This window comes from Tenrec ecaudatus, chromosome 7 (assembly GCF_050624435.1).
Source record: "Tenrec ecaudatus isolate mTenEca1 chromosome 7, mTenEca1.hap1, whole genome shotgun sequence".
Lineage (NCBI taxonomy): Eukaryota > Metazoa > Chordata > Mammalia > Afrosoricida > Tenrecidae > Tenrec > Tenrec ecaudatus.
Window position 1 is genome coordinate 88,188,604 of NC_134536.1, and position 144,179 is coordinate 88,332,782.

The window sequence follows — 144,179 nt, forward strand, 5'->3', positions numbered from 1 at the left end:
GATACAACTCCGCACGCTAGAAGCTCAGAGGATTTAAAACACTGATGTAGATCAGAGATTGCAGCACTTAGTGGAGATCACAATTCAACATTAAGAAAATTTTAAAATCCTCTCAACTGCATGAAAAGTAAAATCAAAATAAATGGAGAAAGATTGAAGTTATTGGGGATTTGATTTTACTTAGAACAATCATCAATCCCAATGTAAGCAGTAGTCAAAAAATCAAACAACATAGTGCATTGGGCAAATCTGCTTCGTGAGCCCTATCGAAAATGTTAAAAAGCAAAGACATCACCTTGAGGACTAAGGTGAGTGTGACCCACACCATGCTATTTTGATCACCCCATATGCATGTGAAGGCTAGGCAATGGACATGGAAGACCAAAAAATTATTGAAGCATTTGAATTATGGTGTTGATTAAAAATATTTACTATAGCATGGACTGACAGAAGAACAAACAAATCTGCATTGGAGGAAGTACAGCCAGAATGTTCCTTAGAATAGAGGATGGCCAGACTTCATCTCAGATACTTTGGACATGTTATCAGAAGAGACCAGTTCCTAAAAAGGGCAGCAAGAAGGAAAAAACAAAAAGGATGAGTCTCAATGAGATGTCTGACAAAATGGCTGCAACAATGGACTCAAACATAGCAACAATTTTGAAGATGGGGCAATAATAATAATAGTGTTTCATTCTGCTGCACATATGGTTGCTATGATTCAGAACCCACTAAACAACCACTAACAACTCTGTGTGTGTGTGTTGACTGATTTAAATTCCATATCATGGGCTTCAAAGAGTTGGTGAGGAAGCTCCATTATATTTCTATGACATTTTTCCACAAGCTTGTTGTAGCACCCTCATACAAGATTCTAAATTTTTTGCATAAGGGAGAATTTCCAAATGGTTTAATTTTTTTGTGCCAACCCACATACTTTCCTCCCCCTAGATTTATTCTTGATTATTGTTTGAATGTTTACATCAGATTGATTTTTAAATATATTTTACTGTTTTGAAAATAAAATTACATCATACTGAATTTGAGAAGTTAGTTTTGAATATTTCCTTTAAAGATGAAACCAGAACCTTTACTTTATGAGAAATACTTGTTGAACTTACACTTAACTTAAAATCTTAGTCTTCAGACCTCAATCTGGTATGCCATGCCTTGAGGGCAACATACTGGCATGAAGCAGCGAACTAACAGAGAGGACTGCAGGGCCAGCCCCAATGCGAGCTACATCGACCCCTCCCCAAAAGATTGCACTACAGGGGACAGCACTGATGATACAACCCTGGGAGATTGGCACGTCTGTCCAGACCACACAGGAGAAAACTAGGAGAGAGAGAGAGAGAACCCCATCCTAGCCCATCAAGCCCTGAGGATGTCACTCCTGCTTGAAGCTGCCAAGACACTGAGAGGATGGTAAGGCCAGCCCCACCACAAGACACATGTCCCCTCACTGACCCACAGCACTGCAAGGGACAATACTGGAGATAAGGTGCAGGACGTGGGCCCTGTCTCTCACGCCACCACCACCACCCCACTCCCTACATACCCCCCCCCCAACACATGGGTGAACTATGGAAGGAGAGCAACAGAGCAGCAAGGGGATTAAAGCAACTAAGTCCTTGAGGAATCCCAAAAATAGATTTCAGACTTAGAGGACAGGGCTTGCACCTCATCAGATTCAATCAGCAGACATATGTAAGGGTAAGCAGATTTATAGGCTTTTCTTCTCTTTCTTCTTTTTCTTCTTCTTCTTCTCCTCCTCCTCCTCCTCCTTCTCTTCCTCCTCATCCTCATCCTCCTCCTCCTTGTCCTCCTCCTCCTCTTCCTCTTTCTCCTCCTCCTTCTTTTTTGTGTCTATCTATATAAGATAGGCAAGATAAACAATCCCAAGGGGAAAAGAAACTGATGGTTCTAGGGGGACAGCGGAGAGGTGAAGGTGGGGGAAATGGAGGGGAAAACAACAAACCCAGGGACAAAGAACAACAAGAGATCTAAAATCAATGGTGAGGAGAGTATAGAATGCCTGGAGGGGTTTGATCAAGTACAACGTAACCAAGAGGAATTCGTGAAGGCTTGCAGTATACTGTAGATTTTAAAAATTAGTCCTTTGTCCATTATGTCATTGATAAATATATTTTCCCAAATCTGTGGGTTCTCTGTTCACTCTTTTAATTAAATATTTCAATGTACACAAGTGTTTTATTTCTAATACATCCCACTGATCTATTTTTCTTCCATGGAGTGTGCTTCCTTTGTTAATTCTGGCAGCCCGTGTATTCCCTGTACTGGGGCACTTAGATTTGTCCCAATTTTCTCAGATAGCTTTGAGTTTTACATTTAGGTCTTTGATCCACCTTGAGTTTGTTTCTGTGAATGGGGTATTGTTTCATTCTTCTGCAAATGGATATCCAGAATTTCCAACACTATTTATTGAAGAGGGCATCTCCTTCCCATTGAATGCTTATTGGGCCTTTGTCAAAATTCAGTTGTCTGTATGCGGATGTTTTTATTTCTGGGTTTCTGTCATGATTCATTGGTCTGTGTATCTTTCATTATACCAGTACCAGGCTGTTTTGACAACTGTGACTGTGTAGTAGAGTTTGAGGTCAGATGGTGCAAGACCACCTACTTTGTTCTTCCTTTTGAAAAGTTCTTTGCCTATCATGGGTTTTGTCCCTCTCAGTATGGAGCTGGGAATTAATTTTTTTCTATTTCTTTAAAGAATGATGCTGGAAGTAAATAATTCAGATACTGTGATATAGACTTAGCCTACATTGGCCCAATATCTCTCTCAACGGGACTTTAAAAAAATTAGTACCAGGGGCTAATCAAAGACTAATATTAATGGAAGATCATTATGCCCCAGGGGGCTGATCAATAAGACTCTTTACCATAAATTAATAAGGAGGTTTTTGAAAGGGAGCCAAAGGCAAATTAAAAAAAAACCAACATAGATCCAGGAATGGGTTTAGGGCTTGCACTATATCCTAGCTCCAATTTCAGGACAATTAGTTCTTAAATCATGCCCCTGCTCAATACTTGCCCTCAGGAAGGGAAGATATGGGTGCTATAGCATTGTGTGGTGAAGAAATTAATTAGATGGTGCCTGGCTATCAGATAAAATAGTGTCTGGTGTCTTAAAGGTTGGTTTCCAAACAAGCAGCCATCTATGTGAGATGTCAACTAAGTTCACATGGAAGAAGCACATCAACATCAGAGACCAAAGGATTGTAAATCATAATGATCCAAATATGAAGGAGGGAATAGTATCAGAACCTAAATTGTGAGAATTTGGTTTTCAAAAGACTTTGGATGACAGTGGGAGCCCGAGACACATTTGTGGGATCTGCATAAGAAATCATCTTCCAGTGATTTCCTTTTTTCCATACTAGAGGGATGGGAAGAAACTGGTTATCAAACAGTGCGTTGGATAAATGACTACGGAAGATGAAAATGATAAACCTGACTTGAACAGTTGAAACCTTGTCAGTTGATCTCCCCTCTGATGCGTGTTAAATGTGATCTGGTTGTCAACATTTTCTGTATTTTTTTCATATTGGGGTTCATGTCAGGTGTGCTATTTCATTGGGTGTCACCTTCTTGAATTTTTGTTAAATGTTTTTCTGCTTTTTGGTATATGGAATCCAGGGTTGATGACTCTACAGGAACAGCAAGTAGAATAAGGGTTTCTGGGGGCGGGTGTACACTGGGGCGGGTGTACACTGGGGCGGGTGTACACTGGGGCGGGTGTACACGGGCGGGTGGACACTGGGGCGGGTGGACACTGGGGCGGGTGGACACTGGGGCGGGTGTACACGGGCGGGTGGACACTGGGGCGGGTGGAAAGCGGGTGGACACTGGGGCGGGTGGACACTGGGGCGGGTGGACACTGGGGCGGGTGGACACGGGCGGGTGTACACGGGCGGGTGGACACTGGGGCGGGTGGACACTGGGGCGGGTGGACACTGGGGCGGGTGGGTGGACACTGGGGCGGGTGGGTGGACACTGGGGCGGGTGGGTGGACACTGGGGCGGGTGGACACTGGGCGGGTGGGTGGACACTGGGGCGGGTGGGTGGACACTGGGGCGGGTGGGTGGACACTGGGGCGGGTGGACACTGGGGCGGGTGGACACTGGGGCGGGTGGGTGGACACTGGGGCGGGTGGGTGGACACTGGGGCGGGTGGGTTGACACTGGGGCGGGTGGACACTGGGGCGGGTGGGCACTGGGGCGGGTGGGCACTGGGGCGGGCGGGTAATGTAGTAAGACAGCTGATGTCAGGGTTAGAGAAGGAAAGAATCGTCTGAAACGATTGTGGCAGCGACCGTAAAACGCTGATTGACGCGATTGAACTGTGGAATGATATGTATTAACTTGGTGTTAACTCCCCAATAAAATGGTTTTGGGGAGAAAATTAAGTGTTTATTATAACAGTGTCAAATTGAGATTGTTGGCAGGCTTCTCATTCAAGAGCAGGTAAACAGAGTTCTTACTCACAGAGCATAGGTGGCCGTGCATATCTGGCTTCTGATTCTACATCTTCCCAACTGTGCAGCTGTGGCCTGAAACTAAAAGAAGAAATACCAAATGTAGCTTTCATTATAAATGGCTTATCTGTGCCTTCTGATTCATCACTGTCTCCATACAAGTTCCATCAAAATATAGTAGTTTCGATATTGGGAGTGAGACATCATGAACAAGAACTGCATTCAGGTTGATTCCCTAAACAGAAGGATGTGACACCAAATTGGAATTGGACAATAACAATTTTAACTGCATAATGTCATTTGATACAATTTTTAATACAATGATCTATTTATCATTCAGCCAAAGTATAATTTAGGTTAAATTGCCCCCTAGAGGTAGTCAGGGAAAAAGACACCAAATAACTGAACTATCTGGAAATAATAAGGAAAAATCCAAATGAAAGGCTAATAAAAAATGCAGAAAGAGATAAGAGAATTCTTCCAAAGTATAGATTTATGCTTTTCTAAATGAAGAATAGAAATAAAATTTTCTAATAATTATCATATGTAAACGTTTATCTAAATTATCAAGATAATATTCAACTGCAAATAAAATTATTGCACATAAATAAGGCCACAGTATTTCTAAGGAATAGTTTATTTTCTTTTTTTCTTTTCTTTTTTATTTTATTTTTTTAATAGTTTATTTTCTTAGCAGTAAATATAAATTTCTGAATGCAAAATCTGAATGCATTTATATTTGACAGTCTGAGTATTGATTGTTCTGATTTTTTATATATTATTGTTACAATTTTTTAAAGTTCTGCTTCTTTGTAATTAACAAATCTCTGTGTGCCAGGTCGCTATACTCACTTTAAAAATGAGTTTCAATCAAGGAAAACAGAGAAGATGCATAAAATCAAGGAAAAGAGAAGATGCATAAAAGGTGTGATGAGTTACTTTAAATATTATTCAAAATATGGCTGGAATTTTCCACTAGCAGGTAAGAAGCCACCACTACCCTACACCCCAGTGAGAGGGCAAAGGAGAGAAAAGGATTGTTTAACGATTGCTGAAGTCAGCGGGTCTATGAGGCTTTTGCCTAAAATTTAGAACAGGAAGTAGCCTGCAAAGAAAAGTAGATTTGGTTCAATTGCAATTATTGATATTCTCAATCAAACAGCATTCTTTGTTTTTGAGGAAAAAAATAATGTCAGGTATAAGAGAGATTTATGGACATCTATCTGAAATTTTAAAATAACTCAAAAAAAGCAGCATCAAACTGACTTAAACATGAAAATACTTAGAAATCAGTGGGGGAAATACCAGTTCAGCTAGTGAACTGATAGAAGGAATGAAGTTGACAATTGAACACTTGAGTGGTAATTCATGTATGTAAACTGAAAATAACTGAGTGGGAAATGCCCACTTCTTTCTCAGCATACTGATTTCTGCATTCTAAGAGATCTCTAAAATTAAACATCAGAGGAAATGGCATGGAGACCATGTCTGCCCGCTTCAGCTTCAGTAAGGAAAGAAAAATCTAACTCCACGCCAGCCCAAGACCATTTGCCACAAGGTAGAAATCAGACATGTCTTGACCCTCCATCCTTCGTTATGCTCTTTCGACACCAACCATTTCTCTCACAACATGCTGCTTCTCTGCTGGATTTGATAATTCATTACATGGCCACACAGAACTCACAAACAATACTCACAGTTAGGGGATTTACCAGGGAAGTTAACAGGCTACATCGAATCAAGATCAGAAAGCATTAAGAATACATGCTTTTGTAATCTTATGTCTGTACTATCTCTTGTCAGTAATACCAGGAAGATGTCCCTCTGGTTCTCACCCTCAAAACTACTTGGTCTCTGCCTTACTCCAGCGAGTGTTTTAAAGCTCCTTTGTTGTTACTGCTGCTCATAAGCTGCTTCAGACTCATAGTCACCCAGTGTACAACAGAAGGAAACAATGCCCAGTCATGCACCACCCGAATAGTTGTTATGTATGCCAAAGGGCACCTCACTCTGCAAGGCGACCTCCTGCCTGAAGGCAATCAATGTTGCTTATTCCATGGGCTGGGAAGCCCCCTGCTCTATCATATAGTCTTAGCACAGTTCTTCCACTCTGTCTAATGGTCTCAGTACTGCAGTCTCTGCTGACTCTGCTGCCTTCACTATTTCAGGTAGAAATATGCTCCAATGATGGTTTTTCTTTCTCCTGGTCTTCTGTTTCTGCTCCCAAGATGGCTCATTCTTACACGCAGTGGAACGGCAAAAATGACCAATCCCTGGAGTAGGACTTCTACCCTTTGTTTGCAGTCTCCCACCCAGTCACTTAGTTACAAAGACAATAAATAGAAGGTCCATACCAAGTAATTTCATTATACCACACCATCTAAGGATCAATCTTATTTTAAACATAAAAAGCCCTACACATTAAAGTTCCTATTTCATTGAATTTCTACTCAACTACATCAGACATCTCAATGCATTTGTAAAATCAGTTGTTCACGTGCACAGCCCTGCGTGTCAGTGGTGTCCCAGGATTAATATAAATCATTCAATGCAATGAATAAGAAACTGGAAAATTACCATAGATGTTTTTAATGGAAAAATGAAATCTTATCATTCGATGTAGGTAGCTTCCAATAAAAAGATTATAAATGAGTAAATTTTATTCTATCATTTTTTAACTTCTGAATTTAACAAAGATTGGGATCTGATAAGTGACAGAAGCCTCCAACCCCCATATTTTACATGTGGCCTTGTGTTTGTTTGGGTAGACTAGAGAAAAAAATCCATGGACACACATATGTGTATAAGAAAGAGGTTTATATACAAGAGCAATTGAACATGGAAAAAACATCCCAGCCCAGTCCAGATCAAGTCTATAAATTCAATATTAGCCCATATTTCCAATATCAATCTATAAAATCTTCTTCAGACTCATGAAATACATGCAATGATGCCGAATGCAGAAGATCACAGGCCAGTGGGTAGGAAGTCTTCGGATACAGTGTCATTGGAAACCTCTCAGTGCTGGCCAGGCTCTCACTGTTGCTTCTCCAGCTTCCGAGGTTTGGTTGCATCCATGTGGCTTGTCTTCTGCAATGTCTCCCAGGGAGTAGCAGAGAGAGATAGGTGTCTTCCACCTCCAAGGAGGAAGTACCAGATTTCCCAGAATTCTCAGTAGAGGGCCATGCCCACAGAAGTCTCTTTAACTACCTCCAGATTGACAGCCTTGACTCCACCCCTACACTCCTAATCCTTACATTGACACCAGATTAGGTGACTACCACAGGCCTTATAAGTAGTCTCATCGTGAATTATTTAAGAAGCACCTGGAAAGGCCACAGCAACTAAAGATTACCCTCCTGTCATGGCCTCTAAAACCTCATCTTCAGAAAGTTGTCACTCTGCATTCACAAGAAGTGACTTAATAGGGATTCAGACTTCATGTGACAAAATATTTGTGGCCCTCAAAAAAACAAGGATGATATTTTTCATCCAAGCTACATGTCAACTGGGCTTTTTCCCAGATGGTCTTTTCCATATCTGCTCAGTCCAGGACCCAGGTTTATGGCACAGTCTCCATTTGAGAAATGCCGGGCACCGTCACAGAAGGGAAAACGCTCTGGAGGGCCGCAGACTGGCTTTCAACTGCTCTCTCCTGCCGTGATGCATATTAGTTCTGCTCACAACTCACCACTAAAACCTATGCAACTCCAAGGGAGCCAGGAAAATCAATCCTCTCCAGGGCGAAGAAGTGGAAATACTTGAGGAATAACCCGAAAGACCCCCACAGAGGTATTCATAGTTTTTCCCATCACAAACTACACTGCAAAGGATAGCCTTGTTATCTATCATTTTGTACAGCTATAAAATAAATTCCCCAGTGGGACTGCTGGAGCCCAGGTTGTATCCATTTGTTCTTTGATACAAATTGTCATATAGGATTGCTTTACAGCAATGCTACAGTCCATTTAAAGTTTCACCTGTAAACTTTCTAATAATGCATGAGAGTCTGGGAACACCAGTTTCATAAATCACTCATGGTCCCTCTATGCAGGGCTTCTGAGTCTGTAAGTATTTGCTGTAGTAGAGAGCCTCCCCATGCCCTCTGTGAGCAGCTGAGAGGTTTGAACAGGATCTTGTTGGCAGTCCAGCACTTGGACAATGGTGCTACAGGCTCCTTAAGAATGATGTGCTACAAGGAGGAGATGAGCCAGCCAGGGTGCAGTGTAGCACCAATGAAACACACAACTTTCCTCTAGTCCTTTAATGCTTCCTCCCCACATTATCATGACCCCAATACCCCCACTACCTTACAAATCTGGCTTGACCAGAGCATGTACACTGGTACAGATAAGAGCTCAAAACACAGGAAATCCAGGACAGATAAACCCCTCAGGATCAATAATGACAGTAGTGATACCAAGAGGGTAAAGGGAAAGTGGAGGGAGAAAGGGGGAACCAGTCACAATGATCTACATATAACCCCCTCCCAGGGGGACAGACAACAAAAAGGAGGTGAAGGGAGACATCAGTCAGTGTAAGACATGAAAATATATCTTATAAATTATTAAGGGTTCATGAGGGAGGAAGGGTGGGGAGGAGGGAAATGCACTGATACCAAAGGTTCACGTAGAAAGAAAATGTTTTGAGAATGATGATGGCAACATATGGGCAAATGTGCTTGACACAATGGATGGATGGATGGATGGATGGATGGATGGATGGATGGATGGATGGTGATAAGAGTTATACGAGCCCCCAATAATATGATTTTTTAAATTATATGCTAAAGTGGGCCCAGCCCCAATCCAAGCTAAGTTGACCCCCTCCTAAAAGAACGTGCTACAGAGGACAGCATTGAAGATATAGGCTGGGGAAGTGGCCAGTCTCTCCTGACCACATGGGACCAAACTAAGAGGGAGAGAGAGAACTTCACCCTGGTCTGCCAGGCCTCAAGGATGACATCCTGCTCTGAGCAGCCAATACACATAAAGGACCATAGGGCAGGCCCCAACACAAGGCATGATGTCCTCTCGCCAGCCCACAGCATTACAGGGTCAACACTGGAGACACACTGAGGTAAGTGTATCCAGTCACACACACATACACACACACACACACACACACACACACATACCACAGCAGGGCAAATCACAAAGGGAGCAAACAGAACAGAAAGGGGAATAACGTCACAAATTCCTCAAGGAATCCCAAAAATAGACTTCTGATGCGGGTGTTGGGGTTTCAGTATTTGGCACCTCATCACACCTGGTTGGAAGTCATTCATAAAAGTCAGCTGATAGACTTGGAACTATTTATAAGCTCCCCCAATCCTCATTATTATTTTTTTTATTTAAAATGTTTTATATGTCTATCTATATAAGATAGGCAAGATAAACAATCCCAAGGAGAAAGCAATGGGGAGCGATGGTTCTGGGGGTCATGGGAAAGGAGGAGATGGGGGAAAGGGAGCAGGGAGCCAAAAATTTAGGGACAAGGGAACAATAAGGGATCTAAAATTGATGGAGAGGAGGTGTAGAATGCTTGGTGGGGTTGATTAATTGTAATGTCACCAAGAGGAATTACTGAGAGCTAAATGAAGGATGAACATGATAGTGGGGCAGAAGAAAAGTAAAAGGAAATAGAGGGAGAAACTAGGAGGCAAAGCTATATAGAGAGGTATAAATATAAGCATGTACATAAGTAAATATATTAATACATAAGGATAGGGTTATTGGTCTATGTGCATATATTTATATGTTAAAGTATTAAGGTAGTAGGTGGACTCTGAACCTCTACTTAAGTTTTCCCTCAACACAATACATTGTTCTAATAACCTGGCATTGTGTGATACTCACCTTCCCGAGACAATCACTGAAGACAAAATGATTGCATAAAGAAATGTGGTGAAGAAAGGTGCCCAGCTATTACAATATATAGCTCCTGGGGTTTTAAAGGCTTGAAGTTAAATAAGCAGCCATCTAGCGGGGAAGCAACAAAGCCCACAAGGAAGCACCCCAGCATGTGTGACCACGAGGTGTCAACAGGATCAGGTATCAGGAGATCAAAAACAAAGAATCACAAAGATGTGAAGGAGAGGGGTCAGAGTGGAAACCCAAAGCCGGTCTGTAGACAATGGGACATCAGCTCACAGAAGAGTCACACAGAAGGGATGATTCAGCCAGGGTGCAGTTTAGCACTGACTGACGAAACACACAACATACCTCTGGTTCTTTAATACTTCTTCCCTTCCCCCGCCTCCCTCACCTCCACTGTCACCACCCTACTTCTACCTGGCAAATCCTGCTGGATTGTTACAGATAAGAGCTTTCAACATACAAAACCCAGAACAGATAAACCTCTCAGAAATAGTAATGAGCATATTGACACTATGAGGGTAAGGGGATGGTGGGGAGAAGGGGAGGAAAGGGGGAACCGATCACAACGATGGATGTATAACACCACACACACACACACGAGGGGGGACAAACAACAGAAACGTGAATGAAGGGATACAGCAGATGGTATAAGATATGAAGAAAAAAATATATATATAATTTATCAAAGATTTACGAGGGTGTGAGGGTGGGGTGGGAGGGATAAAAGAGGAGCTGATAATAAGGGTTCAAGTAGAAAGTTAATGTTTTGAAAATGACTATGGCAAATTAAGTACAAGTTTGCTTGATATAATTGATTAATGAATTGTAATGTCTGTAAGAACCCCCAATAAATTGATTTAATTTTTTTAAAAGAATGATGTGTTAAGACTTTATGGAGGAGTGGGTTTTAAGCTAGACCGTAATAGGTAGGTGATTCCCTGTTGTAACTCCTCTGCTTTTACCTATTTATTATGAATAAATAACCAATTCATCAACTAGTTGCCATCAAATCTGCACCAGTTCATGACGATCACACCTGTGTAGGAGTCCAACTGTGCTTTATAGAATTTTCATTCTTTGATTTTCTGAACTAGCCCATCAAGCCTTTCTTCCAAGGTGCCTCTGGGTGAACTTAAACCTCCAGTCTCTCAGTTAGCAGCCAAAATGATCATGTTACACTATTTAGGGACTTCAACTAAGGAAGACAAAAAGAAACAAAAAACCTGTTGCTATCAAATTCATTTGGACTCAAAGCAACCCTACAGAAAAGAGTAGAACTGCCCCGTACAGTTTCCCAGGCCTTTATCTTTATGGAATCAGGTTGTCACATCTTTCTCTCACAGATGGATAATGTGCTTAAACCACTGGTTATCAGTCAAGCATTTAACCACTGTGTTACTGGGACTCTTGAAATAAAGAATAGGTGTGCAATATTTCTTAAAAACTTTTCATTAATTATAATCTTAAAATTGGCTCTCCACGACTCTTGTGGATGTCCTAGGATGACCAACAACTGCTCTGAAAGGAATTACCCTCAAAGGTACTGGAGAGAGTGATAGAAACATTTAGAACAAAACTCAACATAATAAAGAGACCAAGCTTACTGGTCAGCTAGAGAGTGGTGGAACTTTCAAAGCTGTGCCCCTAAGTCACCACTCAGGTCTGGAACTTAACTCACCAGGATTACCCAAACAGCAGACAGGTTGTCACCCAAACAGCAGACACGTCTATATGAGGGACAAGAACACTAGTGAGACACACACACTGTAGAATAGTCAACCCAGAGATAACATTGAGCGGGGTTAGGAAGAAGGAGGAAAGGAAACAAGAAGCACAGAGCAGAAGGGGGATAAGCGGTGCTCCGTGTGGAGGATCGCAATCGGTGACACGAATTCAAAGGTCATGACTTGTTGAATGGAAAACTCACCTGCTTTGTAAACCTTCCCCCAATTCACACTAATGAAGGTAAAAATAAAACTCTAAAAGCATTTGTCATTTTAGCACTTGGTATATGTGCTATGCAGTGACATTGATGATGTTCATCAACCACCACCACAATCAAATTTTCCCATTACTGTTTTTTAAAGTTTTATTGGCACTTAATTCACATATCACATAATTCAATAATTCAAATCTATCAAGAGGAGTTTGACTATTGATACCACAATCAATTTTAGAACACTTTCTTCCCCCCATTGCTAAGCCACTTTTTAAATGAGGTGTGTCATCACCGTAAGTTCTCGTGTTCTCTCCCCCCTTTACTCTTGATAGTCACTATCTCCAACAGTAACTGCTCTCTCCGACTGGCTAATAAACTATACTATCCTATACTATCACCAATTCTTTATGTTTTCTCTAAGTGGCATCGTATAATACTTGTACTTTTGTCATTGATTTATTTAGTTCAATATAATGTCTTCAGGGTAAAACCACATTACAGCTTGTATCGGAACTTTATCTCTCTTTATGGTTCGGAAGTGTTCTGTTGAATATATCTCATCATATTTAGCTGCAGACAGATATCTACAGTTGTTTCCCCCATGGCTGCTATGAATGGGGCTGCACTGAGATCACTCATGTGCCCACATGTTTGTGTTGTAGCTTTCCATTATTTTAGGGACATAACATCTACAAATGGAAATGCCAGCTCACATGAGTAATCTATGCTTAATTTTCCGAGGAACTTCCAGACTGTTTTCCACAGTAGCTACACCATTCTACATGCCCAGAAACAAATGATGATGGTTCCAATTTCCCTACACATTTGCCAAAAGCTGCTGCCTAAAATGTCTTTTTATGAATGTTATGAAATCTAAGAAAATTTCAGCTACATGATTTAATTAAGAGTTTGTTTTGTTTTCTTTTTTATTGACTGTTTTAATTACTTCTTGTTGTTGTTGTTAGATGCCATTGAGTCGATTCCAACCTATAGCACCATCCTCACAATGCTTAAGCCATTGTTGCAGCCACTGTGTCAGTCCATCTCCTTCGGGGTCTTCCTCTTTTTCACTGCCCCGCTACTTTACCAAACATGATTTCCTTCTCCAGGGACTGGTCTCTCCTGAGAAGATGTCCAAAGTACGTAAGATGAAGTCTTGACATCCTTGCCTCTAAGGAGCACTCTAGCCTTACTTCTAGATTGGCTTGTTCTTTTAGCAGTCCATGGTAGTTTCAATATTCTTCCCCAGCCCCATAATTCAAATCATCTACCTTCTATGGTCTTTTGTGTTTGATGTCCAATTTTCACATGCTGATGAGGCAAAGAAGAATACCAAAGCTTGGGTGAGGCTCAACTCAGTCCTCAAAGTAACATCCTTGCTTTTCAATTTTCTAAAGAAGTCGTGGGCAGCAGATTTACCCAGTGCAACACTTTTTTTGATTTCTTAAATACTGCTACCATGAGCATTGATTGTGAATCCAAGCAAGACAAAATCCTTGACAATTTTAACCTTTTCTCCGTTTATCATGATGTGACCTATGGTCCAGTTGTGAAATTTACAGTCTTCTATACATGGATTCATAATCCATATAGAAGGTTTCGATCACTGATCCTCATCAGGACGTGCTTCAAGTGCTCTTCACTTTCAACAAGAAAGCTGTGTTGTCTGTCTGCCACAGGTGGTTCATAAGCCTTTCTCCGTTCCTGATACCACATTATTCGGCATATAAGCCAGCTTCTCTGGTTATTTGACCAGCATATACAATTTGGATAAGTATGGGGAGATGATACAACCCTACACCTTTCCTGATTTTAAACCTTGCAGTAGCCTCTTACTCCATTCACACAACTGAATCTTTACCTGTGTTCAAGTTCCACATGAGCACAGTGAAGTGTTCCGGAATTCCCATTCTTTTCCAGGTTATCCTTAGCTTGTTATGATCTACACAGTCAAATTCCCTGGATGGTCAATAAAACACAAGTAAACATCTTTCTGGTATTCTCTGCTTTCAGCCAAGATCCATCTGACATCAGCAATGATATCCTTTATGTAACATTCTTTTCTGAATCTGGCCTGAACCTCTGGAAATGTACTGCTCCAACCATTGTTGGATGACCTTAAGCAAAACATTACTTGTGTGTGATATCAATGATATAGTACTATAGTTTGAGCACTCTGTTCAGATATCTGTCTTTGGAATGGACACAAATACATATCTCTTCCAGTAGTTGGCCAAGTAGCTGTCTTCCAGATTTCCTGGCATAGATGAGTGAGTGCTTCCAGTGCTTCAGCAGCTTTTTGAAACATTTCAATTGGTACTCCATCAATTCCTGGAGCCTTGTTTTTGGCCAATGAATTCAGTGGAGCTTGACCATCTTCCTTCAACAGCATTAGTTCTTACTCATATGCTGCCTCCTGAAATGGTGGACTGTCGACTACTTCTTTTTGGAGCAGTGACTCTGTATTCTCACCTTCTTCCCTTGATTCCTCCTGAATCATTCAATATCTTGCCCATAGAATCTTTTAAATTATAATTCGAGGCTCGAATTTTTTCTGGATTTCATTCCTTTTCAGATAAGCTGAGTGTCTATTTCCCTTTTGATTTTCTAAGTGTAAGTCTTTGCACATTTCATTATTGTATATGCGGGGGTACCCCCCCCCCAAAAAAACGGGAAAAAACTCTGTTGGGTGGAGCTTTTGTAGTACCCATTTTCACACAAGGCGAACGTCAAGCATTGCATTTCATTTGTCATGACTTCCAGTTTTCTTAGCTCCATCTCATACGTTCCACATTCTGATTAGTAACGAATGTTTGCAGCTGTTTCTGCTCATTTTGAGTTGTGTACCCATTGACAAATGAGGATCCTGAAAGTTCTACTCCATTCACACCATTAAAGATGTATTCTACTTTGAGGAGACAGTTCTTCCCCAGTGGTATTTTGAATGCCTTTCAACATGAAGGGTTCATGTTCAGGCTCTAAAAATTGGCAATGTTCTACTGCTTTTCTGTGTCTAATCCTTAATAATGGTCCAGATTATTCCTTTTCGCTGTTGTCTGTGCTTAGTCTGGAAGCACTTGTAAAGCCTGTCCACCATAAGGGGTGGCCTTTCCGGTACTTGAAATACCCATGGCATCACTATTAGTGTCACAGAAACACACAAACCACCACAGTAAATAAATTGGCATCAATTCTAGGTAGTGTGGTTCAAGAAGCCAGATTATTAATCACAAAAATCTAAAATTCAAATCTTTTTAAAAACATTTTATTAGGGACTCATACAACTCTTATCACATTCCATACATACATCAATTGTATAAAGCACATCTGTACATTCTTTGCCCTAATCATTTTCAAAGCATTTGCTCTCCACTTAAGCCCTTTGCATCAGGTCCTCTTTTTTCCCCCTCCCTCCCTGCTCCCTCTTCCCTCATGCACCCTCGATAATTTATAAATTATTATTTTGTCATATCTTGCCCTGTCCGACGTCTCCCTTCACCCCTTTTCTGTTGTCTGTCCCCCAGGGAGGAGGTCACATGTAGATCCTTGTAATCGGTTCCCTCTTTCCAAACCATTCACCCTCTACCCTCCCAGTATCGCCCCTCACACTCCTGGTCCTGAAGGTATCATCCACCCTGGATTCCCTGTGCCTCCAGCTCCTATCTGCACCAGTGTACATCTTCTGCTCTATCCAGACTTGCAAGGTAGAATTTGGAACATGATAGTTGGCGGGAAGAAAGCATTTAGGAACTGGAGGAAAACTGTATTATCGGTGCTACATCGCACCCCTGACTGATTCATCTCCTCCCTGAGACCCCTCTGCAAGGGGATCTCCAGAGGCCGACAAATGGGCTTTGGGTCTCCACTCTGCACTTCCCCCTTCATTCATTATGGTAAGATTTTTTTTTTCTGATGATGCCTTATACCTGATCCCTTCGACACCTCGTGATTGCACAGGCTGGTGTGCTTCTTCCATGTGGGCTTTGTTGCTTCTGAGCTAGAAGGCCGCTTGTTTACCTTCAAGCCTTTAAGATCCCAGACACTATCTCTTTGATAGCCAGGCATCATCAACTTTATTCACCACATTTGCTTGTTCACCCACTTTGACTTCAGCAGTTGTGTCGGGAGGGTGAGCATCACAGAATGCCAATTTAATAGAAAAAAGTATTCATGCATTGAGGGAGTGCTTGAGTAGAGGCCCAAGGTCCTTCCACCACCTTAATACTAAACCTATAAATATAGGCACATATATATATGCATATATACATGTCTTTGTCTAGACCTCTATAAATCCCCTTTGCCTCCTAACTCTTTCCTCTGTTTCCCTTGATTTTCCTCCTGTCCCTCTATTATGTTCCGTCCCTACCTGGGTTACAGCTATACCTCTTCGTTTCCTTACCCTTGATCATTCCCTACCAGGCCTGCCACTCCCACCTCACCACCAATTTGGACCCCTTGTTATTCCCTTGTCCCTGGGTTTGTTAACACCACTTCCTTACCCCCCACTTCCTCCTATCCCATTTCCCCCCAGAACTGTCGGTCCCGTTGTTTTTCCTCCAGATAGTTCATCCAGCCTATCTTATTTAGACGGAGCTGTGGAGATAATAACATGCACAAAAACAAGACAGAGGAAAACAAAGCAACAGCATACAACAAAACAACAACAACAAACCACTGACAAAGAACAAAACAAAACACATAGAGAAAGAAAAGGTTGTACTTAGTTCAAGGATCGTTTGTTGGCCTTTAGGAGTGTTTTCCAGTTTAGTCTCTAGAGGCACCACGCCCTGGCCCCAAAGTCCACTTTCAGCATTCCCTGGGGACCTTGCCGCTCCAATCCCTTGCTGTTCCGCTGCACTCCCCCAGTGCTTTGCCTCGGTGTGGTGGGATACGGTCCGGTGCAAATCCCACACTGTGTCTCCGGTGCTGTCCCCTGCAGGGCCATGGGTCAGTGAGAGACGTCATGTCTCATAGTGGGGCTGGTCATGTGGTCCTCTCTGTGGACTGGCTGCTCTAATTCGGGTCATTGTCCTCAGGGCCTGATGGGCCAGGATGTATTCCACTCTCTCCTCCTCCCCCTTCATCTGCTCCCATGTGCTCTGATCAGATATGTCCCTCTCCTGGAGCTGCAGAATCAATGTCGTCCTTTGAAACAAATTCTTCTGGGAGGAGGGGCAGGTGTCCACTTAATATTTGGTACTGGGACCAGCATCCCAGACCTCTCCACTGGTTCCCTACTCCATGCCGGAATGTTGTATAATCTGGTCTAGTCAGATTTATAAGGTAGAATTAGGGTCGTGACAGTGGGGGGAGGAAGCATTAAAGAACCATAGGAAAGCTGTATGTTTCATTGGTGCTACATTGCACCCTGACTGACCCATTTTCTCCCCACGGCCCCTTTGTAAGGGGATATCCAATTGCTTACAGATTGGCTTTGGGCCACCACTCTGCACTCCACTCCTCATGCACAATATGATTTTTTGCTCTGGGTCTTTGATACTTGATACCTGATTCCATTGATACCTCATGATCACACAGGCTGGTGAGCTTGTACCATGTGGGCTTTGTTGCTTCTGAGCTAGATGGCCACTTGTTTCTCTTCAAGCCTTTAAGACCCCACACGCTATATCTCTTGATAGCCGGGCACCATCAGCTTTCTTCACCACATTTGCTTATGTACCCTCTTTGTCTTATGCGATTGTGATTCCTTAATACTAAACCTATCAATATATGTACATAGATCTATTTCCCCATCGTCATATATAAATATATTTACATATGTACATGCCTATATTTAAACATCTATACAAGCCCTTTGCCTCCTAGTTGTTTCCTCTATTTCCCTTTACTTTACTTTTGTCCCATTATCATGTTCAGTCTTCATTTGGGTTTCAGTAATTCCTCTCAGTTACATTGCCCTTGATCAAGCCCTACCAGACCTCCTACACCCTCCTCGCCATCGATTTTCAGCCACTTGTTCTCTTGTCCCTGGATTTGTTAACACCACTACCTTCCCCCCTCCCCCTCTCCCACATACCCCATAACTGTCATCCCATTGTTATCTCTTCCGGCTTGTTTATCCCACCTATTTCATCCAGCTAGACATGCAGAGACAACAACACAAGATGGAGCAAAGCACAGCAACAACAGAAAATAAAAAAATAGCTACAACATCAACAAAAAGTCAACGACAAAAAAAAAGCTTATAAATAGTTCACGGTCTATTTTGTTGTCTTTTGAGTGTTTTCCACTGGAGTCTGATGGGGCGCCATGCCCTGGCCCCACAGTCTGTTTTGGTGTTCCCTGGGGACTTCATTGCTCTGCTCCCCTTGCTGCTCTGTTACATGCCGCTAGTGTCTCACCTCAGTGTGGTGGGATCAGGAAGGGCACGATTCTCTCCGTGTGTCTCCATTGTCACCGTGGTGCTATGGGTCAGTGAGGAATGTCTGTCTCGTGGTGTGCCCAGCCCTATGGTCCTCTCTGTGCATTGACTGCTCTGAGCAGAAATATTGTCCTCAGGGCTTGATGGGCCAGGATGTGCTCCCCTCTCTCTTCCTCCCCTCTCGTTTGCTCCCTGTGCTCTGATCAGACACGTCCCTCTCCTTGAGTTGAAGCTTCAGTGATGTCCTCTGAAGTAAATTCTTCTAGGGGGAGGGTCAGCTGTCCACTTAGTTGGTAATGGGGCCCTCAGGCCTCTCTATCGGGTCCCTGCTTCATGCCAGTGTGTTGCGTTTTTGTCTTGGAGCACCGGGTTAAAGTCTGGTCCCTCTTGCCCTATGGAGACATAAACAATGCCCTCCCCTTGGGTAGGTTAGTGCCCTGTTGCGCCGGCTAACCATGTCTTTTTTTTCCCCCTTCTTTTTAGTTGGCTACCCTAAGTATCCATGGGTTTAGTCTAGCCCCTGCCATATTACCTGGACCTCACCCCAGGGACATATGTATACAGTAGATTCTTCCCTGTGCTCCTTTTGAATTTTTTGAGCTTACCTCAGCGGACTCATGTTACACTTGTCCTTTTGTGTCTGGCTTACTTTGCTTAGCATAATTTCCTCCCATTTTTCCCACTCGGTGATGTGCTTCATGTGTTCATCACTGCTTTTTAGGAATGTGTAATACTCCATTGTATGTATGTATCACAGTTTTTTAAGTCATCTGTTGATGGAAATTTGGGTTGTTTCCAACTCCTTGCAATTGTGAACTGCGCTGTGATGACCACTGGAGCGCAGATGTCTGGCCATAGTTTGTTTCTTGCCTCTTCTGGGTATATGCCCAGTAGGGGGATTGCTAGATCATATGGTAACTCAATTTCTATCTCTTTTAGAGATCGCCAAAATCTATTTCCATAATGGCTATACATACCTACAGGTCCACCGTGAGTTCCTATCTCTCCACAGCCCCTCCAACACTTGTTGCTTTCTGATTTGGGCTATCTTTGAGGGTGTTGGGTGGTATCTCATAGTTGTCTTAATTTGCACTGCTCTTATGGCTAAATATCAGAAACACTTTATCATATATTTATCGGCAAGCCAGCTTCCGATGTCAGGAACTATTCTTTTCTTTCTCAGTTCTTAAAAAGGAAAAGATTTTTCTCAAGTTGAGTTAACTCAAGCTCTTGGTGATGTTTTAGAATTTACTGGATTAAATGATGCTGTTAGGATCTAAGGTAGAAAACTGCATCCATGATAAAATATATTACATTTTACAGAATAGATGTGCATCCACTCAAAAAGCCATCTTATTCATTATTCTTCTTAAACATTTTACAAATATTTTCCTGTTGATGAAACATCAAGAAGTAGTTTGAAAAAATAAAATAAAGTAGGCCTTTAAAAGGAAAAAAAATAAGAAGTAGTTTCACCTACAGCTAGGCATTTTCTGGGTTCAGAAAGATAAAATCGGCATCTGGTTTCACATGCCTTAAAGTCATTAATTTTTTTGCTTGGGTTTTTTGTTTTTATGCAAACTAAGAATCAACAACCAGGGGCTGTGGTGAGATAGGAACTCTCATCCACTGCTGGTGGACCTGTAGGTATGTACAGCCCCTATGGAAATCAATTTGGAGATTTATAAATCAGATGGAAATTGAGCTACCACAGGACCCAGCAATCCCCCTACTAGGCATATACCCAGAAGAGGCAAGAAGCAAACCTCGGCCAGACATCGGTGCTCCAATGTTCATTGCGGCACAGTTCACAATCGCAAGGAGTTGGAAACAACCCAAATTTCCATCAGCAGATGAATGGATTAAAAAACTGTGGCACATACATAAAATGGAGTATTATGCATCGCTAAAAAGCAGTGATGAAAGCATGAAGCACATCACCACATGGGAAGAACTGGAGGAAATTATGCTAAGTGAAATAAGCCAAGCACAAAAGGACAAATATAACATGAGTGTACTGAGGTATATAAAGAACAGAAAGGTAAATGCAAAAAGGGGCCCAGGGGAAAGGCTACTGTATAGAAACACTCCAGGGGTGAGGTCCAGGTAGTATGGCAGAGGCCAGACCAAATCCAGGGGTACATATGGTAGCCAACTAAAATGAAGGTGGAGGGAGGAAAGGTGAAAGGAAAAAAGATGTGTAATGGGGGAACAGGGCACTGACCCACCCAAGGGGAGTGTATTGTTTGTGTCTCCACAGGGAAAGAGGGACCAGATATAAAGCCAGTGCCAGAAGAATGCAGAGTGCCGGCAAGGAGTGGGGAGCCAGTGGAGGGGCCTGAGGGCTCGGCCCCCATACCAGCTACGTGGACAACTGCCCCTCCCCCAGAAGAATTTACTTAAGAGGACGGCACTAAAGCTGCAGCTAGAGGATAGGGGCATGTCTGATCGGAGCAAGTGGGAGCAAATGAAGGGGGAGGAAGAGAGAGTGGAGCACATCCTGGCCCATCAGGCCTGGAGGACGATATCCCTACTCTGAACAGCCAATGGACAGAGTGGACAATATGGCTGATCCCACTATGAGACACGCTGTCCCTTGGTGGCCCAGGACCCTAAGGGGGCAACACGGGAGACTCAGTGTCGGGACTGGCCCAGACTGACCCTGTGACACCGAGGCAAACCACTAAAAGCAGGTGGCAGAGTGACCATGGGAGCAGAGCAGGGAGCCCCCAAGGGAGTACAAAAGACAGACTCTGGGGCCAGAGCATGGTACTCCATTGGACCTGACTGAAGGACAAGCCTAGAGATAAAAAATCTGACCTTGATCTATTTACAGGTTTTTCTTTCTTTCAAAATTTTTTTCTTTCAACTAATTTATTCATCTATGGGTAATTGGTTTCCCTTTCTATTGTCATAGCTGTGCTCTTACTCATCGCCTATCTTGCTATGGCTTGATTTTTGGTGCACATTGTTATCTCTACAGATCTATCTAGATAAGCTAGACTGGATAAATAGTCTGGAGGAGAAAACAACAGGACCAATGGTTCTGGGGGGACATGGGAGAGGTGGAGGTGGGGATAAGGAGGTGGTGCTGACCAACCCAGGGACAGGGGAGCAACAAGTGATCCAAAATCAGTGGCAAGGAGAGTGTGAGAGGCCTGGTAGGGATTCAGCAAGGGCAAGGTAATCGAGATAAATTACTGAAACCCAAATGAAGGCTGAGCATGATGGTGGGACAAGAGAAAAGTAAAAGGAAATAGAGGAAAGAACTAGGTGACAAAGGGTATTTATAGAGGTATAAAGATTGGAATGAACATATGTAAATATATTTATATAAGAGGGTGGGGGGATTTATGTGCATTTATTTATAGGTTTAGTATTAAGGTAGCAGATGGACACTGGGCCTCCACTCAAACACTTACTTAATGCAAGAACATTTTGTTCTATTAAATTGGCATTCCAAGATGCATACCTTCCCGACACGATAGCTGAAGAAAAATGTGTACATAAGCAAATGTGGTGAAGAAAGCTGACAGTGCCCGGCTATCAAAAGATATAGCATTTGGGGTCTTAAAGGCTTGAAGATAAACAAGCAGCCATCTAGCTGAGAAGCATCAAAGCCCACACGGAAGAAGCACACCAGCCTGTCTGGCCACGAGGTGTAGAAGGGACCAGTTATCAGATATCAAAGAACTAAAAATCATATCAGTGGGTGCCCACCTTCCTCATACGAGCAATGAAGACAAATGTGTGCATAAGCAAATGTGACGAAGAAAGCTGATGGTGCCCAGCTATCAAGAGATATAGCATCTGGGGTACTAAAGGCTTGAAGATAAACAAGTGGCCATTTCGTTCAGAAGCAGCAAAGCCCACATGGAAGAAACACACCAGCCTGTATGACCATGAGCTGTCGAAGGGATCAGGTATCAAGCATCAAGGAACAAAAAATCATATCAGTAAATGTGGGTGAGTGCAGAGTGGAGACTCAAGACCCATCGGTAGCCAACCAGACACCCCCTTACTGACGGGTTGTGGGGAGGAGATGAGCCAGTCAAGGTGCAGGGCAACAACAATGAAACAATGAAACATCCATTCGGATGTATGGATTGTGATAAGAATTGTACGAAAGTGGATGGATGTATGGATTGTGATAAGAATTGTACGAGCCCCCAATAAAATGATTATTTAAAAAAGAATCAACAACCAAGAACATGCTGATAAATCCATTAATTTATAGGTTTGTATTTTAATTTTGTGATCATATAAGAAATGGTAGTTTAAATACATTTGCCATGACTATCTGGTGAACAATATTACCAAGTGTGTGTTTTGGGAATGGAATGTCTTTATTTCAGCTGGAACCAGATCGCATCCCAGTGCACTGTGATGTGGTTCCTGTAGTACTTAGCCCAGGGGAGACTGATGGGAGGCGCTCAGTTATCTTTAGCACGCAGTAGACGAGAATCAAGGCATGGGGAACTCAAAAGAATTTACAGTTGGCACAGAGAATAGCAGATTGCAGCACTTCACAAATTAGAAAGGAAGGAAGGTGGGAGATAATTAGAAAAAGTCATCTCTTTCAATAATATTAAAATTTATTCTAAGAAGCAGGTACTTTTTAAAGTAAAATTCTATTCTAAAAATCTGTATTTGATTATATATTATGTTACTGATCAACTTTTAAAAAAAAAATTTGGACACATTATTAGTTGAGTCCATTGTACATGATAAACAGCATTCTGGGGGCTTGTTATCCTCATAAATGTGTGGCATGAGCACAATGTTAAGCTCATAATTGTATCTAGCATGTGGTGATCCATTAGTATCCTCTGGAAGCTGATATTTGCTACTTAGCTTTTAAGAGTTATGACAAAATGTATTACTAAACTGTGAGCATTAATATAATAATTTTTCTCAAACCTCAGATACCTGCAGTTACTAAGATTAATACCATAGGGAATAGAAATTAACTCTGAAATAAATATTAAAACAGAAAGCTTAGAAGAAATTGCACAGTTGTCAACCAATTGGATGCCACGTCTTAGTGCTTCTGCTGTTACACCTCTATCACACCCATCCTCCCTCTCCATTTTCTCTGCCACCTCTCTCTCATCCAGAACCTCAGAGCTGCCCTTCTGGACAATTGCATTTCCCTCAAAACTGACAACCCAGCATACTACCTAGAACCTCTCACTACTTCAATCCACTTCTACTTCCAAAAATCTTCCAGCACTCCATTGTTCCAAATATATCATTCCTACACAAAGCCTTCCTGACTTCCCATTGCTTGCAGAATGAATGCTATGTTCTCTAGCCTACTAAATCAGACACTCAGTGGACTGGCCCTAATAGAATTCCCATCCTTGTTTCTCACACTTGATTTCCCTGATCATTCAATGAAAACACATTTCTCTTATCTTCATGTACTCTAGTAAGCCCTGGTGTCATATATGATTATGTCCAGACAAGAACAAAAATAGGAAACCAGATAAAATAATACCTACAGATTTCACCTATCAACCAGATTTTAGTGATTGGGTGGATTTACAAAGCAGATGATTCGTTTTAAATTTATCATTTGTATATATTTCGCTTCAGCTCAGTTATTACAATCCCTACAATGTAAGATCATTTACCCCACTTCCTGTTTCCATTCTTCCTTTTCTAACCCTTTTGAACTCTCTCCTTGAATAAAAGCTGCACCTTTGACCTCAACTGAATTATCATTCAAAGGTGTGTGTACCTCACTAGTGTTATTATTCTGCCTACAAAATGAAATGATTAAGGATTATGTCAACTAGACCCTCCTGGGTAAGGAAAGGTAGGGGCATGACTCAACCTATCAATTGGGTGATGACACCTCCTTGGTGCCGTAAGTCCTTTCATATCAGAGTGAGAGACACTGGAAATGCTCTCTCTCTGCCCCTCAGCCTTCCTGCTTGCTGGCACTCTGCCCGCCTCCACGGGAACCCCATGTGGATCACCTAACCCTAAGAGCTGTCAGTACCCTACACGCTTCCACCAACCTTGGAGTCACGTGACTGTACCCCAGCCTGTGCTTTCCCCGCATCATTCTTCACCTGTCTGCTTCATTGACCTGTAGCTCTGTGAATCTGAAGAGCATCAGACTGAAGGGTTTAAATTGGACTGGTCAGGGATGCCTTTTTATGATTAATAGATCATTTTATTGGGCTTTTACATATATTATAACAATCCATACATCCATATGTCAACCAGACATGTACAGATGTTGCCATCAAAATTTCAAAGCATTAAGTTTCTTCTGGGGCCCTTTGTTATTAGCTCCTCTTTATTCCCTCCCTCGCCCACCCTGCCATCCTTGTGAACCCTTAATATTATGTATTGTTATTATTATTTATACAGACATTACACCACCCATTCTATTCCTACACCTACTATCCTGGTGTTTGTTCCCCTCCAGGGGTGTTATTCTGCCGTCATTGCTATCTGCCCCCCCCTTCCTCCCCTACCCCACCTCCCTTCCCCTACCCTCCTGGAATTGCTACTCCCATTACTGCTTTTGAGGAGTTTGTCCATCCTGAACTTCATATATTGAAAGTTCTTGTCTATACCGATGAATGTACTCCAGTCTAGCAAGATTTGTGAGGTAGGACTGAGATCCTACTAGTGGGGGGAGGAAGGATTAAAGAACTAGAGGAGCGTTGTGTATCTTATCGGTGCTAAACTGCCCCCTGGATATATCTTCTCTTCAATGTGTCTCCTCTGTACGGGAATGTCCAGTTATGTCCAGATGGGCTCTGGTTCGCTACTTTGACCCCTCTCCTTCACCTTGATGAGGTTGTCTATTTTGAACTTCTGATGCCTGTTCCTCTCAACACCTCATGATCACACAGGCTGCTGTACTTCTTCCTTGTAGGTTTTGTTCATTTCCTGATAGATAGACGCTTGTTTGGTTTCAAGCTTTTAAGACCCCAGACGCTGTATATTTTAATAGCCAGGCATCATATGCTTTTTTCACTCCATTTTCTTATAGACCCTGTTTGCCTTCAATGATAGTGTCAGGAAGGTGGGCATCACCAAGTGCCACATTATTAGAACCAAGTGTTCTTGTATTGAGGGAAAACTTAAGTAGAGGCCCAAAATCCATCCACTACCTCAGTGTACTGCCATATAAATATATGTACATAAGCCATATTTTTGTGAATTAATATATTTACATATGTACACATCTATATTTATTTGTACATCTATAAATAGTTTTGCTTCCTACCTCTTTTTTCTATTTCCTTTTACCCATCATGCCCATCCCTCATTTGCTTCTCAGTAATTCTTCTCGGCTAGATTTACAGCTGCTCCAACACCACCAGGCACTCTACATCCCCTCACCATCGATTTTAGATCCCTAATAGTTCCCCTGTCCATGACAGTATTTGCTCACCCATCCCTTTCCCCAACTTCCTCTTCCCCAATTTCCCCTGGAACCATTGGTCCTGTTACTTTCTCTTCAGGCTTGCTTCTCCTGCCTATCTTTTATAGGTAGGCAGAACAAAAACAAGACCAAAAATAAAGCAATTGAAGAAAAAAGAAAGAGAAAAAGTAAAAACCTATACATAGCTCCAGGTGGTCCACTGACATAAAGATGAGTATCTCCCCACCAGTCTGACGGAGCCCCAGGCACTGCCCCTCCGAGTCTGAAGTCTGTTTTCAGGATTCCTCAGGGGGTTCGTGACTGTGTGTCCCCAGTATTATCTCTGATGTGGTGTGCTCCAGTGAGGGGACATCATGTCTCAGCTGTTGTCGGCCCTACAGTCCTCTCTGTGCCTTAGCTGCTCTGAGCAGGGGCAGGGATACATTCTTGATATAAAATCACTTTTTGATATAGAAAGCTCTTTCTTGAACATATATATGACTGGATTTGTTTCTCTAAACCACCTGGCCAAACACACTACTTTTTCTATTGTTTGATTGACAACTGAGTAACAAGGTTGAGTTCAGTTCCAACTCTGAAGCATGACTAAGAGCCATAGTCTCAGGGGTCCCAACAGTAGCCTGATGTCTTCTATGATTTTGAATTTTAGTCTGCAAGTCTCTTCTACTCTATCCATGTCCTTCTAAAATGATCCCATTTGTAGTAGTAGCTAAGCACCATTTAGTTCTTCTGGTCTCGGGGTTATGAAGATTGATCGTCTATTACTCCGCTAAAATATTTTCCTCACTTGTATTTCCTTTGGTCAAGGTGGGGCCATGTTGAACCTTGGTCACTCATAAGCTTTTCAGACTCCAGTCGTCACTCACCAAAGCAGGATGTAGAACATTGTCTTTATGGACTAAGTTACACCAATTGACCTTGGTGTCCCTGGAAAGTATGGTTCTAAGCTCTCAGGCCTAGCAACTCATCCCTTCAAAACGTTTGCTTATATCTAATTAGTTTTCATAACTTTGACTCTTTTATCCTCTACCACAGTCGCATATGCTTGTAATAAAAGTAAATATCCATCTATTTATTTGTTAGTATGTCCCCACTTTCCCACCCACATCTGTTCAGCCCATATGTCTAATTCGTACATCTACTCATTGATCACCATTATTTCAGGTTGTGTACAGAATATTATTTACCACTCATTCTAACACTATTCCTAGTGTGTTCTCCTACCTCCATCATTTGGGGGTGGGGGGGACGGGAAACTTTCCTTAATGTATATCACCTTTCTCCTTCACCAAAATCTACTTTCCAAATCTCTCCATTTGGAAATTCTGCTACTATACTATTCCCACTTCCTACATTATTGTGTCTTTGGTATAAATTAGTATCTCCGATCCCCTGTTTTCAGTCCTCTTAGTTTGTTCCATGTCGATACCGCCATATTTAGGTTGACCTCTGGGTGTTGTGATGCATGTAAATTTAAAGCTGCTGTCAGTGCTATGATTTTTTAAAATAATAGCTGAGATGTCTGATATTGTGTGAAATTCTACAACAGAGAACATTTGTGATGATATGTGTTTTAAACGTTTAAGACCTTATTGCACTACGCATGTGGATTGTGTGCCAATAAAACTGTTTAAAATAAATAAATAAAATCATTTTTAAATCATTTTTGTGGGGTCTGGTACAGTTCTTTTCACAATCAATAAATACATCCATGTGTTAAGCACATTTGTACATATGTTGCCATCATCATTTTCTTTCTACTTGAGCCCTTGGTATCAGCTCATTCTCCCACTTCCTCCACCCTCCTTCCTTCATGAACTTGTGATAATTTATACATTTTTTTCCATGTCGTACACTGTGGGATGCTCCCTTCACCCACTTTCCTGTTGTTTGTCCCCCAGGAAGAGGGTTATATGTAGATCAATGTAATCTGTTTCCTCATTCTCTCCCACCTTCCTGTTACTGTATTGCTACTCTCATTACTGGTTCTGAGAGGTTTATCTGTCCTGGATTCCCTGTGTTTCCAGTTCCTATCTGTACCAGTGTACATCCTCTGGTCTAGCCAGAGTGTAAGGTAGAATTGGGGTTGGGGAGAGCATTAAAGAACTAGAGGAAAGTTATATGTTTCATTGTGCTATGACTTTTTTTGTTCTGGGTTTTTGATGCCTGATACCTCCTGATCGACACAGGCTGCTGTGCTTATTCCATGTGGACTTTTGTCCTTCTCCGCTAGATGGCTGCTTATTTATCTTCAAGTCTTTAAGACCCCTGATGCCATATCTTTTGATAAACATGCACATCAGCTTTCTTCACCGCCTTTGTTTTCTTTTTCTTTTTTTTTAAACATTTTATTAGGGGCTCATACAACTCTTATCACAATCCATACATATACATACATCAATTGTATAAAACACATCTGTACATTCTTTGTCCTAATCACTCTCAAAGCATTTGCTTTCCACTTAAGCCCTCTGCATCAGGTCCTCTTTTTTTTTCCCCTCCCTCCCCGCTTCCCCCTCCCTCATGAGCCCTTGATAATTTATAGATTGTTATTTTGTCATATCTTGCCCTATCCGGAGTCTCCCTTCCCCCCCTTCTCTGCCGTCCATCTCCCAGGGAGGAGGTCACATTCTTCACCACCTTTGTTTATGTGCCCATTTTATCTTCAGCGATCTTGTTGGGAAGGTGAGCATCACAGAATACCGGTTAATTATAACAAAGTGTTTTTGTGTGTAGGGAATACTGGAGTAGAGGACCAATGTCCATCTGCTACCTTAATACATACCATATAAATATATTCCCCTATGGTTATATATAAATGTATATACATATATATATGCCTGTATTTAGACCTCTGTAAATGTCTTTTGCTTCCTGGTTCTTTCCGCTATTTTCTTTTACTTTCCTCTTATCCCACTATCATGTTTGGCCTTCTTTTGGGTTTCAGTAATTCCTCTGTTACATTGCCCTTGATCAAGCCCCACCAGGCATCCTATGCCCTCCTTGGCATTGATTTTAGATCACATGTCATTCCCTTGTCCCTGGGTTGGTTGACACAACCTTCCTTTCCCCTGCCTCCCCATCTTCTGTGCCCCCAGAAAGTGTCAGTCTTGATGTCTTCACCTCTGGATTGTTTATCCCGCCTATCTTATATAGATAGACATGCAGAGACAATAAGAAGCACAAAAACAAGAGAGAGCAAATCAAAACAACAAAAGAAACAAAAAAAAAACAACTACAACAATAAAAACCAACGACAAAAAAAAAAGCCTATAAATGGTTCTAGATCTGTTTGTTTACCTTTAGGAGTGTTTTCCAGTCTAGTCTGAGTGGGTGCCAAGCTCTGCCCCCAAAGTCTGTTTTTGGTATTCCCCAGGGACTTCATTGCTTAAATAAAATAAATTTTAAGACCTGCTAATATCTTACAACTATGTATCATCATAAATTGAAGCTTGTGTATGTTTAAGAATTTTTATCTTTTTGATCTGTTATGAAGACATAATTGCGAAAGCATTATAAATTTCATGTCTTAAAGCATGATTATTAGTCAGAATAACAGAGCCACAGCTCCTCTTTCCTATCCTACAACAAAGAATTATCCAGTCAAAAGTGTCAACCACGCCAAAGTTCAGAAATCTTGCTTCACAGGACTTTAAAAAACAGTTTCTTTGAATGTTGCCAACTGATCATCCAAACTGAGTCCAGTTGTTGAATTCTAGATATAAAAGTTTTCACACACTCACACACAAAAAGGGAAGAGCCCCCAATAAGATGATCTTTAAATTTTTTTAAAAGCAAGGTTTCTCAACCTCAGCGATATTGAAATTCTGGACCATAATACTAGGACTGTCCTGTACATTGTAGTATATTGAGCACCAGCCATGGCCTCTGCTGACTATCTACCAGTAGCTCACACACCAGTCATAATAATCAAAAACTCCTCCCTGAATTGCAAAATATTCTGGGGACAATGGGGCAAGGGATGTGGCAAAACTACCACTAGCTGAGAACCACTGGAGTGAATGACTTGTTAAAGGGATTGTGGGGGCTAGTTATGCGGTCTTTGTTGTTTCAACATCTGATATTCCAACTTGAATTCCAAAGGCCAGGCAGGCAGCAAGGAAAGATGAAAAGGCCAGGAAGATGGGAGGAGAGGAGGGCAGAGAGCACCCCAGACCCTGGTGAAGCTACAATCCCACAAGGTCATGCCGAAACCATGTCTCCTCTGAGTGTGTCTGGTGTTGGTTGTATGCATGTCCTACACAAGCTGGGGCTCTTTGTCACAGATCTGAGCACACCCCTAGCCCAGGCATTAGAGAAGCTGTGGGAGAATCAAAGGTCCTTATGTCTTACAGAAGGAAGGAGCTGGCAGATAAGCAACCATGACTTTGACTGCCACCTTGTGAGAGTCCTTGCGGCACAGTCAACCTGCTAAGCTGCTACCAGATCTCTTACTCTCATGAAGTATAAGATAATAAGCGATTCTTTAAACCACTAAATTTCCCGGCGCTTTGTTAAGCAGCAGTGGACAATTAATACAACCTACAACTACAAAAACCATGATTTCAAATGAACTGATGAAATACCTGCCACATGTTTAAAGCACAGTGAACTTTGTTGCCCAAAGAATTAAAACATCAGAGCAGATAGTAGTGCTGATTGACTGCATGAGAACTAACTAGTAATCTCATGTCAATCAGATGATGGTAAGTACATTTTTAATGATAACTTGGAATAAGTCATCAAAAATGAAAACTTATTTATCACAGCACATTTACATATTCTTATATTCTGCCGGTGAAAAATCTCTTATGATATTAATGCATTAAGAACTGCTGTATCTGCATAAATAAAATCACTAATCCCCAGAAATGTCAAATAATAAGCAGTTTGCTAAACTTGGAATTCCATGTAGTTCTAAATATCCTTGCAGTGAAATTCTATTTCAAATAAATACTTAAAACACCCTGTGCTTTAAAGAATGGGGCTTGAGTGCCCTCTTGTGATAGAATAGGCATATAAGTGCAATTTTAAATGGTTTTTCCATTGCGTATACACTAACTTGTAGCAAATCGTCTTACAAACACAAATGTCCTCAATCACTGTGCCAATTTCTAACAATATTCTTAAGTAAAGGTAGGAAAAATGATAACTGACACTATAATTCACACTAACATTATATTCCTTCTATTATTCTTGATAATTCAGACAAAAACTGAGTAAGAAAGACAAAGATCTTTCGACTGATCTCGTAACTGGCTCCCTAATGCTCTTCAAGCCCTCTATAGCATTGCTAGCTACACAGATTTGGGCAAGAGGAAAGAGGTTGACTATGGAATGCATTTCTAGCACGAAATAGAGGAGCCTGCACATTTCCTCTTAGCTTCCCAGAACAAAGGAGGGAGTCGCAGAGAAGACAACATTTCCTAGTCCAGAAGAGGAGAGAGAGAAAGCAGGTGGGCAGAGAAACACAAGATCTTCACACCACCACCAACAATGGTTGAATTGACCCTTGGTTTCAGACCTGCGGGTAAGCTACAGAAAGCAGACAACAGCAGAAGACGCTCAGAAAGCCAGCCAGTCGACCCTCAGAGCAGAAGGGGGCCCGTCAGGGTTCCATTCCGGTAATTGCTTAATAAGCTCTCTCATTCTGTTCAAAACACTTTTCTAACACTGGTCTGAATCCGGCCCTTTATCTGAATACTTTATGATCTGGAAAAGAACTGAGAATAGAAGGGCTAGAAACCTCGTAGCCCCCTCCCAGTAACTACAGAAGTGCCTGAAACCTCCAGCCTTTTCCCAGTAATAACCTACAAAGACCCAGAGCAAAATGAAGCCTCGTGACTATGTCAGGAGGCCCTGGGATGCTGTCACTCTGTAGCTCAGACAGGGTAGATATCTGCTTGCCAAGAGTCATTTGACAGAAAAGTACTTATACTAATCATACATTTATTAAAATATGTAAAATTTTTATATTCAAAATATTACTTTGTTTGAAGGAACAGAAGGATCCATGGTAGTTCAATGATTATGAGGTCAGCTGACAATAGAAAAGGCAAAGGTTCAGCCCCATCAGCTGCTTTATGAAGAAAAATAAGATCTAGCTATTGACTCCCAAACAATATCTGTGGGACAAGAAGGTGTTATTGTTGCTGTTGGGTGCCATAGAGTCAGTTCTGCCTTAGCAAACCTGATATACAACAGAAGAAAAGACCACCTGGCCATCCTCACAATTGCTCTTATGTTTGAGCCCATTGTTGCAGCCATTCTGTCAACTCATCTTGTCAAAGGTTTCCCTCTGTCTTACTGCCCCTCTGCTATACCGAGCATGAAGTCTTTTTCCAGGGACGGGTCCCTATTGGTGATATGTCCAAAGTGTGAAATGAAGTCTCCTCATCCTCGCTTCCGAGGAGCATTTTGGTAGTGCTTCTTCTAAGACAGATATATGTGGGGTTTTTTTGGCAGTCTGTGCTACATTCAATATTCTCTTCCAGCACCATAATACAAATGCATTGATTCTTCTTCCTGAAATCTGAAATCCTCGCAAGGTTGTGTCATCCACGCGTCACAAGTTGTTACTGGGCCTTCCTCCAATCCTGATGCCACATTCTTCTTCATATAATCCAACTTTTCGGATTACTTGCCCAGTATGTATTGAGTAAGGATGGTGAGAGAAAGCAATCCTGATGCACACCATTCCTGATTTTAACCCCGTGGCATGCCATTGTTCTTTTTGCACAACCACTTCTTGATTCATATGCAGGTTCTGCATGAGCACAATTAAGTATTCTAGAATCCCCCATTCTTCTCAGGATCATGCATAGTTTTTTATGATCCCCACAATTGAATGTCTTAGCCCAAGACACTAACCCACCCAAGAGGAGGATATTGTTTATATCTCCACAGGGAAAGAGGGACCAGACTTCAACCCAGTGATTCAAGATGTAAATGCAACATGCAGACATGGAGAAGGGAACCAGTGGAGAGGTCTGGGCGGGGGGGGGGGGGCTGGTCCCAATCCCAACTACTACGTGGACACCTGCCCCTCACCCCAGAAGAATTTATTTCAAAGGACAGCATTCAATCTGCAGCTCCGGGTGAGGGACATAGCTGATCAGAGCACACGAGAGCAGATGAAGGGGGAGGAGGAAAGAGTGGAGCACATCCTGGCCCACCAGGCCTTGAGGACAATGGTCCCAATTAGAGCAGCCAGTCGACAGAGAGGACCACTTGGCCGGCCACACTAGGAGACATGACACACCCCACTGACCCATAGCCCTACAGGGGACAACACCAGAGACAAAGTGTGGGAATTGCACATGATGTAATCACACCACACTGAGTCAAAACACTAAGGGGTGCAACAGAACAGCAAGGGAATGGAGCGGGGAGGTCCCCAGTGAATGCTGAAGGTGGACTTTGGGGCCAGGGCATGGTGCCCCTAACAGACTGGACTGAAAACACTCTTAAAGGCCAACAAACAATCCTTGAACTAAATACAAGCTTTTCTTTCTTGTGTTTTGTTTTGTGTTTTTTTTTTGTTATTGGTTTGTTGTTGTTGTTTTGCTGTATATTGTTACTTGGTTTTGCTCTGTCTTAATTTTGTGCATATTATTATCTCCACAGGTCTGTCTAAATAAGATAGGCTGGATGAACAATCTGGAGGAGAAAACAACGGAACCGACAGTTCCAGGGGTACATAGGAGAGGGGGAGGTGTGGGGAAAGGTAGTGGTGTTAACAAACTCAGGGACAAGGGAACAACAGGTGACCCAAATCGGTAGTGAAGAGGGTGTGGGAGGCCTGGTAGGGCATGATCAAGGGTAATGTAACCAAGAGGAATTGATGAAACCCTGTTGAGGACTGAGCATGATAGTGGGACAAGAGGAAAGTCAAAGGAAATAAAGGAAAGAGATCAGAGGCAAAGGGCATTTATAGAGGTCTAGATAATGACATGTACATATGTAAATATATTTATATGTTAGTATGGGGAAATAGGTCTATGTGGATATATTTATAGGTTTAGTATTAAGGTAGCAGAAGGACATTGGGTCTCCACTCAAATACTCCGGCAATGCAAGAATACTTTCTTCTATTAAATTGGCATTCTATGATGCTCACCATCCCGACACAACCACTGAAGACAAAGCAGGTGCATAAGCAAATGTGGTGAAGAAAAATGATGGTGCCCAACTATCAAAAGAGATAGCATTTGGGGTCTTAAAGGCTTGAAGGTAAACAAGCAGCCATCTTGCTCAGAAGCAACAAAGTCCCATGGAAGAAGCACACCAGCCTGTGTGATCATGAGGTGCCGAAGGGATCAGTTATCAGGCATCAAAGAACAAAAAATCATATCATTTTGTGCTCACCTCCATGAAATATTTCAAAGCAGTGGTTGAATATTTTTCTTTAGTTTAGAGAAGAGGAAGAAGGCCAATATCATCAGCCAAAGCAAGGCCAGGTAACATCAGCGAAACAGTCCATCAATTGCTCAGATGCAAGTGCAGGCTGATCTTAAGAAAAAACAAATCCATGAGAAAGAGAAAAACAAACAAACTTGAGGAGCTCTGGTGATGTAGTGGATTACTCATGGGATGCTAACCACAAGATCAGCAGTTTGAATCCACCAGCTAGTCTGAGGGGAAAAGATAAGGGCCTCTTTTCCCATAAATAGTTACAATCTCAGAAACCCACAGGACAGGACTCTCTTGTCTTTGGGTGGCTAAGAGTTGGAATCAACTCAATAGCAATGAATTTGTTTTTGAGATACTCAACCTGCATTTAGAGGACACCTCAAGAACAGATTTAATGCACTGAACATTAATGACAAAAGACCTGACGAGATGGGTGATGACATCAATTGCATCATACATGAAGAAAGTAAATATCACTAAAAAAATAAAAATAAAAAACAGGAAAGAATTCAAAGACTAAAGTGATGCCAGAAGGGAATCTGAAACTTTCCCTTGGACATAAAGTCGCTAAAGTGAGTGTTAGAAATGGTAAAGTAAAAAAATCAAACAGAAACTTTACAAGGGCAGAGCAAGAAAACTAAGTAGTCTTACAATGAAAAACACTGTGCAAAAACACAGAGTTAGAAAAATAAAAAGAAGAACATGTTCAGGAATGTCAAACTGAAAGAACTGAAGAAACAATTCAAGACTTAGGTTCAAAAATTGAAAAAGTCTCTGGACAAAAAGTGAGCGATGCAGGAAGCATCAAAAGACAATGGAAGAAATACACAGTCATGTACCAAAAAGGAAATTCAACCATTTCAAGAGGTACATATGATTAAGAACCAATGGTATTGAAGGAATAAGTCCAAGCCACTATGAAGGGATTAGAAAAAAATAAATCTCCAGAAATTAACAGGATAGCAATTGAAATGAAGCACTAAAAATGCTCGTTAATGGAGGCCTAGAAATTTGGAGGGGAGCTACTGGCCAACCAACTGGAAGGGATTCATACCTATGCCCATTCCAAAAAAAGATGATGCAACAAAATGCAAAAACTATGGACCAATATAACTAATATCACATGTAAGCAAAGTTTTGCTGGAGATAATTCAGCAGTGGTTACAGCAGTACCTCAACATAGAGCAGTCAGAAATTCCAGCCAGATTCAGAAGAGGACCTGGAACAAGGGATGCCATTGCTGATGTGAGACGTGTTCTTTCAGTAAAGCAAAGAATATCAGAAAGATGTCTACTAGTGCTTTATTGACTATTAAAAAACATACCAACTGTGGAAATCATGTTAAAAAACTGGATTACATTGAAAAAGAATGAGAATTCTTGACTAATAGTTAATCATACACATGTGGAACCTGTACATGAGCCAAAAGGTAGTCATTGGAACAGAACAAGGAAATACTACATGGTTAAAATCAGGTGTGTTGTGTTCCAGGGTTGTAGCCTGTGACCAACTTATTCAATCAGTATGCTGAGCAAATATTTCAAGAAGTGGGACTATATGAAGATGAACGTCACATGTAGTTTGGAGAAAAGCATATAACAACCTTAGATATACAGATGACACAACTTTGCTTGCTGAAAGCAAGAAGGACTTGAAGCATTTGCTGATGAAAATCAATGACTGCCGTCTTTTTTTCCCTAACTATTTTATTTATTAAAAGTTAAACAAGACATCATATCATTCCATAGTTAAATCATATCAAGTAGTGTTGTGAAATTGCTAATAATCAGTTTCAGAACTTTTTTTTCTTCTCGAACTCCTTAATAGCAGCGCCCCCTATTCCCTCCCCCACCTCCCCTGCTATACCCCCAGGAATACTCATTCTAGTTGTTGTCTCTCTGGATGGACCCATCCTGGGTTTCATACATCGAAAAACGCAGAAAGACACATAACAAAGAGCCAAAAAGGGCTACCAACAATGACTAAATGCAACAGAGATAAACCCCAATGTGAAAAAGAAAGAAATATTAAAAACCAGATCAAACCCAAAGTACATCAGAAGGGAGATCAAGTGACAAGGTTGTAACCTTTCAAGTCAGATTTATCATTTTAACCTACTAGAGTCATCTGTCCAATATTCTTTGTCTGACAACCATATTTTCCCCATCTCTCAATTATGGTTAGTGGGAAATCACCAGAGACTTATTCCTTGTTTAGATCCTGTGAATGTATTTTGGGTTTCCACATTCCTCCATAGCCTTCTACACATCAGAATCTCACAATTTAAGCTTCCATGTAGGCTTAATTGACATCTCATTTAGATGTCTGCTTGTTTGGAAACAAGCCTTTAAGACCTAGCCAGGCAACATCTAACTTCTTCACCCCCTTTTGCTATAGCACCCATATCTTCCAGTTTCCTTCATGTGGGTGAGCATGGAGCAAGGCTATGTTGTAAGTACTAATTGTTCTTAGATTGGAGCTAGGATTAAGTGGGAGCCAAAATCAATTCCTGAATCTATGTTTTGATCTACATCTGGTTGACCTTAGAGACATCCTTGCTAATTTATGATACAGAATCTTATTGATCATCTCCCTAGAGCATAAGGGCTTTCTGCATATAGTGTCATTGATTAGCCCATGATCTAATTTTAAAACACTATTGAGAGAGAGAGATTAAACAAGTGTAGGCTAACTACATATTGAAATCCCTGAATTATTCACTTGTACGGAATAAATTCTTACATGACTGAGCACTATTTGCCCAAACAATGGGAGTTGGTGATCAGGCAAAACTTACAATAATATACACTGACAATGTCAGACACAGATATGTCAGAATAATACATATCCTAGTACAGCAAGTAGGGCATTGAAATAATAAGTCAAGCAAGTTACTAACAGCTCAATACTCTTGGTGTAGCTGTCTTCTGCTTCACTCATCATGCAATGTCAGTCTTAAATCATCAGGTTACAGGTGTGTTGAAGGTAGATTCTAGTTGACCTCGTGGGGTTTCCACATTGTATCCCTCTGGTATGGCTTTGGAGCATGTTATATGCCTCGAAGATCCAGTACTCACTACCTCAGTGTTCTATGGCACATGACCTGGGTCCCCAGGGGAAAGACTGCAGCGTTGAGTGTGGATTGCAATGCAATGCAAAGAAAACCAACATCTTTACAACTAGACCAGTAGACAAAATCATGGTAAACAGAAAATGACTGAAGTTGTCAATAATTTCATTTTGCTTGAATCCCCAAACAATGCCCCAAGGACATACTGAATTGGACAATTGTGTTGCACAAGATCTCTTTAAAGTGTTGAAAAACAAAGTTGTCACTTAAAGGACTAAGGTGTACCTGATTCAAGCCATGCAATTTTTGATCACCTTATATGCATGTGAAAGTTGGAAAATAGTAAGGAGGTTTGCAGAAGAATTGATGCATTTGAATTATGATTTTGTCTATGAATATTTGCAATATTGGGAATAAGCCAGATGCAGGATCCAGATCCAGCAAACAAATTTTCCCACAATGTTCACCCATATTGGAAGCAGGCTATGCCCCAGTGGAGGTGATTGATTACATTGTTAGCTCTCATTGTGGGGGATGACTAGCTCTCAATTGCCAAACCACTGAGAATCCTAACCCAGCCAAGTTGTCACAAAACCCCACCCATAACAAAGTTATAAAAATCTAGACAGACTTTACAAGAGATCAAAGACATGAGTAGTGAGCAGAGAGTCGTTACTACCACCAAGAAAGAAGAGCCAGAAGTAGATAACATCCTATGGACACAGGGTCTCTATACCATGAACATCCTAAAATTAGGAGGCTATTGAGGTCAAGACATGTTTCAAGGAGACAAGTTCCTTTTCCATGACTGACAAAGAGCCTTCTATTAGAGTCAGAATTCTAAATTTGAACTTCTAGCCTCCCAAAACTTGTGAGATTAGATTTCCTTACTACAGTCACACACACACAAAAAAAGTCTAGAAAATTCTATACTTAGTAGTGTCACTCACAATGTCAGCACACTACTAAATTAATTTTTAAGACTTACAAACTGCAAAGTATTCATTTACATTTTCTTATTGTATGGTAAGTCAAAATTTTAGGTACATATGTATCTCTTTTAATGATATCCCATGTTAACTTACTTTTTTAAAATTGACTTTTAAAGGGATGTTATTTCCCTAATTTTAAATAGTTAAATAAACACTTGTGTAGAATGTGTGTATAGCCAGATTTAAAGTTGAGTTTGTATCTGTGTCATCTAAAATGTAAGAAATCTTTCTCTGAAGAAAAATCAAATCAGAACGTCTAGTAGTGACATCTAAGAATATTTTTATGAACTTTTGACCATTGAAAGTACATTGTTCTTAAATTATTGGTATCACTACTTGTCACAAAAGATTTATGGGACAAGAACTCTAGAATCTTCAGCAAAATACAATATTCCAAACCTATTTTAAACAAATCCAAATTATAGCAGCAAATAAAAGGACTTCTTCATTTTAAAATTATTTTGTGATTATGTTTCCAATAGAGCACATTGGTCTGAATCTGTATAGCCCCTGGGAACCCAGGCCATGGGCCATAAAATACTGGGACATTGAACCTTGGATCTTCGAGGCACCCAATACAATCCAAAGGCCATACCAGATGGATGTTATGTGGAAACCCCATTAAGTGAGCTGGGCTCTACTTCAACACACCTATAACCAGAGAATTTAAGGTTGAAATTACAACGCCTATAATAAAGCAGTTCACCTTATAAAGGACAGCTATACCAATAATACTGATCTGTTGGCAGGCAGACTAACATTTACTTACTACTTCAATTTCCTACTTGCTGCATTAAAATATGTATTATTCTGACAGACCTGTGTCTGACATTGTCGGTGAATATTATTGTAAATTTTGCCTGACCACCAATTCCCATTGTGTGGTAAATAGTGCCCAGTCATATAAAAAGTTAATCTGCAAGTCAATAATCCATGTATTGCAATTTATACACAGCCTACACTTGTTTCACCTCCCTTTCTCAAGTGTTTTAAATACACTACCATGGGCTAAATCAAAGACACCATAAACTTTTTAAAATTAAAAACAGAGAGATATAGATAAATAATAAAAAAGACACTATCAGCAGAAGGACCTTATGCTCTAGAGAGATGATCAATAAAACTCTCTACCATAAAATAACCAAGATGCATCTTTGGTGAAACAGAGAAAAATAAAAAACATTGATTTAGGGATTGATTTGGGACTCATTTAATTCTAGCTCCAATCCAGGAACAATTAGTTCTTACAACATGGCTCTACTCAATACTGCATATCAAGTACTACAGCAAAGTGTCATGAAGAAATTTTAAATGGTGCCCGGCTACCAAATAAAATAGGGTCTGGGGCCTTAAAGGCCTGTTTTCAAACAAGTAGCTATCTAAGTGAGATGTCAATTAAACCTACATGGAAGAAGTACATCAACATCTGTGACCCAAAGACTGTAAATGACATGATACAAAGACTGTAAATCATATAATCCAAATCTGATGGAGCTGATGGTATCAGAGCTTACATTGTGAAATTCTGGTTTGCAGAAGACTATCGATGACAGTGGAAGACCAAAATATATTCATAGGGAGCAGCCAGAGCAGAAAACAAACAGGAAGCAGCGCCTGGCGGGTCCGCTGGGGAACCAAGCAGGAACAGCCCAGAAGGGTGTTGAAAATGGAGTATGGTAGTCAGCACCTTACACTCATGGTCTCCTCTACTCCATCAGCAACTCTGTGAAGATGCCATCGCATGAGGAAAGTGACAGTCAGAGAGGTGAAGGGAATGTCCTAAAACCATGTCAAGAAAGGCCAAGAGCTAACCATTGAACACAGATTTTCTGACTTGCAAATCCAGGGTCACCCATGATAGAGTGGCGCTTACAAAGACACTAGAAAAACAGATCCAGCAAGCTTCTTCCAGAAATTAGCCAGGGAAAGTCTTGTGGATTGCAACAAAATATTGTCCAATATGGTACTGAAAGCTAAGTCTCCTAGGTTGAAAATACACTGTGGCCAAGACAACAGCGGACTCAAACCTACCAAGAATTCAGACTATGTCGTGGAACTGGGCCACCTTTCGGTCTCACCATGAGTTGGCGCCAACCCAAGAGTAACTGACACCAGCAAATAGAAGGACTGCTTCATGTGTCATGATAAAAGCAGTAGGTAGCACATTTCACTCTAGGAAGAACTCTCAACATAACTTCCCAGGTTTAATTTGACCAAGAAACCAAGTGTTCTTGATCCTTGCAACAAAATCCTTGGGAGAAGGTACAGTGGAGGGTCTTCTGAAATCCTTCTTACATCAACTTGTTTCATATGCATCCATTTATTTAATAAATGCACATTAAGAATCTTCAAAAAAACATTCGCAGGATCTACACATTGCATAAACCTCCAGTGATTCCCCTCTGATTATCATTGAGGGATGAGAATAACCTGGTTATCAGACAGAGTATTGAAGAGATGATTAGAGTAGATTAAAATGATAAGTCTGAGTTTAATGGTCAAAACCTTGTCATCTAACCTCCCTTTTGATATACTTTGAGCTTGATCTGCCTCTTAATATTTTTGGTTTCATTTCTTATTTATCTCTTTGGTGTTTTGTTATTGTTGGTAGTATTCTTGACTCTGTTGTGTATCTTTCTATGTTTTTTGGTAGGTGAACCCAGCTTGGGTGAATCTATAGAGACAATAACTAGAACAAGGGTTCCTGGGGGGTACGGCAGGGCAGGTAATGAGGGGCTGATGTCAAGGAATAAAAGAAGGAATAAAATGTTTTGAAAATGATTGTGATAGCAATTGCACAGCACTGCTTGAAATGACTGAACTACTGAATGGTGTGATGTCTGGATTATGTCCTAATAAAATAGTTTGGAAAACGTAAAATAAAATTATTTTTCATTATCTACAAAATTGTTATATAACAAACCCAAGTGAATGTAAATGGCTAGTGTTTCTCTGAATTGAGACATTTATTTTCATTTTTAAACATGTACTGAGTGCTTCTATTTTTACTCTACATTTGTACAGGCGCTTCAGGAACAGTCATGTAAATTAGAGGATTTTCATATACAAGTGTATAAAGGTCAGAATTCCACCATTTCAAAATGAAGCATATGAGCAAGAACTAACAACACTGAAGGAAGAAGTTCAAGCATTATCCAAAAGCAGGCACAGGAATTGGTAGAACACCGACTGAAATGTTTCAACAAGCTGATGAAACACAGAAAAAAACACTGATGGGTCATATTTTCTTATCTATTCAGTTGCTCTGTTTCTTGATGGTGCATTAAATCTTGTAAATAGTGTAGTTAGTGTAGTTGCTGCTAGTGTAATGTAGTGTCGTGGTGAATTTACTGTCATTCATTTTGTGGTGTGTTTTGTGGTGTTATTGGTTTCACTGCTCTACATAATTTTCTGAGCTGCATGCATTGTTAGTGAGTGCTTTCTTCATTGATGTTAGTTTAGTGTTTACTTTTTTATTGGGTTTGTTCATTTTCTTTGGGGTTAAAAGTTGTCATTTTGAATAGGGTGGCTTGAGAAAGCTGGACTAGGGAGATGACAGTTGTGCTAGAGCCTGATGGAAGAAGAAAAGAATTACTGGGGAAGAGCAGTCCAGGCCGACAACGGCACAGAGTCGACAGAGCCTTGCAAAAAACGTGCTCACCTCGTAAATAGAGCTAGCAGTTCAACGTGGAGCCTGTGTAAGGCATAGTGTTTGACAGCCTGTGCTATGAGTGACAACAGAAATAAAACCACAGGTACCTGAAATGTAATCATTCTCACTTCCGCAGTTATTTTTATTAAAAAGGTCTGCCCTAACATGATGAGAGCAATGCAGTTTTTAAAGTGAACTAGACAGCATGGTGCAGGGAAAAAGGGCACAGCACCAATATCTATGAAAATTCAACGGCAGTGTCTGACCTCAAAGACCATATTGTGACAATGATAAACTATCTAACAAACCTGAAAATAGAGAAACACAGAAGGCCAAATTGAACTACTTGTCTGTTTTTACTAAGCTGTTTTAAAAAATGAGGACCTGCAGTTTTGTCAAATTCAAATTCACTCGATGAAATATGAAAAATCATTGAGCCTCATTTTCTGAGATGTTTTCTAACTAAGGAATTACTTATTTGCACAGATATATTACATATTTACTAAGCCATAGTTAATAAACCAAAATTTTTAATGAATTGTGAAGCATGATATTTTATACATATATACAATAAACTCTGGTTGCCAAGAAAGCAAAGACCAGTAAATCCTTTGAGAAACATTTCCAGAGATGGAGCAAGATTTCACGCTACTGGTTTGTTACAAAAACTTCAGTAAAGTTACTTGCCTTTTTCATGTCTATTTTCCCTCCTTAAAAAAATATATATATATATAGGAAAATACATATGTGTATGTGTATACATATGATATCTGCCTTACCTACTGGACAATATTTGTGTTAGATAACATGTATCAAATGACTTCTATTACAATAAAGTGTTATCTGTCAGAACCTTCCATTAGTACTTATTGATAAAATACTATAATTAAAATAATATGGTATATGAAGGGCTAGGAGCCAGAAAACAGAAAAAACAAGAAGAAGAAGAAAATATGGATAGTATACACCCTACCCATGAAATAAGATTAGAATTGAATGACTAAAATATGTGTTTTGATTATAAAATCCCCATAAAGTGATTTATCAATGTAATAAAAGACATGATTTACAGAAATACATACAAATACTAACATTGTCTCATAAAGCCAAAATCTTAATGATGCTTACAACTGGAATAAATTATTAAATAGTACTGTTTCTTGAAATAACCTATTTCTGATGCAAAAATCTGCCAGGACTATTCAGTGAAAGGAAATATGAGTCCTGTTATCAAGGTGGGTTAAGAAACAAGTGGGGGAAACAATGAATAATGGGGGGGAGATAAAATAAGCAAAGTTATTTTACAGGAGAAAAACTAGAGAATTAAGGAACTAAAATGAGATTGAAATCATGAGCAGTTTGTCTTTTTTTTATTTCAGAGGCATAATTCAGTCTTGGCCACAGGACAGACCACTGACTGGTATTGTGTAGGTCAGGTAGAATCACCCAATAGAATGCTTTTCTAAACTGTAAGCATGTTAATCTTTTCTAAATTTCTTCTGAATCACCTGAGTAAAATGAAATAAGATTAAATGAATTTGTTTAACCTGAAACCTTCCAAAAATGTGTTTATATAGCAAAATCAGAGGCGTCCAGGTGTGTCGTAGTTACTCCTGGGCTGCTAACTCCAAGGTCAGTAGTTGAAACCTCCAGCTTCTCCGTGGGAGAAAGACTAGGCTTTCTACTCCCATCAACAGCTACAGTCTCAGAAACCCATGGGGGAAGTTCTATCATGCTCTAGACGGTCACTATGAGTCACAATCAAATCAGTAGCGGTGAGTTTGGGGTTTTTTGGTATAACAAAGTCAACAGGTACAATTTACAGAGACTATACTTTCTTTCCATTTTATTAACACCAAATTTCTGCACTTTTCCTAAGGATTTGGAGAATTTAGACAGATGTAGACCACTGTTAACCTCTCCCACCTATGATCCACTCTCTCTTCTGGATTCCATCCCATCTCAGGATGCTCTTTCTTTTAATTTATTCATTTTTGCTTTACTCTTTTTTTTCCAATCATTTCATTAGGGGCTCATACAACTCTTATCACAAACCATACATACATCAATTGTGTAAAGCACATTTGTACATTCACTGCCCTCATCATTCTGAAAACATTTGCTCTCCACTTAAGCCCCTGGCATCACCTCCTCATAGTTCCACTCCCTCCCCATTCTCCCCTCCCTCATGAACCCTTGATAATTTATAAATTATTATTTTGTCATATCTTGCACTGTCTGACGTCTCCCTTCACCCCCTTTTCTGTTGTCCGGCCCCCAGGGAGGAAGTGATATGTAGATCCTTGTAATCAGTTTCCCTTTTCCACCCCACCCTCCCAGTATCACCACTCATCCTGAAGGGATCATCCGTCCAGGATTCCCTGTGTTTCCAGTACCTATCTAACAGTGTACATCCTCTGGTTTAGCCAGATTTGTAAGGTAGAATTGGGATCATGATAGTGGGGGGTGGGGGCGAGGAGGCATTTAGGAATTAGAGAAAACTTGTATGTTTCATCATTGCTACACTGCACCCTGACTGGCTCATCTCCTCCCCGTCATCTTTACTCTTACATTATCCTGATCTTTTCAAAATCAGCAGCCAACTTAAATTTTTTTTGTTGCTATTTTTCTAAAATTAAGCTGGACCGGCCTTTTTGCTTTATATGTTTCACAACTTCTTTCTGGAAAGAAATAAACATTCTTAATTTTAAAAAAAACAACACTAAAGCAAGTTTCCAATGAAATGCAAAGGAACTAAGACTTGCTCTAGCAAAGTCGGGTTAAGTAAGAGCTGACATGAATCAAATCAGGAAGTTATTGGTACAGTTTCTATGGAGGCATAAAGCGGAAGCCAAAGTACAATAGCATTACAGCTGATTGTGATGATGTACATACAACTCTTTTTAGAAGCAGTTTAACTATGAAAATATATGATATGTGAATATATCAAGAAAACTACTTTTTTACAAAGGGAACACAAACTTGATCTATGGTTACCATGGGTGAAGGAGGAAGAACATTGAGTTCATTTTAATGTTAGTGGGACAATTTGGAGAGGGATAACAATATTGGTTGTACAACACGAAAAGTATCATCAATGGCATTGAATTATACATGTAGAAGTTGTTGAATTGGTAAGTGTTTCATTGTGTATATTTATACTAAGATTGGATTTTTTAAATTGCATGAATAACAATAAGTATATGGGGTGAGAAAATGTTCTGAAATTGATTGTGGTAAAAATTTGCACAATGAACCATTGAATTGTACAATATGTGACTGAAGTGCCAATAAAACTGTTAAATAAAAAAATTAAATTGATTTTAAAAAATTAGGCAGTGGGCATACATAAAAGTTGTGTTTGTTGCCTAGCTTAAGGGAAGCTTGGTAAGAGTCCATACCAAGGACTCTTGACAAAAATAAAATCCTAGAACTCTGCCATACCCACTGAACCAACATCTCCAAAAGAGAAGTCTAGAAATCTGCATTTAACAAAAACTTTCCTTGTTAATGGAATTAGGTTCTTAACTTTTACCAAGAGAAAGATTACCTCTGGTCAGACATACAGGCAACGCTGGAGACTTTTTATTGGAGACTGCGAGGCGCGAGAATCATGATCACTATAATCAAGAAAATGCCTGCTTCTCGGAACACACGTTTGAGGGCTTTCAAGGATTCACGTTGGCATGAGGGATTCTGGGAATATCAGTATACTGTACACACCCTTTTCTCCCTTGCACTCATCTAAAGTGCAAGGGATTCTGGGGAATGTAGTCCACAAAGTGGCACTGGGTCTAGGTTTCTGAGGTACTTTTTCTGTGCAGAGGTGTATCTAAGATAAGAGACCTCACTTTAGGAGTTTCCCTGAGCTCTACTCCCACTCTCACCTCTGCCTCTGGCCTAGTTGTCTCTGCTTTTGCTCTCCTAGACACTTTCTAATGATTCTCGTGTACAAACAATGTTTGGAAAGCATGGTAGAGTTGGTGGAAGTACATACAGACTCTGGAATCAAAAAGACCTGAATCCAGAGGATGATCAAGAATGTTCTCTTGACCCTGGATTTGTTAGCACCCCCCTTCCTTTCCCCCACCTCCCCCTCTCCTGTGTCCCCCTGGAACCATGTGTCCCATTGTTCTCTCCTCCAGATTGTTCATCCTACCTATATTGTCCAGAGAGACATGCAGAGACACTAATACACGCAAAAACAAAGCAAAACGAAACATAACAACAATAGAAAACAACTAAAAAATAAATAAACAGCAAAAAAAGAAAAACCCTCAAACAGTTGCAGGTCTGTTCATTGACCTTCATGAGTATTTTCCAGTCGAGTCTGCTGGGGGGCCACGTCCTGGCCCCAAAGCCTACCTTTGGCATTCCTCAAGTACTTCGTTGCTTTGCTCCCCTTGCTGTTACTCTGCACACCCTTAGTGTTTCGTCCTGGTGCAAGAGAAGAACAAGTGATATAAAGTCAATGGTGAGGAAGGCTTAGGATGCTTGGGGGGGGGGGGGCACTTGATCAAGGGCAATGTAACAGAAAGGAATTACCGAAACCTGGACGAATGCTAAAAATGATAGTGGGACAAGAGGAAAGTAAAAGGAAGTAGAAGTAAGAATTGGAAGGCAAAGGACATTTATACAGGTCTAAATACAGGTATGTATATATGTAAATACATTTATATATAACTATAGGGAAATAGGTCTATGTACATATATTTATATGTTAAGCATTAAGGTAGCAGATGGACATTGGGTCTCTACTCAACTACTCCCTCAACACAAAAACACTTTGTTCTATTAACCTGATGTTCTGTGATGCTCACCTTCCCAACAAGATCGCTGAAGACAAAATGAGTGCATAAGTAAAGTTGGTGAAGAATGCTGATGGTGCCTGGCTACCAAAAGATATAGCATCGGAGGTCTTAATGGTTTGAAGATAAACTAGTAGCCATCTAGCTGAGAAGCAACAAAGTCCACATGGAAGAAGCACACCAACCTGTGTGAACATGAAGTACCAATGGAATCAGGGAGCAGGCATCAAACACCCAAAACAAAACAAATCATACTGATGTGAATCAGGGGGAGGGAAGAATGAAGACCCAAAGCCCATCAGTAGTCAATTAGACATCCCCTTATAGAAGGGCTACAGGAAGACACGAGACAGTCAGGGTGCAATATAGCACCAATGAAACACACAACTTTCCTCTAGTTCTTCAATGCTTCCTCTCCCGCACTATCATGACCCCAATTCTACTTTACAAATATGGCTAGACCAGACCATGTACACTGGTACAGATAAGAGCTTGCAACACAGGGACTCCAGGACAGATAAACCCCTCAGGACCAATAATGGGAGTAGCAATACTAGGAGGGGAAGGGAAGGGGGGCGGGGGTTGTTGGAGAGAGTCAGAGGAAACCAATTACAATGATAGATGTATGGCCTCCTCCCTTAGGGACAGACAACAGAAAAGTGGGTGAAGGGAGATAGCGGTCAGTGTAAGACATGAAAAAAATAATGATTTATAAATTATCAAGGGTTCATGGGGAAGAGAGGGTGGAGGAAGGAGGAAAAAATGAGGAGGTGATACCAAGGGCTCAAGTAGAAAGAAAATGTTTTGAAAAAGATGATGACACCATTTGGACAGATGTGCTTGACATATGGATATGTGTATGAATTGTGATGAGAGCTGTAAAAGTCCCCAATAAAATAATGTTCTCTTTAATTTTTAACACATAATGTCTCTAAGGTGACCCAGAGATATATATAAACCATAAATATGTGAATGGATTTGGGGCTTACACTTAATTTTAGCCCAATGTAAGAATAATCAGTTGTTATTACATGTCCCCACTTGAGGCCCACCCTTAAGAGAACACTGAAGATATGGGTGCGATAGCAAAGTGTGGCAAAGAAACTAGATGGTGCCTGGCTATCAGAAAGAATAGCATCTGGCATCTTAGTCTTGTCTTCAAACAAGCAGCCATCTAACGTGAGGCATTAACTAAATCAGCATGAAGAAGTACACCAGCCTGTGTGATCCATGGATTGTAAATTATATAACCCAAATCAAAAGGAGGGAATGGTATCAGACCTTAAATTGTGAACAACTGATTTCAAGAAGGCTGCGGACAACAGAAGAAGCCCAAAATCCGCTTGCAGGTCTCATTCATAGGTTAAGCCTCCAGTGAATTCCCTATGATCATAGTTGTGGCAGTTACATAATCTCCTGTCAACTTGAGAAAAAGAGTGGAGTCTAGCCTGTCAATCAGGTCACAGCTTGACCACCTCATTTGGCAGCATGACAGAGACGCTCTCTCTGCCTTTCCTTTCCTGCTGTTGAGACACTCAGGGAGCTGGAGGAGACATGTGTGGACCCACACCAGCACTGAGATGCTTCCACCACCACTGGATCTACAAGACCTTCTACCCACTGGCCTATGACCTTCCTGCATTCGGCTTCATTGCATGTGCTGCGTGAGTCTAAAGAGGAATTTATGGACTATTATTGGACATATGGGCTAATGTCAGACTTTATGGACTTGATCTGGACTGAGTTGGGATGTTTTCTCAGTATACAATTGCTCTTTTATAAATAGCTCTTTCTTATATACATGTGAGTGTCTATGAATTTGTTTCTCATAAACTCAGAATAACACAATAGTCAAGGAATATGAATAGCCTTAGAAGACAGAGAATATTGTAAAGAGAATTATGGTAGATATAGTTAGGTTAAAGTGTAACATCTTATTTGATCTCCCTTTTGGCCGTTTACGGGTTGTTTGGGGTATTTTTGGTTTTTGTACGTTTTGGGTTTTTCTGTTAAGTGAAAGGGAAATGCATGTGGATGAAGCCTCTGATGAATCCCCTCCTACCACCGACTGGGATCTGAATACCCTTGCTGTCATGCAGACTGCATTGGAAAGTGGTTATGGCCAATGTAGTTAAAGTTGAACACCTTATCATTTGATCTCCCTTTTGACCCATTTTAAAGTTGTCCTAATTTTTAATATTTTCTACCTTCTTTCTACTGAGGAGGCTTGTGTTGTAGTGGTTATGAGTTGGGCTGAGATCTGCATGGTTGGCAGTTAAAAAACACCAGCAACTCCATGGGAAAAAGCCTAGCCTTTCTACTACTATAAACACTTACAGTCTCAGAAACCCACAAGGGGTTGCTTTGAGTCTGCGTTGACTTGATGAGAGCAAGTTCGGTTTTCTATTCAAAGCCCAGCACAATGCTTCAAATAAATGGCAAAACAAATCACTAACTTTACAGTACTGTTGTACCAATACCAAACTGGTTTGATTACTGTGGCTGTATGGTAGGTTTTTCAATCTGTGCGTGAAAGGCTTCTTACTTTGTTTTTTATTAGCATTTTGTTTATCCTGGGTTTCTTTACTTTCTATATACTATATAACAATCATGGAAATCAGTAAGGCATTAAACAAATGCAAATACAAATATATTATGATCCTACAATCTCTCTACTTGGTGTAAATCCTAAAGAAATAAAAAGCAAAATATGAACAGATATATGCACACCTGTTTATTGTAGCAATTCTATAATATCAAAACTTTGGTCCCCACAAAATTGGAATGTGCATACAGACCCCACCATGATGCACCAAACCAGGAGGGCAATGTAATGCACAGAGGAAGCCACAAAAAGACTGGACCGTATGCCCAGCCCCAATCAGAATCAGCCCAACCCCCACCATAGAAGAGAATGCCACAGAAAATGAAAATAAACCATCTAGTGAGGGAAAGGAACTGACCTACCACACCCAGAAGGAAGCTGAAACAAAGGAAGGGGGAGGAAGGGAGTGGAGCCCACCAGGGCCCACCAAGCTCAGAGGATGATAGCCCTGTTCAGAGGGGCCAATGCACAGAGAGGACCATATGGCCAGCCCCACTTAGAGATGCAACATCCTGCTCTGACCCATGACCCTACATTGGACAGCACTGGAGACAGTGTGGGTGTGTGACCGAACTGACCCTACCACACTGAGGCAAAACACTGGGGGTGTGCAATAGAGCAGCGGGGGAGCAGAGCAAAGAAGTCCTGAGGGAGTATCAAAAATAGACTTTGGAGCCAGGGCATGGCACCCCATCAGACTCGACCCGAAAACACTCCTAAAGGTCAGCAAACAGACCTTGAACTATTAACAGGCTTTTCTTTTTTTTTCTTCCTGTTTTTTCTTCTTTCAGATTTTGTTTGTCAGTGGCTTTTTTGTGTTATTTTGTTGTTGCTGCTATCATCACCTTCTTTTTATGTGCCACTTTGTTTGGTGCTGTCAAGACCATCCACAATTTTATGTGCATATTATTATCTGCAGGTCTATAGGCTGGATAAACAATGTGGAGAAGAAAACAGCAGGACTCACGGTTCTGGGAGAACATGGGACAGTGGGAGGTGGGGGAAGGGAAGAGATGTTAACCAACCCAGGGACAAGGGAATAACAAGTAATTCAAAATCAGTGGCAAAGAGTGGATGGGAGGACTGGTAAGGAGTGATCAAGGGCAATGTAACTGAGAGGAATTACTGAAACCCAAATGAAGCCTGAGCATGATAGTGGGACCCGAGGAAAGCAAAGGGAAATAGAGGAAAGAAGTAAGAGGCACAGGGCATACATCGAGGCCTAAATACAGGCATGTACATATATAAATACATTTATGATTATGGGATAAATAAATCTATGTCCATATATTTATAGGTTTAGTAGTAGGGTAGCAGATGGACATTGGGCCTCCACTCACATACTCCCTCAATACAAAAACACTCGCTCAACTAAACGGTCATTCCTTGATACCCACCTTCTCAACATGATCGCTGAAGACAACCATGTGCTTAAGCAAACGTGGTGAAGAAAGCTGATGGTGCCCGGCTATCTAAAGATATAGTGTCTGGGATCTAAAAGGCTTGAAGGTAAACAAGCGGCCATCTAGTCCAGAAGCAGCAAAGCCCACATGGAAGAAGCACACCAGCCTATGTGATCACAGGGGTTTGAAGGGACCAGGTATCAAGGACCAAAGAACAAAAAATCATATCATGAATGTGGGACAGTGCAAGATGGAGACTGAATGCCCATCTGTGTACAATTGGACATCCTTTGCAGAGGTAGTGGGGAGATGAGTCACTCAGGGTGTAGTGTCGCATTGATGAAATACACAATTTTCTTCTAGTTCTTCTTCACTCCCCGCCCCCCACTATCATGATCCCAATTCTAACTTACAAACCTGGTTAGACCAGAGGATGCACAATGGTACAGATAGGAACTGGAAACACAGGGAATTCAGGACAGATGAACCCCTCAGGACCAGTGGTGAGTGGTGATGCCCATAGGCAGGGGGGAAGTGAGGGTAGAAAGGGGGAACCGATTACAAGGACCAACATATAACCTCCTCCCTGGGGGATGGACAACAGAAAAGTGAGTGAAGGGAGACCTCGGGCAGTGTAATATATAATAAAATAATAATTTATAAATTATCAAAGGTTCATGATGGAGGGGGTAGCGGGGAGGGAGGGGGGATAAAAAGAAAAATGAGCTGATTCCAGGAGGCCAAACAGAAAGTGTTTTGAGAATGATGAGGGCAACAAATGTGTAAGTGTGCTTTACACAAATGATATATGTATGGATTGTGATCCTCTCTGGGAGATGGGCAATGGGAAGGTGGGTGAGGGGAGACACCAGGCAGTGTAAGACAAGATAAAATAATTATTTATAAACTATTAAGGGACCAGGGGGAAGGGGGTAGCGGGGAGGGAGGGGGAAGGGAAAAAAAAAGGAAACCGAGCTGATTCCAGGAACCCAAGTGGAAAGCGAATTTTGAGAATGACATGTGCAACGAATGTATAAGGGTGCTTTGCTCAATTGATGTATGTATAGATTGTGATAAGAGTTGTATGAGCCCCAATAAAAAGATTTATTAATAAATAAAACATAAATAAATAAACGAGTTGTATGAGCCCCAATAAAATAATTTTTTAATTGAAAACCCAAAAGTCAAAAACCCCGTCTAGAGAGGAATAAACAAACCCCAGTACATTCATACAATGGGATATTATGCATCCTTAAAAACAATGATGTCTGTCAAACACCTTAAGACTTGGACAAATTAGAGACCACTATGTATGCTTAGGGACCACTATGTAAGTCAATCTCACAAAATAAATAATTTACGACACCATTACTATCAAGGAAAATAAAAATGAGAAAAATGATTTTTACACCAAATGATGAGACTTAAAAGACTGTGACCAGGCAGGATCCAGAGCTACTGAGGTGGGATTGGGGGCAGTAGAGAGAAAACTATGGAATGGTGGAGAACAACATATACAGGACAGGTTCATGGGATGATGCTACTGATTTGGTCTGATGAGATGGGCTGTGAACCAACATAGAACATTTTTGTGTGTATTATATCCCACAAACAAAAGGGGAAATTTTAATGCAGAAATTAATAGTAATAATAAATAAAGTTAAAATATGGAAAGAGAGCGAGATTGCCACAGCCTCCAGATTCTTTATCCTTCAGATCTACACATTGGTCTGAGTGGCCAAAAAAGGATGAAAAGTAAAACTGAAGTGGACTTGGACTCCTTTATGACATACAAGCTCATTTTAAACCAATGCACAATTTTTAAGAAAGATTACTTTATCACAGCCCTTTGATTCTGTTATGTTTTGTTTTGTTTTGTTTCCTAAACCCCTTAGGTTAAATATCTTTCCTAGCATTCAGTTTTTACTTTAGCAATATTCCATATAGTCTGATGCTGTCATAAAATGGTCCCCTAAGAGCTAAGATAGTGTGGTAGTTATACAATCATTTTTCAATTTGAGGATTAAGAATGAAGGGGTAGAGTTTAATCTGTCCATCAGATCATAGCCAATGAGGCCTCTGTGTGTGCAATTCTCCTGAGAATTCTGGGAATTCCTGTAATTTCCTGCTTAGACACAGGAGACACTTCTCTCTCTCTCTCTCTCTCTCTCTCTCTCTCTCTCTCTCTCTCTCTCTCTGCTCACTCCCTGGGAGACATTGCAGCTGACAAGACACATGGAACTATGCTAGTGCCCTAAGCTGGAGAAGCCACATGGACCTTCCCTGATGCAACCAGATCTCTGAAGTGGGAGAAGTCATGTAGAGACCCCTGCCAGTGCTGAGATGCTTACAATGCCACTGGATCCAAAGACTTTCTACCCCCTGGCTTGTGATTGTCTTGCCTTTGACATCATTGCATGTTTCATGAGTCTGAAGAGGACTTTACAGATTGGTATCGGACATATGGGCTAATATCAGACTTATGGGCTTGGACTGGACTGGGTTGGGATGCTTTCTTAATGTACAGTAACTCTTTATATAAAACTCTCTCTTATACACACGAGTGTCTATACATTTGTTTCTCTAGTCTACCCAGACTAACACCGATAGCTAGAAAGACACAACTGCACAGGCTATCTGAGAAGAGGACAGGGCACAAAGCACTGAATTTGAGGAGCTGTTTGTCTCTCAGAAGTGGGAATCCAGAACCCAAGATATTAAAGCAACTGTCCTTGTTGTGAGGTGCTTTTACCAGAATTTAGGTTCTTGATTTCCAAGAAGAAAGATTTGTTTTTGAAAGAAACAGCATATCCCAAGAGAATTTTATTAAGAAACTTCTAGAGGAAGAAAAACTATCCCAACCAGCATGATTACTAGTCTCGGTATTTCTCATTTCTCAAACACATACACGGCCTTTTAAGCATTAGTGCACAAGGGATTTAGGGAAATTCCACCAGGGGTGAGTAAGGGGTTCTGGGAAATACAGATTCAAGATACTGGCATGAGTGCTGCACATGCTCTATTAAAACCTCCACCTTCACTCCCTTGCCCTGTCTCGATGTCATCAAGTTGGTTCTGAGCTCTGGCAAGCCCATCAACAGCAGGATAAACAACACAATCCTACACCATCCTCTTTGAGCCCATTGTTGCAGTTCATGTAAATGGGCTACATTGTCTGATGAGCAATCTTTTTTAAGTGCTTTGCAACTCATAAAGAAAATTTATTTATATATCTGAATATTTATCTATCTGCCCATAAAGCAAAGCAATAAGTAGTTCTGGTGGAGTAGTAGGTACAAGGTGGGTTTGAAACCACCATCCAATTGGCAGGAGAAAGATAAGGCTTTCTCGTCCCTTAAAGATATACAGCCTCAAAATCCCAAAGGGGAAATTCTATCATGTCCTAAAGAATTAATTCGGATCTAGACAGGAAAGATGGCGATGGCGTGACACATACCAAAGGGACTCCGCAGATCAGAGATGAAATTAAGAAATTTCTAGAAACCAACAAGAAAGAGCACAGGCCATACCAAAACTTATGGGACACAGCAAAGGCAGTCATCAGAGGAAGTTTCATAGCAATACATGCACACCTGAGAAAGGAAGAGAGACTCATGATTGATATGCTGGCACAAAATTTACAAATAGAGCAGAATCAGCAGGACAATTCTACCAATAGCAAAAGAAAAGAAATTATAAAAATCAGGGGTGAGATTCAGGAGAGGGAAAATAGGAGAACTATGGAAAAAATTAATACTGCTAAAAGTTGGGTCTCTGAAAGGATAAACAGAATCCATAGACCACTGGAAACCTAACCAAAGAAAGGAGGGAACAAATCTCAATAGCAAGAATAAGGGATGAAAGAGGGGACATTACAACAGACCCTAAGGAAATCAGAAGGATAGTTACACAGTCCTATGAAAGATTGTACTACAATAAATTCAACAATTTGGAAGACATGGGCCAATTCTTGGAAAAACAATCCCTCCCTAGACTATCCTCAGCGGACTACAAGAATCTCAACAGACCCATAACAATAGAAGAAATAGACATGGTTATCAAAGGATTACCAATCAAAAAGATTCCCTGGACCAGATGGCTTCACTGGAGAATTCTACCAAGCATTTAGGGAAGAACTAACTCCAATCCTACACAAACTCTTCCAGAACATAGAATAAGATGGCAAACCCCTGAAATCTTTCTATGAAGGTAGTATAACTCTGATACCAAAACCGGGCAAGGATCCCACAAGAATTGAGAACAACAGACCAATATCCCTAATGAACATCATTGCAAAAATCCTTAACAAAATACTAGCCAACAGAATACAAAAGTATATAAAACAAATAATTCTCCATGACCAAGTGGAATTCATACCAGGGATCCAGGGATGGTTCAACATACGAAAGACCATTAGTGTTATTCTTCATATAGACATGAAAAACTATAAGAACCACATGATAATATCGATAGATGCACAAAAAGCATTCAACAACATCCAACACCAATTCCTGTTTAAGACACTTGAGAAGATAGGAATGGAAGGAAAGTTCCTCAAGACAATACAAGCTATATATGAAGAACCAACAGCCGACATGGTAGTCAATGGAGAAAAGACTAACACAATCCCACTGAAAAGGGGGACCAGACAAGGATGCCCCTTGTCCCCACTCTTATTCAATATCATGCTGGAGGTTTTAGCTAACAGCATAAGGCAAAGAAGAGACATCAAAGGTATTCGTCTGGGGAAAGAAGAGGTGAAACTATCGTTTTTTGCAGGTGATATGATTTTATATATGAAAAATCCCAAAAGTTCCACAAGGGGAGTACTGGAAGCAATAGAGGAGTTTGGCAGAGTGGCGGGATACAAGATCAACAAACAAAATACACATCAGATAAAACCACAGAAGAGGAGATCAAAAAGGTGGTACCCTTCACAATAACCAAACACAAATTGAAGTATCTAGGGATATACCTGATGAAAAGAACAAACATCTATACGGGGAAAACTACAGGACACTATTAAGAGAAACCAAGAGCGACCTCATCAAATGGAAGAATATCCCATGCTCGTGCATTGGAAAACTCAATATAGTCAAGATGTCAATTCTGCCAAAGTCACTACATACTTCTAATGCAATCTCGATACAATTACCCTCCTCTTTCTTCAAAGAAATGGACAAACTGATTACCAACTTCATATGGAGAGGGAAGAAGCCCAGAATTAACAGAGAATTCCTCAAGTAGAAAGACACAGTGGGAGGGCTTGCTTTACCTGACTTTAGCACATACTATACAGCCACAATTGTCAAAACCACATGATATTAGTACAATGACAGATACTCAGACCAATGGAAAAGAACTAAAAACCCAGAAATAAAATCATCAGCATACAGACAACTGATCTTTCATAAGGGCCCCAAAAATATCAGATGGGAAGCAGATGCCCTCTTTACCTAGTGGTGCTGGGGGGAAAAATCGATATTTACCTGCAGAAAAATTAAGCAAGATCCTTATCTCACTCCTTGCACAAGAATAAACTCAACGTGGATCACAGACCTTGCAGTTAAACCCCAAACTATTCGGGCCATCAATGAGGGAATTGGACCAACTTGAGAACTTTGGCACAGGAAATACATAGGCTATCAGAAATACGTAAGGACACAAACACAGATGAGTCATAAATTGATAAGTGGGATATACTGAAGATAAAACACTTGTGTACATAGAAAGAATTCACCAAGAAAGTAATAACAGAGTTCACGGACTGTGAAAACATCTTTAGCAATGACACATCAGACAAAGGCCTTATTACTAAAATCTACAATACTCTACTAGCTTTCAAAAAGAAAAAAACTAATTGCCCACTTGAGAGGTGGGCAAAGGACTTGAACAGAAGTTTCACAGGGGCATAAATCCGAATGGCCAATAAACATATGAGAAAATGTTCCTGATCTTTAGCCATAAGAGAAAAGCAACTCAAAACAACAATGAGGTACCACCTAACACCCTCAAAGATAGCCCAATTCAAAAAATCATAAAGCAACAGGTGTTGGAGGGGCTGTGGAGAGACAGGAACTCTCATCCACTGCTGGTGGACTTGTAAGTATGTACGACCACTATGGAAATCGACCTGGCGATATCTAAAACAGATGGAAATTGAGTTACCATAGGACCCAGCAATCCCCCTACTGGGCATATACCCAGAAGAGGCAAGAAACAAACCAAGACCAGACATCTGTGCTCCAATGTTCATTGCGGCACAGTTCACAATTGCAAGGAGTTGGAAGCAACCCAAATTTCCATCAACTGATGATTGGATTAAAAAACCGTAGTATATACAATGGAGTACTATGCATCGCTAAAAAGCAGTGATGAACAAATGAAGTACATCGCTGCATGGGAAGAACTGGAGGAAATCATGTTAAGCGATGTAAGTCGGGCACAAAAGGACAAGAACAACATGAGCCCGCTGAGGTAAGCGTTAAAAAAAATGCAAAAGAGTCATAGGGAAAGCTGATGGTTCCCAGCTATCAAAAGGTATAGTGTCTGGGGTCTTAAAGGCTTGAAGGTAAACAAGGGGCCATCTAGCTCAGAAGCAACAAAGCCCACATAGATGAAGCACACCATCCTGTGCGATCACGAGGTGTCAAAGGGATCAGTTGTAAGGCATCATCAGAACAAAAAAATCTTACTATAGTGAATGGTGGGGGAGTGCAGAGTAGAGACCCAAAACCCATTTGTCGGCCACTGGAAATTCCCTTGCAGAGGGGTCTAGGGGAGGAGACAAGCCAGTCAAGGTGTAATGAAACAACTATGAAAAATACAACTTTCCTCTAGTTCCTAAATGCTTCCTCCCCGCCCCCCATCATGATCAGCATTCTACCTTGCAAGTCTGGGTAGTCCAGAGGATGTACACTGGTACAGATAGGAACTGGAAACACAAGGAATCCAGGGTGGATGATCCCTTCAGGACCAGTGGTGTGAGTGGGAATACTGGGAAGGTGGAGGGAGAGTGGATTTGAAAGAGGAAACCAATTACAAGGATCTACATGTGACCTCCTCCCTGGGGGGCGGACAACAAAAAAGTGGGTGAAGGGATATAACAAAATAATAATTTATAAATTATCAAGATATAACAAAATAATATAACAAAATATAACAAGATATAAAAAATAATAAGATATAACAAAATAATATATATATAACAAAATAATAATTTATAAATTATCAAGCAAGATAATAACAAAATAATAATTTATAAATTATTACAAGATATAACAAAATAATAAGCAAGATATAACAAAATAATAATTTATAAATTATCAAGACCTCATGAGGGAGGGGGGAGTGGGGAGGGAGGGGAAAAATGAGGACCTGATGCCAAGGGCTTAAGTGGAGAGCAAATGTTTTGAGAATGATGAGGGCAACAAATGTACAGATGTGCTTACACAATTGATGTATGTATGGATTGTGATAAAGTTGTATGAACCCCTAATAAAACGATTAAAAAAAGAATTGATTCAATGACAATGAGAGAACAAAGAGTTACAAATTACAATCCAGGAATATGGCTGCTGAAACCAGTGCAAAGGAGCAAGAGGGGAAAATGTAGATGGAATCTTCCTAAAAAGCTAGACTGTCATATCAAACAAACATCAGAGCGTGAGCAACGCCTTAAACTGAGAACAAAGTGGAGTACACAAAAGTTAAAATTTCAAAGATCAGAGCTGAAGAAGTAGAGTTAATTGGATCCATGGGATATCTTTGGCCTGAGGCCACCCTGTTGAATTTGAAGGGGGCTCACTCTGGGGAACAATGGTGTGCTTGACAAAGGAGTGTAAGGCTTGAGAGAAGTTTTGAGTGCCATTAATTGACTTGGTTTTTCTTTTCCTGTTTCTCTTTATTTATTAATGTAGTTGAAATGTCTGCAATCCTTTCTCTCTCTTAATAAAGTGGAATTTATTTGGCTACTTTACCAGGTTCTGTTTTATTTTGAAAAAGTTTTAATCTAATGAACTCATTATGGATTAGCATTGTTACAGAGGCCAAGTAAGGCATATGGCAGCAGTGATTCGGAACCAAGATGGCTGCATAGCAAAGGCTCTAAACCAAGAGCGCAGAAAAACATCAGAGATGAAGCAGCCTGGAGAAAAAAAGGGCAGCAAAGACCTAAGAGCATAGGAAACACAATGTCCAAGTTATCCCAATGAAACCAGTCTTCGATTCCCAAGGAGGAAGTGTTAGGCAGCTTAGCCTAGGGAATTGGGAAGTCCATTTACGCATGCCCAGGAGAGCCAGCATAGGACAAAGCTGGATTTTCCCGCCAGTGGGCTCGGATGGGCATTATACCCACCTGGGCCAGGTGATTGCAATTCAACCAATGGGAGCGACATGGGGCCATTCACCACGCCTCCCCCGGGAACCCTTGAAAAGTCAGGGACTGGAAGAGAGAGGGTCTGGTTTGGTTGTCTTCATGGGAGGAGAGATCCTTGCGTGACCTGGAGCAGTCTCTGCCAGGTCGCATGGTCAAAGGAATCCTATGGGTGCCGCGTAAAACCCGAAGCTTCTTTTAACTCTCATTAAATTCACTTGGATCACGAGCCCAGCTTCAGCGTGAGCCAAGGACTGAGGTTGGAATTTAGGCCGGAAAGAGAGACCTTACAGAAGCTCCTGAGCTAAGTGAGGGAAGTGGAAGGTCAGTGGAATTGTAGTAGAAAAGATAAAAACAAACGCTTGACTCTCTTTCCCTCTGCCCAGAATGCCTTTCCCTCAGATGCCTGAAGGGCTGTCTTCCTTCAGAACATTATCAAATGTCACTTTCATAATGAAGTCTTGTCTAGTAACCATATCTAAAAACATCTGCCCCTGCTCGCTCGCGCACGCTCTCTCTCTCTCTCTTCCAAGCTTTCTTTCTTTGGGGTTTGTTTATTTTTCTTCTCCAAACTCACTGCTATAGAGTTGATGCCTACCCATAAGCTGAAATTCACTGCCATCGAGTCAATGTCAACCCATAGTGACCATATAGGTCAGGGTAGAACTGACCTTGTCAGTTTAACTCTTTATGCCATTCTCCCGAAGAGCAGTTAGTGGTTTCAAACCGCAGACCTTCCCTGTAGCAGCCCAACACATAAACACTATGCAACCAGGCCTCCTTTTCTACTCATAGTGACCCCCAATGGGCAGAGTAAAATTGCATCACAGGATTTGCAAAACCATAAATATTTTTTAATGTATTAGTAATTGGGAGTTAATACATATGTCATTGCATGGTTCAATCATGTCAAGCAAAATTGCACAATTGCTACCACAATCAATTTTCAAACATTCTTTTTCTTCCTGAATTCCTTGACATCAGCTCCCTTTTACCCCACCTTCAACCTCAAACTGTAATTCTACTTTCTGTCCCTCTATATTCATCAAACCTGTGTCTTCAGTATAGCACCGATGAAACATACGACTTTCCTCTAGTTCTTTCCTGCTTCCTCCCCACCCTCTATATGACCCCAATTCTACCTTACAAATCCAGATAGACCAGAGCATGGAACCGATCACAATGATCTACATATAACCCCCTCCCAGGGGGACAGACAACAGAAAAGTGGGTGAAAGGAGATATCACTCAGTGGAAGACATGAAATAATAATAATAATAATTTATAAATTTTCAGGTTTCATGAAGGAGGGAGGGGGGAAAATGAAGAGCTGATACCAAGGGCTGAAGTGGAAAGATAATGTTTTGAGATGATGATGGCAATCAATGTACAAATATGCTTGACACGATGGATGGATGGATGGATGGATGGATGGATGGATGGATGGATGGATGGATGGATGGATGGATGGATGGATTGTGATAAGAATTGCACAAGCCCCCAATAAAATGATTTTTAAAAAGAAAGATTAGTAAAAGAGTGGTCCCAGTGAATGAAAAAGATATTACAACAGAACAAAATTAGATATATATAATCACACAGTATTATGACAAGTTGTATTCCAACAATTTTGAAAATCTAGAAGAAATGGGTAAGTTTTGAAAAATGCATTATTTACCTAAATTGCCACAGAGTGATGTAGAAAATCCTAACAAGCCTACAGCATGAATATTCAACATCAAAAAGGCCATGTCCAGATGGTTTCACTGGAGAATTTTATCAAACATTCAGAAGAGAATTAATACTGTTTACATAAACACACTATACAAATGGACAATATACTACCAAACTCATTTTATGAAGCAACCATAACTGATACCTAAACCAGGCAAAGGCATCACCAGAATTGAAAATTACAGACCAGTATCTTTCATGAATATAGATGTGAATACCTTCAATAAAGTACTAGAATACAGAATTCAACTAAGCATCAAAAAGATCCTTCTATCACAATCGAGTGGGATTCATACTAATTATGTAAGGATGGTATATTAGAAAAACTATCAATGTAATACATCACAAACAAAATAAAGGAGAAGAGTCATATGATTATATCAATCAGTGCAGAGAAGGAATTTGATAAAATTCAGCATCAATTCCTGATAAAAACACTCAACAAAATAGGTATAAAGGGAAATTTCTCAGCGTAATAAAAGCCATTTATGTGGAACCAAAAAGCTGCATCTCGCTGAATGGAGAGAAAATGAAGTTATTTTCTCTTCAAACAGGAAGTACATAAGGATTCCCTTTATCAACTTTTATTTTATATAGTTCTGGAAGATTTAGCTAGAGTCATAAGACATCCAGAAGAAATTAAAGGTATCCATATAGGCACAAAAGAAATAAAAATCTCTTTACCGGTAGATAGTATAATCCTATATATAGAAAATAACAAAGATTCAATTAAACAATTACTCGAACTAAATGAAAATGTGGACAGTGTAATAGCTATAAGATCAACATACAGAAATCAGTTGGATTCTTGTATATTAAGGCGGCTGATACTGGAAAAGACATTTTTAAAATGATCATTTGCAGTAACTACACAAAAGATAAAATATTTAGGAATAAATCTTTCCAGAAAAACCAAATATTTATACAAACTACAAAACTAACTACAAAAGACTTACAAAATTACAAAGTATTCCTTCAAAACACCTAAATGTAGTTACACAAATGGAACAAATTATAGGATCCCAGATAGGTAGACTAAACATTGTGAAAATGCCAATATTACCAAAAATGCTTTACAAATTCAAGCAAAATGGTTTTGTGATCCAAAATTCACCATTATTTTTCAAATAAATGGTAAAACTAATGTCCAATTTCAATGGAAATGATAGAAACCTAGGATAAATAAAACACTACTAAAAAAATTAAAACAAAGTGTGAGGGCTTGTACTCCCAGAACTTAAAACCTACTACATAGCCACAGTAATCAAAACAACCTGGTGCTGGTACAATGACAGATTTGAAGACCAATGGATTATAACTGAAAACCGAGAAATACAACCAAGTACCTATACACAATCAATTTTTCATAAAGAACTAAAATACATTAAGTTGGCAAGAGACAGGCTTTACAACAAATGGTGCTGGAAAAATTGGACTTTTGCCTACAAAAGAATGAAAAAAGACTGACACCTCATACCATGTACAAAAGCAAACTCAAAATGGATCAAAAACCTAAATATAATTGCATAATTATTAATACCATCAATGAAAAGTTATGGCCCATCTTAAGGACCCTCATACGATGCATAAACACACTACCAAACAAAATGAAAAATATCCACACTATCGAAGATGAAATAAAGAACTAGGATCACCTAAAAATATGACATTTATGGATAACAAATGATTTTATCAAAAGAATCAACAGAGAAGCCAAAGACTGAGGGGAAAAACATTCAGTAATCAAATGAAGGTTAATCTCCAAAATCTATACAAAACTACATCTTAACAACAACCAAAATTATGCAAAATATCCAGTCAAAAATGAGCACTAGACATGAATAGACAATTTACCAAAGTGGCATACAGGCTGCCAACAAACATATGAAGAAATGTTCATTATCATTAGCACTAAGAGAAATAGAAATTAAAACAACGAGATAGCACCTCATACCGACACTTGGTAAAACTTCATAAAACTGAAAATAACAAATGCTGGGGAGTATGCAGAGAGATAGGAATGCTTTTACATTGCTGTTGCGGCTGAAGAATTATACTGTAGAATTATACAACCATTATGTAAATCAGTATGGCATTTTCTTAAACAAATGCCAATCCAAGTAACTTATGATCCAGCCATCTCTCTATTGGGTATATATCCTAAAGAAATTAAGAATAAAACATATATCCTAAAGAAATTAAGAATAAAACATAAATGAAGAATAAAACATCTACATTTGTTGAAGAGTTTTTTCTACATTAGCAAAACATGGAAACAACCAAGATCCCCAACTATAGAGGAATGGATTTTAAAAGCTCTGTAATATTCATATTACATAATTTTATCAATCAATTAAAAAAAACAATGATAACACTCTAAAAACCGAAAGACATGGACAAAACTAGAGGACATTTTGCTTACCAAATTCAGTCAATGTTACAAAGATAAATATTTGGTATCATTATAAGGGAAAATAGAGCAGAAGAAATGTTGCTTATACACCAATAAACAAGACTTTGATGACTATGAGGAGGCCAAGGTGGGCATAGGAATGGGGGAGGAAGGGGACAGTAAGAGGATTTAACAGGGGGAAAAATTTTAAGGAATCAAATAATAAAATGGAAGCTCTAAATCCAAATATAAAAGAGGCACTGGTCCCAATGAGTTGGCAATTAAAAAGTCACAAATGTCTGAGTTTTCCAAAATGCTATACCATTTCATTATCCCTGATGCCTACCACCACTCCTCCCTGAGTGGATTCCTTCACCTCCCATGATTCTGAAATTTGCAAACACATCTCACAGGACTCACGAACCAGTAAAGGAATGGGACATGTGGTTGTGAAGGCTGGGAAGTTCCAAATTCACAGTTCAAACATCTATTGGAGGATCCCTCTCATTGACACCAAATTAGTGTTATTAATTCATGAAGCTGTGGAAATTAGTAAATCAGGTTAAGCAATCTGCTATTAGCTCAAGTTCCCAAAAGTAAAGGACAGATGAAGTATACCAGACACAGAATCCAGAACAAAAGAGAAAAAGTTGCCAACACTGCTCAGAGCAGCAGCAGATACATAAAATGTCCAAAAGTGAAAATAGGTCTTGCTTGTATAGCCAGGCAAAGGAGCATTTTTAGGACATTCATAACCAAATGTGAAGCTCATTTCTTGAAATTGAACATAATCTTATGCCTTAGATTGCTGTGTCTTAACTAACACCTCCTTTGACTTGACCTAAACATCTCACCTGAAGTTTCCTTTCCTTCTAATATTTCTTCTATTCTATATGTGCTTGTATAGCTTCTTCAATTTTTTTTGTAATCCATTAGTCCCCTCCCTGAGCTCAAAGTCTGATAAAAGCTACCATAAAGTTGATTCTGTCTCATAGCTACCCCATAAGCTAGAGTGGAATTGTCCTTTAGAATTCCTATAACTGTAAATCTTTGATCCTTGATAAAAATTGGGATTAAGGTTAAATTGTCTTTTTTAGTTACTAATGAATCCTGCTGTATTCTGGTCAGAAATGCCTCTTTTTCTAAGTAGTCATATGCCAAATAACTAATAATAGATGAAAATAAATGCCAAAATGCAACATCAAGTTGGACATGGACTTTCTAGAGCATTTGAAACAAGAAGAGTTGGCATAAGTGCAAAGGATTTGAGTGACTTTTGAAATCTGGGCACTGTTTTAAACAAAATTTTAAGGAAAAATAAATTATTCTGTTTGAAAGGGCACTTACTATGTGCCAAGCACAATGTTGAATACATGGTTATTTCATTTAATTCTCACGCAACCCTATGTAGTAGCTACTACTATGAGAAAATAGAGGTACTAAAGAGGTTCAGTAAATGTCCCAAGGTCACAAAACTAGTAAGTGGTAAATCCTACTTTGGAAACCAGCAGTGTCCAGAGTCCATATTCTTGGCTGCCAAATTATACCACTGATAACACTTGGAGCACACAGTCAATTCAAACATTCATTGATTAACTACTATGTCTCAAGCATTGCACTGAAACTAGTGGAGATAGGATGACGAGAACCTACTCCTGCACTCAAGGAGCCCTTCGTGTTTTTAGGCAAATCTAGTACTCGTGCAAATAAATAAAGTATAATACTGTGTGGTTGAATGACACAAATAGGGTACAATATGTGTTAACAGTAGAGAAAATTATTCTTCTGCTCTAGGGAGTTACCCAGAAATGTCATCCTCTTGCCTGGGTTTTGGGAGAAAAGCTGGCATACAGTGAAATAGGCAAAGAGTTTCAAGGGAGAAAGCACATGTACAATCAGTGTGGTCAGCCTGAACAACAATTAAATACTGTAGTCTGACATTGCTAGAGATAAAGTGAGAGGTAAGAGACAAAAAAAGGATGCTGGACATACTGTATTATGCTTCTCCTGGTTGTCATTCATATTTAAAATTTATCAAACTTTCATAATTCTCTTCTGATTTTAATCACCTCATTTTGGCAGATAGCATGCTTTAGCCCACTTGAGGCTAGAGCTAATTTCCTCAAGTAGTTGACTGAATTCAACTAATCTCTTTATTTCCTGACTGTAATATATATATATATATATATATATATATATATATATATATATAATACAATTATATAGCTACATGTTAACAGCACAGGAGAAACATATATAACTGAAATGGAAAATGTATCTAAGGAAATGGTGAGAGGTGTCTCTGGTAGGATAAGTACATACCCATAAAAGGAGGGTTATGTGTTCCATATCAAAATGCTCAGATGTGATCTGTTAAGTAATTGGGGAGCACTGATGAGTTTTAGGAAGCAATATGTTTAGTTTCTTTTAGAAATTACTTCTGGCAGCATTCTCTCTCTCTCATTGCCATTGAGTCAATGCTGACTCATAGGGACCCCTGTGGGTTTCTAAGACTGTTAACTGTTTAAGGGAGTAGAAAACCCAGTCATTCTCCCAAGGAGGTTCTGGTGATTTCAAACAAAATGACATCACAGAGGCCACAGATGGATGTAATAAGTCTGATAGCAATGGACTGAACTCAACAATTAAAAGCCAGAGAGTAGCAGACTGGCTTAGAAAACACAACCCACCAATCTGCTGCCCACAAGAGACACATCTCAAACTTGCAGTCAAAAGTAGGCTCAAAATCAAAGGCTGGAAAAAATAAACCAAGCAAATGGCAATTCAAAAAAGCAGGGGATACATTCCTACTCTCTGACAATATTCATCTCAAGGTGCAAGCCATAAGAAGAGATAAGGAGGGGCACTACATAATGCTCAAGGGAACAGTAGACCAAGAATCAGTGAGCATAATAAATATGTACGCATATGAGAGACCTGTGAAATTCACCAAACAAATGCTCCAAAGGATGAAAAATGAAATCTCAGACTCACCAATCATAGTATGTGACTTTAAAACACTGCTCTCTGAGAAAGATAGATCACAGGGAAAGAAGCTTAATAAGGCAGTTACAGAACTAAATTCTACAACTAGGCAACTTGACCTGCTAAACATTTTCAAAGCTCTCCACCCAAATATAAAAAGTTCACATTCTTCTCAAGCCTCCATAGCACATACTCAAAGATAGACTACATGCTGGGGCACAAGTTGAGCCTGTGTAAATTCACATAGAGGTCACTCAGACCTTCCTCTCGGGCCACGCTCCCATAAAGCTGGAAATCAACAAAAGGATGATTAAGAAAGCAAGGGTAAACAACTGGAGGATAAATAACTCTCTAATGAAAAATGAGTGGGTACTGGCCCAGATCAGAGATGAAATAGGAAGTTTTTAGAAACCAACAAGAATGAGAATAGACATATCAAAATCTTTGGAACAGAGCAAAAGCTGTTCTCTCAGGACGTTTGATAGCAATAAATGCACACATGAAAATGTAAGAAAGACTTGCAATTGATAGGCTGGCACAAAACCTCCAGCAATTAGAGTAGAGTCAATAGGACAATCCTACTAATAGCAAAAGAAAAGAAATAATAAAATTCGGGGCTGAGGTAGAGGAGAGGGAAAACAAGAAAGCAATTCAAAAAACCAATGCCGCTAAAAGCTGGTTCTTTGACAGGATTAATAGAATCAATAGACCACTGGCAAACCTAACCAAAGAAAGGAACAAATAGCCAGGATGAGAGACGAAACAAGGGACATTACAACAAAGCCTAATGAAATTAAAAGTATAATTACATAATACTACTAAGGCCTGTACTCCAATGAATTCAACAACTTGGGAGACATGGACAAATACTTGGAAAACCAATTCCTCCCAAGATTATCCTAGATGGATGTTAAGAACCTCAATAGACCCATAGCAAAATAAGAAATAGACAATGTTATCAAGGGATTATGAACAAAAAAAAATTCCACAGGCCAGACGGCTTCACAGGAGAATTCTACCAAGTTTTCAGGAAAGAAATGACATAAACTACATAGACTCTTCCAGACCATTTTTAAAGATGGCAAACTCTCAAACTCTTTTTTTTTTTTACATTTTATTAGGGGCTCATACAACCTTTATCACAATCCATACATATACATACATCAATTGTATAAAGCACATCCGTACATTCTCCGCCCTAATCATTCCCAAAGCATTTGCTCTCCACCTAAGCCCTTTGTATCAGGTCCTCTTTTTTTTCTTTTTTTCCCCCTCCCTCTCCAGTACCCCCTCCATCATGAGCCCTTGATATTCCATAGATCGTTATTTTGTCATATCTTGCCCTATCCGGAGTCTCCCTTCCCCCCCCTTCTCTGCCGTCCATCTCCCAGGGAGGAGGTCACATGTGGATCCTTTTAATCAGTTCCCCCTTTCCAACCCACTCACCCTCTACTCTCCCAGCATCGCCCCTCACACCCTTGGTCCTGAAGGTATCATCCACCCTGGATTCCCTGTGCCTCCAGCTCCCATATGCACCAGTGTACAACCTTTGCCCTATCCAGTCCTGCAAGGTAGAATTCAGATGATGGTAGTTGGGGGGAGGAAGCATCCAGGATCTGGGGGAAAGCTGTGTTCTTCATCGGTACTACCTCGCACCCTGACTGACCCATCTCCTCTCCTAAACCCCTCTATGAGGGGATCTCCAGTGGTCGACAAATGGGCCTTGGGTCTCCACTCTGAACTTCCCCCTTCATTCACTATGGCATATATATATATATATACATATATATACATATATATACATATATACACATATTCTTTTTTATTTTGCATGATGCCTTATACCTGGTCCCTTTCAAACTCTTTCTATGATGCTAGTATAACACTTGATACTTTAAGTGAGCAAAGATCCCACAAGAATTGAGAACTACAAACCATTATCTCTAATGAACACTTATGCAAAAATCCTTTTAAAAAACACTAGTCAATAGGATACAAAAGTACATAAAACAAATAATTCACCATGACCAAAAGGGATTCATTCCAGGCTATGCAGGGATGGTTCAACATCCAAAAGTCCCCAAGGAGAAAAAGATTGGACTGACGGTTCCGGGGACAGGGGAGAGGAGGAGGTAGGGAAAAGGGAGGGGGTAACCAACAAACCCAGGGACAAGAGAACAAGAGATCTAAAATCAACAGTGAGGAGGATGTAGAACACCTGGTGGGGTTTGATCAAGTGCAATGTGGCAAACAGGAATTCCTGAGAGATTAATGAAGGTCAGACATGATAGTGTACCAGAGGAAAGTGAAAGGAAATAGAGGAAAGAAGTAGGAGGCAAAAGACATTTATAGAGGTGTACATATAGGCATGTATATGTAAACATATTAATATCTAATGATAGGGATATAGGTCAATGTACATATATTTATAGGCTAAGTATTGAGGTAGCAGATGAATATTGGGCCTCTACACTCAAGTCCTCCTTCAATGAAAGAACAGTTTGTTCTAATAATTTGGCATTCTGTGAGGCTCACCTTCCTGACACAATCGATGAAGTCAAAATGGGTACACAAGCAAATGTGGTGATAAAAGATGATGGTGCCAGCTTATTAGAAAATATAGTGTCTGGGGTCTTAGAGACTTGAAGATAAACAAGCGACCATCTAGCAGGGAAGCAACAAAGCCAACATGGAAGAAGCACACCAGCCTGTTCATCACAAGGTATCAATGGGATCAGGTATTAGGAATCAGAAACCTCAAAACAATATCGATGCAAATGAAGAAAGTCACAGTGAAGACTCAAAGCCCATCCTTAGACAATTAGACATCTCCTCCTAGTAGGGTCACAAGGAAGGGAAAATTCACCCAGGGGCAGTATAAGAGAGACAATCCATACAACATTCCTCTAGTTCTTTAATGCTTCCTTCTCCCTGCCCCCCACTATCATGACCTCAGTCCTACCTTACAAATCCAGAAGACTGGAGCATGGACACTGGTACAGATAAGAGCTCTTGACATACAGAATCCAGGACAGATAAATCCCTCAGGAACAACATGGAGTAGTGATACCCATGAGGGTAGGGGAAGGTAGGCACAAAGAGGGAGAAAAGGGTAACTGATCATAATGATCGACGTACACACACACAAATACACCTCACTCAACCAGGGGGACGAACAACAGAAACGTGTGTGAAGGGAGACTGCAGGCAGAGTAATATAAGAAAATAGTAATAAATTATAATGTATCAAGAGGTCATGAGGGCAGGAGGGTGGGGAAGGGAGGGTAAAAAGAGGAGCTATTACCATGGGCTCAAGTAGAAAGAAAGTTTTTAAAATGATGATGGCAACGTATGTACAAATGTGCTTGATACAACTGATGTATTGGGTTGTTGTAAGAGTCCCCAATAAAATGAAGGTTCTATAAGATGAACAATAGCACTAGGGAGGGACATAGACCTTAGGCCAACTAACTGCGTGAGATTAAAGGTCAACATTGCCCCACGATCAAAGTTTACAATGATTAGGAAAGAAGGAAGAATGGAAATGAACACCATGGAACAAGTAGGCTAAGTGATGTTCTATTGTGGGCTTGTAATCAATTACATGAAACAAGATGTGTATGAAGTGTTGAATGGAAAACTAATCTGCTCTGTAAACCTTTATCCAATTCACAATAAGAAGTTTTAAAATTCCTAAAAATGTTTTTAGTCATCATTCTTAAATTTAACTCATTGTTCTCTAAACAATTTGTCCTTTAACTCTTCTTCGCACCTGCCCCTGGCAACTACTAATATATTTTTATCTATGTATGCTTGTTATTCTATATATCTATATATCCCAGTTATATAAAATAACTGGGATCGATCATAAAATGTTTGTCCTTTAGTGACTGACTGATTTCATTCCCTATTTTAAAGGTTCATTCATGTCATAGCATTTATTTAGTCTGTATTTCTCTTTACTGTGTTTGCAGTTCTGCTTTTAATTTTTTGTATATATATCTAAAAGTGGAGTTGCTGGATCAAATGATAACTCTAAATTTGCTTTTTTTTAAACCACTAAACTGTTTTCCATAGTAGCTGTCCTATTTTACAATTTTATCAACAATTAATGACGATTTCAATTTCTATACATCCTTGACAATATCTGTAATTTATTTATTTATTATAAGAGACATCCTAGTAGGTGTGACAGGACATTTCATTGTGCTATCTAATAATATTAGTGCTATTGAATGACTTTTCATGTGTTTGTTTGCCATTTGAATTTTTTCTGTGGTGAAATACCTACTGAAATCTTTTGACTGAGTTGTTTGTCTATTTTGTTGCTAAGTTTTAAGAGTTCCTTATATATTCTGGATATTAAATCTTTATCTGTTATTTGACTTCCAATAATTTTCTTCTAATATACAGGTTGTCTTTTTGTTGTTGATAAAGTCCTTTGATGGACAAATTTTGTTTTGTTTTGTTTTGCTTTATACTTTTTTAATTGTTTTATTAGGGGCTCATACAACTCTTATCACAATCCATACATACATCAATTGTGTAAGGCACATTTTTACATTCATTGCCCTCGTCATTCTCAAAACATTTGCTCTCCACCCAAGCCCCTGGAATCAAGTCCTCATTTTTCCCCTTCCCCCCCACCTCCCTCATAAATGCTTAATAATTTATAAATTATTATTTTGTCATATCTTGCTCTGTCCCACGCTCCCTTCACCCACTTTTCTGTTGTCTATCCCCCAGGGAGGAGGTCACATGTAGATCCTTGTAATTGGTTCCCCTTTTCCAACCCACCCTGCCTATGGCCTCCCAGTATCACCACCCACACCACTGGTCCTGAGGGGATCCGCCCTGGATTTCCTGTGTTTCCAGTTCCCATCTGTACCAGTGTACATCCTCTGGTCTAGCCAGACTTGCAAGGTAGGATTCGGATCATGACAGTGGGAGGAAGGGTGGGGAGAAAGAAGCATTTAGGAACTAAAGGAAAGTTGTATTTTTCATCGTTGCTACATCGCTCCCTGAATGGCTTGTCTCTTCCCCGAGACCCTTCGGTAAGGGGAAGTCCAGTGGCCTGCAAATGGGCTTTGGGTCTCCACTCCGCACTCCCCCCCTCATTCACTACGGTAAGATTTTTTGTTCTGATGATGCCTGATACCTGATCCTTTTGACACCTTGTGATCGCACAGGCTGGTGTGCTTCTTCCATGTGGGCTTTGTTGCTTCCCTGCTAGATGGCCGCTTGTTTACCTTCAAACCTTTAAGATCCCAGACGCTATATCTTTTGATAGCCGGGCACCATCAGCTTTCTTCGCCACATTTGCTTAGGCCCCCATTTGTCTTCAGCGGTCGTATCAGGGAGGGGAGCACACAGTGATAAGATTTTTTGTTCTTTGATGCCTGATAACTGATCCCTTCGGAAGCTCGTGCTCACACAGGCTAGTGTGCTCCTTCCATGTGGACTTTATTGCTTCTGAGCCAGATGGCCACTTTTTTACCTTCAAGCCTTTAAGACCTGAACAAATATTATTTTGATGAAGATCATTTACTAAGTTGTTTCTTGTACATTTTCTTCATTGTTTGGAGAAAATAATATACAATAGAGGAATTTCACACAAAGTAACTCTAAGATAGAGCCTTTAAATTAGCTCTTAGATTTTCCACTACCAGAAAGTTTAAAAGTTCATTTTTTAAAGTTTTACATTAGAACCTTAAGCATAGATGCATTTCTGGTTTGAGACATATGCAATATCATGTACGCTTCCATTTTACATCCTCTTACATAATCTCTAAGGTGGAGTGCAAAGTATTCATTAGCTGAAGTCCTCTAGCAGAGGTAAACAGAGGTTGCCTTGACAGAGCATACATGATTATATACTTTCTTTTGGTAATGCTTTTTTCAATTTTTCATTACTACCTGAAATTTTATTTTAGCACTCTAATCTTAACTTTTAAAAAATTGCAATCTATAATGTTACGTTTAAAACAATGATACCTTTCTATGTAACATTGAATAGTTTATGCTGTAGTTTATCTTATCCAGATCTTTGTGATAGCTATGAATTTTAGCCCTAAACACTGGCCTGTAAAGTGACACATTCTTTCCGTTCTCTAAAGGTCAGCTCTCCGTTAAGCCTTCACCTGTAACATGGTACTAATCTCTGAGAGCTCCTCACCCATTCCATCAGTTTACAGAAGGAAATCATCTGTCTTGTCAGAAAACTAGGAGAGGAGCTGGTTAATCTAATATGACTAGAGTTTCTAATGCTATTTGTAAACCTTTTGAAGCTGGTTCTGTAGTAATAATCCAGATATTCATTATTCTCTGAATGAGTCAGGTGCCTTTCATAGTGCCCATAGATTTTCTTTAAAAACCAAAATGCAAAAAAACTTTGTTGTTTCTCTCAACTTTGTAGTATTCAGTGCCTATCTTCCACAGGCACTTGATTGAAATAATTTGATACATGGTCCTTCATATATGTGATATATGACTTTCTGTCATTTAAATCATACTCTAAATTTTCTCCCTTTTTTATTAGAGAATTTCCTCCATCCCATCCCTCTGATTTGCCAGATTCTGCATCATTCACGCAAAGCTTAAGTCTCCTTTATTTTTCCACAAAGACCTGCCTTTATTCTAAAAGTCTGAGGTGGTTTTTTTTCCCTAAAAGTAAATTTATAAGTTTTATGGCCAGGAAACACAAAGTTATAGCAACCTCCAGGAACAGAAGAGGGAAAATATCTTCAGCTGAGAAGACAGATTGATATTTCTTTAAAAATTTTTTATTGGAAGATGATTCACATATCATATAATTCAGTCGTTAAGTTACATCAAGAACCTTACAATCATCACCACAATCAATTTTACTTCTTGTACTTATTCATTATTATTAGCTACTCACTTCCCTCCAACCTTCCCTGCCATACCCACAAGGAACCATTAATCCAGTGACTTTCTCTATAGGTTTATCTACCCAGAATTTCACATACATAAAATCTTTTTTAAAAAACTAAAAACAATAAGATAAAACCACAATATAAAAGAAAGCAGAACGTATTAGAAAGTAGAACAAATTTAAAATTGAACCTGCAACAATCTATCCCCCTCCCAAGCATTCTGCATGACAACAAGGCCATTCACATCCCTGACCTCTGTCTAGAGGGGATTCACCATAGGCTTACATTACCATACTTCAATGGATTATTCTGACACATGTCTTTGCAAAATATTCTATTTCCTCATCGTTTCTCCCTTCACTGTTACATAAATTCAACAGCCTCCATGGACTTCCCTTGGATCATAACTCTGGATGTGAATAGACTTGCCCTCAGACAGAGCGCATCAAAAAGTGAATTCATGCAGATACAGTTAAATTTTAACATCTTAATGATTTGTTTTCCCTTTTAGCCCATTTTAAGTTTGTTCAAGGTTTTTTATTTTCTACTTTCTTTTGGATTGAGGTTTATCTGTGTTTTATTTTGTTATTGTTGCTGGTTTTGTTATTAGGTAGAGTTTTCTTTATGCATATCCAATACACGTAAACCTATAGAAACAGTAACTAGATTAATAATTTCTTAGGATTATGGCAGAAAAGTTTGGGGGTGTAAATGGGATTACTGTTGTTGTTAGGTGCCGTCTAATTACTTCTGACCCATCGGACCCTGTGTACAAGAGAACAAAACATTACCAGGTTCCTCGCCATCCTCACAATTTTTATGTTTGAGCCCATTGTTGCAACCACTGTGTCAATTCATCTTGCTGAGAGTCTTCCTCTTATTGGCTGGCCCTCCACTTTACCAAGCATGATGTCCTTCTCCAGGGATTGGGCTCTCCTGATAACATGCTCAAAGTACGTGAGACAAGTCTCACCATCCTAGCTTGTAAGGAGCATTCTGAAATTGAGCCATTGGGATGAGTTCACTTATAGTCCTGCGGGGTGACTAAGAATCATAGTCTCACAGGTTCCACCAGCCTCTAGCCAATCAGGAAGAATAGTATTTTTGATAATTTTACATTTTGTTCCACATCTTTCTCCCACTCTCTGCAGTACCTTCTAATGTGATCCTTCTTGGAGCAGCTGTTAATGGTAGCTGGCATCATCCAGTTCTTCTGGTCCCAGGATCATAGACGATAAGGTTGCTGTGGTCTGTCTGTTAATTCTCTGGACCAGTTGTTTCCATATACTTCAATTTGCATCATTCTTTCCTCCAAACTAAGAGAAACCAATATGTACACTTCAGATAGCTGCTTATTAGCTTTTAAGACACAAGTCATTAGCCACCAAAGTAGGATGCAGAACATTGTCTTTAGACTGCATTATGTCAACTAATCTTGGTGTGCCCCCAAGACCGCTACATGCTTGAGACCATCATCCTAAGTCCCCAAATGATCTATTCCCTCAAGATGTTTGGTAACGTCTAAGAAATATTTATAATTCTGTGCCCTCGTATGACTGAGTAGTTTTAATGTCACTGGGCTGTACATGCAAAGACTATTGAAAAGGAAGATGTTTTGTTGCCTATAGATTTATCACAATTTTAAAAATTCAATGAGATTTTTACTGGAATTTTTTGTTTGAATAAAAGCCAGTAGACTGTTTCTCTTAATATGTAAAACACTCTAAGATCTTCATATTATTTGGCCTTATGTGACTTTCCTAAACTGCTATAAAGTTACAGCTCGCACTATTGTTCTTTATTTTTCCAGATACTAGAATTTTCACAAACAGATGATTTAAATCTTTAAAAAAAAAACATTCAATATATGTTGAAGACCATTATATTTTTTAGAATGGCTAGTATAAAAAACAAACTCATGGCCAGGGAGTAGATTCCCACTCACAGTGAACCTGTAGGACTGGGTAGGACTGCCCCTATGATTATCCCAGACTGTATGGGAGTAGAAAGCTTCGTCTATCTCCCGTGGCGTGGCTGGTGGTTTTCAACTGCTGACTTTGTGCTTAGCAGCTCAACATGTAATCACTACGCCACCAGAATTAGTTTTTATCAATTAGAATGATTCTAATTGAATATATGAGAAAACTCAAAATAATAAGATCTTAAACGATATAATTTATATATCTCACATTTAACAAGAACCTAAAAGTTGGCAGTCCTAGATTGCTATGGTCGTCTATAATGATCAATAGTACAAACTCCTATCGTTCTCCTACGTCGATCACCTTACGGCTGCCAATATTTCTGAAACTCTAGACACCGTGTCCCTAATCTTGGCACTAGGAAACAGAGGTAGGAAATGACGAGGATCAAAGGTGAGCGCTCTCCCTCTTAAGAGACCTTCCCCAAAATTGTTGTGATTTGTCCGAAAACCTCCACTTAATTGTTAATAGTAGCCCCAAATCCTCTACTTAAATCTTACCAATTAGGACTTAACTATTTGGTCCCTCTCAAAAACAAGGGTAGATGGACATTGTTGTCTTTTTGCTTAGCAACTTATCATTCCTAATAAATTGAACGTTCTTTTACTAAGGAAGGAGAAAATGTTGGAAAATAGATAACTGTCTCTACACTCTTCCACAAGGAGTCCCCATCCTAAAAGTGTTTTCTTTTGCTCACATTTTAAGCATATAGAAAAACATTAAACAGAAAAGATTAAGATATTATTTTGCTTTAAAAATATTTCAATTCATACTGCTATCCATCATCTATATTTAATCATCATCAATAAGTTATCATATTTCTTTGCTTGTACATGGGGGGAACAAAAAAACACGTCGGGTCTCAAAAAGCTCATGGGAAATGAAATTAAAAAATCTTTGAATTTGTCCAAGAACTCTTTAAAGCCACTTCATACGCACACTCACACACAAACACCAGTGTTTACCCTTACATACATACCTACATCTCACATATATACATGACTCATGTATGGCTATACTATCTGAAAATAAGGCATATATATATCAGAAACCACAAACCTTAAATATTTTAGGGCATGTATATTAAGAATTAAATTCCCCTATACAAACAAAGTTACTAACACACATGAGAAAATTGTGGTGGTTGAAAAGGAGGAAGACCTGTAGCAAGGTGAAAAGTTGCTACAACAGGGAGCTCAAACATAACAATTGTGAGGTGTCACAGGACCAGGCAGTGTTTGGTTCTGTTAAACAAAGTGTCCATCTCAATGAGTTGGAATCAACTCTATGGAAGCCAACAACCATATTACATAATATCCACTCCAAATGCAATGTTTTCAATTAGTCACAAAATGTCTTTTAGGCTATTATTTTATTTTTAATCAGGTTTTAATCGAGGTTTATTCACCTCATTGGGTCATTGTGATTTTTAGTCTATTTGAACTTTTCAAATTCAGTTTTCCTAATGGCCAAAAAAGTATAAATTATGCTATTTCTCTCCAGGGCATTACGGTATGTATATAAGGTCTATCCAAAAGGGGCATCATCATTAGTGAACTTTTGATTTTATTAAAACAACTTTCAAAATAAGTTGTTTTTCCAACATGGTTTTCTTGAAAGATCATCTTACAATTCTTGTTCTTATATATAAATAACTCGCAGAAAGACACTGAAGCTCTTAATATTTCAAAACTCTCATTGTGCAATCTTTTAACAAAGTTGACAAGCTCTAATTATCCATAAAACATAAGCTGGGAAAGTTTTCTTAATGACAAGCCACTAAGTAACATTTCTAAGCTAAATGTTCCTTGATCCATAGCTTTACAACAGTACATAAAATTAGGCTCTGTCATACACCTGAAATAAGCCACACAGAAATCACAAGACAATCAATCCCACTGTGGCTGAATAAAATAAAACTATTGAGTTATACTGCCATAACACTCTAGCTCATTTTCAACTACAGTCATTTTAAAAAATAAATTATTCAGCTATTCATGATACTTGATACTTAATATAGTATAATTTTTTTAAAGTGAAACACACACAAAAAACAAACCAGTCACCATATTGGCTGTAGATTTAAAGAGTTGGCAAAACTTCTCAGTTTATTGGACAGTAATTTTAATAAAATATAAAACTATAGGGACCAGACTTAAACCCAGAGTTCTGGGATGTGAATGCAGCATGTCGGCATGAAGTGTGGAGCCAGTGGAGAGATCTGAGGCTGTGGCCCCCATACCAGCTACGTGTACAACTGCCCCTCCCCCAGAAGAATTTACTTTAGACGACGGCACTGAAACTGCAGCTAGGGGAGAGGGGCATGTCTAATCAGAGCACATGGGAACAAATGAATGGAGAGGGAGAGAGAGTGGAGCACGTCCTTGCCCACCAGGCCTGGAGGACGATATCCCCACTCTGAACAGCCAATACAAGAGTGGACCATATGGCTGGTACCACTATGAGACACGACGTCCTTCGCTGACCCATGGCCCTATGGGGGACAACACTGGAGATTTGGTGTCAGGATTGGCCCCTTCTGACCCCTCCACACCACACCACGGCAGAGCAAGGGGGTGGGGGGTGGGGTGTAGAGCAGGGAGCTACCAAGGGAGCAGAAAGGATAAACTTTGGGGCCAGAGCATGGCACCCCATCGGACTTGACTGGAGAATAATCTTAGAGGTCAAAAAACAGACCTTGAGCTATTTACAGGGTTTTGTTTTTTTATTTATCTAATTTTTGGTCATTGGTTTTCTTTTTTTGTTGTCATTGTGTTCTCTTTTGTCGCTTGTCTTGGTTTTATTGTGCATATTATTATCTCTGCAGGTCTATCTAGAAAATATAGGCTGGATGAACAGTCTGGAGGAGCAAACAACGGGACCATGGTTCCAGGAGAACATGGGAGAGGAGGAGGTGGGAGAAAGGAGGTAGTGTTGACCAATCCAGGGACATGGGAACAACAAATGATCCAAATCGGTAGTGAGGAGGGTGTAGAAGGCCTGGCATGAATTGAGCAAGGGCAATGTAACCGAGAGAAGTTACTGAAACCCAAATAAAGGATGAGCATGATAGTGGGACAAAGGAAAGTCAAAGGAAATAGAGAAAAGAACTAGGAGGCAAAGGGCATTTATAGAGGTCAAAATAAAGGCATGTACATATGTAAATATGTTTATATAGGATGATGGGGAGATAGATCTATACGCATATGTTTACAGGTTTAGTATTAAGGCAGCAGATGGACATTGGACTTCCACTCAAGTACTTCCTCAATGCACAAACACTTTGTTCCATTAAATTGGCATTCCAGGATGCACACCTTCCCGACATTATCACTGAAGTATATGGGTGCACAAACAAATGTGAAGAAAGCTTATGGTGCCCAGCTATCAAAAGATATAGCATCTGGGGTCTTAAAGACTTGAAGGTAAACAAGTGGCCATCTAGCTCAGAAGCAACCAAGCCCACATGGAAGAAGCACACCAGCCGGTGTGACCATGAGGTGTCGAAGGGATCAGGCATCAAAGAACAAAAAGTCATATCATTGTGAATGAGGAGGAGTGTCGAGTGGAGACCCAAAGCCTGTCTGTAGGTAATGGGACACCCCCTTACAGAAGGGTCACAGGGAGGAGATGAACCAGTCAGTGTGCAGTGTAGCAACAGTGAAAACATACAACTTTCCTCTAATTATTAAAGGCTTCTTCCCCCGCACTATCATCATCCCAATTCTACCTTACAAATCCGGCTAGACCAGCAGATGTACACTGGTACAGATAGGAACTGGAAACACAGGGAGTCCAGGGTGGATGATCCTTTCAGGACCAATGGTGAGAGTGGCTATACTGGAAGGGTATAGGGAAGGTGGGGTAGAAAGGGGGTACTGATTATAAGGATCTACATATAACTTCCTCCCTGGGGGAAGGAAAATAGAAAAGTGGGTGAAGGGAGACATCGGACAATGTAAGACATTACAGAATAATAATAGTAATGATTTATAAATTATCAAGGGTTCATGAGGGAGGGGGGTACGGGGAAGGAGGGGGGAAATGAGGAGCTGATACCAAGGCCTTAAGTGGAGAGCAAATGTTTTGAGAATGATGAGAGCAATGAATGTACACATGTGCTTGACACAATGGATGGATAGATTGTGATAAGAGTTGTATGAGCCCCCGATAAAATGATTTAAGATATGTATATATAACTATAACCATGATTTAATCATCTTCAAATATCTTTAAGAAATCTATAATAACTATTTGTCATCTATCGTTTTGTCATGGAGAGATAACTGTACACTGTAAAGCTAGAGTGGAAAGGTCAAGATAACACCTCTTTGCCAACCTTACTGGAGGCTTTATGCGTCTGTAATTTTTTGTCTTTTAATCCAATAAGTCTATAATTTTTATGCCCCCAAATTTACCATAAAATAATAGTTAATAATAATTTTTTGACATTTCCATCCACTTTGGAACCTCAGTTCTTGATCTTATGCTATCTCCTGAGAAAATTAAACTTCAATTAATTTTTTGGTACAGTGACATCCATTTTCTTTTGATACTTTCTGTCTTTCCATTTTTTCCATGGAAACATTCAATGTTGCAACTCAAGTCTCGAGTTTTTTTCTTCAGTTCTTTCCTTTTGGGTTTTCCAATTCTAGGTCTTTGCATATTTGATTATAACATTTTACTTTGCCATATTGAGTCACTCTTGCAAATTTTTTTTTAGCTCTTCTAGTTCATTTCTTCCATTTTCTTTAGTTTCTCTACTTTCTAGAGCAAATTTCAGAGTCTCTTCTGAGACCCATCTTGGTAGTTAGATTTTATGTCAACATCACTTGTGGAGGAGTGGAGTCCAACCTGTCAATCAAGTCACAGCCAGATGATGCCTCCTGGCATCTCTTCTTATAATAGAGATACAGGAGACCTCTCTCTCTCTGTCTCTCTCTCTCTCTGCCCTTTCACCTTCCTCCTCCCTGAGACTTCAATTGGACTCTGGATCTCCTTCCACCATCAGCCCATGTGGGCCACCTGAAACTAAGAACTGTTGGTGTCCTGGTTTGTTTCTGCTAACCTTGGATCATGCAACTCTGTACCCACCAACTTGCTTCACTTTTCTGTGTCACTGGACTGCAACTACGTACGTCTGAAAAGGGCCACAGCTACCATGGGACCCAAAGACTTAAGTTGAACTGCATTGGGATGTCTCCTTGATATCAGATTCTTTCTTATGCATATATGAATGTCACTGATTTTCTCTAGATACCTAGTTAACATAGCCATTTTGTTATTTTCTTTATCCTGTCTTTTAAATGACTTTTTGCTTTCCTTGTGTATGATATTCTATTTTTAATCATTTTATTAGAGGCTCATGCATTTCTTATCACAATCCATCCATACATTAATGTGTAAAGCACATTTATACATCCATTGCCCTCATCATTCTCAAAACATTTGCTCTCCACCTAAGCACCTGGCATCAGTTCATTTTTTATCCCTCCCTCCCCGCTCTCCCCTCCCTCATGAACCCTTGATAATTTATAAATTATTATTATTTTGTCATATCTTGCCCTTTACACTGTCTCCCTTCACCCACTTTTCTGTTGTCCATCCCCCAGAGAAGAGGTCACATGCAGATCCTTGTAATCGGTTTCCAACCTACCCTTCCAGTATCACCGCTCACACCACTGGTCCTGAAGGGATCATCTGCCCTGGATTCCCTGCATTTCCAGTTCCTATCTGTCCTGTGTATGATAGTCTTGATGTTATTTCACAACTCATCTGGTCTTTAGTCATGAGTGTTCAATGTATCAAATCTTGGCATAATCTCTAAATTCAAGTAGGAAATACTCGATATCATATATGGCTCTTGTGGCCTTGTTTTCATTTTCTCCAGCTTCAATTTGAACTTGCAAGTGGACAATTAATAGAATGTTCCACTTGGCTCCTAAACTTGTCTTGTCTAATAATATTGAGCTTCTCCCCTGTCTCTTTCCACAGATATAGTCAATTTGATTCCAGTGTATTTTGTCTAGGAAGGTTCAGATGTATAGTCACTGTTTATGTTGTTGAAAAAAAATCCCCAATGAATTGACAGAGTACCAACTGAGGTGTTCCAACAAGTGAATGCAACTCTGTGAGTAGTCACATGTCTATGCTAAGAAATTTGGAAGATAGCTACTTGGAAAAATGACAGGAAGCAGATTCATACAGATCCTCATTCCAAAGAAAGTTGATGTGATGGCATGCACAAATTATCAGACAATGTTAGTAATATCACACATAAGTAAAATTGTGCTGAAGATAATTCAAAGATGATTGCAGAAGTGCATCAACAAGGAACTGCCAAAAATTCAAGCCAGATACAGAAAAGAATGTGGAATTAGGGATATCATTGCTGATGTCAGATGGGTAGGATTGAAAGCAGAGAATACAAGAAAGATGTTTACTTATGTTTTATTAAACATGCAAAGGCATTCAAACCCTGCAAAGGCATTCAAGCTTGTAGATCATAACAAACTATGGATAACATTGCAAGAATGTGAATTGTTGAACCTCGAATTATGCTCATATAGAACCTATACATACACCAAGAGTTAGTTTTTCAAACATAACAAAGAAATGCTGTGTGGTTTAAAATCAGGAAAGGTGTGCAATAAGGTTGTATGATTTCATAATACTTGTTCCGTCTGTATGCTGTACAACAATCCAAGAAGCTGGACTAGATGACAAAGAGTGAAACCTCTAGATTGAAGAAAGGTCCATCAACACCAGGTAATCCAGATCACACACCTGCTTGCTAAAAGTCAAGAGGACTTGAAACTGCTGAAGGCAAAGTCTACAGCCTTCATGATGGATTGATTTGATTATGCCTTCACCTCAGGGGGGGGGAAGGGACTATAACTGAATCACTAAGCAACATCATGATAAAGAGAAAAGTTTGAAATCATCAGGAATTTCCGTTTACTTGGATCCATAATCAATGTGATGAAAGCAGCAGTCAACAAATCAAATAGCACATTGCAATGGGAAAATCTGCAAAATACCTCTCTCTCTCTCTCTCTCTCTCTCCCTCTCTCTCTCTCTCTTCTGTTTTGTTTGAAATTGTCTCCTGTGTCAATTTAAAAGTCTGTTTCAATTTTACTTTTCCTCCTTTTGTAGCCACCCCGGCCATGGTATATGTCTGACGGGTAAGCAATATGGGGGTAAAAGATCTCATTAGAATGTTGACAAAATAAAGATGTCACCTTAAAGACTAAGGTACACCTGACTCAAGTCACAGTGTTTTTAATCACCTTATATGCATAAGAAAATTAGACCAAAGAAAAATTGATGTATTTGAATTCTAGTGTTGGTGAAGAACATTGAAAGCACATCAGCAGATTTGTTTGTTCTTCTGGGAGCAGTGTAGCCAGTCCCGATTTGAACCAAAGAGGAATGAAGAAAATCTAAGATGTAAGTTCTAAGGACAAATTGACTACCTCATTTTTAGGACCCTGAAGGCAGAGGAACTAAATGGTGCCCAACTAAGAGATCTCAATAAAATCCCTGCACAGGGTAGTAGGAAAATGTGGAACAAAACTCAAAATTATTTTTAAAGTGTTATTTTTTTTTGGCAAGGGCGCATGGTTTATTTCGGGCTGTACAGTGTATTTTTAAAGTTTTAAAAGACCAGGTTTACTCATGTGATAGAGATTAGTGGGACCCCTCAAACTACAATCTTCAGTCACTTTTCAACCAGGAACGGAACTGATTTACCCCTATGGCTCAAATTTCAGTCAAATAACTGGAAGTCTGTACAGTAAATAACACCAGGGTGGTATGCTTCCATTATTACAATCAACCATACAAGTTCAAAGGGGCAGAATTTGCCCAGGGATAAAGCTCAGCAGACAAGAAAGGACAGAAAGAAGGACCAAAGGAAATGGCAAACACAGGGAGGAAGTGGGATGAAAAATATTACATTGTGGGGATTGCAATCAATGTCACAAAGTAAAATATGTATGAACTGTTGAACAGAAAACCAATTTGCTTTGTAAACTCTGACCCAAATCACAATATGAATATTTAGAGGTGAAAAAACTTAAGTCTTACTTATTTAAAAATGTGTCCTTCTCAGGAACCTGTTTCAAAACAGTTCTCAGAGCAAATACTTACCAAGGATGAACCTTGAAATTGCACATGTCCTCCCTGCAGTCATGCAAGGAGGGCCTCATGATTGTTCTGAGGCCAGATGAACTCAATTTGTAACTGTTACCTAAATGTCAGCTAAACACTCCCTTTTTATTGAAGTTCCTTGTATTTTCTTTCCAATCACATGTACTATCACCCAGTTTTGCAACCATTACCTGAATACTAGCCAATCACTGAATTTTATTGTAGCTTCTTGTGTTTTCTTATAAAATCTCCTGTCTCAGTTAGTTCAGAATCTTCCAGACTTTGTGATTCCCAATTTGCAAGCTGCCTGGCCTCTCAATAAAAGTTATTTACATTTAAATCTGAAAAAGAAGTCTGGCCAGAATGTTCCTTAGAATCGAGGATGGCTAGACTCGGTCTCACTTACTTTGGACATGTTATCAGTAGGGACTAGTACCTGGACAAGAATATTGTATCAGTCTGGGTTGACTAGAGAAACAAATTCATAGGCACTCATTTGTGTGTAAGAGAGAACTTTATATCAAAGAGCAATTGTACATTAAGAAAATGTCCCAGTCCAGTTCAGATAAAGTCCCTAAGTCTGGTATTACCCCATATTACCTGACTCCAGCAGCCTGTTGCCTTCCCACTTTCTGGTTCATCTTTTTGCTTCTAGGTTTGTCCTCCTCAGCAGCTACATGACTCAGGAAAACCCTCCATCGTAGCATCTGACTCACATATTTGAATCAGACTAAATTTACCCACTTCTACAACTGTGTGAGAAAACTTCCTGATAGATATTTCTTTCTGTATGTCTGTATATACATATATATAGTCATTAGTTTTGCTTCCCTAGGGAATACTGCCTAATACATCATATTCTCCAGTTTTGTCCTAGTTCAAGGGTCCCCTTTGTTCACATCAACTCATTTTGACCCCTTATGTATCAGAGAATTGTGCTTTATAAAGTTTTTGATGACAAATTTTTTTCAGAATTAGATCACCAGCCCTTTTCTGAGGTACCTCTGGATGAATGTGAACTACCAACTTTTTGGTTAGCAGCTAAGCATTTTAAACCAGGAATCTTCTTTTTCTAATAGACCTCTAACATTTGAAATGCCCCAGAACATTGTCCTGGGCTTTCTCCTCTTCTCTATTTAGATTCTTTCCCTGACGATCTCACTCAGTGTCCTGTTTTAAATACCTCATGCATGCCAATGACATTGAAGTCCTGACTTCTCCTCAAACTTCAGACTCGTGTATCGAACTGTTTGTGATGTTTCCGCATATACATGATCCCCATGCCCAATCACCTATCCTATTTCAAGAACTATTAAGCTATCCAATGGTCTGCCCTACCATCGAATGTAGATCTTCTAGACAGGTTAGTTTAGAAATTCAAAAAAGAGAGCAACACACTAAAAGATAGAATTTGTTTATGCTGTTTTTAAAGCTGATATTTTGTTTGGGAATAAGTTAATTATGCTTATAATAATTAAATTGACAATCATATTTCTGCCATGATTTAACCAAAAGCTGTGAGAACAGATTTATATCTCATCCCTTCATTATAACTGTATAACCCGATCTTTGTGTAATAACAATATTTTCAGTTTGTTTACTTCAATATATTTGTACATGCTCTGCTAGTTAATTCCAGAGCACTGCTGTTGACCTTCTTTACTTTTCTCTCCACACTCATCTGTGCTCATGGTGTTAGCCATCATACATTAGTGACTGCTTGTTCTCTTGCCCTATGCTTTCCTTGGAGCTTTGTTTGGTTCCATGTATTTGATGGTTCACTGGACATATGTAAGCAAGTGTTTCATATCATATTTAACATGTCCAAAATAGAATCATCTCTTCCTGGCTTCCAATCTAGAAGCTGGCTTCCACACTGAATTCACTCTTCCTGAGGCTTTGCTCCTATGAAGATTAGCAGCCTTGGACACCTATGGGGTGGTTCTACTCTGCCTGCAGGGTTGCTGTGGGTTGCAATTGACTCGATGTTCACGCTGGACTTTTTCCTTTAATTAATGAAGCTGCCATACTCTTTGTCCCCCCACTTCACATCACATGCTGCTATTTCTTAGGTCAACACAGGAATATTATGCTTTCCTACTTATAAATGCATCTGATATCACATGCCATCTCCCCCTTGCTTGTCTTTGTCTAAATACTGCTTTTTTAAAAAAACTACTAAAAGGGGTTTAGTACCTTTTTCATTGTCCAGGTTGCACATGCATATGAGGCGATTTAAAATATCATACCATACCTTGGGTCAAGTGCACCAGTCTTCAAAGTGATATTTTTACTCTTTAATACTTTAAAGAGGTCTTATACAGCTGACTTTCCCTCAGTATATGGCATTTAATTTCCTTTTCTTTATTTTTAGATCATTTTACTGGGGGCTCTTACAGCTCTTAAACAATCCATACATCAATTATAACAAGCATATTTGTACATATTTTGCCATCATTATTTTCTAAACATTTACATTATATTTAAACCCTTGGTACCAGCACCTCTTTTTATCTCCCCTCCCATTCTCATGACCCCTTGATAAATTATTATTTTCATATCTTATTATTATTTTCATATCTTACACTGATCGCTGTCTCCTTTCCCCCATGGTTTCTTCCCCGCTCCTCTCCCCACCTTCCCCCTACTCTCCTGGTATCAGTACTCCCATTTCTGTTCTTGAGGGCTTTATCTGACCTGGATTTCATGTGTCCTAAGCTCTTACCTGGACCACCTGTGTACATGCTCCAGCCTAGCCCCCAGGATTGGGGTCATGATAGTGTGTGGGGGGGGGGGGACCAGAGGAATATTGTGTGTTTTACTGGTGCTGTGCTTTACCTGGTTGACATTCCTTCCTTGCAACCCTGTCATTTGATTTCTTGATTGTTGCTTCCATGAGCATTGACCATGGATCCAAACAAGGTGAACTACTTGGCAACATCAATCCTTTTCCAGTCTAGTGATACAGTAGTGAAGATGTTTGTTATCTTTCCACAGAGCTGCAATCCATACTGAATACAGCAGCTTTTGAGTTTTCAAGTCCTCCTTCGCTTTCAGAAAGCAAGGTTTTGTCATCTGCATGTCACAGGTTGTTATCAAGCCTTCCTCCAGTCCTGATGCTGCATTCTTCTTCATAAAGCTTCTTGTATTTGTTGTTCAGCCAACAGACTGACTAAGTATGGAGAAGGGATACAACACTGACACACCTTTTGTGTTAGTCTGGGTAGACTAGAGAAATAAAGCCATGTACATTCATATGTATACAAGAGCAATTAAACATTGAGAAAACATCCCAGCCCAGTCCAGACCAAGTCCATAGTCTAATATTAGCCCATATGTCCAATACCAGTCTATAAAGTCCTTTTCAGACTCATGAAACACGCAATGAAGCCAAATGCAGGACGGTCACAAGCCAGTTGGTAGAAAGTCTTAGGGTCAAGTGGCTTCTCCAGCTTCCGAGGTCTGGTTGCATTCATATGGCTTGTCTTCTGCAATGTTTCCCAGGGAGTGACAGAAAGAGAGGAGTGTCTTCTGCCTCCAAACAGGAAGTACCAGATTTCCCAAGATTCTCAGGAGAAGCCCATGCCCACAGAAGTCTCGTTGGCTATCTCCAGACTGACTCCCCTCCTACACTCTAAATCCTTAAATGTACACCATATTAGGTGACTACCACACCTTTCTTGATTTTACACCTTGCAGCATTCCCTTGTTTTACTAGACTCAATTCCTGTCATTCCTAGAACAGGGCTGGAACACAATCACCCTTAATCCCAATAATCACAAAGTCCACATCTACAAGAATCATGGGGGCCAGTGAGTAAAGGATCATGAACTCTAGGAGTACAATGGACACATCACAGACCTTGACTGAAAACCCAAGAGCGCCACATCTTCACTGACAGGCAAACTGCAACACCTATGTGTGTTGTCAGGAGGACAGTGTCTGGAAGTCCACCCTGGTGAACCTGAGAATTAACCTGGCAGCCCCTGTTACTTCTAGTCCGAAAATACCTGGTGCATGAGGAAACTTATAAAGAAGCCGATGTGCCCCACTGTCCTCAGACTGGACTGACATGCCAACATCATTTTGCTGGTAGCAATCTACTGCCACTTCCAGTGCAGGGCATTAACTGCCTACATTTAAAAAAATATGAATGATATATATTTTTGCCACAATTGGGAAGGAATATTACATGAACAACAGAGTACAAGGAAGAAGAAAATGTTCTAGAATTGAATGTGGTGATAATGGTACAACTCTTCTTGATATGCTTGAATTATTGAATTGCATGCCATGTGGATGAAGTGCTAATACAACTGTTTTTAAAAATGAATAAAAAGCCAGCCAGTGTGCCACAGGGCAGCAAGATGCTGTTTTGTCAGCTGAGGTCAGAGTCTGAGGGCAGCTGCTCTCTGGCGGCTGGGTCCAGGGGGTGAGCTCTTGGATCAATAGGAGCTGTCTGGTCTGGGGCAGCCACGACAGCAGTGTCTGTTGCCGATGCCTCTGCTAGTTTCAGCTCTGAAGACAGAGCTCCTGCCACTCCTGAGCGGGTCATCCGTTTGTCTCAGAGAAGCTCTTTACAACCACCATAGCTGCTTGACCTTTGGTTCCAAGTTCAACATTCCAAAACAGCATCAGCACCCCTTATCAGCCAACGAGCGCTTCCTCAGCATGGACAAGAGGGCCACCCCGTACCACTGCAACACGACCCTGGGGATGCTGCACCAGAACAGCATGACTCAAGGGTCTATTTATGAGGTGGACAAGCAAGACTGTCACAAATTCTGTACTACTGGCATCCACAGCCACAGCCATTTTTAATTTGATAGCCTCACATCCTAGGCCTCTAGACAAGATGAAGCTGAGCAAATTCTTGGGATGGACCTAGCCTAGACCTTCAGCCTCCCAGTCCTGGAGGAAACGTTTGCAGAATTGTGACTGAATATAACTGGTGAAAGTGATGTGTGTTTATTTTTTGTTTTGCTGTTCCATTGCACTCGTCACAAAAGCCGCTTCTCTTTAAGCTATTTATATTGGAAAACTAAAGTGTCTGCTAGAAAATTAAATTAAAAACCTGAAGATAACAAAAGAAAAAATACATTAGAACAATGGTGAAGATGGTAGAGGGAATCAGCAGTGTTTCTGTGTGTTGTGCATACGGTCACTATGGGTCAAAACCGACTTGATCAGCACCTAACAAGAGGACACGCTCCACTCCAGACTCCTTCCTGAAGGCAGTGATGTCCTAATTCCTGCTTCTGAGATGGCTCCTTTTATAAGCAACAGTGCTGGCAAAATTGACCGGTACCTTCATTAGAGGCCCATGGACCTTATCTGCATGGTGCCAGCCAGTCGTTTGATAAGAATGACAAAGACTAAGAGCCATACTAAATATATTGCTGAACTATATATACCTCACATCATATGCAAAAAATAATAATAACTCAAATACATCAAAAATCTAGAATTCTTATAATAACACACATGGAGAAATATTCATGGCCTTTGATTTGACACTTGTTTCGTAATATGATATCAAAGGTGTGAGTAACCAAAAAAGTGGATGGATATCAAAATTAGAAATTTATCTATCAAAGGACATTATCAAGAGAGTGAAAAAATAACCCCAAAAGTGAGAGAGAAAACAGCGTCATACATATGATTAAGTCCTAAAGCTCAACTGACAAACAGGTAAAGAACTAGAGTTGACATTTCCCCCAAGAAAATTATATGCAAATGATCAATAGCACATGAAAAAATGTGCAGTCATTAGTCATTACTGTTTTCCATTGAGTCAATTCCAACTCATAATGACTGTATATGGCAGAGTGAAAAGGCCCCATTGAATCTCCTAGGTCGTGATTTTTACAGATGAATTAGAATCAATAATGGCCACATTTTCACAACAAACACCAAAGTCAGCTGATGAAGAAATTAAATTATTCTACAAACGTTTTCTGTCTGGAATGCAGTAAAACAAACAAAGAATCAAGCTACACTGATAATGACTAGTGATCAGAATGTGAAAGTTGAAAAAAATAAGTATATGTATTAAAAATAGGCTTTAAAAAATAGCCTTGGTGATAGAAACTGCTAGATATCATGTGATATAATATTGTAAGACCAACAGCTTTGTCTTAGCAAATACCTTTTTTAAACTACATAAATATAACTATATAAACATGATAAACCTTGTCAGAATCAAATTGAGTGCATTTATGCAAAGGGACAATGTAGAAGTCTTATCAGCAGCTAAAATAATGCCAGGAGCCAACTGTGGACGTCTGAGGCCATCAAGTGCGTACTAGGCCAGGGTGGCCAGAGAAACAAATCCGGGAACACTCATATATATGTGTAAGAAAGAGCTTTATATCAAGAATTTTTTATATATCAGGAAAACACCCCAGCCCAGTCCAACTCAAGTCTATAAGTCTGATACGAGTTCATAAGTCCCTCTTCAGACTCATGCAGTCTGTCTGAAACATTGATACAGAATTCAGGAATATCACAGGCCAGGGGTGCAAATTCTAGTGGATCCAATGGCAGTGGATGCATGTCCAGGGCTATGGCCACCATCAGGGTCAACCAGGAGGAAGGTGAAAGAAGAGAGGGGTTAGGGAGAGGTTCCCAGGACCCTTTTTATGACAAAGTCATGGCCACAAGGAGGCCCCATCAGGCTGTGACCTGACTGACAGCCTAGAATCCACCCCTACACTTTTTATATCTTCAAATTGACATGGAATTATGTAACTACCACAAAGTATTTATATGTAAGTTGAAGCTGGAAAAAATTAAATTCACAAAAACCAAAATACAAAATACCCCACCTGAATTTAGAAAACACCTCAAGAATATATTACATGTACTGAATACTAAGGACCAAAGACCAGTAATTTCTTATATGACATCAAGTATATCATATATGAGGAAAGAAAAGGTCATTAAAAACATGGCAGGTGAGGGGAGTGAATGTCAGAAGAAACTCGTAAACTTGCTCATGAATGTAGAGTGGCTAAAGCAAGTGGAAGAAATGATGGAGCAAAACAGAACATTTCAAAAGGCAACTCAAGAAGACAAAGTAAAGTATTATAGTGAAATGTGCAAAGATGCAGAATTAAAAAGCCAAAAAGAAAGAGTGCTCAGTATTTCTCCAAATTTAAGAACTAAAGAAAATATTCCAGTCGAGTTACAATATTGAAGAATTCTATGCCAATACTGAATTTAGCAAAATACTAAATTATGCAGGAAGCATAAAAATATGGAAGAAATAAATGAAATCATGGTCTCAAAAAGAAGGGGTTAAAGTTTAACCATTTTAGAATCCAGAACCAAAGCTATAGATGGGAAAAGCCCAAGCTACTGTGAAGGCAGTACCAAAACAAACACGACTCCAGAAACTGATGGAACACCAATGGAAACATTTCAGCTCACCGGTATGTGGCTGGAAGCATTCACAAGTCGCTGTCAAGAAATTTGGAAGAAAAAAAGAAGAAATTTGGAAGACTGACTAATTGATCCATATTTGTGTCCATTCCAAAGAAAGGTGAACCAACAAAATGCAAAAATTATCAAACAATATAGGAATATTTCTTTCGATTAAAAAAATTGTTGACGATAACTCAGAAATGATTACAGAAGGACATAGACAGGAAGCTACTGAATAAGCAAACTGGGTTCAGGAGAGGATGTGGTGTGAGGAACACCATTGCTGACATCAGGTGACTTGGCTGAAAGCAGAGAACACCAGTTAGATAGTTACCTGTGTATGGCTGTTTGTGTGTGCGTTTGTTTGTATAACTTTGCAAAGACCTTTCTGTGTGGATCATAACAAATTACAGATAACACAAAGAATGGGAATTCCAGAACACTCAATTGTGTACATGCAGAGCCTATACTTAGACCTAGATCCAGTCATGGAACAGATGGAGGGTAAACCACATGGTTGAAGTCAGAAAAGGTGTGAGTCAAAGTTGTATCCATTCACTATGCTTATTCAATCTGGATACTGAAACCCCAAAAGCTGTACTATATGAAGAAGAATGAGACATCAGGATTGGAAGAAGTATTAACAACCTGTGAGATGCAAATGACACAACCTTGTTTTCTGAAAGCAAAAAGAATTTGAAGCACTTGTTGATGTAAATCAGAGACTACAGCCTTCAGTATGGAATGCAACTCAAGATAAAGAAAATAAAAATCGATACTCAATGCCCATCTCTAGACAATTCGACATCCCCTCACAGAGGGGTCGCAGGGAAGAGGTGAGCCAGTCAGGGCGCAGTAGAGCACTGGTGAAACAACTGTCTTCTAGTTCTTTGGTGCTTCCTTCCCCCGACTATCATGACCCCAATTCCACCTTACAAATCGGATTAGACAAGAGCATGCACACTGCTACAGAGAAGAGCCCACAACACAGGAAATCCAGGATAGATAAACCCCTCATGGCCAACAAGGAGAGTAGAGATACCAGGATTAGGGGAGGGGAGGGGGAGAAAGGGGAAATCGATAGCAAAGATCAACCTAGAGCTCCCTTCCAGGGGGACAAATAATGAAAAAGTGGGTGAGGAGCAGCGGAGGATGATGTAAAATATGGAAAAAAATAATCTATAACTTATCAAGGGTTCATGAGGGAGGGTGGGCAGGGGAGGAAGCGGGGAGAAATGGGGAGTTGATATCAGGGGCTCAAGTGGGAAGAGAATGCTTTGAAAATGATGATGGTGGCATATGTGCAAATGTGCTTGACACACTGGAGGAATAAGAGATGTAAGAGCCCCCAATAAAAGCATTTTTCAAAGAAAGAAAGAAAATATCTTCAAAACTGTACTAGATGATGTCATGATAAAAAGGGAAAAGATGGACGTTATCCAGGCATTTTACTTGAATCCACAGTCAGTGCCCATGGAAGCAGCAGTCAGGAAGTCAAGCAACATATTGCGCTGGGAAAATCTGCTACAAGTGATCTCTTTAAGGAATTAAAGAACAAAGATCTCACTTTGAGGACGTAGGTGTTCCTGACCCAAGATATGGTATTTTTATCTGCCTCAAAAGTATTTGTAAACTGGATCACAAATAAGGCAGAACAGAGAAGAACTGATACATTTGAACTACCGAAAATTACCAGGAACTGCAAGAACAGGCAACCCTGTCTTGGAAAGAAGTATTGCCAGAATGCTCCTTTGAATCAAGTATGAAAAGACTGTTTCGTGTGTTTTGTGCAAGTTATCAGGGGAAGCCAGTCTATGGGAAAGGACATGATGGTTGACAGCCATCGAGAGAAGACCTGCAGCGTGAGGAACTGGCAGTGCCTATAACACTGTGCTCAGACACAGCGTCTGCTGACAGGGTTGCCAGGAGTTGGCGTCTACTTGATACCAACTAACAACAAGATGGCGCTTTACCCCTCCCCCCTCAGAGTCCTAGCACGATGAGTTGGAATTGACTTAATAGCAATAGATTTGCTTTTTGCTTTTGGAGGCTCCATGGATAAGCACTTGACTCCTAAACAAAGGTCTGCAGTTCGAATCCAACCACCACTCTGTAGGAATAATATAAGAATGTGACAGACTGTTTCCATAAGTATTACATATTTGGATATGCTATGGAAGAGTTCTCTTCTCTCCTATAGGCGACTATGGTTTGGCATTGATTCAATGACAATCGGTGATATAGTACAGTATAGTGATTCTCAACCTTGTGTGTGTTGTATATGAATCACCTTAGACCTGTGGTGTCCACTTGAGTAATCACTAGCCACAGGTGGCAGTTGAACACTTAAAATGTGGCTAGCCCAAATTACAAAGTGATCTAAGTATAAAATGCACACTGATTCAAGAGCTTGAATATAAAATATTCAAAATGTTCAACAATGTTTATATTGATGACAATTCAAAAGGAAACGTTTTGGTTATATTGGGTTAAATAAAATATAAAATTAACTCAATGGGACCCCATGTGTTGTCAAGTAGAAATGCTCCATAGGGTTGGTGGCTCAAAAGCTTTATGCTTAACTAAGGATTTACAGGGAAACCATAAATATCATCACCAGGGAAAACATATGGTGTAGTTCTACCCTGTAATAAGAGGAATTGCCAAGCATAGAAGAAATCAATAGCAACTGATTTGGTTTGGTCTGGGTTTAATTTTTACAAAGGTGTGATACAAAAATCAAACTCACTACCATCAAGTTGATTCTGACTCATAACAATCCTATAGGCCAGGATAGAGCTGTCCCTTTGGGTTTCCATTATGATAATTCTTTACAGAAGTGGAAAGATGGGCTAAGATTCTCCCATGATATGATATAGCATGGTGTGTCCAACCCCATGGGATTTTCTGGGAAGCGGCCACGCAGTTGTGGAAGAGGGTCATGTACTACTTCTTTAATCTGCTCACAGATGGATATAACTGAAAAAGGTTTCGTTTGGATGTGGCCTACACTTACTAGAGGTTGACATTGTGCAGAAGCTAACTACATCTCTTATTTTGTTGGCTATGGATCCCAGGTGCCCTCACTGGATAACTGAGCTTGGATTCAACTCTTCATCCACCAGACTGGTCTTTCTGCTTCTTTTTCCTGCTTCCTGCTCATAACCCCTTACAGCTCCATGAATCAGAAGATGCCTTTAGCCTCCATAGGATTTATGGACTTGCATCAGAGTAGACTTGAACCTTCTTCTACAACTGTGGGAGCCAGTTCTTGATATGTCTCTATATACATTTCCATAAAAACAGCACTGGTTTTGCTTCTCTAGAGGGCTCAGGCCTAACACAAGCACGGCAGGTTTGAATTGTTAACTTTAGGTAAGCAGCCTATCAGAAACTGCTTGATCGCTAAGGGGGCTATTGTTAATAAATTCATTTCTCTTATTTTTACTTTTTAAAAATCTACCTACTAGATCATTTAAAATTACAAATGTGGCTTGTGTTTATTCCTATTCAACAGCATTGTCCCAGATACTTGTGTAATATATTGACTCCTGAGTCTCACTTTTGGAGATTCTGTTTTAGTGTGTTCCATATTAAGGCCAAAGATCTGTTATATTTTACCTCTCTAAGCAATTCAATTGGTAAATTAGGATAGGAAACATTTCTTTATTTTTCCCCATCATTTTATTAGGGGCTCTTACAGCTCTTATAACATTCCATACATCCATTGTATCAAACATATTTGTACATGTTGCCATCATTTCCAATACATTTTCTGCTTGAGCCCTTGATATAAGCTCTTTTTTCTCATCCTTACCCCACCCTCCCACATCCATCAATTATATATTGTTATTATTTCCTATTTTACACTGTCCTTTGTCTCCCTCCACCCACATTTCTGCTATCCATCCCCTTGGCAGCAGTTGGGGGAGGTGGGGAGGGAGCTATACACCCAATCTTGTGATGGGTTCCCCTTTTCTCACCCTTCCCCCTCCCTGACCATCCTCCTACCCTCATGATACTGCTACTCCCATTACTGTTCCTGAGAGGTTTATCTGTCCTAAATTCCCTGTGTCCAGAGCTCTTATCTGTACCAATGTGGGTTTTCTGCTCTAGCCAGATTTGTAAATTAGAACTGGGTCATGGTAGTGGGAAGGAAGAAGTATTTAGGAACTAGAGGAATAATGTGTGATTTGTCAGGTGTATAATACACCTTGGTTGAATCATCCCTTCCTTATACCACTCCTATGGGAGGATATCCAATTACAGATGGTCTTTGGGTCTCCCCTCCAACCCCCCTTTTGCATCAATATAGTACATGGCTTGTTTTGGATCTTTTGACACCTGTTGCCTGATCCCATCAACACCTGATGATCACACAGGCTGGTGTGCGTCTTCCATGTGGGCTGATTTGCTTCCCTGCTAGCTGGCCACTTGTTTGACTTCAAGCCTTTAAAACCCTAGATGCTGTATCTTTTGATAGCCGGGCACCATCTGCTCTCTTCACCACATCAGAGTGCCAGGTTATCAGAACCAAGTGTCCTTGTGCTAAGGGAGGCTTTAAGTCGAGACCCAAAGTCTGCCTGCTATCTTAATACTTATCATATAAATATATATACATTGGCCTCTATCCCTTTTATTATAAATATATTTACACATATACATGCCTATAGCTCTACCTCTATAAATAGCTTTTGCCTCCTATTTCTTTCCTCTATTTCCTTTCACCTTTCTCCTATCCCACTGTCATGCTCACCCTCCATTCGGCTTCTCAGTATTTCCTCTCAGATACATTCTCGATCACGCTCTACACCGTGTGTACCCAGTATTGTCATCTGTCTCAGTGTGCTCCCGTGAGGGGACATGCCTTGAGCTGTTGTCAGCCGTACAGTCTTCGCTGTGCCTGAGCAGCTCTGGGCAGGCTAGTCGTACTCCAGGCTTGGTGTGCAGATATGGGGTCTAGACCATCTTTCTCTTTTCCCTTCTTGGTTTGCTTCCATGTGGGCATGGCATGCTAGTTCCTCCCCAGCCTGTAGGTTTCGTGTTGTCCTCTGTAGCACATATGTCAAGGGAGGGGGTCAATTGGCTCTGATTGGGGCTGGCCCTGTAGCCCCATCTTTGCATGCATTTCTCCACGTGGTTACATACATTGCAGATTTTCTTGACTGTAATCATGAAAGTAGATTTCCAGATTTTTCTCCCAGAGCCACTTGATGGGTTTGAACTTCCAATTTTTTAGTTTCTGATTGCACTACCAGGACTCCTTTTGTAAAATAAATAAATAAGGTCTTGTAAATGTACTAATATAAAAATGTCTATGATATTTATCAGGAAAAAGGGAAGTTAAAGTAGAACATATAGATGCTATTTGTGTATTTAAAAATTTACATACGAGGGTATGTCAGGAAGTATTGGTACAAAAATCATTGAAAACTTATTTTTATAAAGCCTTTTATTGCGTGCTCTTACAGCTCTCATCACAATCCATTCATCCATTGTATCAAGCAATTTGAACATATGTTGCCATTATCATTGTCAAGACATTTTCTTTCTACTTGAGCCCTTAGTATCAGCTCATTTCCCCCCAACCCCCTCCCTCCCTCATGAACCCTTGATAATGTAAAATTTTTTTCCATGTCTTATACCGACTGCTGTCTCCCTCCACCCATTTTTCTGTTTTCTGTCCCCATGGGAGAGGGTTATATGTCCATCACTGTGATCAGTTGCACCTTTCTCCCCCCACCCTACTGGTATGGCTGCTCTCATTAATGGTCCTGAGGGGGTTATCTGTCCTGGATTCCCTGTGTTGTGAGCTCTTATCTGTACCCGTGTACATCCTCTGATCTATCCAGATTTATAAGGTAAAATCGGGGTCATGATAGTGGAGGGAAGGAAGCATTAAGAAACTAGAGGAAAATTGTGTTTCATCAGTGCTATACTGCACCCTGACTGGCTCGTCTCTTCTTTGTCACCCTTCTCTACGGGGATGTCCAATTGATTACAGATGGGTTTTAGGTTTCCACTCTGCTGCCCGCCCCCATTCACATTAATATGATTTTTTTTTACTTATTAAACAAAGAATCAAAATGGGAAGTCATTGTTTCTTGACCTTCCTCTAGGTCTATACACTTCTGAACGCAGTCTTTCTGTCTCTGTATACTTCCCTGAAAAATACTGCACTAGGACTTGCACCACATCCAAATGGCAGTCGGGCATTCTTGAGGAACTCAGCTGGTGTTCTTGTCGATGTTCTTTGAGTTTGGGGAACAAAAGAAGTCTAAAGTCAGGACTTTAGATTTGATGGGATAGCGTTTGCCCACGAAGTTTCCATAGGACGGCCCATGCTGCCCTTGAAGAACGAGCAGACAGAACGTTGTGGTGGGAAAAATATCTCAGCTCCACTTTCCTACTCTTCTTTCCAATTTCTTAAAATTTCTTCCTAATAAGCCCCTGTGATCATCCTGTATCCTATGAGAAAATAGATTACTCCTTGAGAATCTCCAAAAACAACCACCATAACCTTTTGGGCTGACCCCTCTGCCTTGAACTGAACTGGCCCCGCTAAGTCCCTCAAAGGCAACTGTTTTGATGGGACCGTTTTTTGAAGGCACAGTAATGAGACGAAGATAAGAGTCTTATTTAAGAGAGTTGGGCTTCTAACAACAAGGTCAGCAGCTCAAAACCAGCTCTGTGGGAGAAAAATGAGGTGTTATACTCCAGCAGAGTTACAGTCTAGGAAAGCCACAGGGGCAGGTCCACCCTGTCCTACAGAGTGCTGAGTCAGCACTGACTCGATGGCGTGCGTTTACTCATTGCAGAGACATGTCTAAATGTTTTGTTTGAAATAAACTTGTACATGAATGAATTGAAACCTTTGTAGCAATCCCTCTTTATTACTTGACCTCCTATATTTGTAGATGCATAGGAAGTTTACAAAGTTGTTCACTGTGGTTAGTGTTTGAGAATAAAACTGGAGATTTTTCTCCGGGGTGTGGAAAAGAATTTACATTTTAATTGTTATATCCTTTTGTACAATTTTACATAGTTGGCTACTAGCAGAAAAGTTATGTTTCTAGATAAGCCAGTCTGTTTTTATAGATTTACGTCTCCAAAATCCTAGGCAGCAGTTCATCTGGCCTACAGTCGATATGGGTTGGAACTGACTTGCTGGTGGTGGGTTATGCTGTACAGTTTTACTTTTCACATTTTGAGCAGATTAATTTCTATTGTGCGTTACAAGCCCAAGCCAACCCTCTGTCATCGAGTCAATTCCAATTCGTACCGACCCTAAAACACAGAGAACTGTTTCTTAGGGTCTCTGAAACTGAAAATCTTTACAGAAGCAGACAGCCTCATCTCCTTCCCTTGAAGTGTCTGGTGGTTTTAGGACCGCCAACCTCGTGGCTGGCAGTCCCAGGCTTAACCCACGGTGACTTCAAGGCTCAATATAAAATAACTACATAATCTCCAGCCAAGGAAATACTTCATCATGTTGGTTTGCTTTACACTACTGAATTTACATTTGAACTTTTGTCTTCATTCTAATTCTATAAAAGGTCATCATATATATTCATTCAACTAATTGTTATTGATTGTACTTAGGTACAACCTGTTTCACGTCAGGCATAGTTCGTCGAAGTTGTTGCTCCTTAGAATCCAGGGTGACAAAACTTCATCTTCATTTTGGATATGTTATCAGAAGGGACTAATCTCTAGAAAAGGACACCAGGCACAGTAAAGGAGTCCAGGAAAAAGAGGAACACCCTGTCCTAGGGGAAAACCATCTCAGTTATAATAGTGATGAAAAATAAAATTTTATTTGGCACATGCAGTAAAGAGAAAAGAGCAGTGGGAAACACCATCAAAGAAAGGACTATTCAAAGAGCAATACAGGATTAACACTTTATATGCATAATTCGTAAAAGAGTCCTGGTGGCACAGTGGTTAAGCATTGGGCTTCCAATCTCATTAGTTCAAGTCAGCAGTTCAAAACCACCAGCTGCTCCACAGGAGGAAGATGAGGCTTTCTCCTCTCTCCTCTGAAAAGTTAGTCTTGGAAACCACAGGGGCACACTGGCTCCACCCTAACCATAGAGTCACTTTGAGTCAGACCTGAGTCTATGACCGTAAGTTTGATTTTTTACACAAAGTTGGTAGTGGTTTGGTTCTTTCAAAGCATAATTAAGCATAAACAGTAACTTCTACAAAGTTCTTTGTCAAAAGCTTTGTGATAAAGGCCCTCAGGAGGAGTCTTCTGTAGATTTATGAGGCCAGAATTGGGGAGGATAAAGGAGATAGCCCTCTTCTCCTTGCATGTCTTGGTCTCCCCTCCTTATTCTTTGTGTACATTCCTGCTTCATCTGTGTACCCCACACACACTAGTAGGGAAAGCAGAAAATAAACAGAAACACTTAAGTAATTTTAACTACTCGTCAAACAATTGACTGCCATCAGTTGAGGTTTCCCATCATTACAGGAGACCACCTTATATATCTAACAGAGGAGCTGGTGGTTTTCAACTTTCCACCTTGGGGTTGGTACCCCGTGCCTAAAGCACAATGCCACCCATAGCAATTAACACTACTTAATTTTCATTATAAACAAGTATATTTAAAAAAAACCAAGTATATAAAGAAGTTGAGACTGGCTAGGGGCTGGGAGAGGGAAGAGACAGGAGGGAGGGAAGAAGAGAGTGGGAAGAAAATAAGTAAACATCGCATATGGTAGTGGGTGTTAATGGGACTCAATGGCATCAAGTCAATAATGACTCATAGTGACTCTACAGCACAGGGTACAAGTGCCCCTGTGAGTTTCTGAGACTGTTTATGGGAGTAAAAAGCCCATCATTCTCCTACAGAGTTGGCTGGTGGCTTTGAACAGCTGGCATTGCAGATTACAGGAAAACGTGTAAACACTACCCCCAGGACTCCTCCTTAAAGGGGTACTGTGACTGACCTGATGAGAGGGACTGTGACACTACATCAAATGCATTTCTTTGTTACTCTATTTCACAAAAGGGGAAATATATGCCAAAATAAATAAAGTTTAAAAAACCTTTAAAGAGGCTTGAAGGTAAACAAGCGGCCATCTAGCTCAGAAGCAACAAAGCCCACATGGAAGAACACACCAGCCTGTGTGATCGCGTGGTCCCGAAGGGATCAGTTATCAGGCATCAAAGAACAAAAAATCTTATCATTGGCTGCACACCTCCATGATACGATCGTCGAAGACAAACGGGTGCATAAGCAAATGTGGCGAAGAAAGCTGATGGTGCCCGGCTATCGAAAGATAGTGTCTGGGGTCTTAAAGGCTTGAAGGTAAACAAGTGGCCATCTAGCTCAGAAGCAATAAAGCCCACATGGAAGAAGCACACCAGCCTGTGCGATCACGAGGTGCCAAAGGGACCAGGTATAAGGCATCATGCATGCACACACACACACACACACACAAAATATATATATATATATATATATATATACCATAGTGAATGAAGGGGGAAGTTCAGAGTGGAGACCCAAGGCCCAAGTGTCGGCCACTGGAGATCCCCTCATAGAGGGGTTTAGGAAAGATGGGTCAGTCAGGGTGCGAGGTAGTACCGATGAAGAACACAGCTTTCCCCCAGATCCTGGATGCTTCCTCCCCCAACTACCATGATCCGAATTCTACCTTGCAGGACTGGATAGGGCAGAGGTTGTACACTGGTACATATGGGAGCTCGAGGCACAGGGAATCCAGGGTGGACGATCCCTTCAGGACCAGGGGTGTGAGGGGTGATGCTGGAAGAGTGAAGGGTGAGTGGGTTGGAAAGGGGGAACTGATTAAAAGGATGCACATGTGACCTCCTCCCTGGTAGATGGACGGCAGAGAAGGGGGGGAGGGAGACTCCGGATAGGACAAGATATGACAAAATAACAATCTATAAATTATCAAGGGCACATGAGGGAGGGGGGAGTGAGGAGGGAGGGGAAAAAAAAAGAGGACCTGATGCAAAGGGCTTAAGTGGAGAGCAAATGCTTTGAAAATGATGAGGGCAAAGAATGTACGGATGTGCTTTATATAATTGATATATGTATATGTATGGATTGTGATAAGAATTATATGAGCCCCTAATAAAATGTTTTTTAAAAAAACAAAAAACTTTAAAGGTGAGAAAAGTATCTAGCCTTAAAAACCCTCCTGATTCATTACCCCTCAGATCTGAACATTGGTATGAGAGGCTATAAAAGGAGAAGTAAAACTGAAGCAGACTTGGATTCTTTAACATTACAAGTTCGTTTCAAACAAAAACTAAGTTGAGATCTGAATGTTCTAGTGTTGAAAGGTTGTTTGTTTGTGTGTGTGTGTGTGTGTGTGTGTGTGTACATGCACATGCTCATTCTCATTTACTCATTAAGGCAACAGTTCCTTTTGAATGTCATTCAATAAAGTATTTTGGGCTGCTTCTCAAATTAATCTCTTATGTACTGACTATAACTAATTTAGTACAAAGAAATTAAATATAGCAAAGTTTCCCGGTTATTTGACTTTAAACCTGTTTTCTCCTCTGTCAAATGAAATATTTACCTGCCAGATTTGCTGTGTGGGTAAAAACTGGATAGGATAATGGGGTGCACAGAACTGTACCTGGCACAAGAACTACTGAGACAGACGACCACTAGTCACTGTACTGCCATCTTATTGACTCCTGAATGACCTGTCTCTCTCCCATACTCTCATGTTTTGAGATCAGAAAATTGTAATTAATAATATTACTTTTGATGTTTAACCAGGATATTACTATTTGGTTATAATATTCTAATAACCAAATATAATGAATGCTGTATCCTGTAATGCTCACTAACTCTAAAGACTAATAACATTAATTTTGCTTTCTGTTCATGCTTGCTTAAGTGCTAGAAAAATGATAAATGAGGTTTTTGTCTTTAAAGATGAACTGAAATGTCCACTCAGCACTGTAATCAAAGAATCACTTTTTGATTTTAGCAGTCCGATTATAACCAAACAAAGACTCTTCCAAATTATCGAGACATTACAGTGGCTGTCATTTAGTTGAGTCCGAAACACTATCAGAAAAGGGCCGCCGGGTGAGCTTCAGCAGAACCTACCTGCCAGCAAGGCGGGTCGCGCGGGAAGAAGCAGTGCTGAAAAGCAGCTTCCCCGGCGGTTGAGCGCTCAGAATAAACGCGGGCCTTTCACACATTTTTCAAAGAGGACTTTTGCTGCCAGTTTTGCATCGTGTCTTTAGCAGCTGCCGCAGGGCTTCAATGGCCGCAGCCAGCCAGCTGGGTGGTTTGCAAGGGGGTCACGCACGGGGCCGCCCAGCACTGAGAAAACGCGAATGGGCGCGGGCTGCCGCACCGCCTCCAGCTACGCGGTTCGAATTCTGGCGCCACTCCCGCGCCACGTAAGGACCAGGCACTCCCGCGTCTCGCAAGCGACGAGTGGCGGCGTCTCGCGAATGGGCGGGCGGACCGGCGGCGCGCACGCCACGCCCCGGAACTTCGGCGCGCGGCCGGGACAGGAGAAAAAAAGCCGCCGCGCGCGCTCCCGTACGTTGGTCTTTCGGATGGTCCCCGCCCCCGGCGTTGCCCGTAGCCAATAGAAACGGGAAGGAGGGACAGCCTCGTTCTGACGCTAGGAAGGTTATATAAGGGACTGCAGGCCGCGCAGCCCGGTCTTTTACGTCCGGGTTTGGTAGCTGGTACGCAGCAGGTGAGTACGGCTCGCGGCGGAAAGCGGAGAGACGGGGTCTGGGTTGGGTTGTGCGGGATAAGGCTGCGTAGTTGTGTGGCTGTTGCAGGGATTTGAGCGTAAAACACGGTATTTCAGACGGCAGCCTTGTAAATGCGATCCGTGCGCGGCCGTCACGGCTCCTAACGTTGAGTCGCAGTAGCTTTGCTAGGCTTGAGTAGGCCTCTCGTGAGGTCGAACGCGTCGTGGGGGCGGGGATCGGGCTGCTAGCCCAGCCGTCCCTTCGCGACTGTTTACCACCAGCTCTGTGTCGACTCAAAGCTACCCCACGTGTGCAGAGTAGATATCTTCTGTAGGGTTTTCAAGCTCTCTTGGAGGCCGGTCGCCAGGTTTCCTAAGAGGCCTCTGGAGAGGCGCACAATACTGGCGAATGACATCCCGTCTTTGCCGAGCCAAATGGCTACTTCAGAATAGGCCCTGTACAAGAATACAGTCATTGTGTCCCCAAGTGGCAAGTGACCTTTTGTGTAATTTGGATTAAGGGTGGGGAGAATTTTAATGCATAAAATTTTGAAATGTGGCATTCCATAAATACCCTCAATCTTCCAAACCTCTGTAGGAACAATGGCAGTGTCTCTGAGTGTCATATCGAAGCAATGGTGTGGAGATACCAAGGTAAAGCCTCATTAGTTATTGGTAGACTTTAAGCAAAGGGGAGAAGCATATTTCCAGGGATGGAAATGATTCATCTTAAAACATTTGCTCCCATTTATAGATGCAAAAGAAAATGCCAAAGCGTCAAGCAAAGTATTGCCCGGAAAATTCCTTATGTAAAACCTGATGATCTTAGGTATGTGTTCACCGAGTAATTTATGATTGGGAAGTGCTCAGTGGTGTGATGGGTTTTGATTTGGGCTTACACCCCTGTTGTCTTAGGTTCATGAAAGCGAATGGGCCTATTTTAATAAGGGCTTCTGTTGAGTTTCTTTTATGTACATTTTGTGTTCTAATCTTAAGACCCACTCCATGAGCCTTTTAAAAGATTGCCTTGGGCATGTTCTCGAAATTGGTCTGATCAATGATGAAGCATATCCCGAAGCTGATTACCTGAAGATAAGTGTATATACGGATTCGGCTTCTGAGAGAAGGCCAATTTTTTGTTTGCCTTATGTGTCTGAGTGGGCTGTCTGCTGGTAGCAGTCTGGGGAAAGGGTTCATGGGGTTTTTCTCTTCCAACAGTGAGGTCGCTGTCTAGACATTGAATGAAAAGAGACCTGTTTCTGGGACATTACTAACCGAGGCATTAACTGTAAGTACTAGTCATTTGTAAGGAGTAGGTTGATATTGTATCCTGGGTCTTATCAATGATGATCCTATCCCGAACCTGAATAGACTGTTGAAAAAAGTTCATACGGATCTGGCTTCTGAGATGGACTCTTGAAGTACAGTACTTAAATTTTATTTTGAAGGGGCTATTCTAATGTTAATACAGATCTTTCTCCTTTTCTCTAGGAATAGTTCCGAGAGATTTCTTGTGAAAAGCTGGTGGTGCAAAGCTCAAGAAAAACTTTTAGAGTAACATCAATTTTGGAGGGCTGGGTGTTATAAATCCTGGATCTCTAGATCAAGTTTCTTATTATTTATGTGGTTGTGTCATGCTACCTGAAACCACAAGCTATCGAATAGGCTTGGGGTATTTTTTCCCTATACTTGATTTTTAGTGACCTCTGATCACTTGGATTTAAAATGTAAATTGTTATTAAAGACTGATTATTTAGAGGCATAATATGTACATGTAAGAAAATTAAATAAATATGCTATTTTGCTATAAGGCTTTTGGTGATTTTTCTTATGCAACTTTGTAGGATAGGACAGCATTTTAAGGTGTGAATAGACTGCATTTGTGTCTTTAAATATGGGTTAATCTCTTCCTCCCGAATCCAGTCACAGCCATTGAGCAGATAGCCAACTCAAAGAACCTATAGGACTGCAGAACTGCTGTCCGGTGGTCTCCAAGAGAAAGTCCCCATCTCCCAAGGAGTAAAAAACTGCCTTTTCATAGCTGCCAAGTCACTGCTAAAAAGAGCAGAGTTGAGAAATAATTGGAGGTTTCTGGCATCTGCCCCTGAAGTTTTTGTATGCCCTCTTCCTTGTGGCCTTATGTCCATTTCATTTGTTAGAACAATCGTAATGCTGTGGTAATAAGTGCATTTGTGGTATGGCATTAACCGAATACGTCAATTCTTATTTACCCAACCTATGGGAAAACGTAACAATACAAAGCTCTGCTTCTGACCAACAGGTGGCCAGGCAGTGAGTCGGCATTCGTGCAGATGGCTGCTCTGAGAACTCTAGAGCACAGCAGCCCTTTACTGCAGGATCATGGTCACATTGGCAATGTGTGTGCCTTTCTGCACTTGAACAAAGCCTTTATTCGAGCCCCATCCCCCAGGATAGTCTTACTAGTCATTTTTAAACGTTGAGATCTCTTTGCCCTAGTTTTCAAATTGTCTGCCACTGCCTAGAAGCTCTTCTCATTTCTCTAACTAACTAGTCCAGTTTGTTTGGTTATGTGCAGCAATCCTGCCTGTTGAGTGATTTCACTTACACCCTATAGGAGAGCACTGCTCTTGGGTAATGGGCCAGGTGCAGATTAAGGATTCCCATACACATTTCTGTTGTATGTGGGCTATAAGTAGGGACCTAACAGTTGAAACCAGGAATGACCTTTTCCTGGAATCAGCTGCCTCCTGAGAAATGTCTTGCTTAAACTCACCCTCTAGTGTTAACAGCACAAATTTCATTTCTCTTGTCTAAGCACTAACCGTTTGGATTAATGAAAACATTTTAGTATACTAAAATTAGGAACATTGATGATTAGGGTGGTTTTTTTTTTTTTTTACTGAGTAATTGAATGGTGCTTATCCATGTGTTTTGCTTCACATACCACTCTACTATGTTCCAGTTTGTTGGTGTAATGACCATGCAAAAACTCAATTATGGGCTTCATTAATGAAGTTACAGGTTATAATGCAGGTGAGAAATGGGATGTAGTTTGTTATAGACATGATCCAGGATAAAATATAGGTGTCCATAATTTGCAGGTCACCGCAAAGAGCAATATTAGCCATTGGGGGTTGCATCTATTCAGAGGCATGCCACTCAGCTTTAGCTTCAAGGATCAGCAAGCCCAGCACTCCTAGTTAGTGCTGGAAAGGAACTGACCTGCCCAAAGGCCACTGCTGCTCTGGTCTGGGAATTCCTTTGTTCTGATTCTGCTGATCCCTGTCACTAGTGTTACAGCTGTCTTCCTGCTTCAAGGAAGTTTACTGTGCAGAGATCCCAGGGTCCAGAGTATAGCCTCCACTTGACAGGAATGAGGTTGGCAGTCGCAAATCTTAATGAGCAACTTCCCCTCTCTTGCTCAGGCTCAAAAGAAGAGCCACATTAAATTCACTGTACCACAATGTCCCTGAGTAACAGTTTAGTAGCAGGAAGTGGGATTGCTTCTCTGAGTGGAACTGCTTTTGCAACTAAGGAATTTTGGTATTCTTGATAGTAACCGGCTAGTTTATACCTTGAAGAGATTGTTGGTTCATAAATTAGGTACTCTGAGGGCGATTCTGAGGACTCGGAAACAAAGACAAATCTATATTAGGCCTATAAAATGACTACCAAAATCAAGATGGTAAACGTGTATTGCTCCCAAAAGTATCCTATAATTAGATATACATTAAAATTAACCACATGTTGATTGGTTTTTTAGCTAGATATATGTTGAGAATGATGTAAAGAGTTGAGGGGAGAGCTCTGAGCTGGTATGAAAATGTTGAAGTCATTAGCAAGTGTTTGGTAGATTTGAAATCATAAGATTAGACTACCAAGAGAATGAAGAGAAGTGGCTCGAGACATGAATTCTGAAGCATTCCAGCATCAGAATGGTGCCATTTTAGTTAAGATCTTAGAGATTATCCCAAGAAACAAAATTTGAGACAAATCCAGGGGCCATTTGGAAACCAAAGAAGTCCAGATGAATTATAGAGAGAGGGGGAACTAAGCAAGAGATCAGGATGATGAGGGGTGGGATGTTGGAAAGATGCATAGTTTTCATGCAGAGCATTGGTCCACATAAAATGTCTGCTGACTACTTGTATCAGATGGGGTTATCTAGGATGTAATTCAGGAAATGTGATAAAGCATTTTCATAAGTCATCTTGCACTTGAAAAATATAGTTGGCTAGAGACAAAATCATTGGTTTGCTTATTGTGTGCCATTGAATCATTTCAACTCATATCTATAAAAGAATAACGTTATCCCATAGCATTTCGTAGATTAGTCACTAGTGAAAAGCCCTGGAGTTACCACAATTAAAAGTTCAATTTGCTAACCATAAGTTCAAGTAGAAACTATTGGCTACTTGAAGGAACTTGCTGCAGAGTGACAGTATGAAAAATATGTACCACCAGGATTATAGGTTGATTTAGCAGTGCTGTAAAGTGCCAGCTGAGACTAGAATACAATTTAAAGTTAATGAGTAGCAAGCAGTATTAGGTCAAGATAGCACGTTCACACATCAGTGGATGGTGACAAAGATGGTGGGGTCCTCCCTCATTCCCACATCTTCCTAGTGATCAGAAGTGTTTCCAGAACCCAGCCTCCCCATCCCCTGTACAACACCTGCTTTGCCTGAGGTTAGACCAGTAGCTTCATGAATCAGGTGCCAGGTGTACAGTCCCAGGGTCTAGATGTGAATGAACTCCACCTTATTAGACCAGCAGAACAAAATGCCAAGTTTCTGGCAACCCTGGGACTAGCAAGACCTTTCACAACCAGACTGCCCACTGGACCCAAAATAATCCCTTTCAAGAATAAGCTCCTCCCTGGGAGATGGACAACAGAAAAGTAGGTGAAGGGAGACATCAGTGTAAGATGTGACAAAATATAAATTATCAAGAGTTCATGAGGGAGGGGCAGATGCCAGGGGCTTAGGTGGAGAGCAGATGTTTTGAGAATGAGGACAGTGAATGTACAAATTGCTTTACACAATTGATGTCTGTATGGATTGTGATAAGAGTTGTATGAGCCTCTGATAAAATGATTTTTTTAAAAGAATAAGCTGAATCATCCACCATTTTTGTGGGCTCAAACCACTTACAAATCAGGTGCTCTGACGCTGGGTCACACTTCAACCTGCAGGAACTCCTTAACTCCTTCCCCACATTCTGTCAACTCCTTGCCTGGAAGAGGGTGCCTGCTTTTACCAGGTGTCCTCCCACAATTTTATTCCTTGTTTTTCATTTTTCCTTCTTTCTCATTTTTTATCCTTTTTTTCCCCTTTGCTTTTAATTGTCTTTTCCTCTTCTAATTTCCCTGTCATATTGTTTTCTTTTTAGTTAAATTCTTTTTCCAGTTTGTCCTAATTGTTTTACATCTTCCTTTTTTCCATTATCTTGGGGTTTTTCCCCCCTCTTTTTATCTTTTGTGTGTTTCTTTTGTTTTTCTTGTCCTACCCAATAAGAAACAACCTTGCCCACATAGCCCAGCTATGTGCTCCTGCATCCCCACTGACTTGCTGAAGATCCCTGCCTGGTCCTATACCACCGAATCAGTAGCAGCAAACACTAGCCAAACTCACCCTCATCTGTGCTACACAGTGATCCAAGCACTAGCAAAATAAAGCACATACATCAAACAGTGAACTAAGCACACATAGCTATCACACCAGGCGTGTGTAAGAATTTACTAACATACAATCGTTAATTAAGAACAAATGTCTGGAGACAGCAGTGTGAGAAGAAACAAGATAGAGTGGTTCAAACAAGTGACCAAAACACAAAACCCGAAGACCTTTCTGAGGAGAGAGAGGCGTTCGAATTACCTGATAAGGAATTCCAAGATAAAACATTTAGGGACCATAATCAGATTAGAGAAAGATCAAGAAAGCTACAGATGAAAGCATGGAAAACAAAAAACCTTAGACAAATTCAGGGAAATACTACAAAAATAGACAAAGTAAAAGAAAAATTAGAAACTACAAAAGTAGCAAATATTCAGAATTCTATATTTCAGAAAAAGTACATTGAAAGCAAAGGAGTACACTTGAAACAATGAAAGGTCAAATTAGTAAGCTTGAAAACAAATAATACTAAACTGCTAAAGAAACAATCAGGCAAAAATTTTTTTAGGAAATATAAATTGTATCAGAGACTATCAAAAGGAATAATTTACATATGATTGAAATTCCAAAGGAGGAAAACCCCCAGCTCACCCCGTGACCCCCCAAAAAAGTACAAACAAAATTGATAAACAGTTGTTGAAAGAAAATTTCCTTAACATTATGAAAGATAAGACAATGCATTCAAGAAACTGATTGAACCCCATACAGGATAGACCTCAAAAGAAAATCCAACCAAGACATCATAATCAAACTTTCCAAAATCAAAGACAAGAGAAGAACACAGAGGAAAAATGAAAAGTTACAAAGAAAAACAAGACTAATAACTGATTTTTCAGCAGAGACCTTAGAGGCAATTGCCAACGAAGAATTATATACTGAGCAAAAGTGTCCCTTAATATGATGGCAAAATTAGGATATTTCAAGTAAAAAGAAATTAAAGGAAGTTGTAAAAACCAGTTAATCTTACCAGAAAGACTAAAGACAGAACCAACAACAGTAGAAACCAAATACATGACAGTATGGCCCAAATGTCAACCCAAAATATTTTTCACCGCTGTGAAGTCAATTCCAACTCATAACCTGGCAGATAGTAGTCCAGCCCATAACCCACCAAACCAAAATCACTGCCATCCAGGGAATTCCAATTCATTGCATCCTATAAGACTCCTCTGTGCATTTCCAAGTCTGCAACTTTACAGGAGTAAAAAGCCTCGTTATTTCTCCTGCCTGGCTACTAGTGGTTTTAAACTCCTGACCTTTCAGTTAGTAGCTCAATGTGTAAACAGATAATGGCAAAAAATAATGGAGGCAGGTACAGACGGCACAGTGCAAGAAGGCAGCACGTGAAAACCTAAATGCAATAATGGCAATCACTAGGTGCATAATAGACATGAGAGGATACCCCCAAAACCCAGAATTTATTTTTCAAAGCTATGTTTATTTAAATTATTTTACAAAACAGCTCTATTACCTTCAACGTTCTCTCCATTACACTTAATACATTTATCAAATCTGCAATCCCATTCTTGGGAAACATTACAGCACCTCCGTCATTTTTTTCTTCACCTCTCCTACAGTCTTGAAATTGCTGTCCTTTCCTGTCCCTCTACATTTACGGAAACAAAATTAGGTCTTGGAGCAAGGACAGATGAGTAAGGTGCACAGAGCAAGAGAGGCATATTTTTTTTGCCAAAAACTGGTGCATTGAGATGGCTGCGTGAGCAGGTGCGTTGTGGTGGCAAAAACCGTTCTGTCTGCCACAAATAGGGCCTTTTTGTCACACATTGTCATGTAATCTTTTCAGAACCTCTAAATAGAGGTTGATTAACAGCTTGACCTGGTGGAACAAACTCCAAATGCATTATCCCCCTCAAATAAAAAGCAAAAACAAATGAGCACCGCCTTGATCATTGATTTCACTTGACGAGCTTTTGTGGGGAGAGGTGACCATAGCTTATTCAACTGACAGGATCGATGTTTGCTTTCAGGGTTGTCAGAATAGCAGCATGTCTCACCACCAGTAATGAGTTTGGGAAAAAGTCTGGGTTGGTTTGGATCTATTCTCTCAAAGCACAGCATGTTTCACTGGACGCTGTTTTTCCTGGTCAGTCAGAACCCAAGGCACAAATTTTGCAGCAACCCTCTCATTCCCAAATCTGTTAAAACTCGTTGAACCGAACTGCAGCATAGTCCAGATAACCTCCCCATCACTTCAATAGTCTGTTGTCAGTCTTCAGGCACAAGTACACAAATGTTGTCGTTTTTTTTTGTCTGTTTAGGAAGTTGACAGACATCCAGAATGAGGTTTGTCATCAAGCAATATTTCACCTTTTTTGAAATGAGAAAACTACTCATACACTTGAGTTTTTTCCAAGTTTTTCCTTGTAAGCCATATTCAACATCAACAGTTTCTGCGGCATTTTCCCCAAGCAGGAAACAAAATTTCACCATTGCACATCTCTTAAATCAGCCATCACAAAAAAATGAGGTTTGAGCAAAACTGCTTTTTCAAAAAAATTCACTGTGACCAGAGAGAACCTTCCCAGGAGACTCCACTGGGTGCACTAACAGAAAGTTACTTGACGCCGGCTGTTTTCCATTTTGGGGGGGTACCTCCTCATATGGGCTGAGTACGTGTAGGAGAGGGAGGATAAGTATGCCCACACACATATATAATTTTGACAGGAAATCTTTACAGAGGTATTTATTTTTTGCAACTATATATATGACTGTGATGGACCAGATACAAAGGGCAAAATTATGAAAACTTATTAGACATAACCAAATACCTTGAAGGAATGAGACACTGGGTCTGCAGACTCAGGACCATCGTCTCTGGGGACACCAACGTCAATTGACATAGTCCATAAATTCTACATTCTACTTTGGTGAGTAGTGACTGGAATTTTAAAAATGTGTGAGCCACTAAGGTTTAACTATTGGCCTCTTCCTGCCTGTAGGGAATGAATGATCAATATCGACTCATGAAACAGTGCGATGAACTAATAGATCGTGGCAACATCAGTTTCTATGACCCTAAGAGTTACCAGTCTCTGACTCTATGACCAAAAGAACTAGATGCTGCCCAGCTGCGACTATCAACTACTATGAAAGGGACTGCCCTAGACACTTCTGGGTAGAGTGAGAGAAAAAGGTAGAGCATAACTCAAAATCATGAAAGATCAGTTGACTGACCAGACAGACTGATGGAACACCCAAGACTATGGCCCTTAGTTGTCACCCTTTGGGTTTGGAATTGAATTCACCCTCATGAACCAAAGTTCAGTCAAACAGTAGACAAGGAATGACAGTACTTTTGAGGTGCACATATCTTTTTTTTATAAACATCTTATTAGGGACTCATACAACTCTTAATCACAATCCATACATATACATACGTCAATTGTATAAAGCACATCCGTACATTCTTTGCCCTAATCATTTTCAAAGCATTTGCTCTCCACTTAAGCCCTTTGCATCATAAGGTGCACATATCTTATAATAGTTTGGAATCAAAATGGCAGCATTTATCAAATGAGAAAGGACAAAGAAAGAAGGAGGCATGAGACAGGAAATACAGAGAGGAAGTTGGATGGATGATACTACCTTGAGGGGATTACAATGAATGAGATAAAACAGTGTGTATGAATCACTGAATTATAAAACTGACCATCTGCTATATAAACCTTCACTCAATTCTAAAGTTTAAAATAAAGTTAGCTAGCATAATTCTTCATTGATTCATGATAGTTATCTATTAAGACTAGACAGCAGATCACTGGATTAATTCGAATTTGGGAATAAATAGTCCAGAGAAAGAGAACAATGATGAGCCAAGAGAGCTGATTCAGATAAAAGCACGGTTGAAATTAATGATGCCGAGGTCCAGGCTAGTTAGAAAAATACATAAAGCATGGAAAAAACTGACGTGGGTAATGACAAAGACCAAGAAGTACCGTGGAAAGAGGCTGATGGAGACATGGTAAACTAAGCCTTTTTACATATCTTGAAATGGTTTGGTTGTAGCTACTAATGAAAAGGTTGGCAATTTAAATCCCCCTGGTAGCACCACAGAAGAAAATCTAGGCAATCTACATCCCTAGGAAAATGCTGTGGAACCATCTATTCTAATACATGGTCACCAGAACTCAGAACCAGTTAAATGGCTATGAAATGACTCGGCGTATTCTATCCTGGTTATTGATTTCTCTCTCTTTGGCTATAGAGTGTGAATTCCTTAGATAGCTGTAAGCATATCATATAATATAAATAATAATCATCCCATTATGGTCATTTTGCATATGAGGAAGCGAAAACAGAAAAGTAACCCAATGAAGGTCACACAGGAAGTGGTAGAACCAGAATCTAAAACATGAGTAGTGTAAGTAAAGAGATTGTGTTCTCATTCACGCCTCTAAATATCTTCCTCAAAGGAGTAGCTCACTAAAATGCTTTTCTAGAAGGAAGAAAGGAGAACAATAAAATAAAACACTGCAATGCAGCAACAACTAAAAAATGAACTTCACAATAATAAAATTCCCCATCAATGTGGTTTGGGTAGAGAAAGTCTTCCCTAGTCATTTTGAAAGACCCTTCTAAGTTTGTATTCAGATTCTTGACTTGTCTAAAGTAACCCAGCGAGTAATTGGCCAAAATGGCACCCAGCATCTTTTATTTCTATCTCAGTTCAGTGCTCACTTTCCCAATAATATGGCACCGCTGTACAAATGCTTCAGAAAGGTGACCAAGCACGGCAAGGAAATTTGGAAGACATCTACCAGGCCAATTAACTGAAAAAGATCTATATTTGTGCTCATTACAAAGAAGGTAACCCAACAGAATACTCAAACTATAGAACTATAGCCTTGATATTGAACAAAGTAAAATTTTACTTCTGATCAACAATGGTTGTAGCAGTACATTGACATGGAGCTGCCAGAAGTTAAGGGCAGACTCAGAAGAGGACACAGAACAAGGAGTGTCATTGCTGATGTCAGAAGGATCTTGGCTCCAAGCAGAGACTACCAGAAGGCTGTTTGCTTGTGTTTCATTGACTGTGGAAGGCACGCAACTGTGCAGGCCATGTAGTCTTCCTCTTACATACTGTGGACTTGTTCTTAGGAGAGACAAGTCCCTGGAGAAGGACATCATGTTTCGTAAAGTGGAAAGGTGGCAAAAAAGAGGAAGGTCCTTGATGAGATGTGTATTGACCCCATAGCTGCATTAATGGGCTCAGGCATAGACACAATTGTGAGGAGGGCGCAGGACCTTCCAGTGTTCCATTCTGTTGTGTGCAAGGTCACTATGGGTCAGAACTGACTAGATGGCACCTAACAACAAAATGATACCTTGATTTTCTTTTCCAGTAAAAATGTAAATTTTCCAAAAAAAAATTTTAATTTTCCTCAGAATTTATCCATCTGAAATAAATTGTACTTTTATGCCCACCTGAGGTCACAGGACTTGCAGGCCTTACAAAATTCCTTCTGAGAGATTCTGGTGATCACCATGAGTATGTCTCATATATATTTACAAATAGATATTTTCCCAAAGTCCTTCCTTATGCCCTATTACATTGGGTACCTCCATTCATTTAATAGACACCCTGATGATACCGTGATTAAGCATTGGACTGTTAACCACAAAGTTAGCAGTTTGAAACCACCAGCTACTCTGGGAAAAGATGAGGCTTTCTACCTCTGTAAAGAGTTACAGGCTTGGAAACCCACAGGGTCAGTTCTACTCTGTCCTACAGGGTAGCCATGAGTCAGAATTGACTTGAAAGCAGTAAATTTGGTTTTTTTGGTTTTTAACACTTCCTATGAGATATTACAATTTCCTTTGATGCTGACAATATCATGTGACACAGAAGACAGTAGTGTGGTCCTCCTATTTTCCTTAGTGCTATGTTTAAAATTTGTCCCACCCTAAGTAGGATCCACTCTTTTCCAGATAATGGATTGTTCCCTGAAGAAGACCTCAAAGACAAGGCAACTCAGATGACAAGTTTAGAGCTGCCATCGTGACTCAAGAGCCTGCCCATCTTGTTACATATGTACCTGCCTGTCACATGTATACCTCCAGTGCCCCCTTCCTATTGTGTGTTAGTCTGTGTGGACTAGAGAAACAAATTCATAGACACTCATATGTGTATAGAAAAGAGCTTTATATAAAGAGTAATTGTACATTGAGAAAACAGCCCAGTCCAGATCAAGTCCATAAGCCCAATATTAGTCCATATGTCCAATACCAGTCTGTAAATTCCTCTTCAGACTCACGCAACACATTCAATGACACCAAGTGCATGAAGATCACAGGCCAGTGCGTGGAAAGTCTTGTGGATCCAGTGGCAGTGGAATCATCTTAGCGCTGGAGTGAGTCTCCATGTAGCTCCTCCAGCTCCAAGGCTGCTCCATGTGGCTTGTCAACTTTCAGCATAGCTCCATGTGGCTTGTCAACTTTCAGGGAGTGAGTGTGTTGTCTGGCTTTATCTCCTTAGCACCTCCAAGTGAGGTCATTAAGCTATGACCTGGTTGACAGGCTAAACTCTAACCCTTCGCTCTTAATAGTCTCAAGTTGACAACAGATTATATAACTACCACACTCATCCCCCCTCCTGTTATGTGTGTGCTTACCGTGGCCTGCTTGCCCCAGATTATATAAATTTGTGAGATTACAGTACTTGTTCTCTCTGCTTGGACCTGGCTCCTGAAGTCATGACTAAGAGATGAGACCTTGCATGCTTTCTGTCCTCTGATGTCTCTTTAATTTACCCTCAATTACACAACTGCCCTTTAGATCCATTCAGTTCTGGGGAGGCTGGTCCCCCACACTAATATCCAATTATCTGGGTTCAAAGTGAACCAAACTAGAAAGATATGTACTGTGTGAATCATAACAAACTATGGATAGCATTGAAGAAATGGGAGTCATAAAACACTTTGTTGTGCTCATGCAGATCCTTTATATGGACCAATAGGCAGTTGTGTAAACAGGAAAAAAAAAAGAATATTACATGGTTTAATATCAAGAAAAAAGTATGACAGGGTTGTATTCTCTCACCATACTTACTCAATTTGTATGCTGAGCAAAAAATGGAAGAAAGTGTACTATCTAAAGAAGAATGTGGTAATTAGAAGACCTATTAACTACCTTCAATATGCAGTTGATGCAACCTTGCTTGCTGAAAGTGAGGAGGACTTGCAGCACTTGCTAATAAAAATCAAGAATTGCAGCCTTCAATGTGAATTACAACTCAATGTAAAGAAAAGGAAAATGTTGACAGCTTGACCAGTAGGTAACATCACGATAATCAGAAACATTGAAGTTGTCAAGGATTTCATTTTATTTAGATCCTCAATCAATGCTCATGGACGCAAAAAAACAAATAGCACCTTGCAATGGGTAAATCTGCTGCACACGATCTCTTTAAAGTGTTGAAGAGCAAGGATTTTACTTTGAGAATGATTATGAACCTGACCCAAGCCATGGTGTTTTCAATTGCCTCATATGCATGTGAAAGTTGGACATTGAATAAGGAAGACCAAAGAAGAATCACTTTGTTGAATTATGGTACTAGAGAAGAATGTTATAAGGATAATGAATTGCCAAAAAAAAAGAAATAAATCAGTTTGAAGAATTACAACCAGCAAAGCCCACGTGGAAGAAGCACACCAGCCTGTGTGATCTTGAGGTGTTGACGGCATCAGGTCTCAGGCATCAAAGACCCGGAACAAAAAATCATCAATGTGAAAGGGGCAGTACAGAGTGGAGACCCAAAGCCCATCTGTAGAAAACTGTACAGCCCTTATAGAAGAATCACAAGGAGGAGGCAAGCCAGTCAGGATGTAGTACAGTACTGGTGAAACATACAACTTTCCTCTAGTTCTTTAATACCCCCCCCCCACTATCATGATCCCAATTCTGCCTTACAAATCCAGCTAGAACAGAGCTTACACGCAGGTACAGAAAAGAGCTGGAAACACAGAATTCAGGATAGATAAACCCCTCAGGACCAACAATGAGAGTAGGAATAGCAGGACGGGGAAGGGCAGGTGGGGGGAGAAAGGGGGAACCGATCACAATGATCTATATAGAACCCCCTCCCTGGGAGATGGACAACAGAAAAGTGGATGAAGAGAGATGTTGGACAGTATATGATATGAACAAATACTAATAATTTATAAATTATCAAGGGTGAGGGGAGGTGGGGGAGGGAGGGAGGAAAATGAGGAGCTGATACCAAGGACTCAAGTAGACATAAAATGTTTTGAGAATGATGATGGCAACAAATGTACAAATGTACTTGACACAATGGATGGATGTATGGATTGTGATAAGAGTTGTATGAACCCCCAGTAAAATGATTTTTTTTTAAAAGAATTACATCCAGAATGTTCATTGGTAGTCAGGATGGCAAGAGTTTGTCATGAGAACATTGGAGGTGGTATCAAAGGAGACCAGTTCTTGGAGAAGGACAATAGAAGACCCTTAACAAGATGGATTGTCACACTTCCCCTAGTTCCTAAATGCTCCCCCCACCCCCCCACCTCCCACTGTCATGATCTGAATCCTACCTTGCAAGTCTGCTAGACCAGAGGATCTACACTGGTACAGATGGGAACTGGAACACAGGGAATACAGGGCAGATGATCCCTTCAGGACCAGTGGTGTGAGCGGCGATACTGGGAGGGCATAGGGAGGATGGGTTGGAAAGGGGGAACATATTTCAAGGATCTACATGTGACCTCCCAGGGGGACATACAACAGAAAAGTGGGTGAAGGGAGATGTGGGACAGAGTAAGATATGACAAAATAATAATTTATAAATTATCAAGGGTTCATGAGGGAGGGAGGAGTGGGGAGGGAGGGGAAAAATGAGGACCTGATGCCAGGGGCGTGGGTGGAGAGCAAATGTTTGGAGAATGATGAGTGCAACCAATGTACAAATGTGCTTTACACAATTGGTGTATGTATGGATTGTGATAGGAGTTGTAAGAGCCCCTAATAAAATGATTTAAAAAAATTAATTGTCACAATGTCTTCAACAATGGGCTCAAATAAAGCAATTGTGAGGGTGGTGCAGGATTAGGCAGTTATCTCTGTTGTATATAGGGTTGCTATGAATCAGAACTGACTCAACATACCAAACACCAACATTAACAGTTGATACAATTAGGAGGGTTCATAGGAGCCCTGGTGGTGTAGTGGATTATACATTGGGTTGCTAAACATAGGGTCAGCAGTTCAAACTAACCAGCCACTCCAAGGAAGAATGAAGAAATCTGCTACAGTAAAGAGTTACAGCATGGACATCCATCTTCTCAGGAGTAGTAAGCCTCGTCCTTCTCCTGCAGAGCTGCTGAGTATTTCAAGGTAGCAGCTCAATATTTAACCACTAGGACCCCAAGATTGCTATGGAAACCCAAAGGGGCATTCTATTCCTTCCTGTAGGGCTACCATGAGTCAGAATTGACTCGATGGCAGTGAGTTTGGTGTTTTGGTGGTGGGGGGTGGGGTGGTGGTGGTGGGAAATAACAGGTTGCAATTCAGGATCAACTTGAAAGTACCAGGATACAACTCAGGATACAATTCTTGAATGAGGACAGATTCCAAACAAGATAGCTCTCAGCAACTTCTTGATCTCTACCACTGGCTCGCCTGAGCAAGTGTTACAACATTTGGCCCTGCCATCAAGTGGTTGGAAGCACCCTACTCTGCCAACAAGATTTTCTTGCTCCATGAGTCAGCAAGTCCATTCCAGCTATCTCAGTCTATAGGGCAGGAAACCCACCATAGCTGACTCATGGCAGTCTCTTGGTAATCATTGCTTCTATCATCTTGCAATATTTTGGGCAGTCCACCAGTTTTATAGCCAGGGTTTCAAACTGCTTTTGTTTTGTTTTCCTGTTCTGGTTATAATTCCAGTTCACACACGAAAAACAATTTGATTCTGTTCTGTTTTAATTTTGCTTCATTGACCTTGACTGAACTAGTTCAAACCATTTGGGTCTATTTTTTAATTTTCTGATCTCAAATTTATATTTTGCAAATGGATAACATGAGGCAATTTCATCTGAAAAGAATACGGCTACTGAACTTGTTCCTTATTTTGCAATGAATTTTTATATTTACTTGAATTTTGTTCATTTTAGGATTTTATAATTAGTTCTGAAAGCAGTAACAGTAAACTGTTTCTATGCATCACTAATAATTTAATCTAAAGTGACATTGATGCTCACTTTTAATCACTGTTTCCAAATATTTCAAAACAAACAACAACACAATGTAAAATATTTTCCTTTTCATTTCCTTTTTATAAACATACTAAAATTTATTATAACAGGGTCACTTTGAAAATAGTATGAGAAAGCTTCAGAAACATTTTGGCCACTTTTCATTACTTTTTAATTTAATTTTTTCTATACATGTTTTGAAACCCCCTCTTATTATGATTAAAAGCACTCCTAACAAACTATATAAATATTAAATTGTAGAGTTGAAGTACTTTTTAGAAGAAAAGTCTCAAGTATAAACCACATTAAAAACAAAGTTAATTTTGATGTAGGGAATATTTCACCACTAACAATAGTTGCATCTTATCAAAATTGATAAGAACTTACTTTAGAAATACTAAAAATGTAATGTACTATCATAATGAATACAATACAATAAATATTTAATACTTCATCCACTCCAATTCTAAGCTAAAAAACATTGTCATAACACTACATAACATTGTATTGCAAATATAGACTTAATTAATATATAATTATACAGTTCATTAGGAAAACAGCATCAAAGAAGCATAATTACACCTAATTAAAGGAATTTCCTTTAATGTTTTTATTTTGTTTTCACTGAAGCTGTCTCTGTTATCTCCTAAGATCAATTTCAAAACTTAGAAAGGTTTCTCAACACTGACCTGAGTAGCTGGTACATCTAAAAGTACAATAACAATTTCATGAAACTGAAAATATTGTTAATAGTTTTCTCCTCAAAATTAAGGAATAATTTATCTTCTTGTGTTAGGCAGGGTTCTCTAGAGAAACAAAACTAGGACACTTATGATTATATTATATATCATACATACTCAAGTACAAGCTGAGTTTTTCGGCACATTTTTTTTTTTACATTTTATTGGGGGCTCATACAACTCTTATCACAATCCATACATATGCATACATCAATTGTATAAAGCACATCCGTACATCCTTTGCCTTAATCATTTTCTTTTTTTTAATTTTAACAATTTATTAGGGGCTCATACAATTCTTATCACAGTTCATACATATACATACATCAATTGTATAAAGCACATCTGTACAGTCTTTGCCCTAATCATTTTTTTCTCCTCTTTTTCTTTTTTTTACATTTTATTAGGGACTCATACAACTCTTATCACCATCCATACATATACATACATCAATTGTATAAAGCACATCCATACATTCCCTGCCCCAATCATTCTCAAGGCATTTGCTCTCCACTTAAGCCCCTTGCATCAGGTCCTCTTTTTTTTTTTTCCCCTCCCTCCCCTTTCCCCCTTCCCTCATGTGCCCTTGGTAATTTATACCTCGTTATTTTGGCATATCTTGCCCTATCCGGAGTCTCCCTTCCCCCGTTCTCTGCTGTCCCTCTCCCAGGGAAGAGGTCACATGTGGATCCTTGTAATCAGTTCCCCCTTTCCAACCCACTCACCCTCCACTCCCCCAGCATCGTCCCTCACACCCTTGGTCCTGAAGGCATCATCCACCCTGGATTCCCTGTACCTCCAGCCCTCATATGTACCAGTGTACAGCCTCTGTCCTATCCAGCCCTGCAAGGTAGAATTCGGATCATGGTAGTTGTGGGGAGGAAGCATCCAGGATCTGGGGGAAAGCTGTGTTCTTCATCAGTACTACCTCGCACCCTAATTAACCCATCTCCTCTCCTAATCGCCTCTATGAGGGGATCTCCATTGACCGACACTTGGGCCTTGGGTCTCCACTCTGCACTTCCCCCTTCATTTAATATGGTATATATATACATATACACATATACACACACATATCTTTTTTTTTGCATGATGCCTTATACCTGGTCCCTTGGCACTTCGTGATCGCACTGGCCGGTGTGCTTCCATGTGGGCTTTTTTGCTTCTGAGTTAGATGGCCGCTTGTTCACCTTCAAGCCTTTAAGACCCCATACACTATCTCTTTTGATAGCCGGGCACCATCAGCTTTCTTCACCACATTTGCTTATGCACCTATTTGTCTTCAGCGATCCTATCATGGAGGTGTGCAGTCAATGATATGATTTTTTGTTCTTTGATGCCTGGTAACTGATCCCTTTGGGACCACTCGATCACACAGGCTGGTGTGTTCTTCCATGTGGACTTTGTTGCTTCTGAGCTAGATGGCCGCTTGTTTATCTTCAAGCCTTTAAGACCCCAGTCACTATCTCTTTTGATAGCCGGGCACCAAAAGCTTTCTTCACCACATTTACTTGTTCACCCACTTTGGCTCCAGCCGTTGTGTCGGGAGAGTGAGCATCATAGAGTTCCAATTTAATAAAAGAAGGTATTCATGCATTGAGGGAGTGTTTGAGTAGAGGCCCAAGGTCCTTCCGCCACCTTAATACTTGACCTATAAATATAGACACATAGATCTATTTCCCCATCCTCCTATATATATTTGCATGTACATGTCTTTGTCTAGACCTCCATGAATGCCCTTTGACTCCTAGCTCTTTCCTCCATCTCCCTTGACTTTCCTCCTGCCCTACTACCATTCTTCATCGCCACCTGGGCTAGAGTATACCTCTTCTCTAAGCAACCTTACCCTTGATCATTTCCCACCAGGCCTGCCACTCCCCCTTCTCTACCATTTGGGGTCCCATGTTTTTCCCTTGTCCCTGGGTTTGTTAACACCACTTCCTTACCCCCCTACCCCCCCACCCCAAGTCCCCCCGGAACTGTCGGTCCCATTGTTTTTCCTCCAGATAGTTCATCTTTCGGCACATTTTTAATGCAATTTTTGTGGTAAAATTCGTTGCCTCAGCAGATATTCAGGTCAGTTTATACTCAAGTATATATGGGGGATAGATAGATAGATAGATAGATAGATAGATAGATAGATAGATAGATAGATAGATAGATAGATAGATTTATACAGCACGAAGAAATATAACAGCTAATTAGTCCACATAGAAGTACAGAGGGTTCAGTTCAACTCACTTCTGTGAAACATTTAATATACTCAAAGTCCTTCATCTCCCAAGGGTTAACAGGTCCAAAGTCAAGAAAGCAGACAGCTGAGTCTCCCCTCGGGCAATACAGGCAGAGTTAGCCCACAGGCAAAAGACAGCAGGGTGGGTCACCAACAATCAGGAGCTTAGAGAAGTGGGCCTGCATGTAATATCTAACTCAAGCAATGCAAGAAAACAGGCTCCACCAACCTCAAGCTCAAGCGATGCACACACCAGCAGCCTGGCCAAGCAGGTCTCGAAGGAGCCTCATGATCTAGCGACAAGATCCACGGGTTAGCTGTCCCACAGGTAGTGTACCTCACAAGTTGAGGCAGAGAACTAGCTAAAGCAGCTGCACACTGGTCCGATCACCAAAGGGCAAGAGAGAAAGGAGCAGGCCTTGTTGAGCCATTAGTCCCTTTGCCCTCCAATCAAGCTGTCACCTGATTTATCCCACATGTTTCTATTGACTAGTTGACACAATAAACCTATCAGAATCCACCCCTTGCCAACTTGACACTGATACACTCTTCATTGACCATAATTTCCAGACATTAATGAAATCACACTTACACCTAACATCATGCATCTATTATACATATGACAATACACTGAATCTAATTGTATCTGGTACCTCATAGATGAACCAAGGAAAGATATTCAATAAGCACACAAAAAGATAAACTGACCATTACAAAACTCACTTTTGCAGTTTATCATGTGGTCATAACTGGTAGGTAGAACTACCTTTTTCTACTACCCATTCTGTATTACCTTTGTCCTCCCTCAACCAGCAGGGATCTGAGTCATTAGACGTTTTGTCAGGAATGGGTTACTGTAGTTTACCATTCACTTTCATCACAGGGCATGGTAGTACTAAGAGCCGGCCTATGGGATCTACTGGATTCCAGACATATTCTTCTTTACATCCATTATGTAGCACCAATCCAATTTCTCCTTGGTAATCAGGATCAATCGCACCACTCAGTACAGAGACACCCTTCCGGACCTTTTGATTCAAAGGCATGAGAAGCCCAAAGTGTCTGTGGGCATTCTCAGCTGCCAGTTCAGTGGAATCCGTGCTGCTTCCAGGTGGAAGAGTTCCTTCCTGTGGGACTAGGACCTCCAGTCCTGAAGTGGGTAGGGTTGCTGGGACAGGAAGGAAAAGTGCTGCCAATGGATCACTAGGAGTAATAGTGAGTTGGTGCCACTTCACTTCTCTTTAGTCTTTGCACACCATTAAATCTTGTTATTATGGAATCAATATAAACTGGACAGCTGTTTTATCTCAATATGTCTTTTCCTTTCATTTTGAGAAATACTATCTTATCAATATCTTTGATAAGAGCATGCATAATTTCTGAGTTGTTTTCCATGTTATACTTTCAGTGTTTTTCCTTTTCAGATTTTCTATCCCTTCCCAAATGCTTTTTAAAGCAATAAATTCAGAACTAATTATTTGATAATAAGGATCTGCTTCTAATACACTATCATTTTCAATAACTTTTCCCTTGACATTAAAATTTTCAATTAGTGTGTTTCCAAATATATGAATAAGTATTCTTCATTTTAACTTGAAATTAATTTTAACATCACTCATGGTTAATTGTTCATTTTGCAATCTTATATGTTTCTTGAAAATTTTCAGAGTTTCTAAAATTAATTTGACATATTCCCATTTGTTGTTAGAAATGTAATGAATCATATTATATTCTCAGCTAATGCATCACAGTAATTTTGTATCCTAGCAGTTTTTTTTTAATTAAAAGCTCATTTTATTGGGGCTCTTACAGCTCTGATAACAATCCACACATCAATTGAATCAGGTGAATTTGTACATATGTTGCTATCATTCTTTTCTAGACAGTTACTTTCTATTGAGCGCTTGGGATCAGCTCCTCTTTTTTCCATCCCTCCCCGCACCCTCATGACCCCTTGATAAATTATTATTATTTCCGTGCCTTAAACCTACCGGCCACTGTCTCCCTTCCCCCACAGTTTCTGTTGTTCGTTCCCCTGGAGGGTTGTGTGTGGGTAGTTATGTGTAGATGATTGTGATCAGTTCCTCCTTCCTCTCCTCCTCTCGCCACCTTTCCCCTACCCTTCTGGTATCTCTCTTCCCATCCCTGTGTCGTAAACTCTTATATCTTCCAAAGAGAACATTCATTTTTCTAGATCACTTCTAATTATGGAGCTAACTTTTATGGACAAGATTTCCCTTAAATTTCTCTAATATTCTGAGTTCATTGAAAATTTTTGATCAACTATCTAGCTGTAAACTATTGGTCACTCCCCATCCATAGGAAAAAAACTGAATAAAGATCAAGACACATAGAAAAAATTAGCCCCATGAATAAGGTACCATGTGAGCATCAGTAAAAGAACTAGATATTTCCCTGCTACTGCTACCAACTGCTTTGAAATGGATTACATTAGATTACTAGATAAAGTAGGGGGAAATGTAGAATAACATTCACAATCATTTTTAAAAGGCCAGGCTTATTGGTCAGATAGAGACTTTAGAGGACCTCTGAGACTATAGCCCTTAACTAACCTTAAGATCTAGAACTGAACTCATTCCCATGGCTCAAGTTTCAGCCAAACAATAAATACACAGATCCGTAAGGTGAACAATAACACTAGGTATGTGCACACGCCATTTGAGATTAAAAGGGCAGCATTTGTCCAAAGTCCAGAAGGATTAGGTAAGAAGTAAAAATGGAGTGGGAAATACATGAAGCAAGTGGAATCAGGGATGTGACATTGTGAGGATTGCAATCAATAACATGAAATAGAATGTATATGAATTACTGAATGGAAAACTGATTCGCTCTGTAGACTTCACTCAATTGAAAATAAAAAACATTTTTATTTTAATAAACATTCTAAAGATTGACTTTTAATCATATGAAGCAATAATTATATTTAAAATCTTATACAGTCCTGAATATTCAATAAACTGAAATGAAAGTTAACAGAACTAATTCAACATATGTATGTATTTACAATTGTTTCTTTATCTAATTTTACCCAAAGGTATCTTCAACTGGCAAACTCAACTAATTGTTTTGTTTTTGCTTTTTGTTTTTCTTATTCAGATCACTTCTCACTCTTTCTTCAATCTTCATCTTCTTACTTTGCGCAACATGTATTTATACACTTGATAACCTAGTTTCTCAGTGGTGAGCATTTTGTTTTCTTGACATTGAGTTGTAATCCACAATGAAGGATGCAATCCTTAAAAAGTGTTTTTTAATTAATTCATTGTTTTATTGGGAGCTCTTACAGATGTCATGACATTCCATAATTCAAATAGTTCAAGCATAATTATTGTATATACTCAAGTATAAGTTGACCCGAATATCAGCCAAGGCACCTAATTTTACTCCAAAAACTGCATTAAAAATGTACTGAAAAAACTTGGCTTATACACAAGTATGTATGGTATACAATTGCTACTACAATCAGTTTCAAAACATTTTCTTTCTTCTTGAACCTTTTGATATCAGCATCCCTTTTTCTCCTCCCTTCCCCCCAGGAACCCTTGTCGTATTGTTTTGTATTATTATTAATATTCTAGAATAGATATATGCATTTTTTCACCTATGATTCTGTTATTCGTTCCCCTCAAGTAGAGTTATACAGTCATCATGGCCATCAGCTCTCCCCACCCCACCCCAGAAGGATGCAATCTTTAAACTTATCAGAAAGTGCTTCAAATCCTCCAACCTTTCACCAAGCAAGGTTGTGTTGTCTGCTTAAGGTTGTTAAACTATCCTCCAATCCCGATGCCATGTTCTTCATATAGTCTCATTTCTCACATTATTTGCTAAGCATACACTTTGAATAAATGTGGTGAAAAGATATAATCTAAAATATAATTCCCCTGATGCTAAACCATGCAGTATACCTTGTTCTCTTCAAACAACTGGCTCTTGAACCATGGACAGATTCTGTGTGAGTACAGTGAGGTGTTCTGGAATTCCCAATCTTCTCACTGCTATCCATAGTTAGTTATGATCCTGTGGGGGAAAGCAGCCCCTCACAACTGTATCATGGGTCCGATAGGTGCAATTGCATAATTATGATATATAAAGATTATAGTAAAGTCATATAGAAGAGGAGAGACAGAAGAAAGGTAAAATAAAGGAGTTAGACACATTTCAAGGTACCATGCTCACCTCCTGAAGAGGCATGATCTCACCAGCCAGGTCCGCGCACAGCACGAGCAGAGAGGGCAAGAGAGAGGAGTTTAACTCTAACCAAGGCTTATAGATCTTGGGGAGCGTGATTACAGGTAACCACACACGTCACAGGAAAGGGCTGCACTATAGGCATACGCTTCCCAGGAAGGGGATGAGCTAGGGGTGTACACGTTAATAGGAAGGGTACACATGTGACAAGATAGGAGGACCCTAGACTCAATATGGCAGCCTAACATTGGTCACCCTTGGGTGGGCTTGACCTCCCTGAGCTCTCCTTCAGGCAACCAAGTTACTCTCCCTATCAAAAAGGAGTGGGCCCTACTTAGGGCGGGACAGACTATACAGTCTGATTGCTCTAGGTGTCTGGTAACCCTTAGGGAGAATAACCTCAGACCTACTTGCAATGACCTCCAAGTGTACAGTCGTTTACCACGTGTAGCAAGCAGCATCTTAAGTTTGGCATTTATTTGAGGGAGACAACCTGGGGAAAAGCCTCTTTATATCCCACATGATCTAAATAGTCAAATACCTTGGCTGAGTCAATTCAACACAAGTAAACATTTTTCTGGTATCTCTACTTTGAGCAAAAATCCATCTGATGTCAGCAATGATATATTTCATTCGCTTGTGAATTGGCTTGAATTTCTGGCAGTTCCCTGTCAATATTCTGCTGTTACTGATTTTGAATGATCACCAGCAAAATTTTATTTATGTCTGATATTAATGATATTGTTTGATATTTTCTGCATTCAGTTGTATCACATTTCCTTGTAATGAGCACAAATATAGATCTCTTCCAATTGGTTGGACAAATAGCTGTCTTCATATATCTTAACTCACTGTCAACAAGTTGATGTCGACTCATAGCAACTCTATAGAACAGGGTAGAACTGCCCTTGTGAGTTTCCAAGACTGATGATGGTTCCAAATGGCTGACTTTGCAGATCCCAGCCTGACGTGTACCCACTACACCATCACGGCCCCTCTCAAATCTTAGCATAAATGAACAATTATCTTCAGCGCGGCATTTGTTGTTTTGGTTTTGTTTTAATCATTTTATTGGGGGCTCTTACAGCTCTTATCACAATCCATACATCCATCCATTGTGTCAAGCACATTTGTACATATGAGCACTGCATTTTTTTTACAGAAATGTTTCAATTGGTATATCACCAATTCCTGGGGCCTTGTCGAACGTGTCTTCAATGAATCATGGATTTCTTCCCTCATCTTTGATTGTATGTTGTCTCCTGAAGTAGTTGAACAGTGACCAATTGTATTTGGCACAATGGCTCTGTTCATTCCTTCCATCTCCTTGTGAAACTTCCGGGTCATTCAATATTTTGCACATAAGGAGAAAAGTCACAGTCACGGATTCAATTCTGACTTATAGGGATCCTAAAGACATTGTAGAATTGCCCCTGTGAGTTTTGGAGGTTTCAAATCTTGCAGGAGCAGAAAACCTAACTTTTCTTCCTGGGAAAGGGTGGTGGGACTCTTGATGTTGGTGTTAGTAGCCCAAAATATAACTCACTACCTTACCAGGATTCCTTACTGTGGCCATATCATATTTCAATATTGCAACTTAAGGATTGAATTTTTTCATCAATTCTTTCAGCTTGAGAAATGCTGAATGTGCTTTTCTCTTTAAGTGTTCTTACTCCAGGTCTTTTCATATTTCATTGTAACACTTTAAAGTTTTTCTTTATTAATGTGGCTTTGTTAATAACTGAATATGGTTTGCATAATTACAATATCAATATTTTTAAACATCTCATTAATTAGTTGAGTAAATCAGCTGTATAAGATCTCTTTAGAATGTTGAAAACAGGGAGGTCATTTTGAAAATACCAAACCATGGTGTTTTCAATTACTTCATATATATGTGAAAGTTGGATATTGAATAAGAAAGACCAAAGGAAAACCAATGCATTTGAATCATGGTACTAGCAAAGAAAATTGACAATACCACAGTATGCCATAAAAACAAACAAATCTGTCTTGAAAGAAGACAACCAAAATATTACTTAGAGGCAAGGATGGTGTGACTTTGTCTCACGTACTTTGGACATATTGTCAGGAGAGACGAGTCATGGAGAAGGACAAGATGCTTGGTAAGCTAGAGGGAAGAGGAAAAGAGGCAGGCCCCCATGGATGGCACAGTGGCTGCAACAATGGGCCCAAACACAAGAACAATTGTGAAGATGGTGCAGGACCCAGCAGTGTTTTTTTTCTGCTGCACCTCGGTTCTCTATGAGCAGAAAACAAATTGAGGGCACCTAGCAGCAACAACTATGTAATGTATCTAGGCAAGTATCATCAATAGTGGCTAACATCAGAAAGGTGGGGAGGTCTTTATTTAAAAGACTTGATACTGTTAAAAACAAAAAGGTCAATAACACCAAAAACTATCTGGGAATTCAATGAAACTGCAATTTAAATTCCAACAGCCTTCTTTAAAGAAATTAAAAAGATAGTTTTTAATGTGATATGGAATGACAAGAGGCTACAATTACTAAAACAACGTTGAAAGAGAATAAAAGAGGAATACTCACACTTCCAAAATTTTAAATACACTGTACAGTTACAGTAATGAAAACGCCCAGAGCTGGGATAACAATAGACACATGAACTCAATAGAATTGAGAGTCCATAAATACGGTCCTACATCTATGCTCAACTGATTTTTAACAAGAGTGATATACAATTCAATGAAGAAAGAAGTGAAATAAATAAATGGTATTGTGAAAATACATTTCTATGTGCAGAAAAAATAAAACAGGATCTATGCCTTACACTATACACAAATAAAAATTTAAAGTGAATTAAGGACTTAACTAAAATCATAAAATTACTAGAAGAAAGTGTATGGACTACACTTTCAGACCTAACTTTTAACAATGGATTAGTTAGCATAATCAAATACAAACTGCAAAAGACAAAATAAAAAAATGTGATCTCATAACATTTTTAATATTGTTAATCAAAAGACTTTACCAAAAGAGTGAAAAGACAAGCTACTGACTGGAAGAATATCTTTAAAAACTGTAGTCATATCCAAAGAATCTATGTATATGAAGAGATCCGAGGCCCAAGTGTCAGCCACTGGAGATCCCCTCATAGAGGGGTTTAGGAGAGGAAATGGGTCAGTCAGGGTGCAGGGCAGTACCGATGAAGAGCACAGCTTTCCCCCAGATCCTGGATGCTTCCTCCCCACAACTACCATGATCCGAATTCTACCTTGCAGGGCTGGATAGGACAGAGGCTGTACACTGGTACATATGAGGGCTGGAGGCACAGGGAATCCAGGGTGGATGATACCTTCAGGACCAAGGGTGTGAGGGGCAATGCTGGGAGAGTGGAGGGTGAGTGGGTTGGAAATGGGGAACTGATTACAAGGATCCACATGTGACCTCTTCCCTGGGAGAGGGACGGCAGAGAAGGGGGGGAAGGGAGACACCGGATAGGGCAAGATATGACAAAATAACTATGTATAAATTACAAAGGGCACATGAGGGAGGGGGGAAAGGGAAGGGAAGGGAAAAAAAAAAAAGAGGACCTGATGCAAGGGGCTTAAGTGGAGAGCAAATGCCTTGAGAATGATTGGGGCAGGGAATGTATGGATGTGCTTTATACAATTGATGTATGTATATGTATGGATTGTGATAAGAGTTGTATGAGCCCCTAATAAAATGTAAAAAAGGAAAAAAACTGTAGTCATATGCTAAGAATCTATTTATATGATATATATAAATATACACACACAAATATATATTATAAAATTTTTTCAGCAAATTTACAATAAAAGGCAAATAATTCAATAATCAAATAGGCAAAGAAATTGAATAGACATTTCTTTTTACTCTCATTTTTTTTCATTATTTTTTTTAACAATTTATTGGGGCTCATACAATTCTTATCACAGTTCATACATATACATACATCAATTGTATAAAGCACATCTGTACAGTCTTTGCCCTAATCATTTGTTCTCCTCTTTTCTTTTTTTACATTTTATTAGGGACTCATACAACTCTTATCACCATCCATACATATACATACATCAATTGTATAAAGCACATCCATACATTCCCTGCCCCAATCATTCTCAAGGCATTTGCTCTCCATTTACTCTCATTTTAACAATTTTATTGATGTATAATCCACATATCATGCAACTTAATGGTTTAAAAATATTTAAGAGTTGTGTAATCACTAAAAAATCAATTTGAGAACATTTTGTTCATTCTTTTTTTTAATATTCTGAGATTTTGATACATTCTAATTCTTATATTCATTATTACAATTAATGCAATACTGTCCCTATAGATATACTTATCCTAGATTTCGTATTAAAAAATCATACAACATACAAAAACCTCAATATCAATAAGGCAGTTAGTTTATTGTGCCAACCTGGCCGATAAACACGTGGGGCTAATTGAAGGGCGGAGGGATAAATGGCTCCAGTGAGCCTGGCCTTTCTAGTTCTTGGGTCTCTTGCTTTCTGATGGTCGGAGCAGGGTGCAGCTGCTTTAGCTTGCAAGGTTCATTTCCTGCAAGACATCCCTGAGGAGAAGCCACATGGACCTACCCCGATGCAGCCCTGCATGTTGGAACAGCCGTGTGGAGACTCCTGCCAGTGCTGAGATGCTAGCATGTTCATTGATTCGGCTTTCCTCCTGAAGTTGGCATCATAGTGTGTGTTTTGTGAGATGGAGGAGGACTTTTTGGGGGTTGGACATATGGGTTAATATTGGACTTGTGCAGCATTGGGTTGGGATGGTTTTTTTTAATCATTTTATTGGGGGCTCATACAACTCTTATCACAATCCATACATACATGAGTTGTATAAAGAACATTTGTACATTCATTACTCTCATCATTTTCAAACCATTTGCTCTCCACCTAAGCCTCTGACATCAGCTCCTCATTTTTCCCGCTCCCCCCTCTCATGAACCCTCGATAATTAAAAAATTATTGTTTTGTCATATCTAACACTGTCCAGTGTCTCCCTTCACCCACTTTTCTGTTGACCATGCCCCCAGGGAGGAGGTTATATGTAGATCCTTGAAATCGGTTCCCCCTTTCTACCTCACACTCCCGCTACCCTGCCACTATCGCCAGTCTCACCACTGGTCCTGAAGGGATCATCCGTCCTGGATTCCATGTGTTTCCAGTTCCTATCTGTACCATTGTACATCCTCTGGTCTAGCCAGATTTGTAAGATAGAATTGGGATCATGGGTCCATAAGCAAAAGTGGCTAAAAAAGCTGATGGTGGCCGGCTATCAAAAGATATAGGGGCTGGAGTCTTAAAGGATTGAAGGTAAACAAGTGGTCATCTAGCTCAGAAGCAACAAAGCCCACATGGAAGAAGCGCACCAGCCTGTGCAATCACAAGGTGTCAAAAGGATCATCAGGCATCATCAGAACAAAAAATTATATCATTGTGAATGAGGGGGAGTGAGGAGTGGAGACCTAAAACTCATCTGTAGGCAATTGGACATCCCCTTACGGAAGGGTAGGGGGTAGCAGACCAGCCAGTCAGGGTGCAGTGTAGCAAAGATGAAACATACAACTTTCCTTTAGCTCCTAAATGCTTCCTCTCCCTCTCCCCCGCACTATCATGATTTCTAATTTTATAGTGGTATGGTCTGAAAAAATGGTCTGTGACATCTCAATGTTGTGTTTTTTTCTCAATGTTGTTTTAAATTTAAATTTGTTTTCTAATATAAAATCTGTTCTTGAGCTTGTTCCATGTGCTCTAGAAAAGAACATGTATTGTGTCCTTATTGGGTGGAACTCAAATCATGCTCCTTTGAAATGATTCTTGCATTCATGAAATAAAGACTAATTTAAAGGTGCAAGACTGAGGCCATAGAGTTGGTGGGGTGAAATTTCCCAGTGAAATTCTCATAAAACAGCCCTTACTACTGTCAAAACCATCAGGTTTATTGTTGTGATGAAAAAATATTCCTAGGGCAATGAATGTACAAATGCGCTTTACATAAATGATGTATGTATGGATTGTGATAAGAGTTGTATGAGCCCCTAATAAAACGATTTTAAAAAAAGAAAGAAAAAATATTCCTTGGAACAATGCTCCTAGTATTTGCCTCAACACTTAACGTTTACATTTTCTAAAACTTCTTCCAAATAAGTTCTTGTGATCATTCTATACCCTTTGAGAAAATCTATTAAGATTACTCTTTGAGAAAATCTGTTAAGATTGCCTGCTGAACTGATCTCTCTACCTTGAATTTAACTGGCCCAAAAGATCAGCTATGAAGCCAATGTTTTGATAGGACCTTGCAGTCTAGGTGACAGTGGCAAATACAAGACTCATCTGTGGTCATGATTCATTTCATAAATTCATTTTCATTAGATTTGAACTTGCTTAAAAGACTGATGGCAAGATCAATGTTTGAGCTAACTTGATCTATGCACATAATTTTTGTCTTTGCTGAGGCCAAGACACTTCCTTAGAATTGAAAAGGCTCACGAGCCCTCAATAGAATGATCTTTTAATTAGAAGAACTTGAAAAGGCTTAAACCATACAAGATCTTAACTTCAGTAACAACTGCAGCAATAGAAAGTCTGCCATTTCTTCACCCAGCTTCTGGTCTTCAGCCACAAGTTCTCTATTTGTTGAGTTAACCAGCTTTCCTTCTCTTGGCTCATCTTTGACATGCCCCTGACCTTTCTTAAAGCATTTGATCCCTCTAAAATGTGTTGTCTTATGTGGAGTGACATTCCTTTGTTGTAAAATTTCAATGGTATGAGAAGATGTAAATTTGAGTCTTGGTAAAAATTTGGTATTGGCCTTGACCTCAAAAATATTTTATCCATGGCAGAATAAGTATCCTTTTTTTTTTTCTTTTTGGAAGGTACCCAAAGGAAACTAATATTCTTGTATCACTAAGAAAACTGTCTGAAATTGTCAAGCAATCACAAGGACATGTTTAAAAACGTTTTATTAGGAATAAACACACACATCTGTGACCTGGAACCTTAATTGCAATAATTTTTATTTACCTCAAGAAACAAAAACACATCGCTTCTCGGCCTTTTGGCTAAGATCAAGAAACAAAAACACCTCATTGTTTTCAAGTTGATACAGGCTCATAGCTACTCTACAGGGGAGGGTAGAACTGCCCCTGTGGGTTACTGAGACTGTAAATCTTTACCAGAGACAAAGCCTCTTCTTTCTCCCACAGAGCAGCTGGTGGTTATGAACAGCAGACCTGGCAATTATCAACCCAATACATAACACTATCAGGACTCCGATACTTACTCGCTAACTGCCATTGAGTCAATGCTAACTTACAGTGATTGCACTATGGCTTTCCAAGACAGTAACAGTTTCCATAAGTAGAAAGCCCAGTCTTTCTCCCATGGAGCTGCTGGTGGTTTCCAATTGCTGACCGTGTGGATCACAGCCCAATGTGTGACCACTACACCACCAAGGCTCCTATGTACTTACCCTAGTACAGTTGTTCCCAACCTCCCTAATGCTGTGACCCTTTAATACAGTTCCTCATGTTTGGTGACCCCCCCAACCATAAAATTATTTTTGTTGCTACTTCATAACTGTAATTTTGCTACTGTTATGAATTTGGCGACCCCTATGAAAGGGTTGTTCAACCCCCAAAAGGGTCACAACCCACAGGTTGAGAATCGCTGCCTTAGTACATCTAAAATTATTCCTTTCTGCTACCAGTTTTACTTTGCGATATAACTTAATTATCTTCTAACTCAATAAGTAATTCATTTTGCCCCAGTGTTATTAAAAATATTTTCAAACATAATTCAAAAATTGGAAGAATAATACAATTATGCTTGCTTCAGTGGCACATATACTAAAATTGGAAGAATAATACAATGAATATCTTAAGTGGTAACTAATTTTCTTCACCCTTTTAATTAATTTTTTTTTTCATGAGCTGTGCTGATTGCCTCCACAAGCACATTTTATTCTATCTCAGGACAAAGTGCTGGGAAGGCTACCTGGCCACACATCCGGGAACCTGGGTCCCCTGGCTCCAATTTCTGACCCCGTGTTGATGGCCACCACGTGGTGCCATCAGCAGGACACGGCCTGGTTCTGTGGTGGGGGCATATAGGCCTCAAATCGATGGGGTCCAGCTGGAGGTAGGACGGGTCGCTGCTAGCAGCCCTTCATGGTCTTCTTAGCCCCGGCGGCGAAGCAGCTCCGCAGGGCCTCGAACTCCTGGGCGCAGAGGTCCTTCATCAGGCTGCTGCCCGTGACCGTGGAGGCCTGAGCGTACCTGCCATATGCTGCGGCCCCGCAAGCTGCCAGGTGCTCTGGGAAGGTGAGGAGGTCGGTTCGCACACGACCCTACACCGTTCTGGGGACCGACATGACCGCTCCGTCCCATGTTCTATAAGAAGAAACAGTTGTAAACATCTATTAATAATCAGAACTTGGATGGAAAATATGAATCTGCGAAAATTCAAAGTTGTCAAAAAATGAAATAGAACACATAAAGGTTGCCATTCTAGGTGATAGTCAGCTAAAATGGGCTCGTATTTGCCTTCTGGAATCAGAAAATCATATGGTTTACTATTCCAGGAATGAAAGAATCAAGAGAAATGGCATTGAATTCGCTGTCAAAAAGGACACTTGAAGTATGACGCTGTCTGTGATAGGATTGCATCAAAGCAAATTCAAGGAAATCCAATTAATACAACTACTATTCAAATGTGATCAACCATTAATGCTAGTGATGAAGAAATGGAAGAATTCTACCAACATCTTCAGTCTGAAATTGATCAAACATGCAATCAAAATGTATTGATAAATATAGGCAATTGGAATTCAAAGGTTGGAAAAATAGTAGTTTGAAAATACGGACTTAGAAATAAAGCTAGAGGTTGCATGATAGAATTTTACAAGACAAACAACTTCTTCATAGAAAATATCTTTATTCAACAACATAAAATGGGACTCTACACATGGACTTTCCCAGATGGAATAAACAGAAATCAAATTGAGTATATCTGTGAGAAGAGATGATGAGAAGCTCAATACAAGCATCTACAACAAGGTCAGCAAACATCAGTTGAACAGATCTTCAATTTCTCATATCCAAGTTCAGGTTGAAGTTGAAGAAAATGAAAACAAGTCCAGGAGAATCACAATATGACCTTGACTCTCTATCACTTGGAGTTTGAGAACATCACAAGGACAGATTTGACACATTGACCAGTAGTGACAGCACACCTGATGGACTGAAGGAAGACAGCAAGGTCGTCACACTTTAAGAAGCAAAAGGTCATTCAGACGACAGGAAGGAAACAAAGGTCAAGGTACATATTAGAAGAGACTCTGAAACTTGCTTTTCATCTAAAGGTGTATGGAAGAAATTATGGAGTAAAAAACCTGAACAGAATTTTCAAAGGGCAGCTAGAGAAGGCAATATACAATTTTGTAATGAAATGTGCAAAGAAGTAAAGTCAGAAAACCACATAGGAAGAACACAGCATATCTGAAAATGAAATAACTAAAGAAAAAACTCAAGCCCCAAGTTGCAATAATGAAAGATTCAATGAGCAAAATATTAAATGATGGATTACCATAAGAAGACAAAAATATTCCAACATTTAACCATTTCAAAGGGTAACATATGAGCAAGAACCAATTGTACCAAAGGAAGTTCAATCTGCATTAGTCAAAAACAAGGTTCCAGGAATTGACAGAAATGTTTCAACAAGCTGGTGAAGTACTGGAAACATTCACTTATTTATGCCAGGAAATTTGGAAGACAGTTACTTGGCAAAATAATTGGAAGAGATACATGTTTGTATCCATTCCAAAGAAAGATGACCTAACAAAATGTTCAAATTACAGAACAATATCATTAATATCACACGCAAGTTACCAACAACAGTTGTGGCAGTACATTGACAGGGAGCTGCCAGAGGTTTAGGCCAGATTCAGAAGAGGTCACGTAACAAGGATTATCACTGCTAACGTTACTTGGATCTTGGCTGCAAGCAAAAACTACCAAAAAGATAAACAAAAACTACCAGAAAGATGTTTGCTTGTGTTTTATTGACTATGTGAAGGCATTCAATTGTGTGAATCATAATAAACTATGGAAAGCCTGGAGAAGAATGAGAATTCCAGAATACTTCATGGTGCTCATGAGAAACTTGGACAAGTATCAAGAGGCAGTAGAGGCAAGCAGTTGGTGTAAAATATGAAAATAATAATAATCTATAATTTATCAAGGGGTCACAAGGGTGGAAGGGGGAAGGGAGGGTCAAAAGAGGAGCTGATACCAATAGCTCATATAGAAAGTAAATGTTTAGAAAATAATGATGGTGACATGTGTACAAATATGCTTGCTACAATTGATATGGATTGTTATGAGCTTTAACAGTTTATCAATTGATATGGATTGTTATGAGCTGTAACAGCTCTTATAAATGATCTCACAAAAGTGATAAGGAAATAAATAAAAATAATAAAATCACAGAAGCATTATCTCTTCTTGCCATACTTGATCAATCTGTATACTGAATAAATAATCAGAAAAGCTGGATTAAATGAAGAAGAATGTGGTATAAGGATTGAAGGAAGAATTCAATCTGAAATATGCAGGTGACACACTTTTTTTGCTGAGAATGAGGCAGTTTTGAAGCACTTGCTGATGAATAGCAATGGTTTCAGTCATCAATGTACAAGATTACAACTCAATGTACAGAAAACCAAAATTCTCACAATCGGATCAGTAGGTAACATCATGATAAATAGAGAAAATATTAAAGTTGTCCAGGATTTTGTCCACAATCAGTGCTCATAGAAGCAGCAGTCAAGACATAAAACAACACATTGCTGTAGGTAAATCTGCTGCATAACATCTCCTTAAAGTGTTGAAAAGCAAGGACATGACTTTGAAGGCTAAGTTGTACCTGACTCAAGTCATGATATGTGAAAGTTGGACATTGAATAAGGAAACCAAAGAAGAATTGATGCGTTTGAATTATATTGCTGGCAAAGAACAGTGAATGGGTGCCAAAAGGACAAACAAATTTGTTTTGGAAGAAGTGTGGCCAAAATGTTCCTTAGAGGCAAAGACATGAGACTGTCATTTGGGCATGTTGTCAGGAGAGACTAGTACCCAGAGAAGGACAGCAGATGTGGCAAAGTAGTGAAGAAGAGGACGACTTTGAACCAGATGGATAGACACCATGGCTGTATCAATGAGTTCAAACATCAGAACAATGTTGAGTATGGCCCAGTCCCCGTGAGTGTTTCATTCTGCTGTATATAGGCTTGTTATGGGTTAGAACTAACAACAACATTCTATCTTATTTCTCCCACAACTACCTGGCTGCTCACCAAAAAATCCCCTGGTGGATTTGATTGCACTATGTTGGGTCACATCATGAAAATCTTGGCAAGCCAGGTTAAAATGAAAACTATTTCCTATAATCATTTTTGAAGCAAATTCTAAATTTCAGTTAAGGTTTAGTGAAAATAACAATATAAAATTTCCCTACTGTGGCAGTTACATAGTCTCCTGGCAACTTGCAAAGGGGTGAAGTCTAGCCTGTGAATCAGCTCATAGACAATGAGGCCTTTGTGTAGGCATGACCTTCTCCTGAGAATTTTGGGAATTAACTGTATTCCTTCCTGGAGGTAGGACATACACTCTCTGCTACACATTCCTGTTGACAAGCCATACGGAGCTAAGCTGATGAAGTCAGAGCTTTGGAGCTGGAGGAGCCATGTGGAGACCCACACCAGTGCTAAGATGCTTCCACCACCACTGGATCCACAAGACTTTCCACCCACTGACCTGTGATCTTCCTGCATTCGGCATCAGTGCATGTGTTGCATGAGTTTGAAGAGGAATTATAGACTGGCATTGGACATATGGGCTAATATTGGACTTATGGACTTGAGCTGGACTGGGGTGGGATGTTTTCTTAATATACAATTACTCTTTGATATAAAGCTCTCTCTTATGATTGGGGCAGGGAATGTGCAGATGTGCTTTATACAATTGATGTATGTATATGTATGGATTGTGATAAGAGTTATATGAGCCCCTAATAAAATGTAAAAAAGGAAAAGAGAAGGAAAAAAAAGAAAATGATTAGGGCAAAGAATGTACAGATGTGCTTTATACAATTGATGTATGTATATGTATGGATTGTAATAAGAGTTGTATGAGCCCCTAATAAAATGTTTTAAAATAAATAAATAAAGCTCTCTCTTACATACATATATGTCTCCCTGGATTTGTTTCTCTAGTCTACGCACACTAAATCTATCTATGGGTCATTAGGAGAGTGGATTATAAACAATAGCCTGGGGAGTGGAGGAAGACAGGGGAGTCAATGTAGCAATATCAGGAAATCATTGGACTGCTAACCAAATGGTTTAAGGTTCAAACGAATCACTCCAATGGAAAGATGAGACTTTCTGAACCAATAAAGAGTTACAGCCTTGGAAATCCTACATAGGGTGACTATGTGTCAGGATTGACTCGGTGACAGTGGGTTTGGGGTATGCTTCACTTTAAGTGCTTTCATTTCTAATCATGTGTCCTTTATTTTATGTACTTATAATATTATTTGAAGAGTCCATAGACTGCACCAGATTGGTTAAGTGGTCCACAACACAAAAAGCTAAGATCCATTTGTTTTTTATTTCCCTTCCAGTCTCTAAATTTCAAGATTATCACTATCTCTCTCTTGCCAATATTCCCAACTCTCTTGCCCTGTTATCAATAGCTTGCCTTATCCGGTATCACTTGCCATACCAGTATCACTGAGCCTTGTGATCTGAATCTCACAGCAGTGCAGATTATGCCACTATCAATTCATGATCTCCAACATTTACCAAGTCCTCAGAGCTACTAAGTAATCCTTATTTCACTTTCCAGGTTTCTTTTCACTTCAGACTTTTCGTTCTCCATCTTTCCTCTCAACTCTTTTCTATCTAAAAACTCCCCTGACCTCAGCATATTATTTCCACCTCTCACTTCAAGAAAAGCATTGATGGCTTCAGATAATTTTTTTAATATTCACTATATATATCCACTATTTTCCCTGCCCTTTCATGACAATGGAATTGTCCCTCCTCTGGTCTATGGAGTTCCCTCTTTCATGAACTTAGTAAATACTGAGTCAGGACTACTCTGTGCCACACTGTGCAAGGCACAAAGCAGTGAAAGAAACAATGGTCCTTTCCGTTCTTGGTGTGCTTACCTGTCCCTCAACACTTCTCTCCCTTCTGCATTCAGCTTCCGTATGTCTTTTCCTTCCTTCGAATTTTATTTGTGTTTTTATATCTATTTATAAGAAAACCAAAATATATCTTATGCCTTCATACTCCCTTCTAGATAGTAGGTTATTTCTTTTTCCCCTTTATCAACATACTGTCTGAGAGAGTTGCCTAGACTTGGTTTACAATCTACACCTTACCCTCCTACTTCAACTAAACTCCTAATTTCAGCTCCTTGCATTCTCACCGTTGCCTTCATCTCTCTACTGAAACTACCCTCACCACGATCACCAGATGATCTCCTTGTCACTAATTTCAATGGAACCTTGTGTTACATTCATTCTTGCTTGTCCTCTTAGCATCATGCTGACCATAAAACGTTCTTCTCTTTTGGCTTCCTTTACTGTTTTCACATATGTCTTCTCCACATTTTCTAACTACACCTTCTCAGTCTCTGCCAAAGACCCTCCTTCTTCTGTAATTGTTGATGTTACTTAAGACTCTGTCCTGAGTTCATTTTTGTTTTTGTTGTTTTCGTTCTACACATTTTCCCTAAACAATCTCATTTTTATTTCTATAGCTTCTCTCTCTCTGACTTCCAAATCTATAAATCTGATTCATAGCTCTTTCCAGCAATTCAGTCCTAAGGACTTTCCCATGTATGGAACATCATTATCCTGTGATCTATATACCTGAAAATTAATGTTTTTCATTTCTTCTCCCCATTCTTTCCTAATTCTTCAGGATCCCCAGTACTAAAACAGTGACATTTTAATTACACCTATTGCTAAAGCCACATCTGGGACAGTTCTTTTTTTTTTATCATCAATAGTGGATTCAATAGTACCTAACCATAATCTACGATCATGTAGGATCTCAGAATGTGATCTTAGTTGAAAACAGGGTATTTTCAGATTTAACCAAGGTAAAATGAGATTATATCAGGTTATGGTGGGCATTAATTCCAATAATTAGCATCCTAATAAGGCAAAGTGACATGGATACAGACATATGTACACAGAGGAAAGGTCACATGACAACAATGCTAATGATTTGAGTAATGTAGCTAGCTACAAGTCAAGGGATCCCGAGGATGGCTGAGAGTTACCAGAAGCTGGAAGAGACAAGGAAAGACTCTTTCCTAGAGCCTTCACCGGGAGCATGCCTCTCCTGACACGTTGATTTCAGACTTCTAGTCTTCCTAACAATAAAACAACACATTTCTTTCATTTTAAGCCAGTCACTCAATTTGTGGAAATTTATTAAAGCAACTATATGGGGGCAAAAAATATGTCCCCTGACCACCAAGCAAATTCTATTTGCTACTGAGACTACAGATTAAATTTTTCTTGAAATCATCCGTTCTAATGCACGCACAGTCTCAGCTAGCTTCTACGCTTTCTCATCTAGGTTATTATGCAACTTTTCTTAGTGCCTTTTCCCTTCGATGCTGGTGTTAAGGCCAGATTCATGGGCATATTTCCTGTACATTGAAGAAGGCCCACACTCAGGAGGGTCCCAGGACTTATCTAATCAACTGCTGCTAGTGTCTTGATATTCTTAAATTTTATTTTGAAATGCAGGCTAAGGGAGCAATAGAGATAAGTGTGAGCAAAGGCAATCTATGAAGTATGAATGTCTGCCATTTCTTTTCCATATGGTGGTGGTAATGTCTCATGAACACAGAATTGAATGGATTCATGATATGTGGGAGCTCAGTGAACTTCAAGTTCAGTGCATGGTATGGATAGTAAGCCTACATTAGACCAGAAAAGGCAAGCTTTCCAATAGAGAACTAGAACCTATTTTGAAGGCAATAGCATTCCAAGAAACATCAATGCTATAGTTTATTGTGCCAGCCTGGCCGATAAACACAAGTAGGATTAACTGAAGGGCGGAGGGATAAATGGCTCGGTGAGCCTCACCTTGGTTGTTCTGTGCCTCAGTTTAAAGGGCTACACTACCTGTGGGATGTCTAGCCTGTGGACTGTGTCGCTGTAAGTTGAGGTCCCTTTAAGCCCACATGATTGGAATGTTCATCTCTGAAGCTGGGGACTGACAGTTGATGACAGTTAGGGACCGGCCTTGCTGTTTGCTGCCTGGGTATATATAGCCCAGCTCTCTCTACAGAAGGGGACTGGCAACTGGCAGCTCTCAAAACTTGAAGGACTGCTAGTTTCTCACTGCTTTATAATTTAACTGTTAATTTCTTGTATTATCTATCTGTATATTATTTAACGGTTTATTTCTTGAATTATGTATCTATCTTTATAAATATATTTATATATAATTACTAGCAATCTGGGTTGTCTCTCTAGAGAACCCTGTCCAATACAATCAATGACTAAGAGAACTTCTATCATACTCTCTCTTCTTACCCTTTACTCTTGTTACTTCCATGTATTAATCAGTCCCTTATGCTTAAAGAAGGGGAAAGGTAGAACAATATATTGTTCTTGTACTTTCAGTTCTTTTTCACTCATCAATCATAAACTAACGACAGAGAATGTTGGTAGAATGTAAAAGAAAATGAGTTGAATTTTTCTCAATCTGAGACACCGTATACCTTTTTATCTTCAGCCTCAAATCTCCTTTCCTTACTTCTCCACTTAAACATTATTTACCCAGTCTTCTTTGATCCCTTAATCTGAATGAGTCACTATTCTTAAGTACTTGAATAAAATCTTTCCTCCTGCTATCATCAGACAAACCATCATGTTGTGTAAGTTCAGCTGATTTTTGGCTGCGCAGAGAAGGAACAATGACTTTTTTGTTTATTGTGTCTCTATCATTTATCATAGAATCCGGTGTATCACAAAACTTAATATTAAATTGCACTGAATTGAAAATGTATTTTCTGTTTCCTGTATAAAATATTTCATATACATCTTTATTTGAAATCTTTTGAAGATCTCTGATTATTTTATAAAGATAAAGCCCCAGAAGTGAAATTATTATTTGATCAATGAATATAGTCACCTTAAAGTGACTTATATTGCCAAATTAATTTCTACATATTAATTGTTCTAAACCTATTTGCAAACTATTGACATTTTTTCTCCTCCTCCAGGACTACACTATATCCCTTCATTTATATACCGTAAATTTTATTTTTACATTAGTCAATGACATTTTATAATTTTCCTGGTATGACTTTCATCCAAGATCTCAAAGTAGCATCCTTGCTTTTCAACACTTAACAGAGATCTTGTGAAGCAGGTTTACCCAGTGCAACGCATCGTTTGATCTCTTGACCGCTGCTTCCATGAGCATTGATTGTAGATCCAAGCAAGAGGAAATGCTTGACAACTCCCATCTTTTCTCCATTTATTATGATGCTACGGATTGGTCCATTAGTGAGGATTTTGGCTGTCTTTATCTTGAGTTGTAATCCACACTGAAGGCTTCAATCCTCCATCTTCATCGGCAAATGCTTAAATTCTTCTTCCTTTCATCTGCATATCCCACGTTGTTAACGAGCCTTCCTCAAATCCTGATGCCTCATTTTTCTTCATATAACCCTGCTTCTCTGATGATTTGCTCAGCATACAGATTGACTAAGTATGGTGAGAGGATACCACCCTGATGCACACCTTTCCTGATTTTAAATCATGTAGTATTTCCTTGTTCTGTTTACAAAACTGCCTCTTGATCCATGTATAGTCTCAGCATGAGCACAATAAGTGTTCTGGAATTTCTATTCTTCTAAAGGATATCTGTAATTTGTTAGAGTACACACAGTTGAAGGCTGTGGTATAGTCAATAAAACACAAGTAAACATCTTTTTGGTAGTCTCTGCTTACAGCCAAGATCTATTAACATCAGCAATGTTATCCCTTGTCCTACATTCACTTTTGAATCTGGCCTGATCTTCTGGTGGCTCCCTTTTTGATATACTGTTGGATGATCTTCAGCAAAATTATACTTGCATATGATATCAATGATATTGTTCTATAATTTGAGCATTCCCTATGGTCATTTTTCTTTGGAATAGGTACAATATGTATCTCATCAAGTCAGTTGCCCAAGTAGCTGACTTCCAAACTTCTTGGCATAGAGTGAGAGTTTCTAGTACTTAATCAACTATTGAAATATTTCAGTTAATATTCTGTCAATTCCGGGAGCCTTGTTTTTGGCTAATGCCTTCAGTGCAACTTGGGCTTCTTTCTTCAATACCATTGGTTTTTGCTCATATGCTACTTCTTGAAATGGTTAAATGTTGACTACTGTATATACTCATGTATAAGCCAAGTTTATCAGCACAAAAAATGTGCTGAAAAACTGGGGTTCAGCTTATACACGGTTCAGTAGTACCCCAGCAAGGTGTAATATCTCACTGCCCCCACCCCCCCAGGAAATGGGACGAACAGCCATTGTCTCGAGGGTGATTGCCATTTCTCTGCTGTTCATTCAAAGCCCCACTGACACTGCAGGGATTTGAATGTTTGTTTACTCACATCTAACCAATCAGAGGCATCCTATGACGTGAATGGCTCCAATCCGCAGAAGCTGAACTGGTAAGGATGTGTCTGTGGCTGCGCTCCACCTCTCCCTTCTGGTCTCTGTGTTAATTCACATCCTGAATCCTCCGCCCGCACGGATTCCCCCCCCCTTGCCCCCCGCCCCTCCTCCCGGCTAGCACGTCACGGGGTGTGGGGGACAGTACCATGAAAATTCTTTTTCAAAGTCTTGTTTTTTTATCCTACTAGAAATTGATACTTTTGAACCAAATCAAAAACGCCGGTCATATAAGGCTGGTTTCAAAATGAAGGTTCTGTCAAGAGCAGAAGAGAGCAATAACAATATTGCAAGTAGGGAATTCTGTGTTGACAAAAAGCAAGTGAGGGAGTGGTGGAAAATGAAGGCTGACTTGGAACAGATTCCAAAAACTAAAAAAGTTCGTCAAAAAACAAACAAACAAACAAAAAAAGTTCGTCGTGGTTTAACATCTTTTTATGGGGCTCTAGAGAGTGAATTGCATAAATGGGTTATGGCGTGTCATCAAAATGGTTACTGCGTAACACGCATGGGAATCCGAATACGTGCTCTACAAATGGCTAAGGATGACAAATATAAAGCACCAGGCATTGAAAAATTTGCTGTGTCAGCACAATGGTGT

At 39.9% G+C, this 144,179-nt stretch overlaps 2 long non-coding RNA genes and 2 other non-coding genes across 4 annotated transcripts; 3 read left to right on the plus strand and 1 right to left on the minus strand.

The window, feature by feature from the left end:
- Nucleotides 1-4,458: 4,458 nt before the first annotated feature.
- On the minus strand, nt 4,459-102,415 carry LOC142452843 (uncharacterized). Its single transcript, XR_012785348.1, has 4 exons — nt 102,100-102,415; nt 74,590-74,751; nt 46,604-46,675; nt 4,459-4,582 (listed from the first exon to the last, which is right to left on the minus strand). It is a non-coding gene; the product is annotated as an uncharacterized LOC142452843 (long non-coding RNA).
- Nucleotides 102,416-102,677: 262 nt separating this feature from the next.
- Nucleotides 102,678-104,498, plus strand: LOC142453470 (uncharacterized). Its single transcript, XR_012785383.1, has 5 exons — nt 102,678-102,706; nt 103,305-103,360; nt 103,461-103,535; nt 103,925-103,994; nt 104,198-104,498. It is a non-coding gene; the product is annotated as an uncharacterized LOC142453470 (long non-coding RNA).
- On the plus strand, nt 103,759-103,830 carry LOC142454022 (small nucleolar RNA SNORD50). Its single transcript, XR_012785560.1, has one exon. It is a non-coding gene; the product is annotated as a small nucleolar RNA SNORD50 (small nucleolar RNA).
- On the plus strand, nt 104,045-104,116 carry LOC142454021 (small nucleolar RNA SNORD50). Its single transcript, XR_012785559.1, has one exon. It is a non-coding gene; the product is annotated as a small nucleolar RNA SNORD50 (small nucleolar RNA).
- Nucleotides 104,499-144,179: the final 39,681 nt, after the last annotated feature.